Here is a 115,084-nt window from a genome sequence, read left to right as displayed (position 1 = left end):
AAAGTTTAATTTTGTTTGGAACAGACACTGAACATACAGGTCTGATGATCCTGATTCCACAACTGCCAGCTTGCTCTGATTTAGAGAAATCATAATCATCTTACCTCCTTGATAACTCGGTCAAAGGAAGATGACACTTCTTTCTGTAAATTTCCAGATCCTGACTCCTGGAAATCAAAATGAAAGAAGATAGATATGTTGATGGTTTTTAATAGAACTGTTCAAACTGGTGGCCACCCTGTATACCAACACTCTCTATGATGAAAGGAAAGCTGACTGCTTGTCCCTTTTCCTAAAGAGGACCAAAGAGCAACAGTAGCTTGCAGGGAAAATGGACTCATGCATAGAAATCGGCTCCAACATACCTCAGCCTTGTCACACTCCTGGTAATGCTACAAAGGAAGAGGAAAGAAAAGAAAGGATGATTAGGGCTATCATAGTGTTACTGAGACAGAACATAAAATGAAAACTCTGTTGATTGGCAGAAATTAAAATAGTTGATTTTTTTGGCTGTAAATCTCCAATTAATTTCTACTTCTAATTAACACTTGGAAATAAGTGTCTCTAAGATGATCTTGTTGCTAAGTTTAACATACTGATTGGTCAGCTCATAAAAGTGCTTATCTAAAAGAAAAAGGAAAACAAAGCAAAAATCCAAGAACATTATTTTTATTTATTTATTTGAATTTCATTATTTATTTTTATACAGGTTCTTTAGTTATCCATTTTATACATACTAGTGTATATATATATATATATATATATATATATATATATATGTATGTGTCAATCCCAATCTCCCAAATCATTACACCACCACCCCCGGCCCTGCCTCTTTCCCTCCTTGGTGTCCATACGTTTGTTCTCTACATCTGTGTCTCAAATTCTGCCCTGCAAACCAGTTCATCTGTACCATTTTTCTAGGTTCCACATATATGCGTTAATATACAACATTTGTTCTCCTCTGACTTACTTCACTCTATATGACAGTTTCTAGATTCGTCCAGTCTCTAAAAATGACCCAATTTCGTTCTTTTTTATGGCTGAGTAATATTCCATTGTATATATGTACCACATCATCTTTATCCATTTGTCTATCGATGGGCATTTAGGTTTCTTCTATGACCTGGCTATTGTAAATAGTGCTGCAATGAACATTAGGTTGCATGTGTCTTTGAATTGTGGTTTTCTCTGGGTACACGCCCAGTACTGGGATTGCTGGATCATATGATAATTCTATTTTTAGTTTTTTAAGGAACCTCCATACTGCTCTCCCTAGTGGCTGTATCACTTTACATTCCCATCAACAGTGCAAGAGGGTTCCCTTTTCTCCACACCCTCTCCAGCATTTGTTCTTTGTAGATTTTCTCATGATGCCCATTCTAACCGGTGTGAGGTGATACCTCATTCTAGTTTTGATTTGCACTCCTCTATTAGTGATATTGAGCAGTTGTTCCTGTGCTTCTTGGCCATCTGTATGTCTTCTTTGGAGAAATGTCTATTTAGGTCTTCTGGCCATTTTTGGATTGGGTTGTTTGTTTAATATTGAGCTGCACAAGCTGTTTATATATTTTGGAGATTAATCCTTTGTACGTTGCTTCGTTTGCAAATATTTTCTCCCATTCTGAGGGTTGTCTTTTCGTCATTTGTAGTTTCCTTTGCTTTGCAAAAGATTTTAAGTTTCATTAGGTCCCATTTGTTTATTTCTGTTTTTGTTTCCATTACTCCAGGAGGTGGATCAAAAAAGATCTTGCTGTGATTTATGTCAGAGTGTTCTTCCTATGTTTTCCTCTAAGAGTTTTATAGTGTCCTGTCTTACATTTAGGTCTCTAATCCATTTTGAGTTTATTTTTGTGTATGGTGTTAGGGAGTGTTCTAATTTCATTCTTTTACATGTAGCTGTCCAGTTTTCCCAGCATCACTTATTGAAGAGACGGTCTTTTCTCCATTGTATATCCTTGCCTCCTTTGTCAGAGATTAGTTGACCATAAGTGCATGGGTTTATCTCTGGGCTTTCTATCTTGTTCCATTGATCTATTTCTGTTTTTGTGCCAATATCATATTGTCTTGATTACTGTAGCTTTGTAGCATAGTCTGAAGTCAGGGAGTCTGATTCCTCCAGCTCCATTTTTTTCCCTCAAGACTGCTTTGGCTATTCAGGGTCTTTTGTGTCTCCATATAAATTTTAAGATTTTTTGTTCTAGTTCTGTAAAAAAATGCCATTGGTAATTTGATAGGGATTGCACTGAAACTGTAGATTGCTTTGGGTAGCAACAGTCATTTTCACAATATTGATTCTTCCAATCCAAGAACATGGTAAATCTCTCCATCTGTTTGTATCATCTTTAATTTCTCTCATCAGTGTCTTATAGTTTTCTGCATATAGGACTTTTGTCTCCCTAGGTAGGTTTATTCCTGGGTATTTTATTATTTTTGCTGCAATGGTAAATGGGAGTGTTTCCTTAATTTCTCTTTCAGATTTTTCATCATTAGTGTATAGGAATGCAAGAGATTTCTGTGCATTAGTTTTTTTTTTTTGCGGTACGCGGGCCTCTCACTTTTGTGGTCTGTCCCGTTGCAGAGCACAGGCTCCAGACGTGCAGGTTCAGCGGCCATGGCTCACGGGCCCAGCCGCTCCTCGGCATGTGGGATCTTCCCGGACCAGGGCACGAACCCATGTCCCCTGCATTGGCAGGCGGACTCTCAACCACTGCGCCACCAGGGAAGCCCCGTGCATTAATTTTGTATCCTGCAACTTTACTAAATTCATTGATTAGCTCTAGTAGTTTTCTGGCGGCATCCTTAGGATTCTCTATGTATAGTATCATGTCATCTGCAAACAGTTACAGTTTTACTTCTTCTTCTCCAATTTGTATTCCTTTTATTTCTTTTTCTTCTCTGATTTCTGTGGCTAGGACTTCCAAATCTATGTTGAACAGCAGTGGGGAGAGTGGATATCCTTGTCTTGTTCCTGATCTTAGAGGAAATGCTTTTCAGTTTTTCACCACTGAGAATGATTTTTGCTGCGGGTTTGTTGCATATGGCCTTTATTTTGTTGAGGTAGGTTCCCTCTATGCCCACTTTCTGGAGAGTTTTTATCATAAATGGGTGTTGAATTTTGTCAAAAGCTTTTTCTGCATCTATTGAGATGATCATATGGTTTTTATTCTTCAATTTGTTAGTATGGTGTATCACATTGATTGATTTGCATATATTGAAGAATCCTTGCATCCCTGGGATAAATCCCACTTGATTATGGTGTATGATCCTTTTAATGTGTTGTTGGATTCTGTTTGCTAGTATTTTGTTGAGGATTTTTGCATCTGTATTCATCAGTGATACTGGTAATTTTCTCTTTTTGTAGCACCTTTGTCTGGTTTTGGTATCAGGGTGATGGTGGCCTCATAGAATGAGGAAAAATGACAAATAACATACAAAGGAACTCCCATAAGGTTAACAGCTGATTTCTCAGCAGAAACTCTACAAGCCAGAAGGGAGTGGAATGATATATTTAAAGTGATGAAAGGGAAGAACCTACAACCAAGATTACTCTACCCGGCAAGGATCTCATTCAGATTCGATGGAGAAATCAAAAGCTTTACAGACAAGCAAAAGCTAAGAGGATTCAGCACCACCAAACCAGCTCTACAACAAATGCTAAAGGAACTTCTCAAGTGGGAAACACAAGAGAAGAAAAGGACCTACGAAAACAAACCCAAAACAATTAAGAAAATGGTAATAGGAACATACATATTGATAATTACCTTAAATGTAAATGGATTAAATGCTCCAACCAAAAGACACAGACTGGCTGAATGGATACAAAAACAAGACCTGTATATATATGCTGTCTACAAGAAACCCACTTCAGACCTAGGGACACATACAGACTGAAAGTGAGGGGATGGAGAAAGATATTACATACAAATGGAAATCAAAAGAAAGCTGGAGGGCTTCCCTGGTGGCGCAGTGGTTGAGAGTCCGCCTGCCGATGCAGGGGACAGAGGTTCGTGCCCCGGTCCGGGAAGATCCCACATGCCGCGGAGCGGCTGGCCCATGAGTCATGGCCGCTGAGCCTGCGCGTCCGGAGCCTGTGCTCCACAACGGGAGAGGCCATAACAGTGAGAGGCCCGTGTACCACAAAAAAAAAAAAAAAAAAAAAAAAGAAAGCTGGAGTAGCAATACCCATATCAGATAAAATAGACTTTAAAATAAAGAATGTTACAAGAGACAAGTAAGGAAGAAGATATAACAATTATAAATATATATGCACCCAACACAGGAGCAACTCAATACATAAGGCAACTGCTAACACCTATAAAAGAGGAAATCGACAGTTAACACAACAATAGTGGGGGACTTCAACACCTCACTTACACCAATGGACAGATCATCCAAATAGAAAATTAATAAGGAAACAGAAGCTTTAAATGACACAACAGACCAGATAGATTTAATTGATATTTATAGGACATTCCATCCAAAAACAGCAGATTACACTTTCTTCTCAAGTGCACGTGGAACATTCTCCAGGATAGATCACATCTTGGGTCACAAATTAAGCCTCAGTAAATTTAAGAAAATTGAATCATATCAAGCATGTTTTCAGACCACAACGCTATGAGGCTAGAAATCAATTACAGGGGAAAAAACGTAAAAAACACAAACACATGGAGGCTAAACAATATGTTACTAAATAACCAAGAGATCATTGAAGAAATCAAAGAGGAAATCAAAAAATACCTATAGACAAATGACAATGCAAACACGACGATCCAAATCCAAGAACATTATTTACTAAACACACACATATACCAGAAAATAAATTGATAAAAACAGTTTAGGGGCTTCCCTGGCGGCGCAATGGTTAAGAATCTGCCTGCCAAAGCAGGGGACACAGGTTCAAGCCCCAGTCCAGGAAGATCCCACATGCTGCGGAGCAACTAAGCCCATGCACCACAACTACTGAGCCCGTGCTTAGAGCCCCAGAGCCACAACTACTGAGCACATGCACCACAACTACTGAGCCAGCGTACCACAACTACTGAAGCCCGCGCACCACAACTACTGAAGCCTGCGCACCTAGAGCCGGTGCTCTGCAACAAGAGAGGCCACCACGATGAGAAGCTTGCGCACCGCAACGAAAAGTAGCCCCTGCTCGCCGCAACTAGAGAAAACCTGTGTGCAGCAACAAATACCCAAAGCAGACAAAAATAAAATAAATAAATTAAAAAAACCCCAAAAACACAAAATATAGCTTAGGACTAAGGCTATGGAAAAAGCCTCAGGGCTTTTTCACAGAAAAAGCAGGTCTAATACCAAATTAGGGCAAGATGCTTTTCTTCACTGTACAAAGAACAGAGAATTGGTGCTAAGTCTGAATAGCTGAAACCACCTCACTTTTCCTTTTGTATCTGACTGTTTCTAAACCAAGCAAGAGAGAAGATGCTTTTTTCTTCTGGAGAAGAGAACATGAGACTGCCAGAGCTCAGACTGCACTGGAAGAGAAAATATTATTTGTGGGATATTTCAGAAACAGAAGATGGGCTAGGTCAAATACAAGAACCAGACAATTGACCTCCTAGTCATAACCAGATTTAAAAAATAGAGAACACTGTCTTTTATGAAAAGAATTACATTTTTAAAATAAAATCAGAGGAAAGAGAACAAACAACATGATTAAGCGAAATGATGGTTTTTGGTCAAATTCCAGGTCTTTGGCCAGAATTAATTCTAACAGTTTCAGGAGTTTTTTAAAATCCTCACTCATTTCTAGATTTTGGTTTTCACTCCGTTAATAAAATTTTCAACCTGTCTCTTCTACCATTATTCTGAACAGATTTCAATTTAATTCTTGTTCAGATATACAGACTCTTTCTTGTTCAGAAAGACCTGAATTGGTCTTTCTTCTTTTTTTTTTGCGGTACACGGGCCTCTCACTGTTGTGGCCTTTCCCGTTGCGGAGCACAGGCTCCGGACGCACAGGCTCAGCGGCCATGGCTCACGGGCCCAGCCGCTGCGTGGCATGTGGGATCTTCCCAGACCGGGGCATGAACCCGCGTCCCCTGCATCGGCAGGCAGACTCTCAACCACTGCGCCACCAGGGAAGCCCTGGTCTTTCTTCTTGATTGTCTTAGTTGCTTTTGATACTAAGTATAGTACCAATACCCTGTTCTATTTCATCTGGCTACATGTGAAACACATATTCCAGGTACTTGGTTACCTCAAGTTTGCCTTACTTTTCCTTTACATAAAGGAACTTGATCTCAAGCAGTAATTTCACTCTTGGTCTATACATAAACCTCTTTGAACTAGATGACAACTACTTTCCCACATGAAAATCTAAACCTCATTTAGGTAACAGGAACACTTTCACTGAGCCAAAGTACCGTGTGGCTGGAAAAGACAGTAGTAATCAATCCACCAAAAACATCAGCCCATTAAAACTCCATCACTCTGACCCATGGGCCACCCAAAATGCTGCTTCTAACATTCAGTCCACAGGCATGACGACAAGAGTAAGTACAATGAATAACAAAACTGCTTCCATGTGAGGAACTAACTGGAAAACCTCTCCAACTTAATTCAACAAAGTCTGAAGAGAATTTAAAACCTAAGCCAATCAGATCATGAAACTGATTAACACCACCACGATTTGCTCATCAAATGATAAAAAAGTAGAATTGGGGCAACATTAAAGCCTTAAAAAAATACGTGGAGGATTGTACCAATTACTATTGTTAGTGGGTTTTTTTTGGCAGAGCCTTGCAGAGTGTGGGATCTCAGTACCCTGAGCAGGGATCGAACCCATGCCCTCTGCAGTGGAAGTGTGGAATCCTAACCACTGCACCGCCAGGGAATTCCCTGTACTGAGTACTATTGAAATAAACAGTCACAAATAAACACTATCCTGACTTTAACATTTATCTTGTTAAGTTTTTAAAAAAATAAGTTTGTAACAGAAAATATTTACTAGGAGTAACACTAGAAATAAGAGGAAAATAACATGAGAAAGAAATGTATGTTTTAACCGGCTTCCTTCCTCCTTCAAAGAAATAATATGAGCTACATAGGAGCTCAAATGAGTGTACTTAATTTCTGCTCAGAACAACTGGTCCAGAGGAAGAAGCTTGCGTAGATCAAAATCAATTACTTCATTTTATACAAATTCTCCTTGCTTCCCAGGAAAGAATTAAGAATGGGTATTTCAAGTAAATGTTTTTCAAGAGGAAGAAAGGCCATGGATGTAAAGACGTATATCTTTGAAACTGCTCTTGATCAGTAGAACAAACTGTACGTAAAAGTTTATTATCTAGGGCTTCTCTGGTGGCGCAGTGGTTGAGAATCCGCCTGCCAACGCGGGGGACACGGGTTCGAGCCCTGGTCCGGGAAGGTCCCACATGCCGTAGAGCAACTAAGCTCATGTGCCACAACTACTGAGCCTGCACTCTAGAGCCTGCAAGCCACAACTACTGAAGCCCATGCACCTAGAGCCTGTGCTCCACAACAAGAGAAGCCACGGCAATGAGAAGCCCGCGCACCACAATGAAGAGTAGTCCCCACTTGCTGCAACTAGAGAAAAGCCCACGCACAGCAACTAAGACCCAATGCAGCCAAAAATAAATAAATTTTTTTAAAAAAAAGGTTATCTAGCTCCGTGCTTTGCGACCACCTAGAGTAGAGGGGTGGGACAGGGAGGACAGAAGGGAGACGCAAGAGGGAGGAGATATGGGAACATATGTATATGTATAGCTGATTCACTTTGTTATAAAGCAGAAACTAACACACCATTGTAAAGCAATTATACTCCAATAAAGATGTTAAAAAAAAAAAAAAGGTTATCTAAATCTACGGGAAGATGGATTGATTTTCTTCTTACCTGTAAAACTTTACCATGGACCACAGTTCCAAGGACCCCTGAACACAGTCTTGGAGTTAAGCCTGTGAACAACCCACGCTTCCCATCGATGCTCGCAATGTGCTGAGCTAAGAACACAAGTTGGAGATTTACATTCTAGTTGAAAGTAATGGTTACATAGAAATTTCAAGGAAACATGCTTTCTATATATTTTTTCAGTTAACTCCTATCACACCCTTCAATGTCCTCCAATTCCAAATAAATCAAAGACACTTACCATAACAAAAGAGACCTGGAAGCTGACAAACTTGCCGCCCAAAAATATTTCGTCCTATTGTTGGAGGAAGAGGCTCATATCCCACCTTTAAAAACAAGAGACTAAATCAATACTAAGCAACATTCCCAGGAATGCCTGGGTTGCAAGGTCTTGAATAAAGAACAAATTTAGAGTTACAATTTTTAACACAAGTTAAAATGCAGTGTATATTTTCCAAGACAGTGATGAAGTATCATCCTAGTCAGTTCTGGTGGTTTTTTTTTTTGTTTTTTTTTTTTAGTTTTGTCACTTGTTTAAGACTGGTTTCAATAAACTCCAAGTTTTCTTTTGGTTCAAATTCTACAAAGTAAACCATGTAGCTGAGATAGACTGGCATCAATCTGAAAACAGACTAAGGGAATTTTTGTGTTAACAAAGCTACAGTTTACTGAGGACACTCAAAAATATTTTCTAAAGAAAATCAAGCATATTTTTAATATCTGGACAAAGTGAGAAGACTAAGCCAGCATCAACTTCATATTTGGCTAGCAAAACAAACCACTCAAAAGGCAAATGCAGATACAGCTGGGGATAATTCATTTGGGAAATAATTACAAGCTAAGTCCATGTTAAAGGAGCAGACTGTCATGAACAATCTAATGAGTCATTTTAGAATTAATGTCATCATTTTATTTCTACAATATATTCAGACTCTTTAGTGCCAAAGGGACACTTGAGAGAATGAACGTTGTCGGACATGGTTTTGATTCTCCTGCTGTGATTCTCAACCTGTTCAATTAAAGAACTCCTGAAAGTGTACTGTGCAACTATTTTTAAAACTGAGTATTTGGGAATTTCACAAAAATCCCTGAGACACTTGGCAACACAAGCATGTTGTGCAATCAGGATTAAGGAGTTTTTGAGGCAAGAGCTCTGAAAGTCATTAGAAAACCTTGTCTCCTGGATAAGGACTGAGTAATGGGCTTATATCAGATTTACTGCAAAATGCTTTTACCTCAGATATTATCTAGCTACAAATGTGCCAATTCTGTTTCAGATGTCACAATACATTTCAAAGATTTTGTTCTTTCTTTCTTTTATTTTTTGGCCGCCTCTGGTGGCTTGCGGGGATCTTAGTTCCCAGATGAGGGATTAAACCTGGGCCTTCAGCAGTGAAAGCGTGGAGTCCTACCTAACCACTGAACCTCCAGGGAATTCCCTTTGTTCTTAATTTAAACAACTTATTTTACAATAGTTTTTTACATATAGGTTCTGAATCCACAAGGGTCAACTCAGCAACACATAATATGGATTAGTATCTTTAACTCAAAAATAAGAAATGAGGCCTTCCCTAGTGTCTTGCATATTCTTGACAGAAAGGCAGATGGTGAGGACAGGGGTTCTATCCTTGGTGCTATGCATGATGTAATTACGTCAACTCTCAACAAAAGTTTAAAAAATGAATAACCTGCCCGTCACAGGGAAATTCAGAAAGGCAACTCAACAATACTACCTAATGGTCTATCGTCAGCTAAAACCGGGCAAACTTGCCTGTGAATATAAAATACCATTTAAGAATTATTTCACAGTATATGAGAAACTAACATATATACTTAAACTCGATAAAACTTTCGGCTGAACTGATTTCACATCACTCTGACATGTGATTTTTCACTGTCATGAGCCACATGGGCTGCCGTTGAAGAGGGTTCAGTGGATCCTTCCGAAATTTGACTCAGCAACCGCTTGATTATCACTTCTGAATGAACTCCTTGTATTTCTCTGGGTATCTGGTGCTAAATCTCAGAACAGAAGAGCAGTAGTAACAGCAACAAAAAAAGAGAAAACAAAAGCTAATAAAATGTTGGCTCCCCTCGAATTTCAAATTTGTCTTCAACAGATTTCACGTCTTGCGTTTGGGGCCGGGGAGGAGAGAAGGATGCTCATTGCAGAGCAGCGGAGAAGGAAAGGCTGGGAAAGCCTTGGCGGCGCCCAGCCAGGATCAACCTTAGGGAAGAGAAAACAAAGTTCAGGGGAGCCATCAGGCAGGGCAGGGCGGCAGCCGGATACCGGGAAAGGAGCGGGCCTCACGGCTTGGCTGGGAGGCGAGACCTCGGGAAGGCCCACGGGCAGTGGGAGCTCAGCGGGCGGTGGAAGTCGTCCCTGCCGGAAAGGAAGGGGCGGGCAGCAAAGAAGGAGCAGCATCTCAGGAGACTGAAGGCCCGGAAGGTTGGAGCCGGTTCTCAGGCGCCTTGGGCAGCGGCGACCGAATAGGGTGCCGGGCGAGGAAGGGAAAGGCGACGACTCATACCTGGATGAGCACCTTCACGTACATGAGCGGCTGGGACAGGACGGTGAGACCGGAGCCCAGGAGCACCTGACTGGCCGCATCCGCCATGATGGCACCCGCGGGCGGACAGACAGACGGAGCCACCAAGCTACCAGGCCGATCCTGGATCACGTGCCAGGGCCGCCGGCTTCACTGGCCCGCCCGCGGCCCGGGAGCACGCACGCACCGGCGCGCGTCTCCCCGCGCAGTCCCCGCCCCGAGAATTGGCAAGGGCTCGCGAGCGGGCGCAGAGGTCGGGGCGGGGCTTGCGAGCCCGGGGCGCATGCGTTTTGGGGTGGAATCCGCGCTCTCCACTAGGAACAGCAGTTTCTCCTGCGCTTGCGCAGGCTGGAAGCATCCGGGCGCAGAAGAATGGGCGTGGCGGTGGGGAGTGACCCTGACGGCAAAGGCAAGGTCACAGGAGTGAAATGAATTGGAAAGGATTCGTCCATGTTCTTCGCCTCTGCCCTTGCCCTTTTGGCATCAGCAACATAAGCTCCAAAGAGTATTCAGCATCAGAATCATAAACAATCTAATGGCCAACAAAACTAGATAAGTTTGAAAAATGAATCCATCAGGGGGTTGCTATACATGCACTCATTCATTAAATTAATGTTAACTTCTCAGAAACGCCTTCTCTGACGTCTATTTAAACTTACCACCCCTTTATTTCCTACTCCATAGTCTTGCAGCACTTATCATTGTCTGAAATTTATCTTTTTGTCTCCTCCACCAGAATGTAAAACCCCGTGAATCCAGGAGCCGGGACAGCCTTTGTTCCTTGTATGTTCAGTGCCTGGCACATACTAAGTGCTCAATAAATATTTATTGCATAACTGAACAATTACTTCAGTGATTACCAGGCTACAGGTTATTAGAGGCAAAAAGAAAATGGCATTGTCTTCAACCCTTCAGTCCCAGCTCACACGTTCTATATCAATGCTTAGGCAGAGCCTGGTGCAGAGAATAAAGTGAGAGTGGAGACTTGCAGTTCAATCTTGGCTCTCTTTTGTATCAAAATGATTCAGAAGTCGTTTTAGCTTCTTCAGTTTTCAATTTTTGTATCTAAATCTAAGGATTACACTACTACCTGCCTCTCAGGGTTATTAATGAGAGTTAAGTGAAATTGTGCATAGGATAAGATTTTTAAAAACTGTTTATTGAAATACAAATGTTAGTTTTAATTAATATTGTCCTGGACTCAGCATGGTGCTAGAGAGGCAGTATACAGAGCAGGAGGGAGCCTGGACTTTGGAGTCTAATTGACCTGGTCCAAATTTCACCTCTACCAATTATTAACTGTGTGACCTTTGGCAGGTCACACGACTTCTTTGAACCTTAAACAAATGAGTATAGTAATGTCTACTTCATACTGTTGTTGTGAAAATTGAATGAAATGATATGCCTACCTAGCTTGGCACATGGAAATATAATACCAAATTGTAGCTTTTAGAGTTAAAAGAAACTTACAAGTTGATTCTAACTAAATCCAGAAATTTTGATATTTAACCATAGAGATCATTTAGCAAGGGGACATTTTTTTCTGATTTTTAAAAAATTAATTAATTTTTGGCTGCATTGGGTCTTTTTAAAAAAATTTATTTATTTATTTTTTCTGTGTTGGGTCCTCGTTTCTGTGCGAGGGCTTCCCCTAGCTGTGGCAAGCAGGGACCACTCTTCATCGCGGTGCGCAGGCCTCTCACTATCGCGGCCTCTCTTGTTGCGGAGCACAAGCTCCAGATGCGCAGGCTCAGTAGTTGTGGCTTACGGGCCTAGTTGCTCCGCGGCACGTGGGATCTTCCCAGACCAGGGCTCGAACCCGTGTCCCCTGCATTGGCAGGCAGATTCTCAACCACTGCACCACCAGGGAAGCCCTGCATTGGGTCTTGATTGCTGTGCACGGGCTTTCTCTAGTTGCAGAGAGTGGCACCTACTCTTTGTTGTGGTGCACATGCTTCTCATTGCGTTGGCTTCCCTTGTTGTGGAGCACAGGCTCCAGGGTGCGCGGGCTTCAGTAGTTGTGGCTTGTGGGCTCTAGAGCGCAGGCTCAGTAGTTGTGGCACACAGGCTTAGTTGCTCTGAGGCATGTGGAATCTTCCCAGACCAGGGATCAAACCCCTGTACCCTGCCTTGGCAGGCGGATTCTTAACCACTGTGCCACCAGGGAAGTCCCTGATTTTTTTTTTTTGAAGTGTAGTTGATGTACAATATTATATGTTACAAGTGTACAACATAGTGATTCACAATTTTTAAAGGTAATACTCTATTTATAGTTATTATAAAATATTGGCTATATTCCCTGTGTTGTACAATATATCCTTGTAGCTTATTTATTTATTTATTTGTTTGTTTGTTTGTTTATTTTTTGCGGTACGCAGGCCTCTCACTGTTGTGGCCTCTCCCGTTGTGGAGCACAGGCTCCGGATGCGCAGGCTCAGTGGCCATGGCTCACGGGCCCAGCTGCTCCGCGGCATGTGGAATCTTCCCGGACCAGGGCACGAACCCGTGTCCCCTGCATTGGCAGGCGGACTCTCAACCATTGCACCACCAGGGAAGCCCTCCCCCAGACTTTTATCTTGCTCTCTCTCCAATACTAACACAGTCAGAGAAGGACAAGAGGGGGTTCTTTTTCTATGGCTCTCTTTTTGGAGGAAGAAAACTTTTCCCAGATTCCTCCCCTGGTAGACTTCTCCTCATGAATCACTGGACAAAAGTGGGTCACCTGCCACCCGCTGACCCAATGGTTGGCCCAGACCAGTGGTTCTCAACAGGGGGTGATTTTGCCCCCTGGGAGACATTTGGCAATACCTGGAGGCAGCAGTAGTGCAGCTGTTGAGAAATCCTGGCCTAGTCTAAGGGATGTTATTCTTTAAAATTCTCTTAGATTTGATTCTGTAATATTTTATCTGGGATTTTAACATTGATACAAGTGAGGTTGGTCTGTAATTTTCTTTTTGTGTGCTGGTGCTCTCTTTGGTATCAATGTTATACAATACAGTATAGATTTTTTTTTAAAAAGACGCTATTCTTTTTTAATCCTTTAGAAGATTTAAATATTGTTGCAATTATCTTTTTCTTAAAGTTGTGGTAGAATAACCCCATGAAACTATCTGGGCTTGGTGCTCTTTTGTGGGGGGGTTGCTTTTTGACACATTCCTTATTTCTTTTAAGGCACTTTGTTTCAATTTTCCATCTCTTTTGATAATTTATATTGTCTAGAAAATTATTTCATCCTAATTTTCAAATTCAGTTACATATAGCTAAGCAACGTAGCCTCTTATGATTCCTTTCTTTTAAGCCTCCTATATATTTTTTCTTTTTCATATACTTTTCCGTTATGGTTTATTACAGGATATTGAATATAGTTCCCTGTGCTATACAATGGGATCTTATTGTTTATCCATCCTGTGTATAATAGTTTGCATCTGCCGGTCCCAAACTCCCACTCCAACCCTTCCCTGCCCAACTGCCTTGGCAACCACAAGTCTGTTCTCTATGTCTGTGAGTCTGTTTCCGTTTTGCAGAGCAGTTCATTTGTTTATGATTCCTTTTTAATATATGCTGAATCTGTGGTTATTTCCCATTAAAATCATTGGTTATCTGGTGTCTTTGTATCTTCTCCCTTTTCTTTCCTGGTTAGGTTCGCCAACATTTTAACTCTTCCATTGCTTTTTTCCCCCCAGATGATCAGTATATACTGTTGGACAATTTCAATGAGAGAAAATGAAAGCTCTTGAGGCTGGCAGATAAAAACAAACGTTTTAATGCAGAAGACAGAAAAACTGAAAGAGAGTTAAGCAGATCGACCTGATAGAATCAGAGCCCATAATCATGCTCAGAAAGACAGAAGACCATGTAGCAGAGTGAGTGGCACTTACAACTTTTCTCACAGCAAAGAGAAAACAATTATTTTGGCAGCCCATCTACTAGTTGGAATTGTTATATTTTAGAGATTACAAAGGTGTCTAGTTTTAGAGCCAAGCCTGTTTTTAAAAAAACTTTTGTTTAAGAATATGCATTTTGTCCTTTACTGCTTTGCCTATCCTTGGCCACTGGCCCAACAGAGGCTCATGAAATTGAGAAAACCCTTTGGACTCCCTGCCAGGTTATGTAGGAGTCATTCCAGTTCAACTAGCTCTCAGATGTATTGACTGCTTTCCGTTTGTCCCCCAATTAATCATTTCTATTACTAACTCTGGTAATTCCTTCCATCTGCTTTCCTAGACTTTAGTTTTTCTAACTTCTTTTTTTTAAATTAATTTTTATTGGAGTATAGTTGATTTACAATGTTGTTAGTTTCTGCTGTACAGCAAAGTGAATCAGTTATACATATACCTATGTCTACTCTTTGTAGATTCTATTCCCATATAGGTCATTACAGAGTATTGAGTAGAGTTCCCTGTGCTATACAGTAGGTTCTTATCTATTTGAAATTTATTTTATTTATTTATTTTTGGCAGCGTTGGGTTTCCATTGTTGCGTGTGGGCTTTCTCTAGTTGCAGCGAGCGGGGGCTACTCTTTGTTGGCGGTGTGCGTGCTTCTCATTGTTGTGGCTTCTCTTGTTGCGGAGCATGGGCTCTAGGCACGCGGACTTCAGTAGTTGTGGCATGAGGGCTCAATAGTCGTGGCTCTTGGGCTGTAGAGCGCAGGCTCAGTAGTTGTGGCGCATGGGTGTAGTTGCTCCGTGGCACATGTGATCTTCCTGGACCAGGGATTGAACCTGTGTCCCCTGCTTTGGCAGGAGGATTCTTAACCACTGCGCCACCAGGGAATTCCCTAGGTTATTATCTATTTTATATATAGTAGTGTGTATATGTCAATCCCAATCTCCCAGTTTATCCTTCCTCGCCTTTCCCCCTTGGTAACCATAAGTTTGTTTTCTACATCTGTGACTCTATTTCTGTTTTGTAAATAGGTTCATTTGTACCATTTTTTTAGATTCCACATATAAGCAATATCATATGATATTTGTCTTTGTCTGACTTACTTCACTCATGTTCTAACTTCTTAAGTTAGATGCTGTGTTCGTTTTCTATTGCTGCCATAACAAATTGCCACAAACTTAGTGGCTTAAAAAGATAGAAGTTTATTATCTGACAGTTCTTCAGGTCAGAAGTCCAGTAGGAGTGGCTGATATCCAGCTCTGGGTCCCACAAGGTTGCAATCAAGGCATTGGCTCACTGGGTTCTTATCTAGAAGCTTTGGGCGAGAAGTTACTTCCAGGCTCATTCAGGTTGTTGGCAGAATTCAAGTTCAGTTCCACATAGTCATAGGACTGAGGTTCACATTTCCTTGTTGTCTGTTGGCCAGTTTTTTCAGCTTATGGAGACTGCTAACAGTTCCCTGACTTCATCTTCATAAGCCGGCAATGGTGGGTCCAGTCCTTCTCATGCTTCAGGTTTCTCTGATCTCCTGCCTACTAATCTCTTCTGCCTCTTCTTCTACGCCATCTCGCTGATGAAGTCTTCTACTTCCCTCTTCTGCTTTTAAGATTTCATGTCATTACACCTGACCTACCTGGATAATCCAGAATAATCTCCCTATTTTAATGTCAGCTGATTAATAACCTTAATTCCATCTGCAAAACCCTTTCATAGCAGTACCTAGATTAGTGTTTTGATTAAATAAGCAGAAGGGCTTCCCTGGCTTCCCTGGTGGTGCAGTGGTTGAGAGTCTGCCTGCCAGTGCAGGGGACACGGGTTCGTGCCCTGGTCCAGGAAGATCCCACGTGCCACGGAGCGGCTGGGCCCGTGAGCCGTGGCCGCTGAGCCTGCGCATCCGGAGCCTGTGCTCCGCAACGGGAGAGGCCACAACAGTGAGAGGCCCACGTACCACAAAAAAAATAATAAAATAAATAAATAAATAAATAAGCAGAAGACAGGAATCTTGGGGGAGACCTTTAGAATTCCGCCTACTACAGAGGCTTACTTCTTTCATTATTACCCTTTCATGTTCATTACCATAAGCATTGAACATCATTCTTTTTTCTTTTTTTGGCTGCACTGGGCAACATGTGGGATCTTAGTTCCCTGACGAAGGGATCAAACCCGTGCTGTCTGCAGTGGAAGCAAGAGTCTTAACCCCGGGGCCACCAGGGAAGTTCCCCCCGTTCCCACCAATCATTTAAGTACGAATTTCCTTTTGAGCACTGCTTTAGCTCATAGCTTCTAATATGTTCTTCAATAGTTAGGAATTTTGGTTTTGATTTCTTCTTTCATCTGCCTGCCGATGCAGGGGACACAGGTTCGTGACCCGGTCCGGGAAGATCCCACATGCCGCGGAGCGGCTAGGCCCATGAGCCATGGCTGCTGAGCCTGCGCGTCCGGAGCCTGTGCTCCGCAATGGGAGAGGCCACAGCAGTGAGAGGCCCGCGTACCGCAAAGAAAAAAAAAAAAAAAAAAAGGATCATGGGGTACTTCCCTGGTGGCGCAGTGGTAAAAATCTGCCTGCCAATGCAGGGGACATGGGTTCAAGCCCTGGCCCGGGAAGATCCCACATGCCGCGGAGCAACTGAGCCCGTGCGCCACAACTGCTGAGGCCCGCGTGCCTAGAGCCCATGCTCTGCAACAAGAGAAGCCACGACAATGAGAAGTCCGCGCACCGCAGCGAAGGGTGAACCCCGCTCGCCGCAACTAGAGGGGGCCCGCGCACAGCAATGAAGACCCAACGTAGCCAAAAATAAAAACAAATAAATAAATAAGTTTATTTTTAGAAAAAAAGAATCTGCCTGCCAATGCAGGGGACACGGGTTCCTGGTCCGGGAAGATCCCACATGCCACGGAGCAACTAAGCCCGTGAGTCACAACTACTGAGCCTGTGCTCTACAGCCCGCGAACCACAACTACTGAAGCCCACGCGCCTAGAGCCGGTGCTCCGCAACAAGAGAAGCCACCGCAATGAGAAGCCCGCGCACCACAACAAAGAGTAGCCCCTGCTCACCACAACTAGAGAAAGCCCACGCACAGCAACAAAGACCCAACACAGCCAAAAATTAATAAATAAATAAATTTTAAAAAAAAGGATCATGGAAAATACATTCCTTCACTATATCATGTTAAAGATTTTAATCTTCTTGCCTGGATGCCTTAATTTCACCTTGAATTTCAATACCTTTATGAAGGGATGTCTTAGTGCAGTTTATTTTTGTTGTTATTGTTAATTTTTCTGAGAGAAGGTGTGATCTTTTAATATGCAGATTTTTTAATGCTGGTATATTGAATTATGTCTTTTTTTTACAATTTAATACTATGTTTTGAATACTCTATATAATTCAAAAATAAAAACTTATATGAAAGGTGAGGACTGTTAATTAAAGTAGGTTGTAAAGTAATGTATACAATATGACCTCATTTAACGAAAATTCATTTTTTTTTTTTTTTTTTTTGCGGTAGGCGGGCCTCTCACTGTTGTGGCCTCTCCCCTTGCGGAGCACAGGCTCCAGATGCGCAGGCTCAGCGCCATGGCTCACGGGCCTAGCCGCTCTGCAGCATGTGGGATCTTCCCAGACCGGGGCACGAACCCTTGTCCCCTGCATCGGCAGGCGGACTCTTAACCACTGCGCCACCAGGGAAGCCCTGAAAATTCATTTTTTAAAAAAGAAAAAGACCTGAAAAGATTAAAAGTAATTTGTTAACTAAGATCATCTCTGGTGATAGCAATATTGTGTTTTGATTTCCTTATTTTTGCTTAACTGATTCTCTAATTTTCTATAATAAATCTGTATTGTTTTACAGTAGTAAAAGGCATGAGGGGAAATCCTTTCCTAGCCATCACTGGTGATGTCATGCAGACGACAAGTGCTCCTGATATAATGCGATGAGAAGGGCATTTGGCCTCTGTGACATTCTTTCCAAAAACCCATAACACCAATCAAATCATAAGCCCAATTTGAGGACTATTCTACAAAATACCTAACCGGTGCTCTTCAAAACTGCCAAAATCATGAAAAATAAGGAAAGACTGGGAAATCATCACAGACCAGAGGATACCGAAGAGACATGACAGCGAAAAGCAATGTGATGTCTGGATTGGATCCTGGAATAGAAAAAGGACATTAAAGGGAAAACTCATGAAATTCCAATGAAGTCTGGAGTTCAGTTCATAGCAATGTACCAATGTTTTGTTGGTTGTGATGTATGACAGCATTAGGGGAAACCGAAACTGAGCGAGGGGCATATGGGAACTCTGTTGTATTAACTTTTCTGTAAATGAAAAATTATTCCAAAATAAAAAGGTTATTTTTAAAAAGAAGAAGAAGAATAAAAGACACACAGGAACGGATGTTCTTTCACTGGGTGTTGTTGGATCTGGTGGTTGACTGGGTCTGCTACAGCCGTACGACTAACAGAGCAGAGTTCACTTTGAGGACAAAGTTGGCACCGAAGGTGACAGAGACGGAAGATGATAAGGCCTGAATCTTTGATGATGCCAGTGAGCTGCTAAATAAATTAAGCAGTCTTGGAGCTGCCCTACATCTGGACTTCTTATTTGTATGAAGCAGTAACTGTGTTTTGTTTGAATTTTGTTTTTCCTCCTGTGGACTGTGGTTGAAATCATTCTAGTTAGGAAAGGCAGCTGGGGGACTTCCCTGGTGGTCCAGTGGGTAAGACTCCGAGCTCCCAATGCAGGGGGCCTGGGTTCGATCCCTGGTCGGGGAACTAGATCCCACATGCATGCTGCAACTAAGAGTTCGCATGCCACACCTAAGAGACCACAGGCAGCTGAGTAAACAAATTGGTGCACTGAAGTGTTTCAGGTGCTGAGGTCAAAGTCTCCAGGAGGCTAAGGAAGGACTGGTGAGCCCTGCCCGGGAAATGGCACCAAGAACAGTTCTGCAGAGTGGGCTACTATTTGGGCTGAGTCTTGAAAGGTGACAGGTGTTTGCTAAGTAATGAGGTGGGGGGGTGTGGGAGGGAGCTGGGAGGGGCAGTTAATGTTCCAGATTCACAGGGAGTCAGAGCTGGAGGCTGAGGCAGCAACAGGGCCCTATCAGAGATGGGCCCCTGCAAGGTGACCAACGTGATCAGATTGGCCTTGTAATGGGCTCATCTTGGCCGCTCTGCCAAAGAAAGGTCAGCTGAGAGACCAGATCTAACAGTTTAGGAGGACAATGACAACTTGAACTAAGTGGGTAGAGAGAAGTCTACGGATTTACTTAGGAGGTAGAGTCACTGGTACCTGATGAGTGTGGAGGTGTAGAGTTACATGGTGACGATAGTGGCACTTCTATCGAGAGAGAGAAGATGAGGGAGGCTCCTGTTTAAGGAAAAGATAACAGAATAATTCCATTTTGGACATGTTGCCTTTGAGGTGCAGAGGGAAACTAAGTGGAGATGGAGGGGAGACGGCTGGATCTAGGGGTCGGGGGTGTAGGAGGGGCTGACACAGTGTCATCATGGCTTACAGGCATCAAGCATGGGTGGAGATCACCCATGTAGGGTATGTAGAGGAAGAAGCCCTGGGACACCTTCAGGGAGCTAAGATAAGTGGTGTCTCAGGAGACAAGAGGCCATGTTGCGTTGTGAGATGAATCTTCTAGAACTGGGCTGTCCAATAGAGATATAATGCTGGCCACAATATATAATTTCAATATTTTTAGTAGCTACATTAAAAAAGTGAAAAGAGGGAATTCCCTGGTGGTCCAGTGGTTAGGACTCTTTGCTTTCAGCACTTTCACTGCTGAGGGCCTGGGTTCAGTCCCTGGTCGGGGAACTAAGATCCTGCAAGCCGCGTAGCGCAGCCAATAAAAAAATTAAAAAAGTAAAAAGAAACAGGTAAAATTAATTAATAATATATTTCACCCCAAATATTATTTCAACATGTAATCAATATAAAAATATTAATGAGATTTTTACAAGTCTTTTTTTGGTACTAAGTCCTTGAAATCTGATACGTATTCACATCTCAGTCTGGACCAGCCCCATTTCAAGTGCTCCATGGCCACCTGTGGTTTGTGGCTGCCGAATTGGACAATTCGAGACTGAGGCAGATCTAGGTTCAAATCCTTGGGGAGACCAACTTTTCTCATCTGTGAAATAGGGGCATAGTATATATCTCCCATGTAAAGGTAAAGCTCTTGACACATCGTGGGCCTACAAAAAATGGGAGGTGAGAACTTTTAGAAGGTGGGGAGTGGAGACAGCAAGGAATGGAAACTTTACAGGACATGACAGAAGGTTTTGTCTTTTCTTTAAAGATGGGAAGGGCTTGGCACGTTTTTGGGCTACAGGGAAGTTGCTGGTAGAGAGAGAGAAATACAGAAGAGGGAATAAAGCAAAGCAGAAAGTTTGAGAAAAGTTGGGGAGATGGAATTGAAACATAGGTGGAGAGGTTAGCCTTAAACCTGAAACTGGGCACTTTTTTCTCTAAAAACAAAGGAAAGGAAGGCAGGGTGGACAAGAGTAACGGCCGCTAACCATTCCTGAGAGCATTTTGCGTGTAGGGCACTCTAATAAGTGCATTATATGCATTCTCTCATCCAGCACCCCCAGCAACGCTGAAAGGTGGGTTCTGCTAGTGTTCCCATTTCACAGATGAGGAAGTTGAGTCTTTGAGAGAGTAACTTGCCTAAGGTCATAAAACCAGTAAAGCCAGCATTTGAACCCAGACATTCTGATGCCAGAGTCTAGATTTATATTTTGGGTAGAATGTTCCTTATTTTGTCTTTGTCTCATGTTTCATGATTAGATTCAGGGTATGCATTTCCAGCCAGAATACTACATATGTGATGTGTTCTCCAGTGCCACATCAGAATTACATGATGTCAATCCACCCCTCAGTGGTCACTCAGTCAAGATGTTGTCCAATTTCTTCATCACATAGTTAACTACTTTTTCCTTTACAACCAGTAAACAATCTGAGTGGAGACACTTTGAACCCATGCAAATATCCTGCTCCTCATATGTCCTTCTAAATTTAGCCTCCATTGGTGATTCTTGCCTGATCCATTTTACTATGGTGGTTGCAAAATGTTGATCCCAGCTCCAGCACTCCATCTGCATTCACCATTTGACTCTCAGCATTCATTCTATTTTCTTTCTCTTCTCTCTCTCTCTCCCTTTCTCATTAATATGAACTCACTGATTCCTAATTTTTTCAATGGGTTATAATTTATGTATGTCCTTAATCATTTTGGTACCTAATATCCCAGCTTTGGCTGGTGGCAGCTCCTTCAAGCTGGCTCCTTGGTCCTATGAAATGCCTGCTACTAATTTTTTTTTTTAAGTAGTTTCTTACTTTTGGGCATAACAAAATTTTCCAGGCTGCTCATCTCATATTTGCAATGTACCAGCCCTGGAAGCAGCCATTTCTCTAATGAACCCTGATTCCTTTCAGAGGGGAACGGTATGAGAGTACAAGATCTCAGTGCAAAATATGCTTATTGCTAATGGAGTGTGTTGGATTTTAGGCCCTCTTAGCAGACAGAGCTGAATATATATACATGTGAATATACATACCTATACATATTTTAGAAATCATGAGTGCACACTGATATCTCCAATTCCAATCCACTTCCACAGGGTTTTTTCTTGTTTCCCTCCATTAAATATTTGTATGTTTCTTTTTCCAGAGTGAGAACCCTGGCTCTTAACAACATCAACACATGTACTCATTTGCCCGATCATGTAATACACCTAAAATAGTTTCAGAATCATTTTGCCAATACAAGTACATAAACAAACCGACTAAAAAGAGTTCAGAATTTGTTTGTAGTTTTCTCCCTACCCCACCCCACCAGAGCCTAACTTCTTAACCACTTCGTCCTAACAAGACTGTTTGCTGGGAGGGAGCAGGGGACTTGAGGAAAGGGAGGAGGCGTAAAATAGCCACGGAGAGGGCTTCCCTGGTGGCGCAGTGGTTGACAGTCCGCCTGCCGATGCAGGGGACACAGGTTCGTGCCCCGGTCCGGGAGGATCCCACATGTCACGGAGCGGCTGGGCCCGTGAGCCATGGCCGCTGAGCCTGAGCGTCCGGAGCCTGTTCTCCGCAACGGGAGAGGCCACAACAGTGAGAGGCCTGCGTACCGGAAAAAAAAAAAAAAAAAAAAGCCACGGAGAAGGAAGGGTGAGAGAACTTCCATTTCGGGAACAGAGGATACATTTCTGAGGCTGGAGGAGACACGTGAGCGGCGGCCCTGGTTTGCTCAAGGACAGGTTTTCCTGCAGCCATCTTGGCAGCCTGGGTGTAGGAGTGGAGAAGACAGATGGTCGGGATGGCTGGAAGGAGCCAAAGTTGGGGAACTACCAGGTGGATGTGGCAGAAGCACAGAGGGTGAGGAGTCCGGGGTGCTGGCAGGGAAGGGGTTGTTGTAATGCGCCCTGGAGTCTGGGCTCAATGGGGGAGGAAGTGAAGCCAAGAGAAAGAAAGAGGGGTGGCTGGAGTTTGAGCTCAGCTGAGAAGGGGTTTACTGAACTGATTTCTGGTCACTGAATCCAATGGTTCAGGGGGCCGGGGGGAGAGACGGCTTGTGCCAAGATTGGAGGGGTGAGAGGGGAGGGGGCTGTACTTAGAGCCACCAAAGTGGCTTTGTTTCCCCGAGGACCAGAGGCTGGGTGACAGGACCTGGCTGGTTCAGGCCCAAGAGGGAAGCTGTTCTAGGCACCTTACTGCAATCCATGATCAACAGCTGGGGGAAGTATTCAAACCAATGTGATTTTGTAAAAATGAAGGGGCCTTAGAGGTCACTTCACCTGGATAGTCACTTCACTTTTCAGGTCAGAGAACGAAGGTCCAGAGCTGTTAAGCAACTGCACCCACCACCCCTGAGCCTGGGTGGGATTCAAACCCAGGTATTTCACATTTCAGTTGGTGGCTCTCTTTAACCCACAACAACGTTCTAAAGCTATAGCAGAGTGTCTTACTGACAGGCTTGCTTTGGTTCACTAGTCTGTTCCCACCTGGGCTTTAAGCACAGGAATGGAGTCTGACACATCACTGCATTCGCCTTAGTTCCTAAGTCACTGCTGAGTGCACTCTTTCTGACTGATGAATTTGGGGGAAGAGCCCATGTCTTAGGGTAGGAGTGCCAGCAGGATGTTGGCATATTCACATAGCATTATTTCTCTCTATAGTTGTGCACCACAACTACTGAGCCTGTGCTCTAGAGCCTGTGAGCCACAACTACTGAGCCCACGTGCCACAACTACTGAAGCCCGCGTGCCTAGAGCCCGTGCTCCGCAACAAGAGAAGCCACCGCAATGAGAAGCCCGCGCACCATGACGAAGACCACTCGCCACAACTAGAGAAAGCCAGTGCACAGCAACGAAGACCCAGCGCAGCCAAAACTAAATAAATAAGTAAATAATTTATTTAAAAATGATATGTTTAAAAAAAAAAGCACAATGAGAAATGATAGGCATATTGGCTTAGATGCTGTAGCAGGTAAATGTCCTGCAGGGCACTTTCTCTTAATCTAAGCAGGCAAACTTGCCCCTCTTTTCTAAAGAAAACAAATAGCTACTACTTTACAGGACTGACTGTGAGCTGGGCAGGGCCCAACACTGAACTGCCATGGCCTTTTGGCAATTATTGGATGTGGAGGCTGTGCCTGGATTGCATAGGATTCTCTCCTTTTTTGCCCCTTTGATATCTTAGCAGCCAAACCACAGCTCTCAGGAAGCTTTTCACTCTCAAAAGGCACTTAAAAAAAATCTGATCATGTATTCCAGTTTTTTATTCCAAAAATATCATACTGGGGTGCTTTTAATAAACTTCTTCCAAAATTATTTGGAGCAAAACCCAAGTATTTCTAAACAACTTTCAAACAAGGCTTGCTCTCAGTGGTTTGTTTTGGGACTTGTCCTTTAAAGATATCCTTTTAGGAACAAAAAGTGGGGTTTTGGCTGGGTGATTTCTAGATACTTAAAATGTTGACTAATAGTTTTAGGGTGTAAGATGTGGAATAGAAGAAGGCCATTTGCAAACTCCTATGTAAAGAGCATGGGCAGATATTCCCTTTAAAAACAAATACACAGAGCTTCCCTGGTGGCGCAGTGGTTAAGAATCCGCCTGCCAATGCAGGGGACATGGGTTCAAGCCCTGATCTGGGAGAATCCCACATGCTGTGGAGCAACTAAGCCTGTGTGCCACAACTACTGAGCCTGCGCTCTAGAGCCCGTGAGCCACAACTACTAAGCCCACGTGCCACAACTACTGAAGCCCGTGCGCCTAGAGCCCATGCTCCGCAACAAGAGAAGGCACCACAGTGAGAAGCCCGCTCACCGCAACAAAGAGTAGCCTCTGCTCACCGCAACTAGAGAAAGCCCGCGCACAGCAACGAAGACCCAACGCAGCCAAAAATAAATAGATAAATTTAAAACAAAAACAAAAACAAAAAAACCCATGCACACCGTGTGTGTGGGGAGAGGTGGGCAGTATATGGGAACTCTCTGTACTATTTCCTCAATTTCTTTGTAAATCTAGAACTCTTCTCAAAATAAAGTCTATTAATTAAAAAAAAAGACACAGACACTGGGATTATAATAAAATGTGTTGCCATTTGGTTCTAATCTCTAGTCATCTAGGTAGTGGTGGTGGCTGAAAGAGTTTAAAAGTGATGACAAAAAACGTACTAGGAAACTTTCAATCCAATGTGAAAGGAAGCAGGTAAAGTCAAAATAGGAGGCCTGGCATGAACTGGAGTGACCCTTGTTTAACATGACTCCAGCACGTTGACATGCAGGCTGTAGCCGGCAGATGGTGCTTGGTGCTTGCGAGGGATAGAAAATCTAAAATATCTATTCACACAAGACTATGCAGTTAACCAATCAAAGGGAACAATCTGTGGGAGAGAAAGAATTTTAATCAATGGGTTAAAAACCTTACATAACCATGCTGAACATAATATATGCAACATTGACTTCCAGGTAATATATGAGTTGTTTTCTCTATGTGGGAACACCTCACCCTGAGCAAACCTGATATACCCCAGTCAGACTGATCATTCAACACTAGAAAGCTTTGACACAAGACTTTTAACATAGTAAACTCCCAGGATACGTTTAAAACAGAGTTTGCACTTTTAAAATTGATTTGCACATAATTTTAGAGAGAATATCTATTGGTTAAACTGAGGTATATCTGTGTTGTAGTTTCACGAGCACACACTTCAATTTCTGATAAGGGAAGCTTTTGGATACATCACAATAAAATTTCATTTTATGAAAAAATAATTTAGTTTGTGAGGTATGCATCTTGAGAGCATGAACACAGTGTAAGCACCTGGGGTGAGGACAGTGCATGATGAACACACAACACAGAATACCACAAACGAACGTTAATTCCCTAGCATACAAATCCCTTCGTTACAAAATGTGTCTAACCCAAAACACAGCAAGGAAGCGCCTGTGTGGCATGGCCCAGGCACCCTATGGGTAGGTGTATATGTGCAAGGATGGGTATACCACCGCAGTCGTACGGCCTCCCTTTGTGGCAGGATATCTGTTCCTGGACCAGTTTGGCTTCGTATTTGGAGCTGGCTCTTGGCTGGGGTTTGTGTTTCTCTTTGGAGAGCGTGATACTGTAAATCCTGGCTTCTCTCTCTGTGCAAACAAGACATAAAAGGTGAACCACTTGATGCTGCAATTCCTGAAGTTATAGTTAGGGTTGGTGCTGGTTTCGCAGGAGTCATTGAGAAGTATTTGCATTTCCCCTCAAATACCAAAGTAGCTGACATTGTTACAGGGCAGGCAGGGGTCAATCAAGCGTTTGTCCTAGTCCCTCTGATAGCCAAAGAAAGGTCCATGGGCAGTATTTTAATTGCCCTGAGAAGTTTAGGGACTGCATTTTATAAGCTGTCTAGAAACATTACGCAAAGGAAGAGAAGAGCTTAATTTACAAGCTGGGAGACTGTCCCCTGTTTTAAACTCTGCTTATCTGAACTACCACGGAATTTAAATGCCTACATCTCTGTTACAGAAACATTAAATTAGAAATTTAAAGAAAATGAAGTAAAAGTAAAGGTTTGGATGGCATTCGTCTACTACATTGTGTTTAACTGAATCCCTAGTTACATGTTACAGCCTAGCTTGCATGTTTCAGTGGTAGGATATGGTTTTAGCCTCCCACAGACATCCTGCGGTGGATGCTGTATGAGGAAAGAGGACAGTCATCACTTATCAGTGTGTCAGGACAGAATCCTCTTTGATTTGATTTTATCTACATCTCTCTTTTCACTGCTCTGTTTCTGTTATATCATGGTGGTTGGACTATCTACCTTGTTACCCCTCCTAGAGGATCACGGCCTTAAGGGAGGGCTCATGCCATACAGTCTTCAAAAGGCCCCACACATAGTAGGTCCTCCATAAGATACTGACGGGTAAATGAGAGCATCATCCTGAGAATTCCCTAGCAGCAGACTTGGGAAGACGGCAGGGACTTCACCTGGAGAGAATCATCCATTCTATACCTAGTGCACCTACAGTAATCCAGTGGTCCTCAATCTTTGCTCCACCCGGACACATGTGAGCAGCACTTTCCCACAGACACAATCAGGGCTATTTGAAACCACAGCTCACCAGCTGTTTCTTTACTTCTTTTTCCTCCCTCTCAGGAAAGAATATGCAAGTGCAAATGAGCAAGAGAGATGTTATTATAGGGATAAATATGAATTCATTCTAACTTATTATTTTAAAAAAGCAAATCGTTCACACACCTCGGTACCGAACGATCACTGTAACAGTGGATGTGAAACACCCCTCACAACTGATGGTGGCACCCCGGTTTGTTAACACCTCCTAGGGTTGAGAACCACTGCTTCGCCATCACTTTTTACCTGAAATATTGCCATGGGTTTACAAAATAATAGCTGCCTAACAAATGTTCATTGAAATGAAACTAAATTCTCTGTGGCAAGCTTTTAGCCCTGGGTGGGCTTCCTCCATCCTGCAGTACTTTGTGGACTATGCCCGTGGCTGGTCAGGTGTTTGTAGCCTGAGGGTGCAAACTACATTAGATGTTCACCTCAGCAGAACAAATCCAAGGAGGTGATACTGTGTGGATTGCAGATCACCACCCCTCCAAATCACATAATACATTTGAAAAATGAATTAATTGCTGGCATATATATACATATATTAGGTGAAATTACCTGCATTCTCTCTTTATTCTTAGTCAAAATCAAGGTGGTCATTTTTGATGGGCCCAGGGAGGTGCCTTTGTCTCTTCCATTTAACTGAAATAGATGAACACATTCTCACTAAATTTTCCACTTGGACAAGTGTGATTATATAAAACTCACAGAGTATTTTTTATTCATGCATGTTGATTCATTATGACACTCTAACGTGAAAAGAGAGGCAGAACACAAACAGATAGTAATTTGAAGAAAAGAAGGAAACCAATACTTATTGAATGCCTACCATATGCCAGGCACTTCACACACGGTTTCACATTGAATATTCTCAACAACCTTATGTGTGGATATGATTACCCCAACATTTTAGATGCAGCAACTAAGCCCCTGGGTGGTCAAGTAACTCACGGAAAACTACATAGTGGGGATGGAATTTGAACTCAAGACAGACCCCATAGCTTGTGCTCTTGCCATTATAACACTAGACACGAGATGGCCCTCAATACTGAACAGAGATAGCTGTGCTTTGTGCAGGCTCCTCCGTGTAATGCTGTGGGACCTTATTCTATCATTCCTAACCACAGGGCAGCATTCCACATGAGGAGGGCCTCATGCACCCTGTTTGGCTACTACTGTACCCAAACCTATTTTTATACATAAAAGAATGAAGGATTTTATAGCCACACTCCAAAGTACTAAAAGTTGGGTGAATTTGTCTCCTCTGTTTCCTACTGCATCCTACTCTGTATGTAACTTCCTGCTTACTTGTTAAAATACCCAGCAGACCCTAAGGTCCCTGAGGCAGGGATAGCGTTTTGTTCAATGTTGCACTCCCAGCATCCAGTAGACAGCCTGGCATGTAGTAGTTACACAATACAATTTGCTGAATGGATGGATGGATGGATGGTAAAGCAGCCCGCTCTTATGTTTTAGGTATAAAATCACAATTCACCAATATGTGATATCAGACTTCAGTGGTGTCTAATCCAAAGCAGTGTCAGTGTCCCCACCAACTTTAATGTTCCACTGCTCCCAGTGGCACTGACAGTAAGAGTGACAGAGGGCTATTGCACTCTTCACCCTCTGAGAGAGATGTACTAATTGGAAAAATCAGAGAATCTGTGTGACAAAAAGTCAAGAATGGAACAGAATAGAGAGCCCAGAAATAAACTCATGCATATATAGTCAATTAATTTTCAACACAGGAGCCAAAAATAACCAGTGGGGAAAAGACTGTATCCTTAATAAATGGTGGTAGGAAAACTAGATATCCACATGCGCAAAAGAATTCAACTGTACCCTGTCTTATACCATACACAAAAGTCAACCCAAAATGGATTAAAAATTTAAATTCAAGATCCCAAACTGTAAAACTTTTAGAAGAAAACATAGGGGGTAAAGTCCTTGACATTGGCAATGATTTTTTGGATTTGACATCAAAAGCAAAGACAATAAAAGCAAAAATAAACAAGCCAGACTAAAACTGAAAAGCTTCTGCACAACAAAGGAAACAATCAATAAAATGAAAATATAACCTATCGAATGGGAGATAATACTTGCAAACAATATAATTCAGCCTTAAAAAGGAAGGAAATCCTGCCATTTGCAACAAAATATATGCACATGGGTGGAGGGCATTATGCTAAGTAAAATGAGCCAGACAAAGACAAATGCTGCATGGTATCACTTATATGTGGAATCTAAAAAAAAAAAAAACCAAACTCATAGAAACAGAGAGTAGAATGGTGGTTGCCAGGTGCTTGGGATTTGGGAAAATAGGGAGAGGGTTGTAAAAGGATACAAACTTTCAGTTATAAAATGAATGAGGTGTGAAGATTACCATGTATAGGATGGTGCCTATAGCTGATTGTACTGTGTTGTATAATTTAAATTTGCTAACAGAGTAGGACTTAAGAGTTCTCAGCAAGGGCTTCCCTGGTGGTGCAGTGGTTGAGAATCTGCCTGCTAATGCAGGGGACACGGGTTCGAGCCCTGGTCGGGGAGGATCCCACATACCGCGGAGCAACTAGGCCCGTGAGCCACAAGTACTGAGCCTGCACGTCTGGAGCCTGTGCTCCCCAACAAGAGAGGCCACGATAGTGAGAGGCCTGTGCACGGCGATGAAGAGTAGCCCCCGCTTGCCACAACTAGAGAAAGCCCTCCCACAGAAACGAAGACCCAACACAGCAAAAATAAATAAATTAATTTTTAAAAAAAGGAATAAGGTCTTTATTATTATTATTTTTTTTTATTTATTTATTTTTTTTGGCGGTACGCAGGCCTCTCACTGTTGTGGCCTCTCCTGTTACAGAGCACAGGCTCCAGACGCGCAGGCTCAGCGGCCATGGCTCACGGGCCCAGCCGCTCCGCGGCATGTGGGATCTTCCCGGACCGGGGCACGAACCCGTGTCCCCTGCATCGGCAGGCGGACTCTCAACCACTGCGCCACCAGGGAAGCCCCAGGAATAAGGTCTTTAAAAAAAAAAAAGTGAATATTTATTTGAGGTGAAGGATGTGTTAACTAAAGAGTGACAATCTTTTCTCAATGTGTGTATATATATATAATATATATATATATATCTCTCAAATCATCATGTTGTACACTTTAAACATATTACCAAAAAAAAGGTTTTTAATAAATTTTCCATGAGTGAGTAAAAAAAAAAAAAGTCAAGCAAAAATACTACCTCATTCAACCTTGGTTTTTCATTTTTCATCATTGAAGAACTGGTATTCTCTGAATTTTTGAAAAAAGCAGGCTGCTTTTGCAGAGTAGAAGCAAACCCTGCCCCTTCCTAGAAGGATTGCAAAGAGAATATTTTTCAGTTGCTCTATTACAATTAATCTACTCATAACTGACCCAATTCACCCAAGAGTAAAACTCCCACCTCTGAAAGCATTTTCATCTTTAGAAAGCAGGGGGTATGGTGTGGGCATGGCAGGCAGGAAGGAGGTATCCAACTGTCCTTAGCCTGGACCAGGCCTGAATTCTCAGCCACCCGGGCAACTCTGGTCTAGTTCTAGCCACCACTTTTCCATTACAACCTCCTTCCTCTGGAAATCCAGACTTGGTGGAAACCCAGACTTGCTATGCTAGAGTGTAGCGGAGGATTAGTGGGCTAAGCTGAAATCTGCTTAGGGATATCCAGAGGACCCATGGAAGAGTTCTGAAATCCAAATAGAAAACTTCCCCCGCCCCATTTCCCATTCCCTTTCTGGTTTAGAGTAAACCTTAACTCTTTGTCCTGCTCCCTCTGTAGAAAACTCTAACTGGACAGTAGAAGTAGGCAGCAGAGCTTTCTTACTGGGGCATCTTCTGTTAACTTTGACTCCTGCATCAAATTACTTTTCTGATACTGTTTATTTCGCTGTTTCCTAGACTGAAGTGGCTTCCTTTTTTTCTTCTTATACATCTTCTTCTTCTGATTCAACTATTCCAGAAAGTACAGAGAAATTAGCCATTGAGGATTCCAGAGGTACGCCCACCCACATGTAGCACTCTTTTCACACAACACTCAGGACACAATGGCTAACCCAGTATGTGTGCCTTCACAGTGTTGAACTGTTGTTGGTTTGGAGAATCAAAAAACAGTTCAGTTACCTCATTACCAGAGACCCCTCCCCACTTAACACCGCCCAAATCCCCCTATTACAGATATACTGCCAAAGGGGCACCTATACCAATAACCAAACATCTGTGATATAAAATGTGAAAGCACATTACTTATGGCAATATTGGCAGGTACAGATAATACTGATTATTAGATGTGTGCTTAATAGGTGCAGTTTGGTTGTTACCCTAGGGTGGCTTTAATAATTAAGCAAATGAAGCTCAGGACTAATTTTCCAGGTACCTATGGTGTGGTGAAGCTTATACGGATGCTGCTGTAAATCCAGCTGAAGAAACTGTAGGGTCCAGTCTGGTATGACTGGTTCCTTCTGACACAGCCTTAAACTCACCCTATGATGAAGATACTTCTTAATGCAACTAGGAAATCAGGTGCATAGTGAACCACACAAACATTTTGCTGTTTCTAAAGCTCTTATACCATCTATGTAAAAAACAAGTCTGTTAATAGACGGGGCAGAAGAAAAATTACTTATATATGGAAATATAGAAAAACTACCTAAGACCATGCAAACAAAGAAACACTTTTTAAAAAGTATGGGTCATTTGTGGGACACCCCTGGTGGCGCAGTGGTTAACAATTTGCCTCCCAGTGCAGGGGACACAGGTTTGAGCCCTGGTCTGGGAAGATGCTACATGCCGTGGAGCAACTAAGCCCGTGTGCCACGACTACTGTGCTCTAGAGCCCGTGATCCACAACTACTGAGCCTGCGTGCCACAACTACTGAAGCCCGCGTGCCTAGAGCCCGTGCTGTACAACAAGAGAAGCCACCGTAATGAGAAGCCCGCACACCGCAACGAAGAGGAGCCCCCGCTCGCCACAACTAGAGAAAGGCCCCCGCGTAGTCAAAAATAAATAAATAAATTTATTTTTTTAAAAAGTATGGGTCATTTTTTGGGCTTCCCTGGTGGCGCAGTGGTTGAGAGTCCGCCTGCCAATGCAGGGGACACGGGTTCGTGCCCCAGTCCGGGAAGATCCCACATGCCGCGGAGTGGCTGGGCCCGTGAGCCATGGCCGCTGAGCCTGGGCTCCGCAACGGGAGAGGCCACAACAGTGAGAGGCCCGCATACCGCAAAAAATAAATAAATAAATAAAATAAAAAGTATGGGTCATTTAAAAAAATTTTTATTTATATTTTATTTATTTATTTTTGGTTGCATTGGGTCTTTGTTGCTGTGTGCGCGCGGGCTTTCTCTAGTTGCGGCGAGCAGGGGCTACTCTTCATTGCGGTGCGCGGGCTTCTCATTACGGTGGCTTCTCTTGTACAGCACGGGCTCTAGGCAGCAGGCTTCAGTAGTTGTGGCACGCGGGCTCAGTAGTTGTGGCGCAGGGGCTTAGTTGCTCCCCAGCATATGGGATCTTCCCGGACCAGGGATCAAACCCGTGTCCCCTGCATTGGCAGGCAGATTCTTAACCACGGCGCCACCAGGGAAATTCTGGGTTATTTCTAATAACCTCTATCTCTTAACATGGGTTTCATTTTTAGTTAAATTTTTTTCCCCACTTTTAATTAATTTTGGAATAAATATGGAGTTCTCGCATGTTTCCCCCCCTAGATTTAAAAAAGAAAGTTATAAAGGAAAAAATGAAAGACTCCAGGGCAGGGGAACCAGTTAGGATGCTACTGCTATATTTTCTGCAGATCCTGGGATAGTTGAAAATTCTTCCAAATTATCCAGTAATGTCATGCTTTTTTTAGGCTGCTATTTACTGGGTACAAGAGTCTCTATAATCTTACCTCATCTGCTGTGTTCAGTAGGTGAACAGGGAGACCATCTGAGAGGGAGCTGTCAGAACCACTGGTGCTGTTTCCAAAAGGAAAGGAAAAAGGGAAATACCTGTTATTGATGTCTAGGATGTAAAACACTTAGCAGACCAGTAACATGGGATTAGGACACCTAGTCTGCTATTTGCCCTCCTTGTCTGTGTTTCAATTACTAAGAATTCTTGATAAGCATATCCATTCATTCATTCTGAACACCTACTGCATGCCAGGCAGTGCACAGGAAACAGAGATGAACCATGTGGCAAAATAAACACTGGCCGGATGGGCAAAGCTGCCCTTGGCAGTGATTGTGAGAGGCTGCAGGATTCTGAATGAGCAGCCCTGGAGAACAGCAGGGGACTGGGATTTGTCTGAAAGCAGGGGCTTTGTCTCCCTCATACCTGTCTAGGCACTACCAGTTCAGAGAGCAAGAATCTGACTAGGTACTCTTCAAAAATGTGTTGAATATGCAAATACATATATTTAATAACAAAGAATCTGTAGGTCAGAGATTAGGAGTATTACTTTGATCACCCCAATTCCCCCTTCAAAAGTTTTGGATCCCCTTTTCTTCAAAGGCTAGGAGGAATGAAGACACAGATAATCCATCCTTTCTTCCTTCATCATGTCCTTTGCTTCTGTGTCACATTATATTTTCCCCTTTCCTGGGGTGTGGTTGGCTAGAACTGAAAGCTGCACTCTATGACACGTCCTCCATATATAAAAAAATGTCTTAGGCACAAAACTCAAATCTCCTGGGAGAAGACAGCACTTCAAACCACTCTTTTGCTCAGCACTTTCATTCTGCTCATGCCGCCCCCGCCCTCCCATCAGTGCCCAGTGAGGAGCCCGCCAGCAAGGCAGCGGGAAGAAAGCCCTCTCTTCTCTGATCTAATTCCCAACTCCCTGTTCTCACAAGGCTTTTCCAGTCTGAGGAGTAGCCTTTGAGGCCACTAGATAATAGCCTCTGAAGTCCCTTTCGGAGGTAATAGAAAACTTTAACAAATGGGATAAAAAGCATTAGATGCAGTATGCCCCAGAAGATGTCGAAAATCATGTATGTGCACACAGATAGAGCAAACTCAAACTGGGCTTGCACACACAGTCTGCTTTTCTGTGTAACCGTGTGAATGGATAGGAGGAGGCCCATGGAGGCTGGTGCAGAGCTTGGCAGATTGGTTTCAGTAGTTCTTAACTAAATGCCTCAGAGTATCCCTGCTGAGCCTGTCAGAATGCAGTCAGGATGCTTCTGAGTTGGTCCCCCTGGGCCCTATATGTATGACATGATACGCAGGGGGCATTTTGTTTTTGAGGCTGAAAGTGAAGAGGGTTTGATGCAGTGGTCCTGGAGAGTTAGGCAAAGGATTCTGGGAGAGTGGAAGAGGCGACGTGTTGAATGGGACACCCTACCTGGGCTGATGGTATGGTTTAAGGTTCCTAAAGAGACATTTGGGAGACTCAGCCAGCAGAACTACTTTAGGACCCAGAACTACTTTAGGACCCAGAATCAATGTGCTACATAGAGTGGGTGGGCGAGCCATCCCCTTCCCACTTTCTACCACAGACTACAGCGCAGTCTCTAGCAGAAGGCCGCCATGCGCTGCCCAGAAACCTTCTGACTGGGGACAGCTGGGGCAGTAAGCTCGAGTATAAGGTGTTCTGTCACACCTGTGAAATAACCACCCCCTACCTGGGGGCTTCCTAAAATAGCTGTGGAGACTATTAGAGTGGGCCCGAGATCCTACATACTAAATGAATTCAACAAATATTTATTGAGCTCTCCCTGTGTGCCAGGTACTGTTCTAAGTAAATGAGACACAGAGATGAACAAAACAAAGATCTCTGACCTTGTGGAACGTACACCCTAGTAGGGGGAGACAGGCAATAAATAACAGACACAACAAAGACATAAGTGATATAGAATGACAAATGATACAGAAGGTGGTAAAATGCTATGGAAAAAAGCAGAGCATGTAAAGGGGATGAGGAATGGCAGGAGGGTGAAGGCAGGGGAGCAAGTTGCAATATTAGAGTAATGAGGGTAGGCCACACTGAAAAAGCTGACGTTTAAGCAAAGACTTGAAGGGGGTGAAGGAATTAGCATTGTGAATATCTGGGGGAGAGCTGTTGGAACTGCCAGTGCAAGGGCCCTGAGGTAGAGAGGGAGAGGCCAGTGTAGCTGTAGCAGTGTGTGAGAGGGTGAGGGTGGAGGTCACAGAGGTAGCAGATGGCTAGATCCTATAGCCTTGTAGGCCACTGTAGGGTCCTTGATTTTGTATCTGAGTGAAGTGGTGGAGTCACTGAGGTGTTTTAAACAGAGGAATGACACGATCTGATTTACTTTAAAAGAATCACTCTCCTGGTTTCCTTTTGGCCGAGCTGGTCCCTTCCTAGTCTTATTCGCTGGCTCCTCACTGTCTCTTTAACATCTTACAGCTATGGTACCCAGCTCAGACTCAGCCCTCTTCTCTACCCTACCTGCACTTACTCCCTTGGGATATCTGCCACACTTAAGGTTTAAATATCATCTATCCATGATGACTCTCTCCATCAGACCTCTCTACACTGAACTCCAGACTCATATATCCAACTGCTTATTCCATATCTCCATTTAGACACCTACTAGACACCTCAAACTGGACATGCCCAGCACTAGATTCCTGATCTTCATCACCCCCCTAACCTTCTCCACCCACTTCATCTTCCCAGCTCAGTTAAAGGCAACTCCATCCAACCAATTATAGAGTCATTCTCTCTTTCTCTCATGCCCGCTATCCAATCCATAAGCAAATCTTAATGTTTGAAACTTCAAAATATATCTAGAATCCAACCAATTTCCACACCCCCAAACACTGCTACACCCCTAAGCACCATCACCCTTCTTCTGTATTATTGCAAGAGCCTCCAAATGAGTGTCCTGCTTAGACCTTTCCTCTTTACAATCTCTTTTCCACATAGCAGCCCCAGTAAAACCTAAGTCAGGTCATGATACTTGTGTACTTAAAACCTTCCAAAGGCTTTCCATCTCCCTTGAAGTAAAAGACAAAGGCTTCACAATTGCCCACGAGGCCCTACACAAACTGCCTGCCCATCTCTCTAACCCTTTCTAGAGCCTAGAAAAGAGGCTGTCAAAGATCAGGCACTCAATACATAGTTGCTGAAGGAATGAAGTGCATTCAAATGTGCCGTGATTTATTCAATATTTTGCACCTGAGGCTCAAAACCAACAAAACAACAGAGCAGGCAAGACAATTAAAAAAAAATAGAACCCCTATGGTTTTTCTTTGAAATGAAGTTTGTTACCTGGATTCAATGTCAGACAAAGAGACGTCACTCCAGCTTCCTTCTAAATCCATATCTTGTCCAAGTTCTTTGAATTTCTTATGGATCTCCTGTTGTAAGAGCTCTTTAAGCTCTGCTAGACACTGCATGAACTATGGAAGTGAAAAAAAGAACTATTTTTGATTATTCATTTAGTTATTCATCAGATATTTACTAAGTATATGCTGAAAGGCACTTTATTTATTGCTGGGGACATCAAGATGAGTAAGCTGTAACCTCTGCTACTAAGGACATGTTAACAATAAGTTACATGAGCTGTAGGAACCGACTGAAGCATTTTTAGGGCAGAATATCAGTGAACACTGCTTTAGTCACTTTTCCCTGGCTAAAGCCAATAATACACTTCTTGAACAATGCAAAGGTCTGATTTATCTTATTTTTTTGAGTAGCAAGGTAGGGAAAGTTAGAATGGGGTTGTTCAGAATTTGGCCTATGGCAAATCTGATTTAACAGGCCCTATGTTGAGGTCAAAGTGTCTTTTAAGTATTTTTTAATTGAACAGTTGCATCCAGAGTGGTGCACGTCATGTGTTCCCAGGGCCGACATTTCAGAGGGGGTATGAGAGATGAGTTAGAGACCATGAGTACAGGCTCCCCCTTTTTTTTTTTTTGCGGTATGCGGGCCTCTCACTGCCGTGGCCTCCCCCGCCGCGGAGCACAGGCTCCGGACACGCAGGCTCAGCGGCCATGGCTTACGGGCCTAGCCGCTCCGCGGCACGTGGGATCCTCCCGGACCGGGGCGCGAATCCACGTCCCCTGCATCGGCAGGCGGACTCCCAACCACTGCGCCACCAGGGAAGCCCCCAGGCTCCCTTTTAAGAAGGCGAGTGGTGATGGGAAATAGAAATAATCTCCTGGAGCAACAAGGCCAAAGGAAACCTTTGTTTGTGATTTAGGATGGGGGCAGCTTGAGAACATCTGCAGTTGAGGGGAAGAAGAAAAGGAAAAAACTGAGGGCACAGAAAAGAGAGGAGGTAACTGAGGCAAGACCTCAGGGAGGCCACAGGGGAGGTTGGCAAGTGCTTGAAGGACAGGGATAGTTTTGGAGAAGAGAAAGGACACTTGATTTTCTGAAATAGGAGGAAGGGAAGTAAGAATTGGTGCTGCCACAGCTAAGCCTAGAAGTGAGGGAGAGGTGTGCTGAAGGGAAGCTGGCACCATGGCCTCTGTTCTTGGGGAAGTATGAGGTCTTATCGTTTGCTGAGACTGCAGGCTGGGGGCTTTCTTATTTTCTTTGATTAGAAAAACTTCAGAAAAATATTAAGAGGAAAATAAAGATTGCCTGTAATCCCACCGGGCTGACTTCGGATCCATGTGAAAACGATCACAGTAACATCACCATATTTCTTTTTTTTTTTTTTTTTTTTTGCGGTACGCGGGCCTCTCACTGTCGTGGCCTCTCCCGTTGCGGAGCACAGGCTCCGGACACGCAGGCTCAGCGGCCATGGCTCATGGGCCCAGCCGCTCCACGGCATGTGGGATCTTCCAGACTGGGACACGAACCCATGTCCCCTGCATTGGCAGGCGGACTCTCAACCACTGTGCCACCAGGGAAGCCCCACCATATTTCTTGAAACCCCATTTTTACCTTGGTTCTGTCAGGATCACAGAAGTCCAGAAGGGTGTCACAGACATGATAACCCAGGGATTTTAGATCCTCAGGGGTAAAGTGAGTGTCTCTTTTGTTGCCTGCGGAAAAAATCCATAACACTTCTTATTAAATCTTAATGAGCAAATGCAAATCTAATTTATGAATATCTCATTAGAAACACCACCTATGATTCTAGGCTATTACGCTTCTGGACAGGGTCTCTCTCCTTCTAGTTTTAGTTTGATTCAGGAGAATCTCTGACAATGAACAAGTTTACAATCATGATGGCTACAGTCACTGAGGCTTTACTCTGTGGTAGGCACTATGTCAAGTGCTTTACATGCACTGCCTCATTAAGTAGTGCCTGTAATGCAGGTACTATTATTATCGCCAGTAAACGGAAATTCAAACCCAGACCTGCCTGATTTCCAGGGCCTGAGCAACAACTATGCTATACTGCCCCATCAGGTATTACATTTCACACTCATATTTTGGGTTCTCACATTTAACATTAAGGCACAAACAAGAAAATCTTCTAGGTCAATTATTTCCCCAATCAAGGAGATTTCATCTCCCCAACGCTTTGCTTGGCGTCCCCTTGCCATGCTGGCTTATGATATACAAAAGAGAGCTTACCCAGGGTGGACCCACCAAAGGTAGACTCCACGGTATAGCTGTTTAGGATTCCCATCCGCCACATCACGACGCGTCCTGTTCCTTCTTTGCACTTTTGGACTTTAAAATTACAACTATGAAAAGAGAACTAAAGAGAAATCCAAGCCCTCTGCTAATTATAAACTGGCAAATGTTAAGATGTCTAAAATTCACTAATATGAATTTAAAAAATGGTTCCCTTGGGTTCTATATATTACTTCCTAACGTATGTTCCATAAAATACTAATTGTAAGAGATGTTACTAGATGTCACAGAGGAAAACAATGAGTTCTGCTCGTCAGGGAGAAGAAGGTTTAACAAGACTAAACAGGCCTCCTCTGCAGGACTTCTCAGAGCATTTAATATGTTGTTGTGAACGCTGACCCTCCAAAGGGGAGAGAGTATATCCTGATTTTCATTGCCCGTGAACCCTTCCTTTCTTTTGCCACCTTCCCCAGGGCCATTGTGCAGGAATAGGGTTCCTTGAGGGCCCGTTTGGGAATGCTGGCTTCCTTTAGCATTCAAGGCACTAGCCAGCCTTTCTAAGGTTTGCCTTCTGCCCCTCCCCAACTTGAGCCCTTGGGTCTATCGATCTATGAGCTGTGTGTGCCCCGCCCCTGCAGCCTCTGCCTAGAGCTCTTCTGCTCCTCATCACTAACGTTTCTGGCTTGGAGTTCAGTATCCTCCACTGCCTTTCATGACAGCCCCAATTCTCTTTCCTCACTTGGAGTTTGTAAACAATATACGTCGCAACTATCCCAACCTATCCTGTCCTGCTGAAAATGCTTTAGAGTTGGAAGGCGTCTCACTACCAGTGATTTCTGAATTGTGCTCTCTGAAATCCAGAGGTTCTACCGCGGAGCCCCAGGGCGCTCCTGCTGCAAGGACTGAGGAGGATACAGGACGGCAGGGTGGTGCTGAGCCCTCCGCCCACTTCAACTAGCACAGCGCTGCTTTTCATTGTTTTAAACGCTAGGTTCTGGATGGGGTTTCATGTGAAGAAAAGAGATCCCTGGAAAAAACAGGAAGATTGGAAAAAGAAAAGGAAAAAGAAAGGAAAGAAGGGAGGGAGGGATAAAGGGCAGAAGGAAAAAAAGCTTCCTTTTTCTTTCTTCTTTGTTTTTACAGATAAGAGTAGCAGAGACCAGATATTTGTCCTATGCCTTTATGTGAGAAAATTTACACCGTCATTTAAATACTTTTCTGAATCCAGCCTAATTTCTTCTTTCCAATGACAGTTACATTTTGTGAATCTAGTTAGGTTGTTGAAAACCAGCTTCTAAATCAATGCAGATACAACTGTCACAGAGCTGTTACTCAGCCAACTATTAAAGACTTTTAAGTTGTTTTGATTAGCCCTTTAATATCTTGCAGTTATTTGTGATCTTGTGTTACATAAACGTTTCTGTGGAGGCTCATATAATATTAGCATTTGTCCTTCAGTGCCTTCGTCCACTGCCAAACACAGGATGAAAGATGATAGAGAATTCTACCTACTAAGAGTCTGAACTTGTGCCCAGAGCAATTAAAAAAATCATCTTTATTGAGATATAATTCACATACCTTAAAATTCACACATTTAAAGCACACAATTCAGTGATTTAAAGATATTCACAGAGTTGTGTGACCACTACCACAACCTAAGTTTAGAACATCTTCATCACCCCGAAAAGAAACCCAGTACCCCTCATTAGCAGTCACTCCCCATGCCATCCTCCCCCCACCAGCCCTAGGCAATCATTAACCCACTTTCTGTCTCTATAGATTTGCCTCTTCTGAACATTTCATAGAATGGAATCATATAATATGTGGCCTTTTGTGTCTAGCTTCTTTTACTTAGCATAATGTTTTCAAGGTTCATCCGTGTCCTAGCATACCAGTACTTAATTCTTACTGCCAAGTAACATTCCATTGTGTGGATATACTACATTTTACTTATCTTTTCATCGGACACACAGTAATTCTTAAAGCCACACGTTTCTAAATTCTTGAAGTCCAGGTAGCTGGGATTTACCCAAGATAATGGAGACAGAAAAGTGGCAAATCAAACACTGCATAGAGGAAGCAATGAGTTATCCTTCCCCCTTAGTCAACGGACAGAAAATTACCTTACATGTTTACCTTATCTGGTGCATTTTTGCTTAACATTAAAGGAAAGACTCGCTCGTGAAGCCAGAACTTGCGATCGCTGTTATTACAGCCGTACAGGAAGATATTACTCTTACGGCTGTGGCCGTGGAAATCACAATACAAGAGAACCTCCCTTTCTTCAAGAAGTCTGTTGGGGGTGGGGGAGGCAAACAAAGAACTCAGTGGATATACAGGGCATGAGCATGATCAAGGATCCTTTGGAGTCTCTTCCTTAAGGATGTCTGTTGATACTTTCCCCCCTAAGAAAATTTCAGCCCCTAATGACCTTCAAAGGACCCTATGCCCAACCTCAGCCCCTGCTGGAAACATGTCACCAGCACTCCTTGCCTCTGCCAGCCAGAGGAACTTGATGGAAAAGGGGATGTGGAAAGGGGAGATGGGTAGGCCTTGCGTAAGCTGACAAGAAAGAGGAGAAAATCTACTAAAGGAAAGCCCACTCTGGTGCAGAACTGTGGAAAGAGAGAGAGAGGTAGAGAGGGGAAAGAACCAAAGAAAGCCTTGGTTTCTGACATTCCAGGGCTAGTTCCTTTAAGACTCAGCTCTTCTTTGTTTCCTGATTACCAGGACACCTCCAAACACCTTCTCCATGATGATGATGGTGGTAACAATAATGCCCCACATTTACAATGTGCAGGGTACTGTGGTAAACAGATTACATGGATTATCTCATTGAATCCTCACAGGAACCACCCAGCACAGGTATTATTATCCCCATTCTACGGATAAGAAAGCTGAAGCGCAGAGAGGTTAAATCACTTCCATGGTCACAGAACCAGCCAGTAGTAAAACCAGGTCTCAAACCCAGGCCTGCCTGACTCCAATATATGCTCTTAGCCGTTCTGCCTACCAACCCAACACTACTCTCAGCCATTCACACAGATATGGTGAGAAGGTGCGTGCGTTCACATATTCATATCTGCTGCACTTTCATGCCCAGTGAAATGGAAGCTCCTTTAAGGCGGGTGCTATTCTATCATAGGCTTCAACTGCTTTTATATATGCTTGGAAAATGCAGATTGATTTATTGTTCTTTTTTTTTTTAATAAATTTATTTATTTATTTTTGGCTGCGTTGGGTCTTTGTTACTGCATGCGGGCTTTTCTAGTTGCGGCGAGCAGAGGCTACTCTTTGTTGCGGTGATCAGGCTTCTCACTGCAGTGGCTTCTATTGTTGTGGAGCACGGGCTCTAGGCGCATGGGCTTCAGTAGTTGTGGCTCATGGGCTCTAGAGCGCAGGCTCAGTAGTTGTGGCTCACGGGCTTAGCTGCCCCAAGGCATGTGGGATCTTCCCGGACCAGGGCTCGAACCCGTGTCCCCTGCATTGGCAGGGGGACTCCCAACCACTGAGCCACCAGGGAAGTCCCATTATTATTCATTCTTCATAAGAGGCAATATAAGATGGTAATAAGGCATTCAGACTCTGCAACCAGAGAAGTAGCTCTATGACTTTGGGCAAGTTTCTTAAACTTTCTGGGCCTTAATTTCCTCATCATATACAAGATGGGGATATTGATTGTGCCTACCTCACAGGGTGAATGTGAAGATTAAACGGGTCATGGGTAATACTGCCTGTCGTACATAAGCACTGACTAATTGTTAGGTACTACTAATATTATTACTGTTACACAGGTCTCATCATGAAGACCTATGAACTCCTTGACTTTTGACCTTTTCCATTCAATCATTTCACTTACAAGTGAAATGCTTCTAGCTGAAATCTCGCATGTTCAGTTTCAACCCAAAGATAAGACATGATTTAAAGTTTGAAAATGAACAAACCCAAGTGGCTGCAAAGAGAACGTTGAAGACTGTCCACAAAGCTATACCCGATTCCTATGCTATGAGAAGAGATCTCATGCCATCAGAGAGTGCTGACAGCGTTCGGAGTAAGACCAACAGATAAAGGCCTCACCTCTTGATCATGTTCCTGGTGTGCCAGATGCAAGGGAAAGACTCCTTCAGAAGAGTTTTATAATGCCTGTTCAAGTCCCTTCCAGCCAATGAACAGCGATAATTCCCCACGATCACTCCGTCTGGATTTAACATGGGAACCACTTTGAAGATAAAGATATCTCTGAGGAGCTGGGCATCTGGGGAGTTGCTAAGGATGAAGTCCAAAAAGCCTTTCATCATCCAGGAGCCATTACTTTCCCCAGGGTGCACTCTGGCAGTCAAGACCACAGCTTTCTTTGCAGCTGCCTCTTGAGGGGTCCGGGCTGGGTTGGTGATGGTGAGCAGGTAGACGGTGTTTCCTGCAAGGCTCCTGCATAAAGTTTGGAGTTTGCAGAACTGAGATTGGACGGGGCTGTTTGCCACTGACAGGAGGAAGCACTGCAAGTCGGTGTATGTATATGGGTAGAAGTGTGCAAAGAAGCAAGTGTCCTGGTCATGTGGAAACTGAATGGTCCACGTGAGACAGTAAAAGGGCTGCTGCCCATCATCCGTGCTGTTCCTATAGTACCTGATTTCATTTCCTTCTCTCCTCCAGCCAATGCTGTGGGTGCTGGCATCCAATTGGGAATACATGAGTGGCTTCATCCCTATCGTATAAAGGCTCTTGGGTTTCAGGAGGTTGACGATGGTGAAGCGATAGGTGACATCTTTTCTGGCGTTCTGAACTCGAAAATAAAACCACTGAGTGTGCTTATTCGTGTAGAGGTCAGTTCGCAAGGTGAGTTCATACTCATAGGTGTTTCTGTAATAGAGAACACAGAAGAATATCTCTATAACTCCACACGCCCCTCAAAAAACACACAATGTTTCCCTCTGGTAAAAACAGATCTTATTACAACAGAAAAGCCTGCTACATCACACGTTTGTTTTCTTGTTTCCCTAGTTTTCCAACTCACATATTAGGCTAGCAGGAACTTGGGAAAAGAAAGTTTATTCGGAGTGGGACAGGAAGAATCTCAAAACTTACACTGCTGCACAGCATTTCTGGGAGCACTGTGAGCTTCTTGGTATCTTTTGAGAGTATCCAATAGCAGTTTCTAACCACTTCGACACATTTCTCTTTAACACACTGAACGGTAGTGAAGCCCCATGTTGGCTGTTAGCTACATCCTGGACATCATCACTGTAGAGGAGACCTGTAAGCCCTCTGTGCTATTTTTATATCTGATCCTCACTTATTTGAAGATGAAGGGGCATCTCTGGAATGCTTTCACCTTGTTGAACTTGCAGAAGACAAAATAAAAATGCCAAAAAGCATGGAAAGATATTCACCCACATGCATAGTTAATGAAGTACAAATTAAAATAGGATGCCCTTTCCCCCTGCATCTCATCAACATTCCAGTGCTGGGAACCAGGCACTCTCACACACTGTTGATGGGGACTGAAATCACATCGGGAGGGCAAATGGGCAAAAACTAGCCATACTGAAGTGATCAAACCCTGAACCAACAATTTTATTTCTAGAGTTTATCTCATAAAACCACATATACTTAAAAATATAAATGCAGGGAATTCCCTGGTGGTCCAGTGGTTAGGACTCTTCGCTTCCACTGCAGGGGGCATGGGTTCGATCTCTGGTAGGGGAGCTAAGATCCCGCAAGCTGCACGGTGCGGCCAAAAAAAAAATGCATAAGGGTATTAATTCATTAAGCAAAATACTGTAAACATCTTAATTTCCCATCAGTTGGGGACAAGGTAAATAAGGTCTGGAGTATCCATACAATAGGACAATATGAACATCTGTGATATGGCCATAGAAAAACATTTAAAATTTATTAAGTGGAAAAAAGCAACATGTAAAACAGTATGTATACCACTTTCCTATTTTTAAAAATATATAATTGCTGTATATTATATATTATATATATATAGAGAGAAAATTAATGCATATACACCAAACTATAAACAGTTGCTGCATCCAGGAGGTATGATTATAGAACTGCAACTTTTATGGTATTTTTATTGAGACTGTAAAAAATTAATAACCAGAAACCCAATTAAATAGAGTTGGGAGACCAGAAGAGGGAGCTCTCATGCCCTGCAATGATAGCAGAGCCCAAAAGGAAGAAAAAAAGACTCTTTTTCCTTCCTGGCAAGGACTCAGCCAATGAAAAGCCACGGACCCTTTGTTTACTGGAGCCCTCCCAACTTCCTTCTCCTCTCAGTGAAAGTGTTCTCCCTCTCTTGTAGTGTAGGACTTGCATGTGGCGCCCCCCGTGGTTGCAGACCCTGAATTGCAGTTCTCTGCCAATCCTGAATAAATGCATCTTTGCTGGAGAAATATCTGACAGTCTGTTTATTTCAGGTCAACAATGCAAATTTCAAACGTGCACTAATTTCTTTTAGAAGTAGAAAAAATAATTTAGATAAATTTTCATTCTGAAAAGTATGTCACAATGATTCTATTCTTCTTCATCGTCCTCACAATTACCTCTCATCACTTTTCTCTTTCACAAAAACACTCCTGATCGCTAACATGATTCCTGAAGACATTTCTCAGTCACTTCAGTCATCATCCCTTTGGGAAATTCCTCTTTGTTACTCACACTCTAACAGCTTTCTGCAGGTTCCCACTCTCAAACCTTGATTCAAACAGTAGGGTATCATCTTCTGGTCCTTGCAACGTGACTGCCGGTTCCTTGATAATCCCTCGTTTGCCTCCCACTCTGGAACTGGTGAAATAGGAACCTTCGGTGGGCACTGCAGATGAGACAGACATATTCAGTCCAAGTTTCACTCAGAATCCATCTATCCAGCAAATATTAATTGAGCCCCTCTGTGTTCAGCACTATTCTAGCTTAAGAACAATGAGTGTTTAAATTTTCAATTGTCCTTGCTGAGACTTTTAATTTTTAAAAATGTATATCTTTGAAGACCTTTAAGTAGTTTAGAGGACTTCCTTTTGCTACCTGGTTACCCTTGGCAACTCAAATACTGCTTATACCCATTTAAACTCTAATTTAAATGGATGTTGGCAAAAAATTACATTCTAGGGCTTCCCTGGTGGCGCAGTGGTTGGGAGTCCGCCTGCCGATGCAGGGGACACGGGTTCGTGCCCCGGTCTGGGAAGATCCCACATGCCGTGGAGCGGCTGGGCCGGTGAGCCATGGCCGCTGGGCCTGCACGTCCGGAGCCTGTGCTCCGCAACGGGAGAGGCCACAACAGTGAGAGGCCCGTGTACCACAAAAAAAAAAAAAAAAAAAAATTACATTCTAAGTGGAGCACCGGAAAACATTTGCAATCTTATTCTACAAGAACAAACAAAAAGCCAAATAGCACCTATTTATTAATTTTAAAAGACGATAAAGGGGGAAAAAAAGAGAGAAAATAAAGTACACTCCATGTCATTTTTTGGTATATCATTCCAGATTTAAATATAACAAAAATAGAAGTGTGAGAAGAACTGGCACGAGTGCAATTTGTTTAAGAGGGGCAACAAAATATCATAGTAATTAGTGAAAAGAAAAGGTTATGATTGAAATTTTTTCTGTAACATGAAGCTAAAACAAAAAACATTACACAATTTGTATTATTTTATTTAGGAAAATTTAGATTATAATCACAACCTCTTTCTAATCCTTGGAATAACAAAGAATCAATTGTTAATTTTTTTTTTTTTGGTGGGCTTACAATTTTTCAGACAAGTTCAGTGAGAATGCCATGTGACACCTTTGATTTTTTGCAGTTACTTTTGCAAAACTCTTTTAGGCCCTACGGTTCTCCCAAGGACTTTCTTTGTACCACACTGTTCTTATCAGTTGTGTCCAGAAGAATCTATTTTGTCATCTTTTGTTGATTTTCTCTTTTACTGTTAACTGATAAAAAAATTTCTAGAATCTCAGTTGTCAATGGCTTTGCAGTGGTGCAAGCAATTCTTTAACATTCATCAACTTCATACAATCCTGCATCTCTTGTAAGGATAATTTCACTTTCAAAAATATTTATTTATTTGGTTGCACTGGGTCTTAGTTGTGGCAGGCAGATTCCTTAGCTACAGCTTGTGGGCTCCTTAGTTGTGGCACACTGGCTCCATAGTTGAGGCACGCAGGCTCCTTAGTTGTGGCATGTGAACTCTCAGTTGCGGCATGCATGTGGGATCTAGTTCCCTGACCAGGGATCGAACTCAGCCTCCCTGCATTGGGAGCACGAAGCCTTAACTACTACGCCACCAGGGAAGTCCCAGGATAATTTCACTTTGCAATTAATTTTTTACTGTACTTGCATTATGTTGTCAGATGTTAACAATATCCACCATCAACAAGTGACTGATACCAACAAAGATACTGACCATTGGGCAGGATAGATACGAGAATTAACCAAATAGAAACATGTATGAGGTCTGATTTTATAAGTAGTCAGTTCATTAGTAAGTATATTCACATTACGATGACTTTTGCTTCTATATGCAACCTTGCCACTTTGGAGACTTAGAGAATAAATATTTGGATAATAAATGAAAGCAAAGGAGAAAGCAAGCATAAAAAGGAGTGAAAGCACAGAGGAAGTAAAAACAGAAGCAGCAGCAGGAGTACAAGTAATCCATTTAAGAGCTGGGGACCCATGTTATTCGATCTCTTCATGGAACCACAATCAAAGTACAGATCGGCAACCAGATGTCATTAATATAGGAATTTCAATATTTTCTTTAGTCTTTAAGGTAACTTAAAAACAATCCAGGGGCTTCCCTAATGGCGCAGTGGTTGGGAATCCACCTGCCAATGCAGAGGATACGGGTTCGAGCCCAGGTCCGGGAGGATCCCGCATGCCGAGGAGCAACTAAGCCCATGCGCCACATCTACTGAGCCCGCGAACCACAGCGACTGAAGCCCGCGCGTCTGGGGCTTGTGCTCCGCAACGGGAGAGGCCGCCGCAATGAGAAGCCTGCGCACCGCAACAGAGTAGCCCCTGCTCACCGCAACTAGAGAAAGCCGGCGCACAGCAACGAAGACCCAACACAGCCAAAAGTAAATAAAATAAAATAAATTTAAAAAACAAAACAAAAAAAAAGATCCAACTCATAGCCTACAGTAACATTTTTCAATAACAAAACCTCTTTCTTATTTTCCCCTCAATATCCTTACAGCAAGTGGTTGCACTAGGTCTCCTAAGCTAACAAACTCCCAGATTCTCCCCGGAGCCCCATCTTCTCAGTTTTCTGTTTCTTCATTCCTCCAACAGTGTGGGCTCAACTCTCCTAGATGAATCCAAAGGACAAGAAGATCAAGACAGCTGCCACAAATGTGTAGTAACAGGACAATAAGGACAATTCACAAAAGCTGCCATATCAGTAGAATGAGCTCTCAACCCCAGGGTTTCCTCCTTTGTAGAAATACATCTGGATAGAACAGATGAAGCGGTGGCGATTCATGGTCATCTTGTTTATTGAAAATGACTACAGCAAAGTCAACGAGAGGTGAAACAGGCTTATAATATCCAAGAATTTCTTGAGGTTGCAGGAGCAGTACATCCCCTACTATTTATAACCAAAGTCTACTGACCTATGATCTGAGTTTAAATTCTCCCAAGCTCCTCCTCAGACATTCCATAAGGTGGAGCTAGGTAGACTATGAGTTGCTTCACCTTTTCTACCTCACCAGCTTTTGCCAAAATAGTAACAAGAGCTCAAAATCAAGGCAACTGGGAGCGGAGCATATGTAACCACATCTCAGATGGGTCCTTTCTGCTAAAATTGGCTCATTTTATTTTTCTAGTTGTAGGAATGTAAACACATTTCAGTCCCTCCTTCCTATTACTTCTTCTGTAAAAACCTCCCCTGATTTCACTAACTTAACACATCCCATTTTTACTAATTACACTTGGTACATGTTCCTCCTCCAATAAAATAGATTTCTTTTCTGATCATTACTGTCTATTAGCTTACTTCTCTTTAACATGATATATCTTTTCTGCCTTAAAAGTTGTTATTACCATCTGTTTCACATCCTCCCAGCACTTGTTATTGTCTGTATTGCTGTTACAGCTATTTTAGTGGGTTTGAAGTTGATTCCTCCTTTCCATAAATATCCTTTATTAAACGGAGGAAATTCTCTCCTATTTCTAGTTTTCAGAATGTTCTTATCATGAAAGGCCTGATTTTGTCAAATGCTTTTTCTGCATTGATTGAGATGACTGTGTTTTTTTTCCCTTTGTTCTATTAATGTGGTGTGTCACATCAATTTTCTTATGTTGAACCACCCTTGGATTCCTGGAACAAATCTCCCTTGGTCATGGTATATAATCCTTTCCATAGGCTGTTGAATTTGGTTTGCTGGTATTTGGTTGAGGATTTTTGCATTTATATTCACGAGGAACACTAATCTATAGTTTTCTTGTGATGTTTTTGTCTGGCTTTGAATACTGGTTTCATAAGAAGAGCTGGGAAATGTTTCCTCCTCCTCCTCCTCTGTTTTCAAAGTTTTGAAGCATTAGCGCTATTTCATCTTTAAATGTTTGGTACAATTCAAACAAATCCTGTTAAGCCATCTGGCCCAGGGATTTCTTTGCAGGAAGATTTTAAATTACTAATTCAATTTCTTTGTCATCATCTGAATTATTCAGACTTTTTATTTCTTCCTGAATCAGTTTTGATATGTTTTTCTAGCAATTTCTCCTGTTCACCTATGTTGTTTAATTTGCTGACATAAAGTCGTTAATAGCATTACCTTGTAATTGTTTTGATTTCTGTAGAGTTGATGCTTGTGTCCCCTTGCATTCCTGATTTCTATAATTTGTATCTCCTCTCCTTTTTTCTTGGTTGATCTGGCTAAAGTTCTGTCAATTTTGTTAATGTTTCCAAAGGACCAACTTCTGGTTTGATTTTCTTTATTACTTTTGTATTTCACTGATTTCTGTGTTTTTTTTGTTTTGTTTTGTTTTGTTTTTGCGGTATGCAGGCCTCTCACTGCTGTGGCCTCTCCCGTTGCGGAGCACAGGCTCTGGACGCACAGGCTCAGCGGCCATGGCTCACGGGCCCAGCCACTCCGTGGCAAGTGGGATCCTCCCGGACCGGGGCACGAACCCGTGTTCTGTGCATCGGCAGGCGGACTCTCAACCACTGCGCCACCAGGGAAGCCCTGATTTCTGTTTTTGTTTTTTTTTTTTTTTTTTTGTGATACACGGGCCTCTCACTGTCGCGGCCTCTCCCCTTGCGGAGCACAAGCTCCGGACGCACAGGCCCAGCGGCCATGGCTCACGGGCCCAGCCGCTCCGCAGCATGTGGGATCTTCCCGGACCGGGGCACGAACCTGCGTCCCCTGCATCGGCAGGCGGACTCCCAACCACTGAGCCACCAGGGAAGCCCCCTGATTTCTGTTTTTATCTTTATTATTTCCTTCCTTCTGCTCACTTTGGATGTAGTTTGCTCTTATTTTTCTGATTTATTAAGGTGGAAGCTTATGTAATTGATTTGAGATCTTTCTTCCTTTTAAATACAGGCATTTAAAGCCATAAATTTACCTTGCAGTGCTTTGGCTGCATCTCATAAATTTTGATATGTTGTTTTATTTTCACTCAGTTCAAAATATTTTTGAACTCTTCTTATGATTTCTTTAACCCATGGGTTACTTAGAAATGTGTTGTTCAATTTGCAAATATTTGTAGATTTCCCAGATTTCATTCTGTTGTTGATTTCTAATTTAATTTTGCTGTGATCAGACAATATATTTTGTATGACTTCAATCCTTTTAAATGTATTAAGACTTGCTTTACAACCTAGTATACGGTATATTCTGGGGAATTTACCATGTGCCCTTGAAAAGAATGTGTATTTTGTTGTTGGGTACAGTGTCCTGCACATTTTTATAAAAGACAGGAATTCTACCACTAGGATGCCTGCAAATTAATGCAGGAAACCACAGAGTAAATGACAGTCGTATGCACATACTACAAAGTACTCACTACGGTTCAGGAGGTGGAGAAAAGAAGAGCAAATTCCCCAAAGATCCAACATCTGATTTTCAGGAAGGGGAGTAACAAGGAAGAAACTATAAAATGGACTCAGAACTATTAAGAAAACATACTAACATTTTAAAAAAATGATTGAAAATTTAAAACTGATTGGTCATGGATTTCAGGGCTCCCACTCAGGTTGGTCTGGAAAAGACAGTTTCTTTATCACTAAAATATGAATTTTTGAAAATCACTTTTATTATAGAAAATATGTTTATTGTATTTGGTCATGATTAATCACTCACTGTTCAGTGTGATGACAATACCTGAATCTAATTGATAGACAACTGTGCCTTTTTCTTCTCCTACAATTTCTGGTACCTTTTCATTTCCTGTAGGTTGATAGAAATATTCTGGTTGAGGTGGAACCCACTCTGAAAGAAGACATTAAAAAGTACAAAATAAGAAATAATACAAAAGGCACTTTATTAGAACTGACATGAAATCATAATAATGATTATTCAAATGGCTAGTATGGTTGAATCAAACCAAATTCTCACCCTAAGTTTCCAGTGTGTTTGTAAACTAATTATGTCTTGCTTCTTTCTATAAAGACTATGGAGAAATTTTTAACAGAAAGCATATACAACAGAAGTATCAACTTTATTTTTTATTTTTTTAGATTTTTTTGAGGTGGACCATTTTAAAAGTCTTTATTGAATTTGTTACAGTATTGCTTCTGTTTTATGTTTTTTGGGGTTTTTTGCCACTAGGCATGTGGGATCTTAGCTCTCTGACCATGGATCGAATCCACACCCCCAGCATTGGAAGGTGAAGTCTTAACCACTGGACTGCCAGGGAAGTCCCAGAAGTATAAACTTTAAATAAAAGACCTAAAAATAAGTCAGAAAGGTCAATATAGTTGTTGCATCAACTCTTCAAAATTTGTCCCTGAGCTCCCAGTCAGGAAAATATGATCAGCTACATATTTTTTATTAATATAGAGGAACAAGTATATCAGTTTCTTCAGAGGAAACAAGGTTTTTTCATTAACACTCAATTCTGAAAGATTTCTCATATGACACTTGGGTGACGTCTCAATATCATTTTAAGTACAGTAGCCACTGATGAAAGCCAAGGGCATATATAAAGACACAACTTAAATTCAATAGTACATTAAAAGAATCACACACCATGATCAGTGGGATTTATTCCAGGGATGCAAGGATGGTTCAACATTTGCAAATCAGTCAATGTGATACATCACATTAACAAAAGGAAGGATAAAAATCATATGATTATTTCCATACATGAAGAAAAAGCATCTGACAAAATTCAACATCCATTTATGACAAAAACTCTCAACAAAGTGGGTATAGAGGGACTACCTCAACATAATGAAAGCCACATATGTCAAGCCCACAGCTAATACCATACTCAATGGTGAAAAGCTGAAAGCTTTTCCTCTAAGATCAGGAACACGACAAGGATGCCTACTCCCACCACTTTATTCAACATAGTACTGGAAGTCCTAGCCAGAGCAATTAGGCAAGAAAAAGAAATAAAAGGTATTCAAATTGGAAAGGAAGAACTAAAACTGCCACTGACATATATTATATACAGAAAACACTAAAGACTCTATCAAAAAACTGTTGGACCTAATAACAAATTCAGTAAAGTTGCAAAATACAAAATCAATACACAAAAATCGGTGCATTTCTATACACTAATAATGAACTCTCAAGAGAGAAATTAAGAAAATATTCCCATTTACCATTGCATCAAAAAGAGTAAAATACCTAGGAATAAATTTAAACAAGAACTATAAGACATTAATGAATGATATTAAAGAAGACACAAATATATGGAAAGATACTCTGTGCTCAAGGTTGGAAGAACCAATATTATTAAAATGTCCATACTACCCAAAGCAATTTACAGATTCATTGCAATCCCTATCAAAATTCCAGTGGCATTTTTCACAAAAGTAAAACAAACAATCCCAAATTTTGTATGGAACCATTAAAGATCCCCAATAGCCAAAGCAACTTTGACAAAGAAGAACGAAGCTAGAGTCACCATGCTCCCTGATTTCAAACTCTATTACAAAGCTATAGTTATTAAAACAATATGATATCGCATAAAAAGATACATAGATCAATGGAGCAGAACAGAGAGACCAGGGAATTCCCTGGTGGTCCAGTGGTTAGGATTCTGTGCTTCCACTGCAGGGGGCACTGGTTTGATCCCTGGTTAGGGAACTAAGATCCCGCATGCCACGTGGCGCAGCAAAAAAAAAAAAAATAATAAAATAAAATAAAGAATAGAGAACCCAGAAATAAACCCATGCATCTATGGTCAATTAATTTATGACAAAGAAGGCAAGAATATACAATGGGGAAAGGACAGTCTCGTCAATAAATGGTGTTGGGAAAACTGGACAGCCATATGCAAAAGAATAGAACTGGGCCACTATCTTATACCACACACAAAAATTAACTCAAAATGAATTAACGACTTGAATGTAAGACCTGAAACCATAATACTCCTAGAAGAAAACACAGGCAGTAAGCTCCTTGACACAGGTCTTGGTGATGAGTTTTTGAATCTGACTACAAAAGCAAAAGCAACAAAAGTGTAAACAAGTGGAACTAAATCAAACTAAAAAGCTTCTGCACAGCAAAGTAAACCATCAGCAAAATGAAAAGGCAACCCTTTATTCTTTTAATTTGGCCATACCACAAGGCATGCAGGATCCTAGTTCCCCAACTAGGCATCAAACCCAGGCCCTGGCAGTGAAAGCACAGAGTCCTAACCACTGGACCACCAGGAAATTCCCAAAAGGCAACTTTCTGAATGAGAGAAAGTATTTGCAAATCATATATCTGATAAGGGGCTAACATCCAAAATATATAAAGAACTCATACAACTTAACAGTAAAAAAACAATCCAATTGAAAAATGGGGGCTTCCCTGGTGGTGCAGTAGTTAAGAATCTGCCTGCCAATGCAGGTTTGAGCCCTGGTCCAGGAAGATCCCACATGCCGTGGAGCACCTAAGCCTATGAGCCACAACTACTGAGCCCGCGTGCCTAGAGCCTGTGCTCCGTAACAAGAGAAGTCACTGCAATGAGAAGCCCACACACCACAACAAAGAGTAGCCCCCCGCTCACCGCAACTAGAGAAAGCCCATGCACAGCAATGAAGCCCCAGTGCAGCCAAACAAACAAACAAACAAAAAACCCCGCAAAACCCCACTTCTATAGGGTAGGAAACTTAAGACTTCTCAGCTATTGTGCCAACTCAAAATGTGCCCCCCAACAATTTCCAAATACCCTAAGGGCAGTTCTGTCTCCAGTTAAGACACTGAGCCAATCCTTGTATCTTCAGCTTCATCTCTTTTCTTTCATGTTGAAGGATCCATGGTTACCCAAACATGTCATGTTCTTTTTCTGTTTCCTCTAACTGGAATACTTTGCTTTGATCCTTTCAATTGGATCACTTCTAACTCATCCTTCAGATTTCAGCCTCCATGTCAACTTCTCTTGGAAACCCTCACTGAACTTCCAGGTTGGGGTTAAGTGTTCCCAGAGGGACCAAGTGCTATGCAATTGCCTGGTTCTATCTTTAACTTCCTCACTAGTCTGTGAGCTCTGAGTGTCTCCATTTGCTCATCACTATATCTCTAACACCAAGCACTATACTTAGAATATGGTAGATGCTTACCGAATATACAATGAATGAATATTATAAGAGGAAAATGAGAAAATAAGAAACACCCAGTTGTTTATCAGCAGTCTTAAGCAGAGACATGAGTGTTCCAGCAATCATAAAAGTCCCCACTTCTGAAAATCCTTCATAAAATGAATGCTAAAGATTGTGCTTGCATCAAAAACTCAAAGATATGGCCAACGTCATAAAAAAAGTCTCCACCGTTCCCACAAAAAACTCCAATCAACTCAAAATATGATTAAAAAATAGTAAACGTTTCTGAGAATCTGCAAAAGAATATATATATATATATAACTGAATCACTCTGCTATACACTTGAAACATGCCCTTATAAATCAATTAAACTTCAATAAAAATTTTTTAAAAATGTTTTCTTCTTAGGACCTGCACAGAAGGGGAGAGGCAGCATGTCAAAAGGAGGGCCTCTGGAGCGTGGAGTTCCAGAGTTTGGAGGGAAAATAAACCTTCAGCTCAGAGAAGTCTAGCACTTTCCCCAGTGACTCATGATCAACAAGGGGCAGATGGAACCAGGTTTCCTGACTTTCACTGTAGTGGGTCACTGTGTCTGAGAGTGATTAGAAGAAATTAAGCAAGTGAACAAAGAAAATTACCTACTGGGTCAATGAAAACCAACTTCTTTCCTCAAAGGAGTGGTTTCTGTTTTAAAAAGTACCTTAGTGGGGAGACCTTCAAGATGGTGGAGGAGTAAGATGTGGAGATCACCTTCCTCCCCACAAATACATCAGAAATACATCTACACGTGGAACAGCTCCTAGAGAACACCTACTGAAGGCTGGCAGAAGACCTCAGACTTCCCAAAAGCCGTGTGGCTGAGAGGGTCTTGATGCTCTGGCCGGGAGTCAGGCCTATGCCCCTGAGATGGGAGAGCCAACTTCAGGACATTGGTCCACCAGAGACCTCCCAGCTCCATGTAATATCAAATGGTGAAAGCTCTCCCAGAGATCTCCATCTCAATGCTAAGACCCAGCTCCACTCAACAACCAGCAAGCTACAGTGCTGGACACGCTATGCCAAACAACTAGCAAGACAGGAACACAACCCCACCCATTAGCAGAGAGGCTGCCTAAAATCATAATAAGGTCACAGACACCTCAAAACACCACCATACGCAGTCCTGCCCACTAGAAAGACAAGACCCAGCCTCATCCACCAGAACACAGGCACCAGTCCCCTCCACCAGGAAGCCTACACAACCCACTGAACCAACCTTAGCCACTGGGGGCAGACACCAAAAACAATGGGAACTACGAAACTGCAGCCGGCGAAAAGGATACCCCAAACACAGTAAGTTAAGCAAAATGAGAAGGCAGAAAAACACACAGCAGATGAAGAAACAAGGTAAAAACCCACCAGACCAAACAAATGAAGAGGAAATAGGCCGAATACCTGAAAAAGAATTCAGAGTAATGATAGTAAAGATGATCCAAAATCTTGGAAATACAATGGAGAAAATACACGAAACGTTTAACAAGGACCTAGAAGAACTAAAGAGCAAACAAACAATGATGAACAACACAATAAATGAAATTAAAAGTCTCTAGAAGGAATCAATAGCAGAATAACTGAGCAGAAGAATGGAGAAGTGACCTGGAAGATAAAATAGTGGAAATAACTACCGTAGAGCAGAATAAAGAAAAAAGAATGAAAAGAACAGAGGACAGTCTTAGAGACCTCTGGAACAACATTAAATGCACCAACATTCGAATGATAGGGGTCTCAGAAGATGAAGAGAAAAAGAAAGGGACTGAGAAAATATTTGAAGTTATAGTTGAAAACTTCCCTAATATGGGAAAGGAAATAGTTAATCAAGTCCAGGAAGCAGAGAGAGTCCCATACAGGATAAATCCAAGGAGAAAAACGCCAAGACACATATTAATCAAACTATCAAAAATTAAATACAAAGAAAAAATATTAAAAGCAGCAAGGGAAAAACAACAAATAACATACAAAGGGAATCTCCATAAGGTTAACAGCTGATCTTTCAGCAGAAACTCTGCAAGCCAGAAGGAGTGGTAGGACATATTTAAACTGATGAAAGGGAAAAACCAACAACCAAGATTACTCTACCCAGCAAGGATCTCATTCAGATTTGACAGAGAAATTAAAACAGTTACAGACAAGCAAAAGCTAAGAGAATTCAGCACCACCAAACCAGCTTTACAACAAATGCTAAAGGAACTTCTCTAGGCAGGAAACACAAGAGAAGGAAAAGACCTACAAGAGCAAACCCAAAACAATTAAGAAAATGGTAATGGGAACATACATATTGATAATTACCTTAAATGTAAATGGATTAAATGCTCCAACCAAAAGACACAGACTGGCTGAATGGATACAAAAACAAGACCCATATATATGCTGACTACAAGAGACCCACTTCAGACCTAGGGACACATACAGACTGAAAGTGAGGGGATGGAAAAAGATATTCCATGCAAAAGGAAATCAAAAGAAAGCTGGAGTAGCAATTCTCAGATCAGACAAAATAGACTTTAAAATAAAGACTATTCCAAGAGACAAAGAAAGACACTACATAATGATCAAGGGATCAATCCAAGAATGAGATATAACAATTGTAAATATTTATGCACCCAACATAGGAGCACCTCAATACATAAGGAAAATGTTAACAGCCATAAAAGGGGAAATCAACAGTAACACAATAATAGTAGGGGACTTTAACACCCCACTTTCACCAACGGACAGATCATCCAAAATGAAAATAAATAAGGAAACACAAGCTTTAAATGATACATTAAACAAGATGGACTTAATTGACATTTATAAGACATTCCATCCAAAAACAACAGAATACACTTTCTTCTCAAGTAGTCATGGAACACTCTCCAAGCTACATCACATCTTGGGTCACAAATCAAGCCTAGGTAAATTTAAGAAAACTGAAATCGTATCAAGTATCTTTTCCAACCACAATGCTATGAGACTCGATATCAATTACAGGAAAAAAATCTGTAAAACATACAAACACATGGAGGCTAAACAATACACTACTTCATAACCAAGAGATCACTGAAGAAATCAAGGAGGAAATCAAAAAATACCTAGAAACAAATGACAATGAAAACACGACCACCCAAAATCTATGGGATGCAGCAAAAGCAGTTCTAAGAGGGAAGTTTATAGCAATACAATCCTACCTCAAGAAACAAGAAACATCTCAAATAAACAACCTAACTTATACCTAAAGCAATTAGAGAAAGAAGAACAAAAAACCCCCAAAGTTAGAAGAAGGAAAGAAATCATAAAGTTCAGATCAGAAATAAATGAAAAAGAAATGAAGGAAACGATAGCAAAGATCAATAAAACTAAAAGCCGGTTCGGTTCTTTGAGAAGATAAACAAAATTGATAAACCATTAGCCAGACTCATCAAGAAAAAACGGGTGAAGGGTCAAATCAATAGAATTAGAAATGAAAAAGGAGACGTAACAACTGACACAACAGAAATACAAAGGATCATGAGAGATTACTACAAGCAACTATATGCCAATAAAATGGACAACCTGGAAGAAATGGACAAATTCGTAGAAAAGCACAACCTTCTGAGACTGAACCAGGAAGAAATAGAAAATATAAACAGACCAATCACAAGCACTGAAATTGAGACTGTGATTTAAAATCTTCCAACAAACAAAAGCCCAGGACCAGATGGCTTCACAGGCGAATTCTATCAAACATTTAGAGAAGAGTGAACACCTATCCTTCCCAAACTCTTCCAAAATATAGCAGAGGGAGGAACACTCCCCAACTCATTCTACGAGGCCACCATCACCCTGATACCAAAACCAGACAAAGATGTCACAAAGAAAGAAAACTACAGGCCAATATAACTAATGAACACAGATGCAAAAATCCTCAACGAATCACTAGCAAACAGAATCCAACAGCACATTAAAAGGATCATATATGATAATCAAGTGGGGTTTATCCCAGGAATGCAAGGATTCTTCAATATATGCAAATCAATCAATGTGATAAACCATATTAACAAATTGAAGGAGAAAAACCATATGATCATCTCAATAGATGCAGAAAAAGCTTCTGACAAAATTCAACACCAATTTATGATAAAAACCCTTCAGAAACTAGGCATAGAGGGAACTTACCTCAACATAATAAAGGCCATATATGACATACCCACAGCCAACATCATTCTCAATGGTGAAAAACTGAAACCATTTCCTTTAAGATCAGGAACAAGACAAGGTTGTCCACTGTCACCACTGTTATTCAACATAGTTTTGGAAGTTTTAGCCACAGCAATCAGAGAAGAAAAAGAAATAAAAGGAATCCAAATTGGAAAAGAAGAAGTAAAGTTGACACTGTTTGCAGATGATATGATATTAAACATAGAGAATCCTAAAGATGCTACCAGAAAACTACTAGAGTTAATCAGTGAATTCGGTAAAGTACTAGGATACAAAATTAATGCACAGAAATCTCTTGCATTCCTGTATACTAATGATGAAAAATCTGAAAGAGAAATTAAGGAAACACTCCCATTTACCACTGCAACAAAAAGAATAAAATACCTAGGAAGAAACCTACCTAAGGAGGCAAAAGATCTGTATGAAGAAAACTATAAGACACTGATGAAAGGAATTAAAGATGATACAAACAGATGGAAAGATATTCCATGTTCTTGGATTGGAAGAATCAACATTGTGAAAATGACTATACTACCCAAAGCAATCTACAGATTCAATGCAATCCCTATCAAACTACCAATGGCATTTTTCACAGAACTAGAACAAAAAATTTCACAATTTGTATGGAAACACAAAAGACCCCGAAGAGCCAAAGCAATCTTTTTGTGTGTGTGTGTGTGTGTGCTACGCAGGCCTCTCACCGCTGCAGCCCCTCCTGCTGCGGAGCACAGGCTCCGGATGCACAGGCCCAGCAGCCATGGCTCATGGGCCCAGCCACTCCACGGCACGTGGGATCCTCCCGGACCAGGGTACGAACCCGCTCCCCCAGCATCGGCAAGTGGACTCCCAACCATTGCGCCATCAGGGAAGCCCCCAAAGCAATCTTGAGAAAGAAAAACAGAGCTGGAGGAATCAGGCTCCCTGACTTCAGACTATACTACAAAGCTACAGTAATCAAGACAGTATGGTACTGGCACAAAACCAGAAAATAGTGATCAATGGAACAGGATAGAAAGCCCAGAGATAAAGCCATGCACATATGGTCACCTTATCTTTGACAAAGGAGGCGAGAACATACAATGGAGAAAAGACAGCCTCTTCAATAAGTGGTGCTGGGAAAACTGGACAGCTACATGTAAAAGAATGAAATTAGAACACTTCCTAACACCATACCAAAAATAAACTCAAAATGGATTAAAGACCTAAATGTAAGGCCAGACACTATAAAAGTCTTGGAGGAAAACATAAGCAGAAGACTCTATGACATAAATCAGAGCAAGATCCTTTTTGACCCACCTCCTACAGAAATGGAAATAAAAACAAAAATAAAAACAAAAATAAACAAATGGGACCTAATGAAACTTAAAAGCTTTTGCACAGAAAGGAAACCATAAACAAGATGAACAGACAACCCTCAGAATGCGAGAAAATATTTGCAAATGAAGCAACTGACAAAGGATTAATCTCCGAAATTTATAAGCAGCTTATGCAGCTCAATATCAAAAAAACAAATAACCCTATCCAGAAATGGGCAGAAGACCTAAACAGACATTTCTCCAAAGAAGATATACAGATTGCCAACAAACACATGAAAGGATGCTCAACATCACTAATCATTAGAGAAATGCAAATCAAAACTACAATGAGGTATCACCTCACACCAGTCAGAATGGCCATCATAAAAAATCTACAAACAATATAGAGAGGGTGTGGAGAAAAGGGAACCCTCCTACATTGTTGCTGGGAATGTCAGTTGGTACAGCCACTATGGAGAACAGTATGGAGGTTCCTTGTAAATTAACAATAGAACTACCATATGACCCAGCAATCTCACTCCTGGGCATATACCTGGAGAAAACCTTAATTTGAAATGATACATGCACCGCAATGTTCACTGCAGCACTATTTACAATAGCCAGGTCATGGAAGCAACCTAAAGTCCATCAACAGAGGAATGGATAAAGAAGATGTGGTATATATATACAATGGAATATTACTCAGCCATAAAAAAGAATATTACTCAGCCATAAAAATAATGCCATTTGCAGCAACATGGATAGACCGTCATATTGAATGAAGTCAGACACAGAAAGACAAATATCATATGATATCGCTTATATGTGGAATATATTAAAAAAAAGGGGTACAAATGAACTTATTTACAAAACAGAAGTAGAGTCACGGATGTAGAAAACAAACTTATGGTTACCAGAGGATAAGTGGGGGAAGGGATAAATTGGGAGATTGGGACTGACATATACACACACAATACACACATATTATACATAAAATAGGTAACTAATAAGGACCTGCTGTATAGCACGGGGAACTCTACTCAATACTCTGTAATGGCCTATATGGGAAAAGAATCTAAAAAAAAAAAGAGTGGATATATGTATATGTATAACTGATTCACTTTGCTGTACACCTGAAACTAACACAACATTGTAAATCAACTATATTCCAATAAAATTTTTTTTAAAATTTGGTTGATAGAGTTAGTTGGAAACTCTTCTGTTGCTATGAGGGTAAATCTTTTTTTTTTTTTTTGTGGTACGCGGGCCTCTCACTGTTGTGCCCTCTCCCGTTGCAGAGCACAGGCTCCAGACACACAGGCTCAGCGGCCACGGCTCACAGGCCTAGCCGCTCCGCGGCATGTGGGCTCTTCCCAGACCGGGGCACGAACCAGTGTCCCCTACATCGGCAGGCAGACTCTCAACCACTGCGCCACCAGGGAAGCCCTATGAGGTTAAATCTTAAAAGTTCTCATCACAAGAAAAAAAATGTAACCATGTGAGTTGATGGATGTTAACTAGACTTACTGTGAAAGTCATTTTGCAATATATATTGTACACCTTAAAGTAATACGATGTTTAATGTCAATTATATCTCAATAAAACTGTGGGAAAAAAACCAGTAAAAACTACATTCTGGTATTATATACATGGTGTTCATCAATTATACCAAAGCTGGTAAAAATAGAACTTTTATAAAACGCAACCAAACATACTGAAATGGGAATAATCTAGAAAACAGATTTAAGTATTGATATATTTTGGCCTCTAGAAAGGTATCCTCCCATTCCAATAAACTCAGAAGCATTCTAGTTTATACATTAGTGTAACTTTTGACTTTGGTGAGTGTATACCAGTTTCCCAGAGCTTAAACATTTTAAGAGTGAGCTAACAGATGGTGAATCTGTCCCGCCTTGTACTTTGGTATGTAGAACTTAAAACTGTAATATAGTCTGTCAGAACGGCAAGACCATGACACGTAAGTCACATTACCAATATGATGAATGTTCTCCTTGATGACCTCACATTCTATTGGCCATCTTGGAGCCTGCAGTGGCCCACTGCTGGAGAAAAAAGCAAAGAGATCTCGGGGTTCTCGAAGACCTGAGTTTACTTCACCAAGGTTATCATGAAGAAGCTGTCTGCTCTTAAGAAGTGGTGAACTCAGCATAAGGGAATCTGCCAAAGGGAAAGGGAATGAGTGAACAGCTTCCTTTTCTTCCTTGGGAACTCTACTGCTCAACTATAACAAATATGTAAGTTTAAGCACTGTATTAATATATTAGCACAGATACGCAATCCTATGACATGTTTCTCCTTCAAAGAGATTTAGTACAGGATGACAGCATCAAAACTATAAAATGTTAAGTTAAAATTCTGCCTTAGTCTGTTAAACATTTAAATGTAAAGCTTTAGAGTAAGTGAGAAGAAACTTTTTTCTTTTTTTTAAATCAACGTTAATGGGTCAAAGACATTTCAACAGTGGGTTACAAATAAAAGTTACTTAACGTGTGTTATTATGTTTGTCTAGAGAGAGGCAAAAAAGAAAACTTTCAATTCAACCACTAGCATTTTAGAAAAAAAGTGCATAAAACTTTATTAACTACAGTGAAACAATCTACAAATTAAATTTCAAGTTCATAATACAACCATTCAAAGGACAGAGAGACTTACAAAACAGGGAGGTGGATAGGGGCAGAGGAGTGAGCAGGGGCAGGAGAGAGAGAGGAGTTCCTGGGAAATAAAGAATGGGAGAAAAGGGAGGAAAACAAGGGCGTTCAAGGAGGAAGGGGGAAAAAAAGGAAATGAGAGGAAGAATGAAGAGAAAGGGAAAGAGGAAGGAAAGGCTGAAGGCCCCTAGGGCGGTAACTCCCAGCTCTGGTGGGGAGAGCAGGAGGGAGAGACACTCCCGTAAAGGAGTTTCCGTTTTCTGGTCTGGAAGGACAGGAAATACCTCTGCTCACAGCTTCTATCTGTCTGTGCACAGTTGAAGATAGACAGGTAGGCCCTAGAAAGAGGAAGGAAGAGGTATGGTTGGTCCGATGGATCTTTTTCCTGCCCCTGCATTTCTGTGTCTAAAATATTTCCCCCACTGTTTAATGCAGGGGGAAAAGGCAACATTTGAAAAGATGGTAAAGCGGCTCAATCTCACTCATAAAGAAATGTAAATCAAAATGACAAGGAGATAACAGTTTTTTACCTAACAGACAGGAAAAACATTTATGTGTTTTCACACTCACCCTGGCAAAGGTGTAAGTAAACAAGTACTCTCATAACTTGCTGACAAGAAGGCAAATTGGTGCAAACTTTCTGGAAAGAAATTTGGCAGTGTCTAGTAAGATCTAAAACGCCCAAACCCTTGATTGGGCAATCCCACTGCTAGAAATTACTTTATAGATTTTCTTAACAAAAGCTCGTCAAGATACATATACAAAGATGCTCACTGCAGTAATGTTCAAATAATAAAAATGTGCAAACAACCAAAGCATCCAACAAAAGAGAAGTTAAAATAATTATGACATGTTAATGAGATGGAATACTGTAGGTGCTCTAAAAGAATGAGGTAGATGTTTCTTGTGCTCATATGAAAAGGCTCTATTTTTAAACAAAAAAAAATCAAAGATTATGTATAGGATCCCTATGAGCAATTAAAAAGAAAAAATATATAGACACTTGAGGATACATTTTCTTTTTCCTGAAAAGAAGGATTACAATAGTGGCTATATTAAGGGTGGGGCAGGGAGGGCTCTTAATTTCCTTTTGTGTTTTTCTCCTACCATTTGAATTTTCTAACCTTATACATATATTTCCTTTTCTTTCTTTTTTGGTTTCTTTCCTTCGTTCGTTTGTTCCTTCCTTTCCTTCTCTTCTCTCTTTTTTTTTTTTGAAACAAGCACATTATAACTCATTCCTTTTTACCTCCTTTGTACTTTTCTGGTTTAAAAAACAATAAACATAATAAATGCTTTGCTACAAAGATAAAGAAAAATATCTTCCTTACTCCAATGATCAAAACAGGGGGGAAAAAAGGTGTTAGGTTATCAGTTATACTCTAACTAAAATTCATTTACATTGTTGTGTTACCTCTAGCAGCTGACTTTGCATTTTATGTTTTTTATTATATTAAGACTGGCAATTGTTTCTTATCAATGTTATTTCAAGTGTCAGCAAATGGGGCAGGAGGAAGCTGAAGGGGGGTGGTCAGCTGGCTCCTGAGCCATTCCATTCTAACAGTCTCCTTTGCTCAACCCTTGCCTTTCTATTCCCTGCCAGGAGCTCTGGGACACAGAATGGAAAAGCCTTCTGGGCACTGGGATGAGCAAAAATATAAGATACATATTTGTAAATGAAAATGGAATTGCTACATCAAAGGTTAAGTACCATTTTACATTTTCCACCTATTGCCAAACTGCCTTTCTAAAAAATCTTATCTATTCACATTCCTAACAGCAGTGTGGGAGAGTGTTCTCCCACCTCCTGACCGAAAAAAAAATATTTTTTGTCCAAATCTCATAATTTAAAAATGGTACCTTGACATACTGATTTGTATCTTTAATTAGAGGTGAAACTGAGCATCTTTTCATAAAGCTTGTTGACTGTGTTTTCTTTTCTATGAACTCCTTGCTCATGTCCTTTGTCCATTTTTCTATTTGGTCATCTTTTACATATTGATTTGTAAGAGTTATTATGTTAAGGAAATTAATCCTTTGACATATTTGTCACAAAATTTTTTCCAATTATTTTCCTTTACTAATGGTATTTTTTCTATACAGAAATTTAAATTTTTGGTGTAAAAATTATCAGTGTTATATTTTATGGCTTTTGGTCTTGTGTCATTCATAGATTTTTAACTAGAAAAGGGACACAATCAGATTTGCACATAAAAAAGAACACTGCTGTGTGGAAAATGGATTGGAAGGGGGCATCATGGAACAAGAGAAGCCAAGAGACCAATTATGAGGCTGTTTCAATAGTGAGATGATGGTAGCTGGGGGAGGGATGGGGTGGGGGAAGGATGTGCAGTAAAGAGAAGTGAACTGATGTTTGGTTGGATATGTACTGAGGGAGAAATTCAACTGCATTCCTACCCTTGGATTCCAGAAGAAACTTGTGGAATCCCTGTAAAAAATTATTTTTGCTTAAGCTGGTTGTAATTGGTTTCCACCACTCTTATGCAAAGAGCCTTAACAAATATATCCATCAAAACTGCATGAAAAAAATCAATGTGTTACTCTTGACCAAGGAGTTTTAACAAATTTTCTAACAATTTGGAGGAAGAGCATCCAGAATGCACAGTATTTTAATTTAAACCTACAATCCAAAGCAGATCTAGAGAGAATATATTTTGTTTTGTTATTTTTCTTTTCATTTAAAAAATTTCTTTCTTTCTTTTTTAAGAGAGAACATTTAAAAAATTTATTTATTTTGGCTGTGTTGGGTCTTTGTTGCTGCACACGGGCTTTCTTTAGTTGTGGCGAACGGGTGCTACTCTTCATTGTAGTGCGTGGGCTTCTCACTGCGGTGGCTTCTCTTGTTGCAGGGCATGGGCTCTAGAGTACAGGCTTCAGTAGTTGTGGCACACGGGCTCAGTTGCTCCGTGGCATGTGGGATCTTCCCGGACCAGGACTCGAACCCGTGTCTCCTGTGTTGGCAGGCGGATTCTTAACCACTGCGCCACCAAGGAAGCCCCAAGAGAGAACATTTTTGAGTGATGTCAGAAACAGTGGCCAAGGCTGCTCCCTTGGCTTCTCCCACGTTAGGCTACGTTCTCCTGAACACCAGGAGCTGTTGCTCAAGGACATGAGGGTTCTGGGGGTCATACAACACTGATTATTACTCACACAGACTCTTCTCCTTTTGCAAGGGGTCCAGTATCAAATCCTCTGTTTCCCCAAAAGAGCCACTCAACAGGTATCGAGTATTCTTCTTCCAAACATGCTGGTGCGTAGCAGAGTTTGGTAAACTGCCCCTCTCAGCTAAGAATAGGTAGTTTAATGAAACGTGCTGGAAGGCTAGTTCATCACCTCCCACATGTAGGTCAACACCCAAACCACTACTACTAGCAAACCTCCTCCTAGTCACCACCTGCCACCACAGGACTTTACAATGAATACAACCCATTTTCCAAAGAGCTTTCACATTCCAATTTATGTGAATTAAACATCATTTTCTCCATTTCATGCTGAGGAGAAGACTTGAGAAGCAGTATGGTAAAGTGGAAAATTGGGAGGCAGCTATATGACCAAGTGAAGGCAAGTACTCAGAGTCAAAGTGGAACACTCAGAGTGGGAGCTGCTTTGTCCTGAGGGCTCTGCTGAATCTGGTGAACTGGAAATTCAGTTTTCAACAAATTACAAAATGAAATAGTTAATAAGAAAGTCTAACAAGGTTGATAAAAATAAAATCAATATAAAAACCTACATTTTATTTCTAAATACCAGGAGCAAAGTTAGAAGATCAAAATTTAAAAAGATACCACTTATAATAGCATACAAATATGCAGTTCTATGAAAAAAATTATAAATCTTATTGGGAGACATTAAGGAGGACTGAAGTAAATTAGAGAATTAGACTATATTAATAGATGGGAGAACCTGGTATCGGAAAATTCTCATTTCTTGTCAAATTTGATCTATAGATTCAATGTAATCCCATATTTTTTTTTTTTTTTTTTTTTTTTTTTTTTTTTTTGTGATATGTGGGCCTCTCACTGTTGTGGCCTCTCCTGTTGCGGAGCACAGGCTCCGGACGCGCAGGCCCAACGGCCATGGCTCACGGGCCCAGCCGCTCCGCGGCATATGGGATTTTCCCAGACCAGGGCACGAACCCGTGTCCCCTGCATCGGCAGGCGGACTCTCAACCACTGCGCCACCAGGGAAGCCCTCCCATATTTTTTTTTAAGCATCACAAGCCAATTCTAAAATTATATAAAAAGGTAAGAATAGCCAAGACACTTTTGAAGAATGACAATATGGGAGGACATGTCTTTCCAGATATCAAGAGTATTTTAATGCCATGTGGTGTCATTAAGAAAGGGTGGGGGCTTCCCTGGTGGCGCAGTGGTTGAGAGTCTGCCTGCCGATGCAGGAGACACGGGTGCGTGCCCCGGTCTGGGAAGATCCTACATGCCACGGAGTGACTAGGCCCGTGAGCCATGGCCACTGAGCCTGCGCGTCCGGAGGCTGTGCTCCGCGACGCAAGAGGCCACAACAGTGAGAGGCCCACGTACCGCAAAAAAAAAAAAAAAAAAAAAAAAAAAAGGGTGGTATTGGTGCAAGGACAGACAAACAGACCCTTGTATAAATGGACACGCAACAGAGGTAACACAGCATATCAGTAGGGAAAGGAAGTTCTTTCACTAATGGTGGTGCTGGGAAAATTCATCAGTTTATCCAAGCACAACTCTCTCAGTTGATCAAACAATTTACTTCATGAACCCAGGTGATGCTAGATAAGAATGAGATATTACCTTTAAAGTAGCCATAGTACTGGAGGTGATGGCACATGAAGTCTTCATAGGGCTCAGAAAGAGTCTGTGAAACGACAGGCCATCTCAATCAGGAAAGTGCTTTCATAATTGTAGAGAATTATTATAACAGCCTGTTGTAACAATAATACTGACTCTTAACAAAAGTACACAAGCATTGTTGCAGAGGACACTATACCTGAGAACTTCTGTAAACAAACCATGTGAAAGACATTTGTGCAAATTATTCTATCTTTGGGATCAAGATCTCCAGCCAGAAAAAGTTGCCACCAGAATATACCTTCGGATCTAGTACTGGATTTCTGTGGAGTGCCTGGAGAGGAGTGTGTACCGACCTGCTGCTTTAGCTCTGTTTCCAAAGCTGGGAACATGTTACTTCTGCATGGTATGCTGAAGACCAGTCAGTGACACCGGCATCCAGCAACAATCCTTGCCCAATTTCCAAAAGGGCAGTTGATTACACAGGAGAAGCTAAAAAACCAGAGCAGGACAACTGAGAAACTGTAGAAATTCACCCACGTCCCCTCCCTCCGCTTCGCAGCTCCCACGCTACTTTAGGAAACCCTGCGGTACCGCTCCGTCTTCCCTGCCAACCCAACCTCTCCTCAGATAAACAAGGACCCGCCACGAGGCCCGGATGCGCAACTGAAGAATTTGGGAGAGCGGCTAGTCTTCCAGCCTCCTCCTCCAGGGGCGCCAGGACCCCTGCTGGCCCCATTCTTCTTTCCCCCCCAGTGAGGGAGATGCCCCCCACCAGGTCGCCTCAGGAAAGTGAAAGAAAAGAGGATGAGGGTCCGGCGCAGTCGTCTCGGGGTGGGTGGAAAAGAAAGGTCAGGAGCCCGGAGAGTGGGCTCTGAAAACGGAATTCAGGGATTCAGGGCTTCCTGGTCAGGAAGAAGGTGGCGAAGGGCAGTTTCCCGGAGAGTCGCGGGACGTGGCGTAGAGATCTACAACTGCAGAGGGAAGGTTGCTACCGCCTCCGCGCCCCGGCCCGTCCGGGGCAGCAGGGGTGCGTACGGAGCCTGTGGCGACAGAGGAGCGTGAGCGAGGCGGGGGACACGGTCCGCAGGTAGAGAACCAGTCGCGCGCCGACCACAAGACACGCTCGTCACGCTCACGGGACACTGCTTTCCACTAGGGCCCCAGTAGCCTAGCAACCACGAGACGGAAGCGGGAGGGCGAGGCGGCTGGGCGCTTCCGGAGAGCGACGCTCCGCCTCCGAGGAAGGGGTGGGGAACCGGAGAAAAGTCGAAGACTGGCGTTCAGGTACCAAGGATTCACTCATTCCTCCTTTCATACAGTATTGTAGCCTGGCTTCTGGGGATTAGAAATTGCATTGATGGGGACTTCCCTGGTGGTCCAGTGTTTGAGACTCCGTGCTTACACTGCAGGGGATACGGACTCGATCGCTGGTTGGGGAACTAAGATCCCGCATGCCCCGTGGCCGGGCCCAAAACAACAAAAAAGCAGCTGTGGGCTTCCCTGGTGGCGCAGTGGTTGAGAGCCCGCCTGCCGATGCAGGGGATGCGGGTTCGTGCCCCGGTCTGGGAAGATCCCACGTGCCGCGGAACGGCTGGGCCCGTGAGCCATGGCCGCTGAGCCTGCGCGTCCGGAGCCTGTGCTCCGCAATGGGAGAGGCCACAACAGTGAGAGGCCCGCATACCGCAAAAAAAAAAAAAAAAAAAAAAAGCAGCTGTTCCTCAGCTTTAGGAAACTGTTGAGTATTGCTCAAACGGAGCCGCTTCCCCTCTTTCACCTTCTCTCCATCCCATAGCTAGAATTGAAAAATTACCTCCTACATTGAAAACATACAAGTTAGTAAATTAAAACCACACATTTTGACTATCATATTGTCAGATTCTAAAAAACGCTTTCTGGCAGGAGAGGGACAAAGGCACTTCGTCCCTGTACCGATTCCTAGAAGTCTGGAAAACTGTTAGGCACTTAAAGCAAAAGCTTTAATGGCTAGTTGACAGCCTCTATTTCCAGAAATATGCTCTACGCAAATTACAAGAAAAACAATTTTATTTTTTAAAATTTTATGCTACATTTTTAAGAATTTGATTATCTTTCCTGCATTGGGTCTTCGCTGCAGCGTGTGGTCTTTCTCTAGCTGCAGCGAGCAGGGGCCACTCCCTGTTGCAGTGCGTGGGCTTCCCATTGCAGTGGCCTCCCCCCTGGGAGCATGGGCTCCAGGTACGAGGGCTCAGTAGTTGTGGCTCGCAGACTCTAGAGCACAGGCTCAGCAGCTGTGGTGCACGGGCTTAGCTGCTCTGCAGCATGTGGGATCCTCCCAGACCAGGGATCAAACCCGTGTCCCCTGCCTTGGCAGGTGGATTCTTAACCAATGCACCACCAGGAAAGCCCAGAAAAACAATTTATATACAAAACGGTCACCTAAATACATAATGGTAAAAAACCAACACATGGGCTTCCCTGGTGGCGCAGTGGTTGAGAGTCCGCCTGCCGATGCAGGGGACACGGGTTCGTGCCCCGGTCCGGGAGGATCCCACATGCGGAGCGGCTGGGCCCGTGAGCCATGGCCGCTGAGCCTGCGCGTCCGGAGCCTGTGCTCCGCAACGGGAGAGGCCACAACAGTGAGAGGCCCGCGTACTGCAAAAAAGAAAAAAAAAAAAAAAAACAACACAAGCATACATGACACTGATTAGACAATTATATGCATATAAATATACTAGAATAAAATTCTTAACTATTGTTGTCTTTGGTTAACTTTACATGACTCTAAGTATACATAACTTTTCTAATTAGTGGAAAAAATATAAAGCACCTTCATTTTTTTCACAATATTAACCACATTACATCATTTCCAGGATTTAAGTAGGCCAAACACTAGCTAATATTATAGACTACAAGCTCCAAAATTTAAGTCACACCGTACCTTCTGGTACTAGAGGGCTGTTTTTCCAAACCCGTCCTCGCACCCCACAACGGGCTCAAGATCCTGATGCTTTTTTTCCTGGAGCTGTTCTTCAATGTTTGCACATACCTTACACTATACTTGATTAGAAAAAACAACTGACTTAAAGTAAGTCTTGGTTGCATAATCGTGGAGTTAACAGGCAAAACAGGAGCAAAAGAATAACCAATCAGAAGTATAAAAAAAGCTTTATTAGTGCATATATACAAATTTACAAGGTCAGAAACTGGAGAAATACAAACAGCTTTAAAACACAATTTGCTTTTTCTTCAGTTTAAAGTGACTTTTACCTGATTGTGATACAATAGAAAGTACAGAACAGTAAACTGCTTTTTAAATACTGGAATTTTATGGAGAATACATTCACACATAAATGGAAGGTGAACTTTGGACCAAGGTAAGACAATGGAAACACATCAATACATACAGTGGCTTTTGTTACATTTACTGCCACATATGTGAGGGGGAAATTCTCAAAATCAAAGACACAAACACCTGCTGCTGCCGCCACCTATATTGTAATTTAAATATGCCACCTAGTATGTGAAATGACTGAGCTATCTTTATCGGTTCTAGAATTTGTAAGAAAGAATACTCTGAAGAGTGTGGCCATCTGTTAGCACATGGTGAACGACTTGATATATCTCAGCACTTCAGGGGTGGCAGACTAGAGGAAGAGGTCAGAAAGAGATTCCTATAATCCCAGTTAAGCAAGGCAAAATATAGAGCTGCTTTCTTAATTGCACTTGTTCTGAAGAAGTTAATGAGAGAGAGAGTGCCACACTAGGAACTACAAGAGCCTCTATGAGGCAGGAAAATCCTTCACTTTTCATTAGTGAGTCCTCTACAGAGGTGTCATACTCATGAGCCCCATGTTCCAGATTGATGAGGTTAATGTACCTAACATGCTGAGTTTGCCAGTGTGAGAATAAAGGCAGCCAGGTCAAAGCATTCAGTCACCTCACCTTTCAGCAAAACAGAAAAATTACATTTCACAAATGTGGCAATTTCGTACGTGTATACTCTTGCCCAGGAAATTCATATGCTCTCCCTCATAACATTTATAGTTTATTGACAACAGTAAGACTGGTTAAGACTCTGAAATGATTAAAAAAAAAAAAAACGGTAATAAAAATTTAAACAATTTAAAAAACTATGTGTTCGGAGCCATTTTTCTTCTCTTCAGTCTTGCTCGCCAATCTTCAGGAAGGGCTTCAAAATTAGCATTTCTCTCTGCCATGCCACTGTGAAAACAACGTACAGATTAAATTACTTCACTGGAAAGAAAAAGAACAAAAGTGTTTATTTCCTAGCAAATAAAAGCTAACTGAAACCGAAAATGTGATATATGTTATCTATATTCATGAAAATGTTTCAAGTTTCTCAGCTAACTACCAGCGTTATTCTTCATCAAATTTCTTAATTGATAGGTCAACCAAACACATACAAAGCACTCTTCTCTACAGTTTTATTTATATGTAAGTGCATATTTGTTTTTATATCTCCCCAGTAACCACTGAAGCCATACTGAAGGAAATTAACACATTCTTGTAAAAGTATTTCTTGGCCCCTACGAGTTATGATTCTTTACCTTAGATACATTTAACACATAGGAAGATATATTTAACTCTTAACATACCATCAGGGACCCTTGGATCTAATGTTTTTGAGACTCTCTTTTGATCAGTTCTAATTAGGATTGATCTCTCATGGCTTATTCAGTCATTTATAAAACCGATTAAGACTCAGATTCTAGGGAACGCCCTGGTGGTACAGTAGTTAGGACTACATGCTCTCACTGACGAGGGCCTGGGTTCAATCCCACAAGCTTCGCAGCACGGCAAAAACAAACAAAAACTCAGATTGTAACTTACAATTACCAGAATGGGTGTGTTAGGCTCTTTTATAAACCTAAAATAAGCTAAGATTAATTACAGAATCTTTGTGACTTCCGATCATCTTGAAATAGTTTGCTATTTCATCATTGTAGGAATTAATTATTACTCAATTCCCAGCAATATTAAAAAAAGATTAAAATAGTAAGAAAGCTGAAGAATAATGGAATCATCTACAAGGATGATACAAAAGTTAAATAAATTATCACTAATACCATCCCTCAGTTTTCTTATTGTGTTGCCCAAAACAGTGCATCTCCTTTCAAGGAAGTAAAAAAAAAAGTCTGGAGACAACATCTTTACAGTCTCCCCTACCGCTTCCCAATATTATACAATCAGATAAATGCAAAGAGACAGAGGCACTGTAGATTCTAACTGTGATGGTAAAATTGACTGGATAAGTAAAATCTCAGACTATGAGTGAAAAGAGGACCATAATCTAGATGAATCTTCTCAAATTCAAGACTGATGAGTGAACATACTGAAGGAAAACAACACATTCTTGTAAAAGTAAGGAAATGTAAGGTCAAAAAGGAAATACAGTATTCTCATTGAAAAGAACCACCTGGGACTTCCCTGGTGGTCCAGTGGTAAAGAATTCACCTTAAAATGCAGGGGATGTGGGTTCGATCCCTGGTCAGGGAACTAAGATCCCACATGCTGCGGGGCAACTAAGCCCGAGCGCCACAACTACTGAGTTCGTACACCTTAACTAGAGCCCGTACGCCGCAAACTACAGAGCCCACGTGCTCTGGAACCCGCGAACCACAACTAGAGAAGAGAAAACGAGTATGCCCCAACTAGAGAGAAGCCCTCGCGCCGCAACGAAAGAGCCCACATGCCTCAACAAAGATCCTGTGTGCTGCAGCTAAGACCCAACACAGCCAAAAATAAATAAAATAAATAAATCTGAACAACCTCCTTCACCCAATATTTTGTAACAAGAACTGGGACCATCACATTTTCCTTAGAAACCTTTCAAGTTTTATACTGCTACATGCTAAAATTTATTTGATAAGGTTCATAAGTGGGACAAATGCTGAAAGCAGGTGTGTAGTGGCTGGAGAGAAATAGATATTTTAGGAACAAAAAAATTCACTGGAATGACTATTCCAATTAGTGTTTATTGTTTTGAATTATGAAGCAAAGATGGCTATCCTCTCCCATTTTTTTTTTTTTTTTTTTTTTTGGCCACGCCGTGCAGGATCTTTCCCCGACCAGGGACTGAACCCGGGCCCTCAGCAGTGAAAGCGCAGAGCCCTAACCACTGGACCGCCAGGGAACTCCCCCAAATATTTTCATAAGTACTGCATTTATGGAGGTTGCAAGTGCAAGAACCAGAAGTAATGATAAGCTAGAACCTATCAGAGATGAACTTGAAATCTGGCACCATTTATGAGAGGAGTATATTCCAAGTTATGCATGACAACTGAGCAATTAGTTGCATTCAAAGAAAGTTGCTCATTTCACATAAAAGAGTCTCTTGGAGCTACATGGTAAATGGGGATGACTATTTTTCCCCATATGCTCAGGGTTAAGATAGCTCTTTGCCTAAGAGGAACAATCAGTGGGAAGTATTACAATTTGATGTTTCTGATTTTGAAAAAGGCTAGACTATAATTTTTATAGGGAAATAAACATTTCTATGAACTAAAAACTACTTAGGTAAGTCTGTAAAGGAATCAAATTAAGGGCTATGATTTTAAGAACGTGATGGCTCTAAAACCACAGCTACAACCACCACTATCCGCCCCATCTATGGTTCTTTCTTTTACCTGACCAGCTGCTGCTGTTTCCACTCCTCAATTCGCTTCTGTGCGGTTGATTCTCGGTCCTCTTCACTGGAACTAGAGTTCTCCTCTTCATCTAACTCACGCTGGATACTCTGCCACTTCTTTACCAGAGATGGCATTTTGGTTTTACTCTTCTTTGCCTGTAACAAAGGAATATAATACATAAAACGAGGGAATGAGTCCTTCACATGAGATCAGGATCTTTTCCTTAGTTCTAAGGAATAAGTGAACTTCAAAATTAAAGGAACAGAAACACCAAAAATAAATACCATTCTAAGTTCTTGCCAGAAATTTCTACCAACTATAAACTTAAAGCTTGGTTAAAAATCTAAAAAGTGTAAATGTGGTGTTTTATGATATCAGGTCAGAAACATTTCCTTTAGCCTTATTCTATGAAATTCAAAACTCTTGCCCTTGTCTCATTTTCTCAGAATTATGGTGTACCCGGGACTTCCCTGGTGGTCCAGTGGGTAAGACCCCATGCTCCCAATGCAGGGGGCCTGGGTTTGATCCCTGGTCGGGGATCTAAATCCTGCATGCACGCCGAAACTAAGAGTGTGCATGCCGCAACTAAAGATCCTGTGAGCAACAACTAAGACACGGCGCAGGCAAAATAAATAAATAGTTTTTTAAGAAAAAGGAAAAAAGAATCACAGTGTACCTTTTTACAATTTTAAATGGATGCAGTGTTCACATCAAGTGAAACACAGTGCTGAGAAACAAATGACCAGCTTTGCTGGAAAGAGCCAACAGAGTCAAAGGCAACTATTAAATATGAAAAAAGCAAAGAGGTATATCAAAACATTAATGATGAGATTAGTTCTAAGAGGAGATACAATAATAAATTTTTCTATCAGCTTAACTTCATTTTCTAAATTGCCTATAATAAACATAATCTCACAGTACAAAAAGCTTGTGATATTTATTACATATCCAACATGGCTTGCTCTATCACTACCTTCAGAGTTCTGATCAATGGCACTCTTTAGCAAAGATGCCACCCCTGACCACCCTATCTATAGTGAAACAGTACCACCTCTCAAAGGTCACTTTCTGTCCTCTTACATTTTTTTTTCATTGCATTTTTAAACACTGAACATATATTTGCTTATCTGTTTCTGCAACCCAGTCCCCCCGTACCCTCTCCAAGCCCACCAGAAAAGCTCTACAAAAGCAGAGATTTTGTTGGTTAGCTACTGAATACAAAGCTCCTAGAGAGAATGCCTGACACAGTATGTATTCAAAACATACCTGCTGATATTTGTGATTAGTTCTTTGAATTTAGAGAAACACTGTATTAGGCATTGATAAGAACCACTTTTTATCCCTGCGGTTTTGAAGACTTGGCCAGGTTACACTCTAAACGTGACAAGCAGGCACTCAAGTGATAGGTGTGACTGAGTGCTGTGCTCCTGTGAGGATCGGGTATAGGGACCCAAGCTTTTTTTCCGGCCTGCACTTAAAGAGAAACACATTTCTTGATTAAGTCCCCAAAAGAGTTGAGAAAATAAGCTTAATATTTTCAGTCTTTTAAAATTACTTGGCTCCCTGCTCAATACCCTATTTTGACTGTCACTGACAGTTTTTCACCTTCTGGGGAAATGCCCATCTATAATGCTTAAACCTTCTGCTCCACACACCTTCCCACATTCCATTCTGTCATTTCACCTGTGGTACAACCTGACCCACTGCATATACACCCTTCCAACAAGCTCCAACATAGCTCATCTGGGTTAGCATGGAACCAACTGAGTAAAAAGTAACAAAGTAAAAAAAAAGTAAAAAGTAACGGTCACCTGTGCATAGAGGGCTCACTGGGGTATAACCTCTTGCCGAACATCTCCAAGTATGATTAAAAAACATAGATCTAGGTAGAGTCATTGTGCTTTCATTCTGACTTCCATAGGATTTTGTAAATTTGTAGGGCATTTCATTCCTATTTGTCATGGGAAAGTACTTTATGTTTCAGAAGTTATGTACTGCCTATCACATTCAAAACCATGGATCCTGTGTTGCACTGGCTGTTTGAACATGTTTTTAATATGGGTACACTGCAGCCAGAGGAATAAAGATTAAATGGCTAGAATTCCTTTTTTTCTAGTTTATTTTCTAGTAAACTGCACACAAAACTCTTCAGCAAAAAGACTGAAAATATATATTGGTCTTAAATATTCTTGAACATGAGAGGTATTGAGTATATATCTTATATTCTTTTTTTTACATTTAAATTGGGGTATAGTTTTTTACAATGTGTTAGTTTCCACTGTACAGGGAAGTGGAGTTCCCTGTGCTATACAGCAGGTTCTTATTAGTTACCTATTTTATACATATCAGTGTATATATGTCAGTTCCAATCTCCCAATTCATCCCACGGCACACCCCCACCCTCTTATATTCTTTAAAAAATGGCCTGTAACACTAAAGAGATGGATCATTGTTTTCAGATAACAGGTACATAAAAATGACATATTAATGTAGAATACTGGATTTTCAAAACTATTATTTATATGACTATAAAAGCATGATTGGCTAAAAAATTACTTGATGAACGAATGGAGGTCGAAGTAATTATCTCTCTTGGAAGACTGGAGGAAGGGCGCCAAGGAAGGCTTCGTAAGAGAAATGATTCCTGAGCACTGATCATTCTAACAATCTAATTATAAAAGAATGAACAGTAGTGGAACTGGTAAACAAAGTAAAGACATGTAGGTGGTCAACAGTATGTTGGCTCAGAACTGTATGCGGTAGAGTAAGTTGTCTGACAAGAATCTAATTCAAGACATTATCCTGTCACTGTTGATTTTTTATGACACTTGGGAGGGGAAAAGCTGATGAGAAAGTTTCTTTAGGTAATTTAGGGCATTCAAAGTGTTCATGAGGATGATGTCAGAAAGATGGCAGATTATGAAGCTCCAAGCCCTTGTTTCCCCATGGAAATATTATATAAACAAATAGAGACTGACTAAAATGGCTTTGTGGGAACTCTGGAAACCAGTCAAAGATCTTGAGCAATCAAGGGAACACCCAATCAAGAAAAGCCCACAATAAAAACAGGAAATTTTGTGGCATGTTTGCTTGCCCTTGTTCCACACCCTCCCCAATGTAGTTGGGATGAAATGGCCCAATTCTCAGTTCTCCCTCTCCAGGTGGAAGGAAATAACTGGAATGGCTGATATGTTCTAGACTATCTGTGGCCTTAGGGACTGGTTTCAATACTGTCTTAACTTGGAGGTCAGCCAGGAATGGTGGCATATTTTGGGTCTCAGGTTGGAAACCGTGAAAGGCAGTAGCAGGAGCTGCGGCATGTGAAAACCACAGTGGGACAGAAGTCATGTGGACAGATGGGGGCAAAAGATTATGGGCAGAGGAATACAACAGGACGTATAAGGCTCACAGAAGAAGCAGGTGTGACTCTCTTAGGGAAACTGAAAGTAAATACACAAGGGGAAAGGAAAACCAAAAAAAGCACATGTCCAGGGAACACATATGCCCAGAAAAGGCCTGAAAAAATGTTGCACTTCCATGTTGGACTCATTAATGAAGGTTTTCCTCCATACACAGTCAGTGTGCAAAGACTGGGAGAGTTTGTTATTTTCTCTAATGTGCAGTTTTCAACCAAAGATCACAAAGCACACAAACACATGCTGGGGCTTCCCCGGTGGTCCAGTAGGTAAGACTCCACACTCCCAATGCAGGGGGCCCAGGTTCGATCCCTGGATGGGGAACCAGATCCCACATGCATGCTGCAACTAAGAGTTTGCAGGCCGCAACTAAAAGATCCCATGTGCCACGACTAAGACCCAGTGCAGAAGAAAGAAAAGAAAGGAAAGGAAGAAAGAAAGAAAGGTTTCAGATTTACTAGACAAAGACTTTAAAACAACTGTCTTAAATGTGCTCAAAGAACTAAAGGAAAACACAAAGAATGAAAGGAAATCGGGAAAATGACGTGAACAAAATGAGACTATCAACAAAGAGACAGCTATTATTATTAAAAAGAACCAAAGAAATATTCTGGAGCTGAAAAATACATCAACTGAATTGAAAATTCACTATTTCAACAGACTCCAACAGGCATAAAAAAAGATCAGCAAAATTGATGATAGGTCATTCAAAGTTATTGAGTCTGAAGAGCAAAAAGGAAAAGAATGAAGCAAAGTGAACAGAGTCCAAGTGACTTATATGACATCATGAAATGGACCAATATATGCATTATGGGAATCTCAGGAGGAGAAAAGGGCAAAGATCTTATTTAAGAAATAATGGGGCTTCCCTGGTGGCACAGTGATTAAGAATCTGCTTGCCAATGCAGGGGACACAGGTTCGAGCCCTGGACCGGGAAGATCCCACGTGCTGCGGAGCAACTAAGCCCATATGCCACAACTACTGAGCCTGCGAGCCACAACTACTGAAGCCCGTGTGCCTAGAGCCCACACACCGCAACAAAGAGTAACGCCCACTCGCTGCAACTAGAGAAATCCCGCGTACAGCAACGAAGACCCAATGCAGCCCAAAATATAAATAAATAAATAAATGTAAAAAACAAACAAACAAACAAACAAAAAAAACGAGGAACAAAAACTAAGATATTCCTAGATAAACAAAAGCTGAGAAAATTCATTACCACTAGATGTGCCTTATGAGAAATGCTAAAGCATGTCTTTCAAGCTGAAATGAAAAGATGCTAGATAGTAACTTGTCATACAAAAATATAAAGTTCTCTGGTAAAGGTAAAAACAAGGACAAACATAAAAACCAGTATTATTGTGATACTGGTTCATAATTTTTATTCTACAGATTTTAAAAGACAAAAGCATAAAAAATAATTGTAAGTCTACATTAATGGGTACACAGTATATAAAGATATAATCTGTAACACCAATAACATAACAGAGTGGAGGTGCGTCTGTATAGGAGTTTTTGTCTGCAAATGACTGTATCAATTTAAAATAGATATTATATGTAATTCCTACAATAACCACAAAGAAAATAAATATAGAATATACACAAAAGGAAATGAAAAAGAAATCAAAATGTGTCACTGAAAAAAATCAACTAAACATAAAGGAAGGCAGTAAGAGAGGAATGAGAGACAAAAAAGCTAATAAGACATAGAGAAAACAACCAAAAGGAATACCAAATCCTTCCTTATCAGTAATTACTATAGTAAATTATTAATTTACTAATGTAAACAGATTTAACTCTATAATCTAAAAAACACATACTGCAATGGAGCAGGACCCTATGGTCCCTTCCTGTCATTTCCTTGGCCTACCTTTTGTCTGTGAAAAAACTTCAGCCAAAGAATAAGTTTAATTAGGGACCTCCCTAGCGGTCCAGTGGTTAAGACTCCATGCTTCCACTGCAGGGGGTGCAGGTTCAATCCCCTGTTGGGGAACTAAGATTCCAAATGCCGCGCAGCACAGCCAAAAAAAAAAAGAAAGTTTCATTGGAGAAATGAGAAAATGCAGAAACAAAGGAAAACAGTCAAATGAGACCAAGTAATAATTGTTTAGTCATTAAGCATAATTAAGGACCTTTAGTTCCTTCTCAAGGGCTATAGATAATATTCTGAGCCACATCCTGTGAGCTGTCTTATAGATACTGAAACCCCCACCAGGTGGAAGAAGTTAACTACATGATGACCAGACTGTAGCCATGACATAAGCTGCCACAATTCCGAGAACTGGTCTCAAGGAAATGGGAACAAACTGACCCTGGAACTGTAGATTAATTGTACTTAAAACAATCACGATGATGCTGATCAGGCCACCGCATGACCAATTTCAAGATGGACTGTTAGAGCTGACAGTGCTGTTTCTGCCTGTAGCCCACTCCTTTCACCTATGAAAGCTCTTGTCCACTGACTGTAAGTGGGGGGAATCGGCCTCTGGACAGGAGGTCCTCCCCACCCTGGGTTGCCAGCATCGAAAATAAAGCAAACTTCCCTTTCCACCAACCTTGCCTCTTTACTGGCTTCTGAGTGGTGATCAGCTGGGACCCCCACTTTCTTTGGTTACAATACTGGCAGAATGGATTAAAAACACAAAATGCAATTGAAACTGATCACGTCTATAAGAAATTCATTTTACATCTAAGGACATACACAAGTTTAAAGTGAAAGGACAGAAAAACACATTCCATGAAAATTGTAACCAAGAGAAAGAAGGGGTAAGTGGATTACTACAAGACAAAACAGAAATTAAGTAAAACACTGTTAAAAGAGATAAAGAAGGACATTACATAAGGATAAAAGGGTAAAATCATACCACTTAAAATAGCACACAAAAGAATAAAATACCTGAGAATAAATTTAGCTAAGGAGATGAAAGAGTTGTACACTGAAAATTATAAAACAATGCTGAAAGAAATTAAAGACCTAAATAAATGGAAAGGAATCCTGTGCTCACAGGCTGAAAGATTCAATATTGTTAAATAGGTAATAAGACCCAAGCAATCTACAGGTTAAATGCAATCCCTATCAAAATTCCACTGGCCTTTTATGTAGAAATGGAAAAGCTGACCTTTAAATTCACATGAAATTACAAGGCGGCCTGAAGAGCCAATATTGAAAAAGAAGCACTAAGTCAGAGAACTCACACTTCTCAAATTCAAAACATACCACAAAGTTATAGTAGTCAAAACAATGTGGTGCTAGCATATAGAACAATGGAATAAACCCATATGTTTATGGTGAACTGATTTTAGATAAGGTCTACCATTCAATGGGGGAAAGAATGGTCTCTTCAACAAATGGTGCTGGGATAACAGGGTATCACACTCAAGAGAGTGAAATAGGATCTCTACTTGACACCATACAAAAATTAACTGAAAATACTGTCCCTGTTTGCAGATGACACGATACTATACCTAGAGAATCCTAAAGATGTTACCAGAAAACTACTAGAAGTAATCAATGAATTTGGTAGAGTAGCAGGATATAAAATTAATACACAGATGTCTCTTGCATTCTTATACACTAATGATGAAAAGTCTGAAAGTGAAATTAAGAAAACACTCCCATTTACCACTGCAACGAAAAGAATAAGACACCAAGAAATAAACCTATCAAAGGAGACAAAAAACTGTATGCAGAAAACTATGAGACACTGAAGAAACAACTTAAAGATGATACAAACAGATGGAGAGCTATACCATGCATGTTCTTGGATTGGAAGAATCAACATTGTGAAAATGACTATACTACCCAAAGCAATCTACAGATTCAGTACAATCCCTATCAAACTACCAATGGCATTTTTCACAGAACTAGAAGAAAAAATTTCACAATTTGTATGGAAACACAAAAGACCCCGAAGAGCCAAAGCAATCTTGAGAAAGAAAAACAGAGTTGGAGGAATCAGGCTCCCTGACTTCAGACTATACTACAAAGCTACAGTAACCAAGATAGTATGGTACCGGCACAAAAACAGAAATAGTGATCAATGGAACAGGATAGAAAGCCTAGGGATAAAGCCATGCACATATGGTCACCTTATATTTGACAAAGGAGGCAAGAATATACAGTAGAGAAAAGACAGGCTCTTCAATAAGTGGTGCTGGGAAAACTGGACAGCTACATGTAAAAGAATGAAATTAGAACACTTCCAATACCATACACAAAAATAAACTCAAAATGGATTAAAGACCTAAATGTAAGGCCAGACACTGTAAAACTCTTGAAGGAAAACACAGGTAGAACACTCTATGACATAAATCACAGCCAAGATCCTTTCTGACCCACCTCGCAGAGAAATGGAAACAAAAATAAACAAATGGAACCTAATGAAACTTGAAAGTGTTTGCACAGCAAAGGAAACCATAAGACAAAAAGACATCCCTCAGAATGGGAGAAATTATTTGCAAACGAAGCAACTGACAGAGGATTAATCTCCGAAATATAAAAGCAGCTCATGCAGCTCAATATCAAAAAAACAAACAACCCAATCCAAAAATGGGCAGAAGACCTAAATAGACATTTCTCCAAAGAAGATATACAGATTGCCAACAAAGACATGAAAAGATGCTCAACATCACTAATCATTAGAGAAATGCAAAGCAAAACTACAATGAGGTTATCACCTCACACTGGTCAGAATGGCCATCATTAAAAAATCTACAAACAATAAATGCTGGAGAGGGTGTGGAGAAAAGGGAACCCTCCTCCACTGTTGCTGGGAATGTAAACGGATACAGCCACTATGGAGAACAGTATGGAGGTTCCTTAAAAAACTAAAAATAGAACTACCATATGACCCAGCAATCCCACTACTGGGCATATACCCTGAGAAAACCGTAATTCAAAAAGAGTCATGTACCACAATGTGCAGTGCAGCACTATTTACAATAGCCAGGACATGGAAGCAACGTGTCCATCGACAGATGAATGGATAAAGAAGATGTGGTACATATATACAATGGAATATTACTCAGCCATAAAAAACTAAACTGAGTTATTTGTAGTGAGGTGGATGGACCTAGAGTCTGTCATACAGAGTGAAGTAAATCAGAAAGAGAAAAACAAATACCATATGCTAACACATGTAATATGGAATCTAAAAAAAAAAAAGGGTTCTGATGAACCTAAGGGCAGGAGAGGAATAAAGACACAGATGTAGAGAATGGACTTGAGAACACGGGGAGGGGGAAGGGTAAGCTGGGATGACATAAGAGAATAGCACTGACGTATATACACTACCAAATGTAAAATAGCTAGCTACTGGGAAGTAGCTGGGTAGCACAGGGAGATTAGCTCGGTGCTTTGCAACCACCTAGAGGGGCGGGATAAGGAGGGTGGGAGGGAGACGCAAGAGGGAGGGGATATGGGGATATATGTATATGTATAGCACTTTGTTAAACAGGAGAAACTAACACAACATTGTAAAGCAATTATACTCCAATAAAGATGTAAAAAGAAAAAAAGTTTTAACTGAATGGACCAACAACGAGTGCTAAAACTACAAAACTCAAAAGAAAACATAGGGGTAAATTTTCATGACCTTGGATTTGGCAATGAATTCTTAGATATGATGAAAAGCACAACAAAAATGAAAGCAGGACTTCCCTAGTGGAGCAGTGGTTAAGAATCCGCTTGCCAATGCAGGGGACAGGGGTTCCAGCCCTGGTCCGGGAAGATCCCACATACCATGGAGCAACTAATCCCGTGTGCCACAACTACTGAGCCTGCACTCTAGAGCTCGAGAGTCACAACTACTGAAGCCCATACACCGAGAGCCTGTGCTCCGCAACAAGAGAAGCCACCACAATGAGAAGCCTGTGCACCGCAACGAAGAGTAGCCCCCACTCGCCACAGCTAGAGAAAGCCCCTGCGCGACAAAGACCCAATGCAGCCAAAAATAAATTATAAAATAAATAAGTAAATTTAAAAAAATGAAAGTAAGTTAGGCTTTATCAGAATTAAAAACCTTAGTGTACTAAAGGACACTATCAGTGTGAAAAGACAACACACAGGATGGGAGAAACTATTCGCAAATTATATCTTATAATGGACTTGTATTTAGAATATATATGGAACTCTTACAATTCAATAACAAAAAGACAAACAACCCAAATAAAAAATACTGGAGAGTCAAAGGAGAGCAGACATTTCTCCAAAAAAGATAAACAAATGGCCAAAAAGCAAATGAAAAGATGCTCAACATAATAAGTCACTAGAGAAACAGAAATCAAAACCATGAGGGACTTCCCTGGTGGTCAGTGGTTAAGACTGTGCTCCCAATGCAGGGGGCATGGGGTTCGATCCCAGAGAACTAGATCCCGCATGCCGCAACTAAAGGAGCCTGCATGCGGCAATGAAGATCCCGCATGCCTCAATGAAGACCTGGCACAGCCAAATAAAAAAACAAACAAAAAAACAGCCCACAATGACATACCACTTCATACCTGCCAGGACTGACATAATAATTTTTTTAGAAAGTGGAATGTAACCAGTGTTGGTGAACAGTTGGAGATATTAGTACCCTTGTATGTTGCTGATGGTAATGTAAAATGGTTCAGTCACTGTGGAAAAAAAGGTTCCTCATAAAGTTACACACAGAATTACCATATGATACAGCAATTCCACTCTTAAATATATATATACACAAAAGAAATGAAAATAAGTACTCAATATGCATGTGCTCATATGCATGTTTACATAGATACTGTTCATAATAGCCAAGAAGTATAAAACAATCCAAATGTCCATCAATGAATGAGTGGATAAACAAACTGTGGTATATACACACAATGGAATATCATACAGCCATAAAAAGAAAAAAGTACTGATACAAGCTACAACATGGATGAACCCCCAAAGCACTGTGCTAAGTGAAGCAAGTCAGACACACAAATTCACATATGCACAATTCCAGAGTAGGTAAACTGGTGGAGACAGAAAGCTAACTGGTAGTTCCCAGAGACTAGGGGAAGGGGGTAATGAGGTGTGACTGCTTAATGGGTACAGGGTTCTCTTCTGGAGTTATGAAAATGTTATGTAACCAGAGAGAGGTGGTGGTTACACCACAGTGTGAATATACTAAGTGCTACTGAATTTATACTTTAACTATCACCTCAATAAAACAAAAATTTTAAACTAAAATTTAAAGAGAGGTTTACTCTACCTTATCTTTCTTTCCTTTTTTTGTCTTCTCAGGTGCTGGCATTTTGGGAGCCGGTGGTGGTGGTGGCGGGGGGGGAGGAGGAGGAGGAGGCGGCGGCGGCGGCGGTGGTTCTATAATGGCGGTGGCAGGCACAGCGCTGCGGGCCTGGACTGGTTGCAATGTGGGAGCAGTCACTGCCACTGGGACGGAACACTCAGCATAGCTCATAATTGCAGGAGCTGATGCCAGTCCTAAGTAATTGGACTGTAGGTTCATTCCTCTGGCCTGATGACCCATTCCTGTTGCTGGATGGCTAACTGATAGTGCTTGGTGTCCAATCCCTGTTGCCTGGTGACCTAGAACAGAAAACATAAAATAAAACTATAAAAAGGACTTTGTGGGGCTTACTGGTGGCGCAGTGGTTGAGAATCTGCCTGCTAATGCAGGGGACACGGGTTCGAGCCCTGGTCTGGGAGGATCCCTCATGCCGCGGAGCAACTAGGCCCGCTCCATCTGGAGCCTGTGCTCCGCAACAAGAGAGGCTGCGACAGTGAGAGGCCCACGCACCATGATGAAGAGTGGCCCCCGCTTGCCACAACTAGAGAAAACCCAGAAACGAAGACCCAACACAGCATAAATAAATAAATAAACAAACTCCTACCCCCAACATCTTAAAAAAAAAAAAAAAAAAAGGACATCGTGACAAAGCCAAAAACAAGAAGGAGGAGGAAAAGGAAACTGGGAGTTAGATCACCTACAAAGTGATTCTCTAATATACCCCCCTGCCAAGAAACACACAAAAAAACCCCCAAAATAAACAAAAAACCCAGTCACATTTTCTGGCGTTCTGAATATTTTAGCATTAAGGTACTTAAACATCAAGATCACTGATGTTGTGTAAATGCTCAGAAAACAATCTGGAAGGATATATGCCAATGTTAACAGTGGTTTTCAGTAACTGAACGAAATGCACATAAACAGTCTTTGCAATGAAAAGCCTTTAACATTAATTTATGATATCGAATTCTGGAAACAAAGATAATGCACTGATGAAAATACATTTTAATCACAATGCTTACCTGTAGCTACAGCTGGTTGGCTGTAGAGGACTGGAGAACTACCAATGGTAGCTGATCTCTGAACTGCTGCAGTACTAATTTCTGTAGCTTTTCTCTTTATTGCTTTAGTGGAAGGAGAACTAGAGATGGTACAGTCAGCTGAACTCTGAAACAGAGATTCTAGTCAGTGGCTGTAGCCCCTGGTTAAGTATCCTCTTCTAAAATAAAAGAAGTAGGGACTTCCTTGGTGGTGCAGTGGTTAAGAATCAGCCTGCCAATGCAGGGGACAACGGGTTCAATCCCCAGTCCGGGAAGATCCCACATGCTGAGGAACAAGTAAGCCTGTGAACCACAACTACTTAGCCTGCACTCTAGAGCCCGCAAGCCACAGCTACTGGGCCTGCAAGCCACAACTACTGAAGCCTGCATGCTGCAACTACTGAAGCCCATGTGCTCTAGGGACCACATGCCACAACTACTGAGCCCACGCACCTAGAGCCCGTGCTCTGCAACAAGAGAAGCCACCGCAATGAGAAGCCCGCGCACCGCAACGAAGAGTAGCCCCCGTTCGCCGCAACTAGAGAAAGCCCGCATGCAGCAACGAAGACCCAACGCGGCCCAAAATAAATAAATAAATTTAAAAAAATAAAATAAAACGTGTCAATCATGCCCCGGTCCCCCAAAACTTTTCAGAATGCCAGATGGCATTTCTCACCTGGCTAGTTACAACTGTGGTTTGTGCCGAAGGTTTCAATGGAGTATCCTCCTCCGTTCCTGGAGCAGGAGGCTCCTCACTCCCTTCATCCTCCATCTCGACCTCCTGGATCTCACCATCTTCTGCAGGAGGAGGAGGAGGAGGGGGAGGGGGAGGAGGAGATTCTGGAGGTGGAGGTGGAGGCGGTGGCATTTCCAAAGGTAATGGAGGTTGAAGCACAGGAACATTTGACTGAAGAAGGGTCCAGAATGGAGTAAGTGGCATGAGTGATGAAGAAGAAACTTGGCCAGAAAAGGACTCTTTACAAAGAGAACCTATGAAAACAAATAGGAGTCAGGGAAAAAGCAAGACTAAAACTCCATGAAGACAGAAATGTTCAACTGATTGTAGGGACAAAATCTGTCCCACACACATCTGTTCTACACTGATGTCACTGAAATATTAAACTCAGTTCAAAAATGACTTCCATGAAAAGATAAATTTATAGAATTTACTGTTAGCACTCGCCCCAACTGTTATACTAGTCTTGTTTTCTGGGTACAGATTTATGGCTGAGTAAATGAAGCACATCACATCAACTCAATGAGAAATCAGACATCTGAACCTGAAGTTCTTTATTTCAAAGATACACAACTAGAAGGCAACATTCTGGGGTCTTCTTTATTTCAAAAGTGAAAAAGTGAGTGAATGATGTGCATCTGCAATACTGATTCCATGTACTGTATCTTTCGGTGAGCTAGATAAGTAATTAAGGATGACCCAGAGAAGTACACATTCCAAACACTCACACAAACTCTACCCATTTCAATTTATTTGGGTTACTAAGTTTCAAAAATCCATGTGCAAGGTGATATTGTCAATCCTATCATTCCTTCACACCTTTGTGTGAATTATTCATTTGCTAAATCACAGCAACAAATCAGGGAGGGTAATTTTTTATTCCTGTGACGAGAAAAGGGAAATCAGGAAGCACGAATCTTCAAGGTAAATGATAATGATAAATATAACACAGAGAAGAGGTGTTGGAAGATATGGAGGATTTGAAATGGCTGCTGAAGTTAAGAAATTACAGCTGAGGAGCTGCAGGGTTAGCTTTCCTCAAAATTTGCAAAAGTCATAGTTAATTACTGCCCTTTCTCTGCTGGGAAAAGCTTTAAAGATTAGAGAAAATAGGAAGATATACTTACTTGCAGCCTTCCCCATCCCTCTTTATCGTCAATAGGGAAGTTTCACAATATTTGGGACTATTAGATATATATCCCAGGAATGCTGAAGGGGATTTTCTCCCTAAAATCATAGAATTTAGGAGTAGAAGAGACATGAGAAATCGTCTAGTTTACCCCTCTCGTTTTAAAGGTAATGAAACCCAGGAGGGAAATGACTTGCCCAAGATCATATAGCTCTTAGTGGCCAAGTCTGACCCCTAGTCTAGTGTTATTTTTTTATTTTTTATTTTTTTGGCCGAGCCGTGCGTCTTGCTTGCGGGATCTCAGTTCCTCCACCAGGAACTGAACCTGGGTCACAGTAGTGAAAGCCCAGAATCCTAACCACTAGGCCACCAGGGAACTCCCCTAGTGCTATTTTAACAAGATGTCCTGGTGAAATATCAGGAGTCTAAGAGCTTTAGAAATCTCAAATTTCACTTGTCATGGAGTAGAGATCCAGATGTCGTCACCTGTCAAATTCCATGGTCAAAGCAGTAGATTAAATAACGACTCTATTATAAAAGGCTCTAGAACAAGGATAAGGCCTTTTACCTTACTTTGCTCAAAATACACCACACTGGCACTCAACAGTGTAAAACCAAAGCAGCCATGAACCATTTGGCTTTTAGAATAGCTTCACTTTTTTTTTTTTTTTTTTTTTGCGTTATGTGGGCCTCTCACTGTTGTGGCCTCTCCCGTTGCGGAGCACAGGCTCCGGACGCACAGGCCCAGCGGCCATGGCTCACGGGCCCAGCCGCTCCGCGGCACGTGGGATCTTCCCAGACCGGGGCACGAACCCGCGTCCCCTGCATCGGCAGGCGGACTCTCAACCACTGCGCCACCAGGGAAGCCCCCTAGCTTCACTTTTTTATGGAACAGGTAGATGATACATTATGTAAGAGACTTTAAGAACATAATTCACACGGTTACTCTAATTATTATGAGAAACTGCTTACTACCAAGGAAAAGGGAACTGAAAAAAAATTCACCAGAAAACAAGAATGCAGTTTTCCAGCTGAAAGACTTCAAGTGTCTCATTAACCTTTATGAATTTCTACACTAACTCGTAGATAGTTTGGGTATGGGCAGGCAGTCTACTAGATTACATAATAGTACATCAAGATTACATTAGAACTAAGGAAGTAAACGTTGAGGATTAATAACTTATTAAACTTCCTTTTACTAAACCAACCATAATATATGGTAGGTAAACAAATTTGTCAGATTTATATATTGGTAGGTTTCTCATCTAGAAGCATAATGCAATACTGGTATGTTTATGACGGTGAGAAGCTGCTATGCAGAGGAAATCAAGAAAACACAGTAGGTTCAAGATTAATAATGTGGTTTACAACCTTCAACAAAGTTAATCAGAAATAATTGAGCTTTCTGTAAAAAGGAAACAAACTAGACTTGATAAATTTAGATCATACAAGGAGCACTTTTAGAGTTAATATTTGAATCCTAAACTAAGTTTACTCAAAACATAAAAGCTGCATCGTAACACTGATAATTATCTCCTTTAGCTTAAAAAATACAAAGAATTTCGAGAAATCCTAGTTTGAATATCCATGGATGTCATATTACATACTGCTTCTCTTCATTTCTAAATTTAACCCAGTTGAGGTATTTTGCCATTTAAGAGAACATTAAGTCTGAAGTCCAAGGAGAGATTAAAATGGTATATACATAGCTTTTATTATGTGCTAATAAATTTTTTAAAGTATCAAGCTTAAAAACAGAATACTGTGAGGATACAAATGTTGAATTCTCCAAGAACATATTTTTTCTATGAATCCTTATTTCTATAAAATAGAAAATCAGGCTTTCTTTCTTATAAAGGTAGGCTTCCTTTACTGTTTTCCTATATTCCCCCCAAAAGTATTATTGCTTAGTATTTTGAGGCAAGAGGCCAGTTTATCAGTTTATATCAAGAAATTATTATACAAATAATAATTCCACAGACTTTTTGGAAAAGCAGCTTAACTTAACCTGACAAAAGCCCAACAAAACAGACATGTTGGGTATCTTGAAGTATCACTCATCTTAAGAGATATAATGTCAAATACAAACATGGAACAATGAACAAGGATTAAAAATGAACAGAACTTTGAAACTTCCTTGCTCCTCAGTGTATAGTTTTTCTTCTTTAAAAGATGATTTTAACCACTGTTGGGCTGACAAAAAGCAAGCATTATAAACTTTCTTTACAGGCTTAAAATAGTGATTGGTATTGCTCTTCAATTCCAAAGACCTTAGTACAAGACTTGGATTTTATTTAGATCAAGTTTACCATGTGGTTTTAGTAGCTCTCAATCAAGAGGCTCAAAAATATAAGCTGGTTTACCAGTGGCTTTTTCCTTTACCAGACAGTACCAACTGTGTGTCATTAACAAAGGGAGAAAGTAACTTAATGTTTAACTCTAAGGTGTTCACACAACACTCAGCATTAGCAATTCTAGAATATTCAGCTTTAGAACATAGAAGGAGGGACATTAGACAGTGGTCAAGAAGGGAATCACCAAACCAGAACCACCATCAAGCCTCTTCAGTTCACTAACTATTAAAAAGTAAAGAAAACCAAGTTACTAGATGTATCTACTATTCACTACCCAAAGAATGCGAAAGTAAAGGAAATCTCTTCATGAAAATGGTACACCCTGTAACTTAAGAAAATTTTTTTCTGAAATATGAAGTAGAAAACCACTTTTTTGCTATGTTCTAAAATTATCTGCAGTCATAGGTGCTTATTTTGAGTGACCTGATAATGATTCTTAGGCTATTTAAGAAGTTAACAAAATCATTGGTACATGACCATTTTTATTTGGTACACAATCAGAACTTTTCTACTGGGATTAGTAAGCCAGTAGAATACAAAATATTATTTTTGATAAGCAGAGGACGTAAGAATTCAGCTCTTCACTCCCATCTTACAAAAAACTATCTTTTTATCCTCAAAGGTTTGTGACTTTATTTTTTTTATTTTTTTTTTTATTTTTTTTTTTTTTTTTTGCGGTATGTGGGCCTCTCACTGTTGTGGCCTCTCCCGTTGCGGAGCACAGGCTCCGGACACGCAGGCTCAATGGCCATGGCTCATGGGCCAAGCCGCTCCGCGGCATGTGGGATCCTCCCAGACCGGGGCACGAACCCGTGTCCCCTGCATCGGCAGGCGGACTCTCAACCACTGCGCCACCAGGGAAGCCCCTGACTTTATTTTTTAATTAAAAAAAATTGATGTATAGTTGACTTACGATGTTTCAGGCATACAGCAAAGTGATTCAGTTATACATATATACACTTTTCAGATTTTTTCCATTATAGGTTATTACAAAATATTGAATATAGTTCACAAAGGTTTATGACTTTAGAAATCATTCCACAACTCTTACCTTCACATGCTATCATTTAAACAAACATCTACCAGTTTTTCAGATTGAAAGGCTGTTTGTTCATCACAGTCTTGACTATGCTTCATTAGCCACTTATTTTTGTCATTCCAAGAAAGATGGACTTCGAGGAAAAAAAACAATGTATCTTCTTCCATAATAAGGAAATCAAGCAATGGCTCTTCAGATTCTCAGAGTAAATGAAGAACCATGAAAGCCTTTTTTTTTCTTTTTAAAATTTATATAACCAAACTGAAGTTCCCTTAGAGTATTTTAACTGGATTGAGCCATCTTAATTGTTTTATACTAGAATATTGATGATTTGCATTGATCAATTATTTTGCTTCTCTGAAACAAGTATGGTCCTAGTTTCACAGCATTTGTTCAGATCATTTTGGTTTGTAACAACCATACTTCCTACGAGATTAGTGAAGTGTAAAAATGAGGTTGCAAAATCAGCAGACTAAGTGCTCTACAGAAAGGCAGAACAAATCTATTACTCCACATAAATATCGACAATTTAAATAACTGGTTCCTTAGCATTAATTAGAATTCCTATTATTGGAAATCCACAGCTTCGTCTGTGGCATGACAGAATAGCTACAGGACAATCTTTTAAAATCCATATATACCGGCTCATAATTTTATTTTTTAGCAGAGTCTGGTATCAATAGTATGCTTATTTCCAACTAGTCACTACCTTAGTTTTCTTCAATATAAGCCCTGCATTCTTTTTTTTCTTTTCCTTAGGGCAAGCCATTATTTTTTAGTTAGAAATTTATGTGATTATGATTTAAATTATTTTCTTTTACATGTTAATACAAGTCTTTTTTTCCCCTCTAAAATAATTTCTCTCCAATTAAAACAGGGTAAACTGTCCCACCTGTGGAATTCTCGGAAGAGTCTGTAGAATTTGAGTCAGTGCCAGTTTTGTCTTTCAAGGTCTGTTTAGGAAGAGTCTCCTCTCTACTTTCTTGTGCTTGGCTTTCTTCCTCTTCCTCCTCACCATCTGGGAACTCCCACTGAGACTCGCCCGACTGTTCGTTTACATAGAAATATCGTCTATGATCCCTAAATTACAAGAAAGAAAACACATGTTTTAAGACCCATTCTCCTACAAAGACACTTCCATTTGGTCCTGTCCCAGGACAGCAGTCTGCTCTCACAGGGACGAACCTCTTCTTAATGGACTGCTATTCACAAAGGCAACAAAGAGCTTTGACAATTGAGGATGGAGAACCAAGGATAATTCAAAGCTATTTGCACTGCCAGCAGCTCTGTGAATACAGCCCTGAGCCCTCTCACTCCAACAGATGACTTAGAAAAACACCTCTCACATCTATTTTTTTTTTTTTTTTTTTTGCCAATGCTTAACAGGGTTTCAAGTTTCATTAGCAAAGGGACTCAATCTCCTAGAACACTAATTTCCCTTCCAAAGAAGAGAACGAAGTTTGCGAAAGGTGACTCTTCCCCTCTTGAACCGTGGAATTCACATTTCATACTCTTGATACCAAACACAGTGAAAGCTAAAGAGAGGGAGAGGATCTGGGAGCTGAAAAATAAAAGAGCAAAGATTTCAAATAACGAAAAAAAAATCAAGAAAAGCCAAATATAAAAAGAAATGTTTTCATCTGACCTGCTGGCAGAAGATAGTAATCTTGTTCTTCATTCACATCTTCAGCCACGAAGCTTTCCTTAACTTCACCGAGGTTAATCAGGAGTAGTTGCTTCCAGAGGTCCTGTAAAGCGCACAGAGCTCTCGCATGCGCTTAACCCCCAAGCCCGCCCTACTCCGTGCAACAACACTCTGGAGTAAAAACCAGCTTTGTCCAATCTTGGGAAAAAATCCGTTACATGGAACACTTTAGACATTGCTTTTTGTTTCTCCAACGTGTGGCTGGCCCAAACTCTGCAAGTGCTCGGGGTGCTCTGCCTGCCCAGCACCGCTAATGCAGCTGCTCTCAGTCTCCAGACAGGCTGTCAGGTCGTCAGGTGGTGGTGATCACAAATCAAGTCTGAGATGTCAAAGGTGAAAGGTGAAAAGGGGAGAAGAGTGCGTACCTGTCCCAGTGGCAGGACCAGCCTTTAGGAGTGGCGTTTATTTCATACTGTTTTAGTTGTTCTGCTGCATCCTGAAGTTTTCGTTTAAGGTAGTTTCCATTAAGAGCCCCTTCCCGCCAGTCTGCAATCCGTGTCTAAAATAAAAAAGCAGTAAGTTAAAGACTTAATATTATGTCAGGAGGCAGAGGTAAAAGAAACTTAAGTCTTCTGGTCCATGATGTATACTCTGGCAGCAGACTAGACCAAACAGGAAAAGAAATCCCACCCTAAAAAATCTTGTTTGCTCTTCAGAGTTCTCAAAAATGGACCCCAGTACTGCCAAATCTCCAACATCTGTGAAAATGAGTAGCAGTAGTTTTGTTTTTCCCTTTGGACTGTATTAAGATGGTTCCCCAGTAACTTTATTTTTTGGGTAGACAGTTCATTCAATTAAGTAATGTTATTAATCAAAATTAAAGGTTTAGTTCTCAGGGAAATCAGTCAACTTCCTATAGGAATTCCTTACCTAATCCTAACCTATTTATTGTAAAGTACACAGGTTACATATAGGATCCAGAACTTCTCTTTTTAAATAGACCTATAGGGAATTCCCCAGTGACCCACTGGTTAGGACTCCTCGCTTTCACTGCCGTGGGCCCGGGTTTGATCCCTGGTGGGGGAACTAAGATCCCAAAAGCTGAGTGCCACTCCCGCCCGCACCCCGCCAAAAATGTCTATAATGCTTTAACACGTATAAAGTACTTTCAACATTATGTGGTCTCATCATCACTATGAACAGAATGTTAATTTCTTAGAAAAACAGAACATATGCCAATTCAAGGGGGTTAAGTATCTTCATCATACACAAACTCTCAGTATTTATTTCCATAATTATGTTTTGCTTTGGCTAATACATACTTTTATTTCCTGGGCTGGTGGTTCAAATATACATCAAGATTAAAAATTTTAATTTAGGATTGAAACATAAATAAGACAGATTCCTCACACACACAGCCTTTCATTCAAACATTGACTGTTTATACTAAAAATGGCTATTCCTCACACACACAGCATTTCATTCAAACATTGACTGTTTATACTAAAAATGGCTAAATTACCTCAGTCTGTAAAAGCAGCACATGAAAGTTGGAGATGGACTGCCTATTAATGCCTAAGAATTCAAATTTACTTGTCAGGGTATTTGCCAGTTCTCCAATCTGAAACTGTAATGCAGGAAAGAAAAAAAAGGAAAAATAAAAACAGAGTCAGCAAAATTTTATTATGTAAAATGTTTCATTTATCGTTAAAGATACTAGAAAAAAGGGTCTGCCTATAAACAGCCTTTCTCACATACTGCAACTAGTTATGTACAAGATGAAACCCTAATTTACAGTAAAATAATTCACATAACAAAGTGTTAAATAATGAGACAAGGTCAAGAGAAATTTGACACACTATCTACTCTAATACGATATGGAAGTTGAAAATAGGTCCTAAATGACATAACCCCCAATATTGTCCAAGCCATCATTTACCCATTACTAATTGCTTATACTAGCCCCACACTGAACAAAATTAATTCTCCCAGTCCCATTTACACAGCTGTACACTAGCTGGTGAGTGGACAAACTCTTTCAAGTCAAAAGAATATGCTAAGTGGTTTTCCCAACAGATCACACTTTAAGAGCCACATACTTACTTGGTTCAATTCTTCTCATGACATTAGCAACAGAAATGAAATTGGAAACAAATATGCCTTTGTGTAAGGGCAAGTAGTTCATGCAGGAATTAAATTTGTGACTTTAGTCTCTTTAGTACTTCCAAACTAGAGAAGCCTATATTTGATAAGCTACTGTTTTCCAATGGAGACTTACTTGTAAGTAATTAAGCATTTAGAATTTATTTTTAGACCATTTCTCTACATCAAGTCGGTCTCATAGCTCCTTATTTCAGCCTTAAATATAACCTTTTCACCTAACCAAATAAATGATTTATATTTGGAGATAGTAAAGATTACTTTTTACTACTTGCTAAAAGAAAGTAGCTGGCCTATTTAAAATGGTTCGCCAATTTAAAAATACTTATTTGTCAAGTTGCATTAAGTAGTATACATACTTTCAAGTCCTGTTCTTCTTCTACTTTAGGTGCTGTTTGTACTTTAATCTTTTCTGGAGATTCTTCTACTTCCATCTCTTTGTCCGAATTTTCATCTACTTTTTCTGAATTTTCAGCACCAATTGCTAAAAAAGAAAATATGTGAAATTGAATCAAAAGGACTATAAACAATGAGGTCCTACTCTATAGCACAGGGAACTATATTCAATATCCTCTGATAAACCATAATGAAAAAGAATATAAAAAAAAGAATCTCTATATGTGTATAACTGAGTCACTTAGCTGTACAGCACAGATTGGCACATTGTAAATCAACTATACTTCAATAAAAAAAAAAAAAGGACCAACATTAATAAAGCGTCAAATACATTTTCTCACCCCGTAGCAGAAATATCTGAAAGTTATTAGTGCTCTCCTTTGCCTGTCTTCTCCTTACATGTTAAGGAAGCCCTAATGACTTATCAACCTACTGTCTCTAAAGAGCCAAAAAATTTAATCCTTTATAATCACCTTTTTCTTTTTTTTTTTTTTTAAATAAACTTATTTATTTATTTTTGGCTGCATTGGGTCTTCGTTGCTGCGCACGGGCTTTCTCTAGTTGTGGCGAGCAGGGGCCACTCTTCGTTGTGGTGCGCAGGCTTCTCATTGCGGTGGCCTCTCTTGTGGAGCACAAGCTCCAGGCATGCGGGCTTCAGTAGTTGCAGCACGCAGGCTCAGTAGTTGTGGCGCATGGGCTTAGTTGTTCCGCGGCATGTGGGATCTTCCTGGAGCAGGGCTCGAACCTGCGTCCCCTGCATTGGCAGGCGGATTCTTAACCACTGCACCACCAGGGAAGCCCCTATAATCACCTTTCTTAAAATGTGTCTATATACGTGATTTACTTTGTTTTACCACATTACCAAGAAGTTTCTGCTTTCCCTTCCTCCTTCATCTATTAATCTTTTCTAATCTTCTCTTCCAGAAAACCATGGCTTCAATTATTTACAAAAGCTAGAACCTGGAATATCTAAGGGTTCTTTACCAAATGGGTTTTGATAAAAAGGCTTTCAGGGCTTCCCTGGTGATGCAGTGGGTTAAGAATCCGCCTGCCAACACAGGGGACACAGGTTCAAGCCCTGGTCCGGGAAGATCCACATGCCACATAACAACTAAGCCCACGTGCCACAACTACTGAGCCTGCCCTCTAGAGTCTGCGAGCCACAACTACTGAGCCCACATGCCACAACTACTGAAGCCCATGTGCCTAGAGCCCGTGCTCCGCAACAAGAGAAGCCACTGCAATGAGAAGCCCGTGCACCACAACAAAAGAAAGCCCGCACACAGCAACGAAGACCCAACGCAGCCAAAAAATAACAACAAATAAACATTAAAAAAAAAAAAGGCTTGGGCTTCCCTGGTGGTGCAGTGGTTGAGAGTCCGCCTGCCGATGCAGGGGACATGGGTTCGTGCCCCGGTCCGGGAAGATCCCGCATGCTGTGGAGCGGCTAGGCCCGTGAGCCATGGCCGCTGAGCCTGTGTGTCTGGAGCCTGTGCTCCGCAATGGGAGAGGCCACAACAGTGAGAGGCCCACGTACCGCAAAAAAAAAAACCCCAAAAAACCCCCAAAACAAAACAAAACAAAAAGGCTTTCAAGACCAGAGCAGCATATTAAACTACCAAATAACTCCCTTCCTGAACTGGTTAACACCTGTAGACAGCCTTTATTGGACCCACCTACTCTTCTGGTTAGTGCTGTCTGCTGGTAGTGGGAATCTCCAAAAAAGAATAGGTATAGGTTTACCACATACTTAACTTAAATGGACTAAAAGATATGAACTCTTTGTTATGTTTGCTTAACACCTGCTTACCAAACTAATCCACATATGCAATGTAAATCAATCTCTCTGGAGGATCACAGACTAAAAACAAACAAAAAAACAAATTTGAGTACCTTTTCTTAATGCTGGTTAATATTTGATCTAGAGAAGAAATGTGATTTTAATATCACTCTCAACAGCTTTCATTAGCCTAAAATTTTGGATTAAGTACTTAACCTTATCCTACAATGGCCTTGTTTTTATTTGATCATTAATATTCCTTCTGCAATTTCATATTGTCTAAAACCAAATCTTTCTACTCTCTCACTTACTAGTTTATAGTTCATTTGTATAGTAGACATCTTACATTTGATGGCAGGTTTAAGAATTTGACAATTTTAAGCACTGCTAGAGCTCTAAGACTTGATTATTTTGGAGGGTAGTTAGGCAGGATCTATCAAATTAAAATGCACATACCCCTTGACCTAGCAATATACCACTGGGAATCTACACTGTAATGGTACTAAAATCTGCATAAAGATAGATATACCAAGATGTTTACTACAGCATTATTTTAATTGCATAGTATCATTAACTAATGAGTATAATATATTTAGAAAACAACATGAGCACTCAAGTAACTACAACCCAGCTTAACAGAAGACTATTAATAACACCTTGAAACTCCCTGTGCCTCTCCCCCAACATGTTCACACCAGACACACCCTGATGTTATTAGTAAATGCCTCTACTTTCATCATGGATAGATCTTTAAGCACAATATTTCTGCTTATTTTTCAACTTATATACATGGAGCACTAACATATGCATTCTTCTGTGCTTTTTAAATTCAACATTATTGTTCCTGACATTAATCCACGTTAATGCATATAACAATGGGTCATTCATTTTTTACTGCTGTTTAGTATTCAATTGGAAGAATACATCACAATTTATCCACTACTCTTTTGATGAACATTTGAATGGCTAACATTTATACTTTTTTTGGATAATATGAATGTAATATTACTTTTAAGAGTGAAACAAGGACACCAATGTCCATCAATGGGGAAAGAGTTAAATGAAGACATCTATACTACTCAGTAATTAAAAACAATTTTCAAGACCTTGTTAAATGAAAAAGTATGCCGTCTAACAATCCATATGGTTAATCTCACCTATGGTAAAATTTACATATGCACATTACACACACACACACACAAAAGACCACCAACGTATATAAAAAAAGAGGAAAAGGTCTAGAAGAATATATGTAGATACAAAAATAAAGAAAATGGACCTCAGGGTAGGGCATGAAAACAGTGAAAAGATGAAGGGGGAGGGGCATTTTTAGAATTCTACTTCATATTCTTCTATATGGTTGATTGGAAAGAAAAATTCAAGGATGTTTGCATTTATTTATTACCTGTGTTTTTGTTTACTTGTTATTTTTAAACTGTAACCTATAAGGTACCTTCTGCTTGGTACACTCAACTAAGGTTTGGTGATTAAAATTAGTGAGTTCTGGTAACAGGCTGGAAAAATGCAGCAGGTTCTCTTCTATATTACCCTGAAGATAACTTGGGTCCTCACGACAGTACCAGACTATATACACACCCAACCAAAGGCTGGACAACTTGTACACAGAGAGAGAAGATGAGGCTGGGTTTGCCAGAGGTGGGTCTTGCCTGCCGTGTTTACCAACTGGAAATAGAGAGGTAAAGAGAATCCACGGTCTTTATGCAGATTATCACGACAATTACTGTAGTGAGTGATGAAAAGAAAAGGGAGGGCGGGACCCCATCTCATTTTTTTGTCTTTGAGGGAGAAGTTACCCCAAATCAGTAGTGAATACACAGTCTGATGGATTCTAGCCTCTCAAATTCTTACTGCTCCACTAGAGGTGGAGCAGGAAAAGGTAGACGTTTCCTTCCCCGCATTTCCCTAAAAGGGTAAAAGTGCTATGTTCTTCTATTTGCTGAAGAGAAAACAGAAAAAGAGTAAGAGGGATTTCTCCTCTACATCTTTCAACTCTCAAGTTTAATTAAAGCACAAATTACCACTTTCTCCATTTTCCGGAGTCTCTCGTCCAGTTTTGCTAGAACTCCGGCTGGTAGATTCTGGACTGGTAGCTCGAACAAACATCTTCCATTTTCCTCTTTTAGACATAAGTCTACGCATTCCATCTTGAGATGCTGGCTGGCTGATATCAGAACACGGACTAGACCCTGACACACTACCATCTCCTTCCTCCAAGGCTCGCAGCTCTGCCTACAACGAACGGGAATTAACTGTTTACCAGCATTTATTTGTGTGAGTAGCAAGAATGACAGCCACGTGTTTTTGGAATTTAAATCCTTTGAGGACAATAAGTATTTTTTAATACATTTTTCCATCAGGACTGAGCACTATGCTCCAAATTCTATTGTTATTCAATAAATGTTTATTCATGATTACAGTTAACAAATATTGATTTAAAGGGTATAGGTTCTAAAGATCCACGAACAAATTTTCTAATACATGTACACAAAGGATAAAGCTTAACTTTCGCTGGTCCCTCTCCATAGCTTCAAATTTTTCAAAAGGGGGAAGCTTCAAAGTGATTTACTGCTATAACACCTGTTAAGACTTTTCTTCATAGTCAAGGCAGCAGTAGATAAAACTGTTCCAAGAAAAATCAGGGCAGAAAGTAAGTAAAAATCAACTTCTCAATCAGGAAAGTTTCCTGTGGACCATTTATCTTAGAAGGAAAGCACATGAAATAATGGGTTCCTCTTAAATTCTCCTGTTATCTTCTCACAAGGCCCACTTTTCTTTTATTTTTTTTGGCCACACAAAAGTCTGTGGAATATTAGTTCCCTGACCAGGGATGGATCCCAGGCCCAGGTAGTGAAAGCGCCAAGTCCTAACCACTGGACTGCTAGGGAATTCCCATAAGGTCCACTTAACTATACACACAATGCCACAGGTGATCACTGGAAGTCAACTTGTACTTTAACTGTTGGGTTAAAAACCAAATTATCACAAGAATTTGCAATGCTTGTTTGTTAAGAAGCTAAACCAAAGATACCTTACTTACTGTATCTATCCTTAAATCATAACAACGTTAGCCTTTATTGGTTGTCAACTACCAAAAGCATCATCAGGGACCCAAAGAACTACAACTCCATAGTTCAAGTTTTTATTACATAAGCATATCTAGATAAAAGGATAAGAAAAACAAAATCCCAATGATGGCTGTAAATTGAGCACAGCAATCCCAGAGTATGACAGTTCCGAAGGGAGAAAATACATCTAACAAAAACTTCAAAAACTTACTTTTTTCCTTTCCAAAACCAGCTCCAGCTCCAGGGTATCTTGTTCTTCTTCCTCTTCACTTTCTCCAGACTGAACAACACTGCAAAGATCCTCCTGAGTCGGGTCCTCCACACCGTCCAACAGACTTTCTTGTGGCTTTACTATTGTTGCTTCTTCTGTTGTACTTGTTTCTTTCTCTTCTGAAACTGGCTCTACTTCTTTACAAATTACTTTTCTTCTCCATCTCTCTTCTTCCTCTTTTATTCCCTCAGGCAATAAAGGAGCAAGCAGTGATGCTGCCACCCCTTTCTTCTCCTCCTCATTATTTGAGAGAGCTTGAATTCCTTCATTTACTTCCTGTAAAGAATAAAATAATTTCGCTTAACTTTCAAAGAATCTCACCTGAATATACAGTACATTTAATTGTTTGTGTTAAAAACAACCATAATTTTCAGTCACTGGATATTCTTAAAAACCACCAACTCCCATCAGATTAGTGTACATGTTTGTACCATTTTCTTTACGCATGTATAATGGAAACATTGCTACTTTAGGAAGGCAGTATTACAGTTCTGGGTGGGACTCAAACATATCTTTTCTTCTATTCTCTGTACATCAAAAGGCAGACTAGTAAGAAACAGAGGCAGATTTAAATAAGATCAGAATCTTGCCAGTTCAACACATGACTGGATAAATCTTCACCTTCCTCTTCTTGTATGATGAGATAACTTCACAAATATGCTGTGAAGGTGATTTAGAGGAAAGTGAAATATTTCTAAAATGAAATGTGTGATTACATTTAAAGTGTCTACCTCCTCCACTGGGATATTTATTCTACCTCCCTCTTAGAGATGTAAAGGTGAACTTATTCTGTAAAAGCATTTTTTGATACAACTCCCTCATCATTCAAAAATTCAAGATAAATTAAAATTCAACACATCCTCTCTGTAGAGTACAACTTACTTTTTTTACTGATGAGATTATAAAAATGGTCGATTTATTAGTAGTAGTCTTTAAGGTAGCCAATCTTTTTATTAAAAAAAAAAACCAAAAAACTAAGGTGGAATCCCAAAATACAACTATTCTGAAGCAGAGAAGGGGACCCGAAGCACTGCCTGCTTGGCTGCTCCCATGTCCTTCACAACAACTCAAGGAGCCTCTATTGCACCCTAAAGCTCCAAAAGAACCACTGAACTGGGTAAATGCTATAAATGTCATATAATAAACAGAAACAGATTATGTAAAACTTTAAGAAACAAAATTTATCCTGTTTCACATCTATGCTGTAAAATATTAACAGAAGGCTTATATACCTGTGACAGAGTAACATTCAAGTTCTTTAGATGTGAAAATAAGCAGATGAGGTAAGTTGTAACACTGACCTTTTTAACTTCTCGCTTGGCTATGACCGGTGCACTTTTACTACTGGAAACTGAAATATTTTTCTCCTTAGTATACATGTCTGTATTTACCACAAAACTAGCTTCAGCACCTGTTACGGAACTAAAAAAAATATACTTAGCAAGAGAAACAGAAGGCAAATATTATCAGCAAAAGATAAGACTCTGATTTCCTTCTAGTAACTTCTTTTTCAAGTCTATTCTTACCTGGGCTGGTAATGTTGTAATCCCTGCACCTGGGTGGCAAGATACTGGGGTAATTCCCAAGTCACTTCATTTGTTTGTGTGTTCCAATAATAATAGCATCCTGTGTTCTCATCCCAGACCTCCTGCCAATCTCCCATCTCAATTCCAACTAGAAGAAAATGAAACAAATTTTAAGAAGCACATATTCCCGCACAACTCTGACCTTCTATCTCAAGTCAACTCTAAAGCTGTAACAAGCTAACACAGCACTGTTAACAACTGGGCAGGGCACTTCTTTGTTGTGGAGGCAGTCCGATGTAGTGTTCACCAGCATCCTGGCCTCTCCCCAGCCGATGCAGTAAACCCTCCTCTCACCACCCACTACCACCCTCTGCTGTGACAGCCAGAAATCTCTCCAAATACTGTCAAATGTTCCCTGGGGGGGCCACTCTCCCTTCCTCAGTCATCTTTGCAAACATGGTTTAAAAAAGCAGTTTGATAGTTGAAAAATGTATTTTGAACCCCAAAATACTTTTTAAAATAATGGCTTTTATTATTTACCCAGCATAATCTGCTACTGGTTAAAAGGCAAACAATTATCTTTCAGTAGATAAAAATATACCCTAGCAGTTCTCATTTTCTAAATACTGTATTTAAGAAGCCAGAATTCTAAAGTCTGGGGCTAAAGCATACAGGCTTTCACCTTTGGGAACCTCAATGCCTAGAACACCTTTAAGAACTGCACTTTAGATTTCTTTAAAACTCAAAGGATCAAGTTTACCTCCTGCCAGTGAACACTGAGTATCATACTGCCACCCTGCAGTCTGGGTTGAGTCTGTCCCATTTGGAGTAGTGGAAGAAAGGGCAGATGTTGATTCCTTTGGCTCTGGCCGAGGTGGGGTTGGAGGTGGAGCAGAAGCTCCTAAAGGAGCTACAGGCTGAGGAGCTGTTATAGCATCAATCTCCTTTAGAATGAAAGTAGTGACAAACGCATTAATCACATTAAACCAGAAAAATGGCCAACACTTAAAAAAAAAAAAATCCCATACACACAGGGTTTTGACTTGAGAAGCTTAAGTCTCAGCTTCTCAAGTCAAAACCCTCCTCTTCCCCATTTTTCTCCTTAAAACTGTCACAAAAAGAGGAGAGATGGGGAAAGACTAAAAAAAAAGGAGGAGAAACAGACAGATAGACAAGTAGGCTAACCATTCGAAATTCAGATCCCAAAGTGGTTTCAATAACTAAAAACCCAAACAAAAGCACCACTAACCGCTAGGAAGTTGGCCAATGTACTATCAATATCAGTCGACTGGTTTCCATTTGCTTCCTTAGACTGTGCTGGTTTTTCTGAAACATCACTCTCTTCATCATCACTGTCAGCATATGCACCAAGTAAGCACAGACCTCCTGGAAACAAAAAGGTAAGCAACGTTTATAACAATGTCAAAAAGTCCTAGGAAGTATCCAAGAGAAAATATGATTCTTTAGCCATTTAGTTTACTTATAGAACCTCAAAAAAGCCTTCAATGAACTACCAAAAACAGGTACAAATTGACTATGCACTTAGAGCTAATAAAATCAATCTGCATAGCAACTTGACATCCTTTTCAAAATATATGCTCAATTATTCAACCTCATACTCCCTCTGTCAAAATAACACATAGTATATCCTGATTTTAGAATTTGTGGGCTTCCCTGGTGGCGCAGTGGTTGAGAGTCCGCCTGCTGATGCAGGGGACACGGGTTTGTGCCCCGGTCCGGGAGGATCCCACATGCCACGCACGGAGCAGCTGGGCCCGTGAGCCGTGGCCGCTGAGCCTGTGCGTCCGGAGCCTGTGCTCCGCAACGGAAGAGGCCACAACAGTGAGAGGCCCGCGTACCAAAAAAAAAAAAAAAAAAAAAAAAAAGAAAAGAATTTGTTGTTTTACGTGTCCGTCTCAAACAAGTAAACCAATTAGGGTTTAGTAAACGAAACAAGGAGATTTTCAAAGTGAAAAACAAAGCTCTTTTTCAATGATTTTTTTCCTCAAACAAGAAGTGACAAATTAAAACAGAACCTAACATGCTAGAACCAAAACAAAAAAAACAACAAAAACCCAGCTAAAACCAAAATTCCCACTCAAATGGTATTAGGTATGGCCTCTGTAATGCTGCAATGCAATTTCCTTCTTAAAAAAACTGAAGTTATACACTTTTTTACTAGTTGATCAATGTTTATTCCATTTCCTTTTGTATCACCTGTGGCTACTCTGTTACAATTAAGTGAGCATATATACCCTCTTCATATATCATTTTATTATAATAGGTATATGAAATATTTAAGTCTAGCTAGACTTTGCAGCTATTAATAAGACTAAATTTTTCAGTGCCTTGGTAACTGAACAGATTTATCAGGACGTAAAACCTAGTTTTCTCTGTCATAATTCTGTAAATAAATTCATGGATTCACCTAAACATGAACATAAATTGCTTCATTTAATCATACAAAAGTTCACATTCATTGTTTTAGTCACATAAATCTCACCTTCATTATTTCTTTAGTATATAGCTATTTCCAAAATATTATTTTAAACTGATTAGGAAGATTCTTAAATGTATATTTCACAGTATCTCCATTTTCCAGTTACCAAATATATTATATCTCATTTTGGGGGTGGGGTCATACCAGTCAATTTTCCACATTTTCTGAACAAGAGATAAAGGTAGAACTACATAAGACATTTCTGTACAGAAAAAATCTGCATTTTAGTATTCAGCACTGAATACTAAAGGATGGGAAATTTATATTTTTATATAAACATACTTCTTAGTTCAGAGACAATAATAATCACTGGCCTTAGTTCTTTAATTCTGTATCTTTTGGTAAAAGGTTCCAACCAGGTGAGCCGTGTGGAATTTTGACTACAAAATTCCCAAGCAGGGGTAATTCCCCAGGCTCTGAGTGGGTCTCTCGGGCAATAGGTTTAGCCAAGGGCTTCCCTGGTGGCGCAGTGGTTAAGAATCCGCCTGCCAATGCAGGGGACACGGGTTCGAGCCCTGGTCCGGGAAGATCCCACATGCCGCGGAGCAACTAAGCCCATGTGCCACAACTACCGAGCCTGTGCGCCTAGAGCCCGTGCTCTGCAACAAGAGAAGCCACCGCAGTGAGAAGCCCGCGCACCGCAACGAAGAGTAGCCCCGGCTCCCCGCAAATAGAGAAAGACCGCGCACAGCAACCCAATGCAGCCAAAAAAAAATAAATTTATTTAAAAAAAAAAGGTTTAGCCAAGGCTCCACCTAGTCTTTTTTTTCTCTTCAACTCAGAGCTTTTCATATTACACACTTAAAACCTCTTCCAAACTCCTGATAACATAATGACAATTAAATAGCAAAGTAAATGAAAATGATTAAACGCAGCATTTGGGGGAATGACACGTACTTAATATTGTTAGAGACACCATAAGCTGATACAATATTTAAGAACAATCTGGTAACATATACCAAGAACTACAAAACTCTCCAAGTTTCTTATAGCTAGATAATCTCATCTCTGAGTATATAACCCTAAGAAATAATTACAACTTTTTTTTTTGCACAAAGCTTTTAGGAGCCTCATTTATTTTTATTTTTTTATTTTTTTTTATTAGTTTCTGCTTTATAACAAAGTGAATCAGTCATACATATACATGTTCTCCCATCCCTTCCCTCTTGCGTCTCCCTCCCTCCCACCCTCCCTATCCCACCCCTCCAGGCGGTCACAAAGCACCTAGCTGATCTCCCTGTGCCATGCGGCTGCTTCCCACTATCTATCTACCTTACGTTTGGTACTGTATAATGTCCATGCCTCTCTTTCGCTTTGTCACAGCTTACCCTTCCCCCTCCCCATATCCTCAAGTCCATTCTCAAGTAGGTCTGTGTCTTTATTCCTGTTTTACCCCTAGGTTCTTCATGACATTTTTTTTCTTAAATTCCATATATATGTGTTAGCATACGGTATTTGTCTTTCTCTTTCTGACTTACTTCACTCTGTATGACAGACTCTAGGTCTATCCACCTCATTACAAATAGCTCAGTTTCGTTTCTTTTTATGGCTGAGTAATATTCCATTGTATATATGTGCCACATCTTCTTTATCCATTCATCCGATGATGGACACTTAGGTTGTTTCCATCTCCGGGCTATTGTGAATAGAGCTGCAATGAACATTTTGGTACATGTCTCTTTCTGAATTATGGTTTTCTCAGGGTATATGCCTAGTAGTGGGATTGCTGGGTCATATGGTAGTTCTATTTTTAGTTTTTTAAGGAACCTAGGAGCCTTATTTAAATAACCAAAAGCTGTAAACAACTCAAATGCTCTCAAACAGGGGACTGGAAAAGCAAATTACAGCATAGTGCCAGATGCAATATCACTTTATGATTAATCAGACCATTATGGGATTACATAAAATAATGTTAAGGGGACAAAAGGTAACTCTAAAGGAATAAAAGATAAAATCAAGTCACGAAATAAGTTCTAATTACATCTCTGAAAATTTAGTCTATACATTAATAAAAACAGGCATGCATTTAGAATAACACACAAAAAAAATCTCACAATACTATACAAAATTGCACAATCTTAGAAACCCAAAAGCCTCACAGGACCAGGCTTCTAGACTATTACTGAGAAGCTGTTGCTACTTGAAGCTGGAGGAAACAAAGCCATTCTTCAGAGCCAGTCCTTAGCAGTCTTTTTTGAGTAGTACTGACTCCTCAAACCTCAGTATGCTTACCTCTAATGGATGGTGCCACACAATTTGCAAATTAACTAATGATATCGGGCAGTAAATTATTTATTTCTTAGATATATACTTTACTTTCCTGATAAGCTTCAAACAGTAACTGTGCCTTATGCCCCTTAGAAACTCTATTATTTCCTCATAACACTGAACAGCGATTTTTAACTCTTTTGGTCATAGAAAGCTGTTAACAATCAAAATGATAAAAGCTGTGGACCTTCTCTCAGGAAGACACACTTTAGTGTGCAATTTCAGAGGATTCACAGACGTCTGACGCTCATCTATGGAACCACATTAAATACCCTTTTCTAGAAGGTGCCTAAATACTCTTGACTATCATGGTAGTCTGTTGGCCTAATTTAGCAGAACTTATTCTAAATTTTCCCTTAGATAATTTCACATGCATTTACCATAATATTTGTTAGCATAAAAATACTAGATATGCTTCTCTACTATATTACAAAAGCATACTTTAATAACTTAAAATTTAAATTTCATTTTTGTGCAAAGAAATTCAGCATGTTCATAGTGATAAAAGTAAATTCTTTAACTAAAATCATCTTTAAAAAAATATATTGGACTTCCCTGGTGGCGCAGTGGTTAAGAATCCGTCTGCCAATGCAGGGAACACGGGTTCGGGAAGATCCCACATGCCGCAGAGCAACAAAGCCCGTGGGCCACAAATACTGAGCCTGTGCTCTAGAGCCCATGCATCACAACAAGAGAAGCCACTGCAATGAGAAGCCCACGTACTGCAACAAAGAGCAGCCCCTGCTCACCGCAACTAGAGAAAGCCCGCGTACAGCAACGAAGACCCAACGCAGCAAAAAAAAATTAATTAATTAATGAAAAAAATATATATATATATCAATTCTTGAGTATCTACTGTTTCACAAAGCCATGCAAATAATAATGGAAAATTGCTTCCCTTTTGTTTTTGTTAAACTTTTTCCTATGCGTTATACCAACTAGTAGGTAAGAAATGAATAAAGCTGATATATTCTTATGTTGCAGGATGAAGCTGAACAGAATGAAAACATTTCTGTTCACAAGGCACATAAAGTCTGAAGTGCTGACTGACACTGCAACCAAGGAAATTTCTCGTAGAACATTTAAATTCTATCCATCGCACATGATTCTTAGAAGACCCAAATGAAATAATATATGTAGTTTACAAATACAAAATGGTATTTCCTAGTTCTGAAATTTCTCTCACAACGTGGTTTTACCTTTTCTAACCCATACTTTTTTTTTAAAGTGGCAAATAGGGGGCAGGGGGGAACAAGCATCTATTATTTCAGGTGTCACATAGTACAAAAAGTCGTGCAAATTCAGAAGAATAAAATTACTACCAATTATAGAATATTTAGTATCAAAGCATATTTTAATCTTTCAAGATACATAAAGAGTAGAGAAAACTAACATTCTTGGCACTTGCTGTGTTAGAAATTTATATATATTGTTCAATTTAATCATCAAAATAACTTCGGGCTGTAAGATCTATTTTACAGATCAATGATGTCCTGAGGTCTTAGTATGAATGCTAGAGTGGTGATTTGAACCCAGGTTTGTCTACAAAACCATCACTGCAAATATTCCTTCATGCTTAAAAAATATTCAGTAAGAGCAATTTTCAGCTGCACAAACATTTGCTAGGTACCAATCAAAGCTGTGTGTTAGAGAAGTAACATAATGAAAAGACACTGTTGGTGTCCCTAAAGAATGCCAAGATAGTGGGGAGCTAGAAAACCAGTTACAAAATAGTATCAGTAGAAAAAGTAGTACAAAGTAATCTGGGTACAGAGAAAAGGGAACAGCAAATTTTACATTGGTTAAGGGACTTCCCTGGTGGCGCAGTGGTTAAGAATCTGCCTACCAATGCAGGGGACATGGGCTTGAGCCCTGGTCCGGGAAGATCCCACATGCCGCAGAGCAACTAAGCCCGTGGGCCACAACTACTGAGCCTGCGCTCCAGAGCCCACGAGCCACAACTACTGAAGCCCGCGTGCCTAGAGCCCGTGCTCTGCAACAAGAGAAGCCACCGCAGTGAGAAGCCTGTGCACCACAACGAAGAGGAGCCCCGGCTCGCTGCAACTAGAGAAAGCCCGTGCGCAGCAACGATGACCCAACGCAGCCATAAATAAATTAATTTTTTTTTACATTGGTTAAAGTATATATACCAACAAGCCCTCACAAAGATTTAAAATTTCCATTTTATGGGAGGCATATAAATTAGCAACACTGAAACATTCATCAAAACACTATATACAAACACGGTTTGATCCTAATGTAGAAAAGATGGGAAAAAAAAAAAAAAACTATACCTGTTGCTTTAACGGCAGTGGGCCCGGTGGTCATGACTGGTTTGGGAGGATTCTGAACTCTAGGAACCGCCACCACCACCTCCTGTTCATCTGGATTTTAAAAAGCGAACAAAAGAAAACTACAGTTAGACGATGGAACACAGAAAAAACTATACAGGTGACAAAACAATCTGTGACTTCTCAAGTCTAGATTTCATCAGTTTAAAAACAGGGTAGCTATAATTCATCACTGACCCAAATAACTGGGAGACAAGAAAACAAGTATAACTAGAATCTTCCATTTGCCTAGTGGCTTTAAGAATTTAAACACCGTATCTAAAAATTACATCTGAAATAATCCAAAGTTAACACACACACACACACACAGAATAAATCTTCTCCAGGCTACCTGAAGGCTTTTACAAAAAGCACAAATAGAGCATTTTTTTTCGCAAGAACCACCCAACGTGATTTTTTTTTAACACCTGAAATGGTCGGGGCTTTTCCGGCGTCTGGCCCCTGCAGTATAGCACAGTCCGGTTATTCTTAACCCAAGTACCATTCTGGGGATAAACACAAGTACTTGGGAACCCACAAACACCAACTCTCCAGGGATTTTGGGGAAACTTGCCAACTAGGAGTTACTTACACTTTAGCTGGCATAATAAAAATGGTATGCTCACTTCTAAAGGGTCTCTCTCAATTTCAACAAAAACGAAAAGGAAAAGCCGATGTCGTGTAGAAAACGGCAGGTTCCACGGTCACCAAGCCTAGGACGCGGCAACGCATACTCTCACATTTACCCCGTAAGTTATTCAAAGCCAAGAATAGACGTTGAGCAGACTGCGCGCCCGGGCCAATCCCTGCACCAGAGATGGCGCCTCTGGGTCGGCTCCGGCCGGGCGCACACGGCTCCACCGCCCCTTCCACAGCTTTGGGCTCACAGCCGTCCTCACCGCAGGCCGCACGCAACAGGCCTCGGATGCCGACGCCGCCCGCCCGGGTTCCTCTTCCTCCTAGGACTCGCCCGAGAAGCCTAGGCCGCGAGCCCCGAGCTCGAGTTTCGGACGCCACACCTAGGCGCCGCGGCCCCTCAAGCACGCTTACCTTCTGAAGGTGAGTCGTCCGGGGCCGCGGCGGCAGTGACCGCGGTTGTCGTCGTCGGCGCCGCCGGGGCTGGCTGGCTGGGCGCCGCCGCCGCCGTCGAGTCCGGCTCGGTGTCGGGTTCCGGCTCCGGATCCCGGCCCGGCGTGCTGCTCCGCGGACCTGGCGGAGAGAGCTGCAGGATGGGCCTACGGCCGGGTACCGCCCTGGACTTCTTCCCCATCGCGAGCCCGAGCGCGAGCTGCGAGCGTCGGGCAACCGAGAGGGGCGGGCGTTCGGCGCGGCGCTGCGTAATCAATATTCATACACTGCGACACCGCCTCCTAGAAGGATCTGCTTTTAACCGGCGGAGCGCGCGCCCGCGCAAGCGCCTTGGGCCCCGTACGCTCTTCTGGCTCCTCCCCCGGGGGGGAGGGAGGACTTTACCCACGGGGCTAGGCGATTGGCTGTTTTGACACATTGAAGAACCCGGTAGCCAATGGACAAGGAAAAGGGGTCAGAGTCAAGCCAATAGTACGGAAGGATGTGAGTTTAGACTTGCTTCCAATTACGTCAGGCTCCACCCATGCGGTTTTTGCGGAGTCTTTTCTCTGCCGTCTTGTCCTCCATTTTGTACCCGTTCTTGCCTATGTGTTTCTTGTCGTTTGTCGCCTAGGAAGCTGTGCTGCTTTCCAGGCCCTTCCCCAAGTTTCACCCTGATTATTGTGGCTTACTTTGGGTATAACATTGAACATGAGGTAAAATAGTAGGTCTTTTATGGTTTTGTTAATTTTTTCTTGGGGCACAAAGTTGACGTCTCATCGTGTGGCTTATCACGTGGAAAAATATCACTAGACATAGTGCATACGAGGGTAGAGCCTAAATTGTGATGGGATACAGGAGCCTTCCCAACGTGGCCGCTTTAATAGACTTATCTTCCTTTAGCACTCTCCTCTCCCCTGTCCCATTGTGGAGCCAGCCACTCGGAGCAGTTCTCTCAACTTTATTCCTTCACACTAGTTGGAAAAACTACGGCATCGCGTGGCAAAATTATTTTCCTTCTTCAAGACCCATTGCAGGCATAACATCTCTGAACCTTTTATCTCAATGCTGAGCCCCTCCCTAGCAACTTGACTTACCGTTGATACTCGTCTCCCACTTCTAAATTGAGTTTAAGAAATCCAGTGGTATATTTTTGGCCGCACCACCCACCAGGGATTGAACCCACGCCCCCTACATTGGAAGCTCAGGGTCTTAACCACTGGACAGCCAGGGAGGTCCCCAGTGGTATATATTTTTATATTCCCAGCGCTCACTCAGTTCTTGCTAGAGCATGCTAATAATATGTAACATTTATTTTATTGACCACTTACTATGTGTCAGGTACCGTCTAAGGACTTTATATGTAGAATTGCATTTGATTCTCACAACTTTATAGGGTAGATATCATTATTCCTAATTTATAGATCATATTCCTCATTTATAGATGAACCCTTAAATTGGGTGCTGAGTGCAAAAGCCATGAAAGCAGTGACTTGTCTGTTTTGTTCCCAGTATTGAAATGCACTTTCTGGAACGCAAGCACTCAGTTTTTTACTGAATACAGTGCTTGAATATATACAAACTAGAAATAAGTAGCAAGAGTTCTTTCCTCTTCTTACCTATGGGAGGAATATCTGGATTAGAGTGTTTTGAGATTAGACTCCCAAGACTTCTGAAAAATTAACAGCTAGAAGCAGGGGAGACTATGCTGTTTTGAAGCTGTCACCAATGTTTTTTTCTCTCTTCCTTTCTTTTTTTCTGATTTATTCATTAAAAGAAGCGTTGAAATACAGTAGTTGTACATAAGAGTTTTGAAGCCAAACATCTGGATTCAAAACTCAACTCCAGCACCTTCCAGATGTGATTGCTATGACAAGTTTTTCTTTTTTTTTAAACAAATTTATTTATTTTTGGCTGCGTTGGGTCTTCGTTGCTGCACGTGGGATTTCTCTAGTTGTGGTGCGTGGGCTTCTCGTTGTGGTGGCTTCTCGTTGCAGAGCATGGGCTCTAGGCGTGTGGGCTCAGTAGTTGTGGCTCGGGCTCTATAGCACAGGCTCAGTAGTTGGGGTGCACGGGCTTAGTTGCTCCGCAGCATGTGGGATCTTCCCTGACCAGTGCTCGAACCCGTGTCCCCTGCATCGGCAGGTAGATTCTTAACCACTGCGCCATCAGGGAAGCCCTATGACAAGTTTCTTAACATCCCTAAACTTGTTTCTGCAACTGTAAAATGTTAGTGACAGTACCCATAGAATTGTTGTGAAGTTTAAATTACATCATAGTTTTAAGCTCTTTGCAATTCAGCCAGGAACAAAATAAGCAATTATTCTATAGTAGCTATTATTACTACTAATGAGCATTTTGTTTACATGAAAGTCCAGATCCTATTATAAAACTGGCTGTAAACAAGTTGAGATTATGAGCTAAACCACAATGCATAGAAATATGAAAGGCTGTTTTCCCTGGGGGAAATTTATATTTTTGGAGGTAGCTGTTAATGTTTGTAGCCAGGGTTCTCGACCCCGGCTGTTTAGAGAACCATCTGGAGGGAATTAAAGCAATATAAGAATCTGAATCACGGGTGAGAGTGCAGGGCTCATATCAATTTTATTTTAAAAAGCTCTTTATTTTAATGCTTAGCCAGGGTTGAGAACCACTGGCTTTAGAAACATGTTTTGCTGTTTTTGGCCTCAGAGAAGGTATTAGGATCTGAACCAAGAATGGACAAATCATGGCTAAATTATGCCTGCTTTTTATTTATTTATTAAAAATATACATTTTTTGGGCTTCCCTGGTGGCGCAGTGGTTGAGAGTCCGCCTGCCGATGCAGGGGACGCGGGTTCGTGCCCTGGTCCGGGAGGATCCCACATGCCGCGGAGCGGCTGGGCCCGTGAGCCATGGCCACTGGGCCTGCGCGTCCGGAGCCTGTGCTCCACAACGGGAGAGGCCACAACAGTGAGAGGCCCACGTACAGAAAAAAACAAAACAAAAAACAAACAAACAAACAAAAAATATATATATACATTTTTTGGCTGTGCTGCATGGAATATGGGATCTTACTTCCCCCACCCAGGGATTGAGCCCATGCCCCCTGTAGTGGAAGCATGGTGTCTTAACCACTGGACCGCTGGGGAAATCCCAGGCCTACCTTTTAAAGGGTTGAACAAACAAAACAAAACAAAGAATGTATGACAGAGGTCTGTCCTGGTGGTGCAGTGGTTAAGAATCGACCTGCCAATGCAGGGGACATGGGTTCAAACCCTGGTCCGGGAAGATCCCACATGCCGTGGAGCAACTAAGCCCGTGTGCCACGGCTACTGAGCCCACATGCGGCAATTACTGAAGCCCGTGTGCTCTGGGGATGGCGTGCTGCAACTACTGAGCCCGTGTGCTTCAACTACTGAAGCCCTTGCACCTAGAGCCTGTGCTCCGTAACAAGAGAAGCCACTGCAATGAGAAGGCTGCGCACTGCAACGAAGATCCAGCACAGCCAAAAAAAAAAAAAAAAAAAAAAAAAAATCCTGTGATAAACCATGATGGTAAAGAATATAAAAAAAGAATGTGTATATGTAGGTATATATATATATATGCATGTATAACTGAATCACTTTGCTGTGTAGTGGCAATTAACATTGTAAATCAATTATACTTCAATAAATAATCAATTTAAAAAAAGAATATGTGACAGAGAACTGTGTAGACTACAAAACCTAAACTACTTATCTGGCTTTTTTTTTTTTTTTTATGTCTCCACACAGAGTGAGTAAACATGGTCAGTCACTCCCTTTAAAGAAAAATTACTCCTGCTCTTTTTTTTTTTTTGCGGTACGCGGGCCTCTCACTGTTGTAGCCTCTCCCGTTGTGGAGCACAGGCTCTGGACGCGCAGGCTCAGTGGCCATGGCTCACAAGCCTAGCTGCTCCACGGCATGTGGGATCCTCCCGGGCCGGGGCACGAACCCGTGTCCCCTGCATCGTCAGGCAGACTCTCAACCACTGTGCCACCAGGGAAGCCCTAGGCCTGCTCTTTGATTGCCAGGGAACTAAGCAGCTCTGGAATTACTGAGGATGTTTTGGTTGTGGTGATAATGTTGTTTTAGTAAAATCAAATTATCAGAGCTTACATTTGACAAGTGAAACCTGGGAAGAACAATCATTTAAATAAACATGCATTTTCAAATATATTTAGTTATAATCACAACTGGTGGGCGATGTCTTTACTCTGTATTTGATGTTAATTTCAAAAGCCAACCTTCCTAATCCATATTAAAGCTCTGGCTTTTGGAACTTCAACACGAGGTATGCTGTAGAGGAAGACGGTCCACAGAAGTCCCAGCTTCAGCAGTGTAGAATGAAGTTTTAGGGTTGTGTGTGTTAATTCATCTAAATTTTATCATGTAAGAAATTAATAAACTGAAACCTCAGACTTCCCTGGTGGCACAGTGGTGAAGAATCCGCCTGCCAATGCAGGGGACACGGGTTCGAGCCCTGGTCCAGGAAGATCCCACATGCTGCGGAGTAACTAAGCCCATGAACCACAACCACCGAGCCTGCACTCTAGAGCCCGCGAGCCACAACTACTGAGGCTGCATGCCACAACTACTGAAGCCCGTGCACCTAGAGCCCGTGCTCTGCAACAAGAAGCCACTGCAATGAGAAGTCGGCTCACCGCAAGGAAGAGTAGCCCCCGCTCGCCATAACTAGAGAAAGCCCTCGTGCAGCAATGAAAACCCTACGCAGCCAAAAATAAATAAACAAACAAACAAACAAAAAGGAAACCTCAATTAAATAGTCTTGGGAGACTAGGACTGGGAGCTCTCATGCCCTGGGATGATAGCAGAGCTCAATAGGAAGAAAACTTCTTTCCTAGCAAGGTCTCAACCAATGAAAAGCCATGTGCTTTGTTTACTATAGCTCTCCCAACTTCCCCGGCTCCTTTCCTTGCCCTGGGGGGACTTGCACATGGCATGCCATGGTTGCAAGACCCTGGATTGCAATTGTCTGATGATTTCGAATATATCTATCTTTGCTGGAGAAATAACTGGCAGTATATATTTTTTAGGTCAACAGTCATTTATTGTCTCACTCCCAACTGGGTGTACTTTGATCAATTCAGTTCTGAGGATAAGCCCCAGGAGGTAACATCAGGTTTAAGGGCTCAGTCCCACACAGGACTGCCCTTACTACAGAAGCCAGCTCCACATGAGGTCTCCATGCCACTCACACTTCTTTCTGGCTATAATATCAGGGGTTCCCACGACCTCCTCACATTTTTTAATTCTCTAGAAGCATTC

General features: G+C 41.2%; 3 protein-coding genes across 6 annotated transcripts; all 3 read right to left on the bottom strand.

Moving 5' to 3' along the window:
- Window positions 1-2,230: 2,230 nt before the first annotated feature.
- MTCH2 (mitochondrial carrier 2) lies at window positions 2,231-10,512 on the bottom strand (the record flags this gene model as incomplete). Its single annotated transcript, XM_079708179.1, has 4 exons — window positions 2,231-3,140; window positions 7,880-7,986; window positions 8,136-8,220; window positions 10,426-10,512. The coding sequence occupies 4 exons, from the start codon at window positions 10,510-10,512 to the stop codon at window positions 3,099-3,101; spliced, it is 321 nt and encodes a 106-aa protein (XP_079564305.1). The 3' UTR covers window positions 2,231-3,098.
- Window positions 10,513-25,809: 15,297 nt separating this feature from the next.
- On the bottom strand, window positions 25,810-67,557 carry AGBL2 (AGBL carboxypeptidase 2; the record flags this gene model as incomplete). Of its 2 annotated transcripts, XM_079707493.1 has the most annotated exons (17): window positions 25,810-25,983; window positions 27,531-27,614; window positions 30,203-30,310; window positions 30,821-30,946; window positions 32,883-32,949; window positions 36,213-36,343; window positions 37,839-37,939; window positions 38,478-38,604; window positions 40,617-40,773; window positions 42,558-43,340; window positions 45,147-45,300; window positions 50,814-50,921; window positions 61,693-61,878; window positions 62,654-62,707; window positions 65,541-65,675; window positions 67,169-67,232; window positions 67,522-67,557. In XM_079707493.1, the coding sequence occupies 17 exons, from the start codon at window positions 67,555-67,557 to the stop codon at window positions 25,810-25,812; spliced, it is 2,595 nt and encodes an 864-aa protein (XP_079563619.1). The 2 variants fall into 2 exon arrangements, with proteins under 2 accessions (XP_079563619.1, XP_079563620.1); XM_079707494.1 differs by lacking the exon at window positions 65,541-65,675 and having other exon boundaries at window positions 62,615-62,707.
- A 3,720-nt stretch (window positions 67,558-71,277) lies between these two features.
- Window positions 71,278-110,012, bottom strand: FNBP4 (formin binding protein 4; the record flags this gene model as incomplete). 3 transcript variants are annotated; one of them, XM_079708078.1, is made up of 17 exons in its annotated part: window positions 71,278-71,368; window positions 73,795-73,952; window positions 84,432-84,766; window positions 85,490-85,634; window positions 86,184-86,497; window positions 91,658-91,845; window positions 92,836-92,969; window positions 93,933-94,037; window positions 94,930-95,054; window positions 98,786-98,996; window positions 100,044-100,379; window positions 101,405-101,525; window positions 101,630-101,777; window positions 102,390-102,573; window positions 102,879-103,015; window positions 108,692-108,781; window positions 109,778-110,012. In XM_079708078.1, the coding sequence occupies 17 exons, from the start codon at window positions 109,995-109,997 to the stop codon at window positions 71,278-71,280; spliced, it is 3,042 nt and encodes a 1,013-aa protein (XP_079564204.1). The 3 variants fall into 3 exon arrangements, with proteins under 3 accessions (XP_079564204.1, XP_079564205.1, XP_079564206.1); XM_079708079.1 differs by having other exon boundaries at window positions 85,481-85,634; window positions 109,772-109,997; XM_079708080.1 differs by having other exon boundaries at window positions 85,481-85,634; window positions 109,778-109,997.
- Window positions 110,013-115,084: the final 5,072 nt, after the last annotated feature.

The sequence above is a fragment of the Hyperoodon ampullatus genome (genome assembly GCF_949752795.1).
Source record: "Hyperoodon ampullatus genome assembly, chromosome: 7".
Lineage (NCBI taxonomy): Eukaryota > Metazoa > Chordata > Mammalia > Artiodactyla > Ziphiidae > Hyperoodon > Hyperoodon ampullatus.
The sequence above is the reverse complement of the archived record's forward strand: the minus strand, read 5'-3'. Positions and strand labels throughout refer to the sequence as shown.